The 139,426-nt window shown below is 43.3% G+C and overlaps 1 protein-coding gene and 1 pseudogene across 2 annotated transcripts; one reads left to right on the top strand and one right to left on the bottom strand.

The window, feature by feature from the left end:
* Positions 1-25,602: 25,602 nt before the first annotated feature.
* RAB3A (RAB3A, member RAS oncogene family) lies at positions 25,603-102,139 on the bottom strand. 2 transcript variants are annotated; one of them, XM_089670030.1, is made up of 6 exons: positions 101,986-102,128; positions 91,082-91,198; positions 86,063-86,290; positions 40,317-40,435; positions 29,738-29,862; positions 25,603-28,222 (listed from the first exon to the last, which is right to left on the bottom strand). In XM_089670030.1, exons 3-6 carry the CDS (start codon positions 86,288-86,290, stop codon positions 28,032-28,034), a joined length of 663 nt encoding a protein of 220 aa, XP_089526156.1. In that variant the 5' UTR covers positions 91,082-91,198; positions 101,986-102,128; the 3' UTR covers positions 25,603-28,031. The 2 variants fall into 2 exon arrangements, with proteins under 2 accessions (XP_089526156.1, XP_089526155.1); XM_089670029.1 differs by lacking the exon at positions 91,082-91,198 and having other exon boundaries at positions 101,986-102,139.
* LOC149468518 (uncharacterized) lies at positions 69,670-71,430 on the top strand (annotated as a pseudogene).
* Positions 102,140-139,426: the final 37,287 nt, after the last annotated feature.

Here is a 139,426-nt window from a genome sequence, read left to right as displayed (position 1 = left end):
AACTTCTGGCACCTGTGAACAGGTATTCCAGCCCAGGATGATTGGATTACATTCCACAGTTCTTCTCTATTTCTTGGTTTTGCCTCAGAAACTGCATTTTTTATGTCACCCCACAAGTTTTCTATTGGACTAAGATCCGGGGATTGGGCTGGCCACTCCATAACGTCAATCTTGTTGGTCTGGAACCAAGATGTTGCACGTTTACTGGTATGTTTGGGGTCGTTGTCTTGTTGGAACACCCATTTCAAGGGCATTTCCTCTTCAGCATAAGGCAGCATGACCTCTTCAAGTATTCTGATGTATTCAAACTGATCCATGATCCCTGGTATGCGATAAATAGGCCCAACACTGTAGTATGAGAAACATCCTCATATTATGATGCTTGCGCAACCATGCTTCACTGTCTAGAGAGGTTTTTTTTTTTCCTTGGGAGAGTGCATGTGATCAGCACAGGGCCAATCAGCACTGCCCTGACAGAGGTCAGGGGTTCTACATCCTCCTAGAGCAGAAAGAAAACCCTTCCTATAAACTTTAACCAGTGCTCGTCTGAAGTCACAAGACTGCTCTAACTACTGATGAAAAAAGGTATTTAGCAGTTTATATTTACTAAAATAATTGCACTTCCATGTTCTGTGTATTATGCGACACCAGATATAGTGAATGCAGGATCCTGGGTTTAGTAACACTTTAAGTCACTTTAAGATTACACAAAAGAAAAAAAAAACCATCAGTTGACTGGAATAACAAATATAACATATTCCTATAAAATTTATCTGATTAAAAAAAAAGGTTTTCTTTGGTCCCATTCATACTTGAGCATATTTCTGCTTTTTCCCCATGCCTGACTACACCTTACTATGCTTGACTACACAAAATCCCATTCTTTCTAACTGTGCTTGTCACACTACACCCAAAAGCTCAAAAAAGTACATGAGCTTTTTCTTGAGCGTGTTCAGGCATTTTTGTTCCCATAGGTTTCAGTAGGAATTAGACAATTTGATTGGCTCTGAGGAAGAGCGGATTGCCCCTCAAAATGCTACAGCCTTTTGGATCAGCTATTCCCAAAAAGGACTTGTCCAGGGGGTGAGGTCGATCCCATGTATTGTCTGACTGACATACCATTTATTTCAAGTCCTTTGTGAGTACACATCCACTTTTTATTCATATAAAGTTAATACTGAGGTAATCTGCTAGGCTGGTGCGCCTTCTGTTCTTTATGTTTTTATACTTCAATGGGAATGCCTGTAAAATGCCTCTAAAATACATTTCAAAATCACCAGTAATATGCTCTAAGTTGTGAATGTAGGCTTAATCATACAGTACAGGATACAGGGCTTGTATTCATTATCTGTGGGCTATATGTTGGCTTGCTTCAGGAGATTGGGTACTGGCAAAATATTCTGCTAAGGACACCTGTAGTGCATGCCCACATTACCGCACCCACTTAATGAGATTCCAGTTTTTTGCTAGTGTAAGGACACATTTTGGATAATGTCGACCATTCCTTTTTTTTCTTCAGTCACATCTATGAAGATCCGATTGCTTATTGCCCTAGGCTTTCTAGTAAGTTCTAGATTGCAAACCCTCTGTATTTACTTTGGGGATGGTCTCCAGACCCCACTGTGTGGGTCTGGCCTGTAATGTTTGAACTAGGCACTAGATCCTACTGTAGAAGCTCAGCACCTTATTGTAACATATGCAGTTAGCTTCAGGGTGCTAAAGCAGTCCAGGGCTGTGGTCCATCTCTATGGTTTCCAGACCCTGAAGAACCCTTCAAAGTTATGACCACCATGATGGGTGAAACCTGAATCCCAAACAGGCCAAGTGACATGGATAAGGTAAGACAGCGGTTTCCTGTAATTTGGACTGTTCCTGGCTATAGACCATAGCCAGTGTTTATATTTCAATGTTTTTTATTAATTAAAGAAACAACATACAAAGGAATAAAACCCACAATTGTGGGTTGCAGGATTCAAAATAGTAAGCCTATTAACTAAGGAATGATACAATAAAAAAAAATTACTGGGTGAAGAAACGAACTAAGCAGTGCAGGAAACCAAACAATTCCTCAGGTGCATGCTACAGTCCAAGGTAAACTACCAGGCAGCAATAGTCCAACATAAAATGTTCAGTGAAAATAAAGTATCTCTAAACTTATTCAATCCTTAATTAGATATCGGCCTATATTGCAAAAAAGTGGTATGTCGGAATCAAAAAAAAAGAAAAGGAAGAATAGAGTAAAGGAGGATCAGCCAGGAGTCTTCTAAGTAACAGAAAGATATCAGATACATGGTTCCCAAGTACTATCAAATTTAGAAGCATTGTTGTTAAGAATACTAGTGAGCTTATCAATCATGATCCAATTGAGTTTATTTTTGACATAGTCAAGCGGTATCACTGATCGCTTCCAGTATTTGGCTATCATAATTCATGCCGCCAGGAGAATATAAGGAATCAATTTAACCGATTTCTTGGGGATGTCTGTGGGCAATTGCTGAAAAAAGGCCACTTCTGGGGACCTACAAACTTTCACTCCTGTCACAAAGTAGAGAAAATTGAATAAACGGATCCAAAATCTAGTCACCACAGGACACCGCCACCAAGTATGGAACATAGTATCCTCCTTCCCACATTGTCGAAAACAGGAATGTGATGTGGTAGGGTAGATTTTATCAAGACGTGTAGGGACTAGGTACCAACGTAGGAGCATTTTATAATTAGATTCAATAAGTTTGAATAGAGATTTTAGATAAAGCATTAGCTATGTCCCGCCAAGCATCTAACTCTAAGGAGATATTTAAATCCCTTTCCCATTGTATCATATAAAAAAAAGTTTTGATCAATAAGGGAAGTATATATAATAGTTATGCGTCCTTTCACCACACCAGAAGCCCGACAAGAAAGTTCGGGAGAAGTGAGTGTAATGGGTTCCGTCAATAATTTAAGCTCAGAGTGGATAAAGGACCCAGTTTGGCATAACAAAAGATTTCGCTAGAAGGTAACTGGTATTTTTCTCAGAAATATTGTAAAGAGTATGGACGAACCCCATCCAAATAATCCCCAATACGTGGAAAGCCCTTATTGATCCACCATTGAAACATAGATGGCATTAAACCAGGTACAAATTTAGGATTACAAAAGACTGGGGCCAGGGGGGTATTAGGGGAATATAGGGATTTACGGATACGCCACCTATCCCATATTGCGAAAGAGTAGGATAACGGAGGGTATAGGATGGGAGGACGCAATCGATTGGGTAGCCACATGAGAGAACCAATAGCATAACGATGACAAGCTAAGGCTTCAATGCCAACCCATTGAGGTACTGTACCTTTGGTTGTAGTGTAAGAGAGCTGCATTATCTGGGCCACGTGAAAATAAGCCAAAAGATTAGCAAGTTGGAGAAATGTCGGATGGTAAGCGCAATAGTTCACCTCTGGGGACTGCAATTGGTAATGTCCGAAAAAAATAGAGCAATCTTGGTAAAAGGGTCATCTTGATAGAGTTGATTCTACCAAACCAAGGTAAAGGGAAGTCCACCCAACTACGCAAATCGTCCTTGAGTCGTTTAAAAAGTGGGGGATAATTGGCACGATATAATGCTGTAATAGAACATGTAAGATGGATCCCCAGATAGGGAAGAGAGCGGGGAGCCCATTAAAAATCAAAGTTGTCTTGAAGGTACTGAACCTCCGAAGAGGGTAAAGTGATATTTAATGCAGTTGTTTTAGAAGAATTTAGAGTGAGACCCAAATCTAAAGAGAATCGATGAAGTAAAGTCAACAAATTGGGCAAAGACATTCAGGGATTGGAAACATACATAAGAACATAATCAGCAAACGGCACATTTGTGATCCCGTCGGCCGCAATGAATACCTGAAATGGTAGGACCGGAATGAATAGCAATAGCGAGAGGTTCTATTGCCAATGCAAAGAGTATGGGGGAGAGTGGACAACCCTGCCTAGTGCCTCTCCTAATAGGAAGAGCAGCCGACTTATACCAGTGAATAGAAACCTGAGCTGAGGGGTTTCAATATAAAGCTCGTAAAAGAGACAGAAAGGAGGAGCCAAACCCAAAGGCACCCAATGTCTGAAACAAATAGTCCCAGGTCAAACTATCAAATGCTTTGTGAAGATCTAAAGACAGCAATAATACTTCCCTTGGCAGGGAATTATCCCAGTTAGATTGTGCAGCAGATATAAATGCCAAAGTTAGACGAATTTGGTCAAGGGTTTGACGGCCTCTGATAAACCCTGCTTGATCATCATGAATGTAGTGTCCTAAAAACGTATTAAGGCATAAACCAAGACCATAGTAAGGATCTTAAGGTCGCAATTGATTAGAAAAATAGGATGGTAATTAGGAACAGCAGGTAGTATCTTTATTAGGCTTGTGAATTACACTAATATATGCTCTATTCTTATCAAATGGCACCACCCACTCCCCCCTCCCCGTCCCGTAGATAAAGTAATGAACCATATGTGGGATCAAAAGATCAGAAAAGGTTTGAGGAAGACCATCCGATCTTGGTGATTTATGTGGAGCTAAACTTTTTACAGCATTCTGGATTTCCTCACAAGTGATGGGCTGGTCCATTAGGTCTCTATGGGCTTCTTGAAGAGATGGGAGAGTCAAGGATGTCAGAAAATGGTTAACGGAAGGGGAGGCATTATTTTAAGGCAGACTATAAAGGTCAGTATAGAAAGAATGGAATTCTTGTAGGATTTTACCAGGGTCCTGGGTCATAGTACCAGTCGATAGTATAATTTTAGGAAAAGCTATAAGGGAGTGTCTAGGAGACAATTTACGTGCCAACAGAGAGCCTGGCCTATCCTGCCACGTGAAAAACTTGTGATTAGCCCAACATAACTCTTTATCTGCCCATAGTAGTGAGGCATAAGTTAAGTTCCAGTCGAGCCTGGTCAAGTTTATTTAGTAAATCAGAGTCAGGTCCGTTTATGTTGGGCTACAAGATCAGTATAGGCTTTAGATTTAGCTAAAATCAGGTCGTCACGAGCCTTTTTGAGTCGGGAGGATAGTTGAATAAGAAAGCCCCTAAATGAGGCCTTATGGCCTCCCAATTTATAGCAGGATCCGTGTCCTCTGCCTTATTAGTTTCAAAATAGAATTTCAGATGTGTTGAAATATCAAGACAATAAGATGCATTGCTCAAGAGAGATTCGTTAAGACGCCAATGAGGGTTAGCCATCTTATTTGTCAAAGTAGAAAGCGTTAAGAGGACCGGATCATGATCAGACCAAGATGCAGAGAAAATCTTAGCCGTAACTAGTTTAGATAGTAATCTCGTAAGGATAAATATATGATCAATGTGGGAATAATAATTATGAGCTCTGGAGAAATTAGAATAATCTCGGGAAGTTGGATTAGCTTCTCTCCAGGCATGGACTAAATCATAGCGAAATAGCCAGTGTTAATGCACAAAGCAGATACATAGCGCAGGTATAGAGAGTTATTTACTTTGTGTTATTCCCAGTTGTACTTGTCTCTAACTGCTTCAGCACCCTAAGTATTACCACTTAATTTAATATTTAGGGGTCTTCTTCATTCTGGACTTTGTTTCAGAATGGTGATGCGTTCAGAACTCCCCCTTCCTGACGCATTTCTGCCCATATTTACAGAAAAACACGCAAACCATGTTTTCTGCACTTCCTGACACCTTCTGCCACAGAGACCAACATGGTCAGTGCCTGAGATGTAGGGGCTCCTGTATTACAGAAATACAAAATCCCATACCTTCTGCATCCACTCCATGAGAATCCCATCAGTAATTCCCTTACTTCAGGTAATTCTAATAGCGGATCACAGGCGCAATGAAGCTGGGACAAAAGGACTGAATAACGTGTCCTGCCGATGGCCTGCAGGAAACTCAAAACACAGCTCAGGGTAATAGCTGTTCCCATGTCCTGAAACAATTTCCTAATAGGACATTGCTGCCCTCATCTGACTCTAGCCCCTCTCAGGCATGCACTATGTCTGACAAAAGCTGATTTTTCTGTCAGTTGTGTCTTTGGAAAACTTTTGTACTCCAAGCTACACTTCTCCCCTCCCTTCTGAATCAGAGATAAAACCTGTAAACCTCTTTAAGGATGAAATAGAGGAAATAATGGGGATGCAGATACCGTAGTGGAAGCTGCAGAGGATTTTTCAATACCTGCATTTTCTAAGCAACAAATTATGGCTTCTCATCAAGCGCTTTCCACTGTCAGTTCATTAACTGGAGCTGTGTGAACTGGCATTTGCTTAGCAGCACCTAATTCTCCACAGCCAAAACAAACCTCTATGAAAGTTAAGAGGCTGGCAAATCATAGAAGACTTTCCTGACAGCTCCATGTTAGCACAGCTTGGTAAGGTCCCTTCCCCCCCATGCTTCCAGGACCTGACACATAAATTTGAGCCCACCTGCAGCCTCAGCATTTCTCTTTTTTCCTCCCATGTGCAGGACCTAGGTGGGCTGGCTGTCTGTCCGTCCATGCGTGTGGGTTTCAGCTGGATGTGGTCCCTGGTGTACTGGCTAAATGACCCATAATCCAGAAGGCCCTAGTGCTGGTCCTCCGGGCAGCATTTATCATGGCTAATAGCCTTGTCCAGGGTCCGCTGGGTCCATGTGAAGTGGGCAGCAGTGTCAGCAGAGTCTCCCATAGGTATGCACACCTGTGCAGTGCCAGTGTTTACAGTCGAAAGGCAGAGGCTCCCTGCAGCCACTGTGCATACCCTGAGCTCCTCCAGAGGTAGTACTCTGCATAACAGGTGCACAGAGTAATACTTTGTCTGTTCACACATGACATTAACCTGTTGGTGGATTCACATATTTGCTTTGCTATTATGCCAACCCCCTCAAAAAAACAGCATTGCCAGAGAAGGTACAGGAGTCGCCTGTGAATGACTATTGTAGCCAGCATTGCCTGTTGGGAGTATAGGAAATCCTTTTATATTTTGTTTGTGTTCTCTAGTTTCTCAAAAAAAAGAGAAGGTCCTTATGATGTTAGCAATTCCCTTGGATAGTTTATCTACATTGCAGAATATTGTTGTAATTCTGTTGCAGATTCCTTTTCTTTTTGTTGCTCTTCTTAACAAAACCTTTTCAGTATCTCCTCTCTGGCAAGGCAAAGTTTGGTTCATTAACCACCTGGTGAAATCTGACTGTGGCTGGAAGCTGCAGTATCCGCTTACCTCTAGCAGTTGTTAATCCTTTACCCCTGGTTCACATATCCACGTTCCTGCGGTCCGCGTTTTGTGCAGGCGTGAGAGCTCATTCATTTGAATGGACTCCTGTCCCCCGGGACCCTGCACTTCTGAAAACGCAGCCCGCATGGGAACCTTGGTTCCCAGTACAGTTGCTATTTCCAGTGGCAGAATAAATGGCACCTGCCCGCGGGTCCGCATTCCTATGTGCGGGTGGTGCAGCTGCAGGGATTTTTGTGTGGATCCGCAGCGGTACCACCTGCACATGTGAACCTAGCCTTAGGGTTTGTTACTAAGCAAGCTATTTTCTATTTCATTACATTATAATTTTTTTTAGCTGCTTTAAGAGGCAGGCAAAACCCTGTGAAAGGATTATCTAGTCTGGCAATGAGCAGTCGTAGAGCTTTCCCAAGCCAAACAACCCTTTTCAGACTTTTCAAAAAAGAAGACACAGATAAACATGACTGTATGATGAACATGAATGAAAGTGTTTCACTCACTCTGTAAAGGGGTTATATGTTCTAGCAATGAGCAGTCTAATAACCTTCCCAGGCAAAACAGCCTCTCCAGACTCTCCAAAGGGGAAGAGATGGATGAACATGATGATATGAATCTTGCGTTGTTCAAGCAACCAGAAATGAGGATGATGACAGCTAACGTCACTTTCATTGAAAAAGTGGCCAGTACACTCAAAAAGAGTTGTTTCCACTCACCCTGTGAAAGGGTTTCCAAAGAAGATGATGCGGTTGGACATGACTGCATGAATACTGCTTTGTTCAAGCAACCAAGGATAAAGATGACACCTAACAGATTGTCACATGAGGCCAATACACTTTAAAGAAATTTTTTCACTCACACTGTGAAAGGGTTATCTATTCTATCAATGAGCAGTCTCCTAGCCTTCCAGGCAAACAATCCTGTTCAGACTATTCCAAAAGAAGATTTGGATGAACATGACTGTATGAGCCCTGCTGGTTCCAGCAGCCAGGGATAAAGAAGTTGACTGTAATGTACCGCCTGGCGGTACCTCTAGCAACCCATGGAATAGGATTCCCCAGAGCGCGGAGTCTAAGTCCCAATCTGCTTTTTCACCAAGGCCCCTGATGGTGGGGATTTACTTGGAGCAGACAGAGACCAGGTCGCGGCCCCTGAGTACACCCACCCGTGGTAGAGGGTTCCGCCATAGGTATCTGCTAGCAAAGAGCCTGACGTGAAGAGGCGGATGGGTCCGTGCGGGACAGATGGATGGATGGATGGCTGAGCAGAAGCGTGGTCAGTCAGGCTGGGTCAGTAACCGTGGGGACAGCGTGGTACAAGGCAGCGGGCACAGAATAGTCGGGTCAGTAACAGGGGGTCAGATCCAATGGGGACCATCCAGAGAGAGGTCGGGCAAGTCAGGGGTCAGGGCAGGAGAAGACAGCACGGTCAGAAGCACTCAGGGTCGGCAACAATCATACGGCAACCAGTGTCAGTGCAGAGCGGATTTAAATACCATGCCCTGCACTGTCATCGGGGCCAGGAGAGCGCCTGTGGTCGTGAGTGCGCATGCGCGAGTTCCGCCGTTGCCACGGCCACCCAGGACACGCCAATGCGTATCGGCACGCCAGGCCACACGCCGCGGCGGCTCCTGACATTGACATCTAATAAGTTTACATTCATTGACCATGTGGTCAATACATTCTAAAGGAGTTGCTTCCTGTCACCTTGTGAAGGTGTCCTATATTCTGCCAATCAGCAGTCTCAGAACCTTCTCAGGCAAATAACCCTTTCCAGGTTTGTCCAAAGAACATGTATATGAACCAGACTGTACAATTCCTGCTCTGTTCAAGTAGACAGTGATTAAGATGATGGTGACCAAGTTGTCACAATTAATTAAGCATGTAGTCAAGACACTCTAAAGGAATTGATGAATTCAACTTCTGCAAGGGCTATCTATTCTGGAAATCTCCAGTCTTCCTTTTAGGGCCATTGTAACTGGTCTCAGAGCCTTCTCAAGCCTGAACTAGACGATGAGGATGATCTTTGTCCAGGTTTTTGATTCCTCCTTTTGTAAGATTGATGAAATGCCTTTAAATAGAAGCAAAGCTGTGGAAGTATTTCAAGAGCCTCCAGAGGACCGCTTGACAATTCTCTCATGGCGACTGAATCAAGTGCTCATTCTACAAGATTGGAGCATGTTGTCACAGCAGGATGTCAAGGGTTTTGAATCACCCATTTGGTCGGTGTGTCCCTTATGGGATTGGCCAGATACATAACTTTATTACTAGCAGATGCTGTGGCCTTCAAGGATGTACTCAATACCTGCATCTTAGAAGTTGAAGCCTAAATTAATAGTGGTCAGTTTTGCTTCCTGCCTCAAGATGAACATCTGTTGAGTTAAAGGAGACTGAAGTTCAAGAGTCAGTTTCCACGTTCACTCCAGAGAGGGTAGTTTCTGTATTTCTGGTTGGGAGTCAAACAAAAAGCCACCACGTATTCTATAAGAAGTTAGCGAAGAGCTTCATGTCAGGATGCTTTCTGGTATTTTTGGAATTTTGATTCATACATGTCTTACTTGGTGGCTCCTCTTTGGACATAGGTACAGCTTTGGTGACGAACACATGGTCACTCAAGGAAAGCATTTCAGGACATATTTGGGAGATCTTACATCCTTCACGTCTCAGATTGGGACGCATAAATCTTCTCGCTCCAGCACATCAGGTAGGCTTAGTTGAACTCTCACCCCCTATCACGTTTGGTTTCTGGACTGGTAGCAGAGGGCCTAGGTCAAAAGATATGGATTAAGCCATGTATGAAAGCAATCTAAAACTTGTGGTTGGAGAAGCAGAATCTTCTGTGATGTTATTCCCATCTGATGACCTAGAGGCTGGTGGTGCAGTTAGACACCAGCAAAGTAGTTGGAGAGCCCTTATTCAGTGGAGAGCCCTTATTCAGGAGCAATGGGCTCTTGACCAGTGGCCTTTTTCAAGGGTTCAAGATCATGTCCAACACCCTGGAGTTAAGAATAAATTTCAGGCTCTCCTAGCCTTCAGTTAACTCATCCAGGGTGGACCTGTCCTAGTGAAGTTAAACAGCACTACTGTGGCCTACATTCGGAAACAAGGGGGAACTCAAGTGTCTCCCTCCTGAAGGGGGTTTTTCCAATTCTAAAGCTGGCCCAAGTCAATATATTCCAGCTATCTGCAGCCTATGTGCCCCGTCAGAAGAATCTTTAGGCAAACAATTTGTCCAGGACATTCCTGGACGACAGTGAATGGTCCAGACTGCCGCTAGTCTTTTGAGAACTAACTGGCTTGGTAATCTCTTCCAGAGGTAGACCTGTTCACATCCCCAGTGAACACCAAGTTGCTGAAGTTCTATTCCAGGGTCCAGCATCCAGAAGCAATCAGGGTGGAGGCGCTTATTGCAGAGTGGATCTCCAGGACAGTCTTTGCCTTTCTGCCTCTCCCTCTGATTCTCAGCTTCCTGCTGAGGCTGTGGCAGGGAAAGGTGATAGTTCTGGTGATGATCCTTGATTTGTTGAAGGGACCTTGGCACCCTCTGCCCCTCCTAATGAGTGTCGAGGATCCACTCCCTCTGCCGGTAAGGTCAGATCTTCTCCAAAGTCCCATTCGTCCAACACCTGACAAACTCAAGCTCATGGCTTGGGTCTTGAAAGACAGAGGCTAATAGATCTCAGGTGCTCTGTAAAGTTTGTGAATACTCTTATGAAAGCAAAGAACAGCAATAACAGCGCCTATAGTAGAGTATGACATAAATTCACAGGATTGCTGCTGATCAAGGTTTTACACTGTGCTCTTCACAAGTCTGTCACATTCTGAACTTTCTGTGGGTGGGGCCTGATTTAGGTTTATGCGTAAGAACTGTATGGCCCCACATTTCAGCTATCTCTGCCTTCACTGGCATACTATGGGCATCCAACACTCAATTATACTGTTCTTCAACCTGCAACTTGGTTGAAACCTCCCAAAGGGATTGTTGTTTGTGAAGTGGGTTCTCCCATTGGTGTTGGACTTGTTTGCATCAGGTGCCTTCAATCAAGGTGGCGCCCTGTGGTACCTCTTGCTGAAAACTGCTTTCCTGGTGGCAATAACATCAACCAGAAGAGTGTCTGTGTTAGCAGCCCTGGGGTTTAAAGAAGCCTTTCTAACGTTCATCTCAGATAGGGTGGTACTCATGCTGATGTTCAAAATCGTGCTTAAGTGGCCTTCAGAGTCCATATCACGCAAAAAGTTGTCCTTCCTACATCCCTCTTGGGCAGTACCCAAGAAGTTAGCCCATCAGATGTGTGCCAAGCTTTAAAATGTTACATCAAGGTGACATCTGGCATCAGGAAGTCGGAGCACTTGTTTGTCATTTCAGGAGGAATGTGTAATGATTTCATGGCTTCCAACAAGATTATTGCCTCTTGGTTGGTGAAACTCATCTCCTTGGCCTACAAGTTGAAAGAGTTGGCTGTGTCAGGGGGATCACATCACTGTCCACCTGAATGGTCTCGACCTTGGGAGCAGCAGTAGGCTGAGTGTTCTCAGACACTATCTGCAAGGCAGCTATGTGGGGGCCAGTTCATGGCTTTTTACTGTGTAGAAGCAGTCTTAATGACAGTGGAATTTGGCAGAGGCATCCTGGCTTCTGCTTTTAGCCAGAATTGAGGAGTGTGTAGCATTATCCCTCCCCTGTGTGGCTAGTTAGTTCCCAGCTGTTCTGACATGGAGCTGTCAGGAAAATGGAAAGTTGAATGACAGCTACTTATTGTAAATTTTCCTTTCCTGACGAGCTCCATGTCAGCACAATTTTCACTCAGCTTGGTCGGACTAGTTACAGAATGCAGAGGCTGCAGGTGGGCTCAAATGTATGAGTTAGGTCCTGAAAGCATGGGGGGGCGGGGCCGTTACCCAGCTGTGCCGACATAGAGCTTGTCAGGAAAGGAACATTACGGTAAGCATCTGTCATTCAGTTTTCCGTTTTTCTTATCCATGCACAAATTGAATGTGCAGTACATGAGAATTGGCCTGTTTCTCCAAAGCTTTTTGCTGAAATTTATCCTATGGAAAAGGAATTTAAGGAAAAATGGGCTGTTCTGGTAGTAGACCCCGGCATTTCAGTTCTCCTTAAAGTTCCTGTTGAGGATGTTTCTTTTTCAAGGATATGTTGATAGGTGCTTTCAAACACTCTTAAATGGCCTTCTTCACACCTGCATGTCCAGTCCTTTAGCCGGAAATTGCTGTCATGTCTGTTTGGCAGATTATTGCTACTTGGGCAAAACAAATGAATAGACAACATAAACCTCTATTTGAGGACTTCATTCTCTTAGAACAATTGCAGTTCTCAGCCTTATATTTTTGTGTGGACACTCTAGTGCAGTGGTCCCCAACTTTCCCGGCACCAGAGACTGGCCTCATTAAAGACAGCCCCTCCACAGACTGGAGGGGAAAAGGGGTTGGTGGTGCCATTAAGATATGACAATGCAAGCGCGTCACATTTTTTCCACATTTGCAGGAATACAGGCAGAAATGCCTAGGTGGCCTCCAAGACTAGACACAGACATGCTGTACATGGATCAGTTGTGACTGGGAACTGCTCTCAATTCCAAAACATTATGCAGAAAGATATTGGATGCCTAAGAGATTGAGCTTAAAGGGTAACTCCACGTTTGTGGGGAAAAAAAATAAAGCTTATACAGTTGCGATAGAAGTCTTACTGTAATTGAATATTTTTAAAAATTAACTTTCCTTTTCAATCTGCAGCACTGAGATTTTCTGAAAAATGCAATGCAATGTGGCTACCTGGAGGCATTCCGTATACAAATGGTGTACAGAATGACCCTCAGATATGTTGTTTTCCTGCTTGTGTGATTGCCTTACTGATTTTCCCAGACGTCTCCAGAAGATACAAGTCAGATTTTGAGCATCCCCTGAAACCCAAATTTAATTTTTGGTGAGATACTCCCAAAGAGTAATCATGTCATTAGAGCCCTGCTTGTACAGCAGCTGATGGATAATTATGAAGTCACTCCCATACAGATTGTCTGTGTCCATGTGCAGGGTGAAACAAATACCTACTTATTCAGAATAACAAAAGGTAGGAATCTGCAACAAAGTTTAAAATCCTTGCAATGTACATAGATCAGCCAGAGGAGAATATTTTTTTTCTCAACAAAAGTGGAGTTACTCTTTAACTTACAATGCTATATGAAACTTTGATCTCCAAAAACTATCTCTGGTTCATGACCAGAGAGAGTGATGGGAGTAGTGGTGCTGGTATAAGGGGAGCGGGCACCCTCTAGTAGTCAGAGTGGTGCATATGCGTAGGATTTTGTAGTTAAAAGCTTGGTCTGTTGACTGCTTGTAAGAGACTACCTTTTACACATGTATTTTGATGGGGAATTTCTTGATAAATTCTTGAAGGACATCACTGTAGTCCTACCCCATAAGAAAAAGTTTAAATCTTCTTCCATGCCTACTACTTTTAAAAAGGGAAATAAAGGGACCCCTTTTCTCTTTCCTGGCATCAACCTCAAAACCAAACCTACCAAGAAGCACACTTCACATGGAGAGGATGCCTCACACCTTGGAGTGGGGGGTATCTATTGGCATTTGTGCAAGTCTGGATGTGAAACTTCTCAGATCTCAGATTCCAGTCTGCCATTTCAAAGGGGTACAAAATAGAATTTCTATCTCTGCCCCTACTTGCTTCCATTTCTCAGATCTGCCAACATCAGCTCAAAAAACAGCAGATTTACTTGCTGCTTTAACGTCAGTCACAATGTGGGGGTAGTGATACCAGTTCCTTCAGAGGAAATGTTTTGAGATTTTTATACAAACATATTCGACCCACTCTGAACCAAAGATCTCTAAATAGATTTCTTTATGTATCAAAATTCCAGATGGAAGCGGCAAGATCTGTCATTGCATCCCTCAAAAGAGATGAATTTCTCACATTGGTAGACACACAAGTTGGCCATCTTCATATTCCCATCTTGCCTCCACATAAACGTTTCCATGCTCTGCTGTGGGAGATCAGTACTTCCAATTGGTAGAATTTGGGCTCTGCACCTGAGAGTTCACTAAAGTGCATCCTTTGCTTCTTAATCTTCTGCAGGCCCAGGGCATTTGTATCTTTTTATTGGAAAACTTCCCTGCCAAAGTGTTGTCAGTCATTGTCAAACATTCAGTTCTTTCAAACTTTTGGCTGGTTAATCAGCTTTTCAAAGTCTGAGCTCCACCCCTTACACTGGGTCTGACCTTGGACACAGCCCAATCCAGAAAAGATTGCCTTTATTTCAGTCCCACAAGCGGACCCAGTTCACTTTTTCATGTGTCCTTGGCATAATGGTATTCTCCTTTGAATCCCAGCCTTACCAGTTTGGTGGAAAAGGAAGGAGAGGTATTTACAACTCTCTAACTGGTCAGGGGCCTTAGTCCCCAGTGGAGTTGTGATCCCTATCAACTTTCTGGAACTGACAGCCATCAAATTATCTCTACAACACTGGATCCCCCTCCCGCCTTCTGCAAGGCTGACAATGCCTAGACCCAGGGTAATGGTATCTGCACCCTGTGCTTTTCCAGACTCCCTGTCAAATTTAGCAAAAACCAGATGTGGACATCCTTGCCTCCAGGTTCAACAAACTGAACAGATTTGTAGTCAGGACTAGTGGTCCTCTGGTCTTTGCGGTAGATGCCCTAGTGATTCCTTGGACTTCATTGAGACCGAAATGTCATTCCTCTGATAAAGATTCTCCCTCGACTGCTACACAAGATAGAGATAGAAAGGTTTCCAGTAATTCTCATTGCACCAAATAGGCCCAGAAGAACATGATAAACAGACTCCTGCCTGATGAGCCTTGGTCTCTTTCAAACAGCTGTGGCTTACTGGCTCAAGGACCCACCTTGAGGATACGACCCTGTTATCCATTTGAGTCTATAATGACATGATTGTTAAAACTCAGGTCCTGAAGGGTAAGGGTATCTCTCAGTTATCCCCACCCTAACTCTACCTGCCACAGGACCTACAATTTCATATGGAAGACTTATTTTGCCTATTATGAAGACAAACATCTGAGTTTTATGGAATATTCTCTTTTTCATTATTTTGGCTTTCTTCAATCTTGCCTTGACTAGTGTCTTACCCGAAGTACCCTTAAGTGATAGGGCACAGAGAATCAACCTGATGTTCTAGACAAGGACAGGAAATCACTGTTAAGGGGAAGCTTCTCCCAAAGACCGATGGAACCCCACCAACAAGAAGCTAGAGAACAAACCAACAATCCACCAAAACAGGTGGAAAAACCACACTACTCAAATTATGGAAACTAGAACAAAAAAAGATGTTATCCACCGGAAAACTGACTGTATTAAACCCCAGGAAAAAAGTCCTTAGAGGGAAGATGGACAGTTAAGACAAGTCCAAAAATAAGACCAGCCCATCAAGAACAAAAGGCTCAAGCATAACATTTCTTACCATTAGAATTCAGCAAAAGGAGGAGTCAAAATGAGGAAGGAGGTTGCCTAAGCAGATAACCAGTTTCCTGAGAGAGCATTAGTTGTGAGAGCCTTGACAGCTTGATATCCAAAAGGATAGAAAATAAATGACCCTCAAACTACTAGAAAAGCCAAGGATCCTAACCGTGAAGTCTACCCAAAGGGGGAATAGGCTGCGTGATCGGGTAGTATAGGACCATCCAGTGATCGACGCTTCCTCACCAACAGAAAAAGAGGGGGATATACTGTTGTGGGCTGAACTCTCTGCCTTCCAAGTGGAGACCATCTGTTGGGAGGATCCAGAAGAGATACCTTGGCTATGGGAGAGAAAGTACTGTCAGACTCAACACCATTCAACATAGAAACCAAGACACTTGACCCATCATAGGGAGACTAACCAAACCTTCTTGGAGAGGAAGGTCCTACAGCACTCTGCTGATATCCAGTGAAGGCCAGGTAAGCATACTGATCGACAGAGGCCCTGAAAAAACAGAAATGGTCTCTTCTGGGCCACTAGATGGTTCCAAAGATAAGGATACACCCTTCAAAGAAGCCCATCTCAATGTCACTCCCAGATCCAGGCTTTCAACACAGGGGTGGGGTGCTGAAAAAAGACCACTCAAGAGAGAAACGCCTTACTAGATAGACATCACTCAACCAGCATACAAACTCCAAAAGAGGAAGATGGGGGAATTTACAGACAGATAAAGAGGGGGTCACAGGCCTGTACCCATGCATGCTCCAGGATTACCAGCAACAGCTACCTGGGAAGATGTATTCAGGCAAGACTTGGGTGATGATGATGATGGGACCCACAGAAGGGCTCAAGGCACAAAATCATAGTGCACTATGCATGTGAACATACATTAGTCCCAGGAAAAACACAAGTATAGATGCAAATAACAAACTGTAACAGTTTGGAGTGGGTTGGTGCTTCATCTAGACTGGCGAGAAAGAGAGCATGAAGCGCATATGCAGCACTCCACCTAGCTGATGATGTCAGCTCCTAGTCCCTCATCCTTAACCTCTACTGAGATAAAACCGATGGTGATGGAAAAATTGAAAAGGCACCCAATGGCGAGATAGCTGCTGGTGCCTCAGCATAATTGGCCTTACTGAGTTGTCAGAGACAGAGTCACACCAAAGGCTGTACCACAACTCTGGACCCAGAAAGCGCTCTGCAGCTAACAATCATGGTACATTCAGCTCTGGAATGTGCTACACTGCATAGCCCACTGCCCAAAGGTGATATTTCAAGCTAGCCCCGCAATGATTCAGGCTAGCGTGGTCCATCCTTCAAGGCTGCTGATGAAGATAAACCGATCTGGATAGGGCACTATAAAAACAAATCTGGCCATGCTTGGTAGAGGAGGGGTTATATGGGGGCTGACTTACAATTTGTCAGTTTTCCAACCTCCTGGAGGTAGAAATATAACCCAACTGTTTCTAACCTCCTGGCGGTGGCAATATAACCAAACTGTTTCTGAAGTGTTGTGTCCCTTTATGAATGACCAAGAAAAACATTTTCTTTTAAATCATAAACATAATAAAACTGTGTGTACTCACTGGAAATTGTAATTTAGGAATGAAAAGCTTATGTAGGGGTCTTTTGTACAAGTGTTCATAAAGTGCTCTTGCCAGCTTTTAGTTGCAGTCAGTACAACACAGCACATTTTCCACTTGCTGAACCCAATAAGCAGCTTACCTTTACCGCACATGAGTTCTGATTTATTTGCTGAGTTCAATACAATACACGTGTATAGGACAAACAAGAAGTATACACATAGCCTCCCAGCTCTGTTAACAAAAATTACTGCCTGCTAATTACTAGTGATATTCTCAGTTTCATGCATCAACTGTGATTACTAGGCTGTTTCCACCCAGGAGGCACCTCTGATGTACATAGGCATAGGAAAACTGTTGGAAAAACTCAGTGCAAACAGAACTACTGGGAAGCAGAGAAAGGGTCAAAGTACTATAGGGACATTCATCAGCACTGCCTAAATGAATGTGGTTGCTAATCTATTGCATCTTACAGTGTATTCATAAAGTATTTAGACCCCCTTTTTTTAGATTTGTTTAAGTTCATTTTTTGTTTCATTAATCTACACTCAGTAGTCCATAATGACAAAGTGAAAACATAATTTTAGAAATGTTTATAATTTATTAAATAAAAACCCCTGAAATGTAACATTGGCATAAGTATTCAGACCCTTTGCAACAACACTTGAAATTTAGCTCAGGTGCCTCCCATTTCTCTTGATCATTGCTGAGATATTTCTACACCTTGGAGTCCACCTGTGGTAAATTAAATTGATAGGACATGATTTGGAAAGGTACATACCTCTCTATAAAATGGCTCACAGATGAGAATGCATACTGTATCAGAGCAAAAGCCATGAGGTCAAAGGAACTGCATGCAGAGTTCAGAGACAGGATTATTGCAAGGCACAGATCTGGGGAAGGCTACAAACTGTTTATGCTGCACTGAAGGTTCGCAAGAGCACAGTGGCCTCTATAATTCTCAAATGGAAGACGTTTATCACAACCAGGACTCTTCAAAGAGCTTGTCACCCAGACAAACTGTGCAATTGGGGAAGAAAAGCCTTAGTAAGAGATGTGACCAAAAACCTGATGGTCACTCTGACTGAGCTCCAGAGATCTTCTGTGGAGATGGACAAAGTTCAAGGACAACCACTACTGCAGCCCTCCACTGATCTGGGCCGTATGGCAGTGGCTACACGGAATCCTCTCCTCAGTGTAAAACACATGAAAGACCGCTTGGGAGTTTGCAAAAGCGGTTTTTGTGTTTTGCACTGAGGAGAGGCTATCTTCTAGCCACTCTGCCATAAAGCCCAGATCGGTTGGAGGGCTGCAGTGATAGTTGTCCTTGAGGAAATTTGTCAGCCTCTGGCTTCCTAAAAGTCTAAGGTAATTTAAGAATGAAATCTTCCTCACCTTTGTATGACAACAACAGGCATGCAAACTCTGAAAATATAGTGCAGATGTCTCTCAAAGGCTGTGAAAGATGTTAAAAATGTTCAGGTGGTTTAGCCATTTTCTGCAAGAACCTTTTAATTTTTGCACACAGGTTAAAATGTAGTCGTGCAAGTTTGAGAGATGTCTAAAGAGGACTTAAAACCCCCAACATATATTTTCTGAAAGCAGAGTCCATGTAAATTAAAATATAGTGTAAACCAAACAGCAAATTTTCTATGGTTAGCCCACGGCCCCTTTTATCTAAATGTTACTAAACCAATAAACTGAAAACCACTGTGATATATATAATGTAGAATAAGGGAGGCTGAAAACAACAAAGTGTTCCCACAGTAAACTAATATGCCATAAATGTGATCTTGCGCCTCCCTGCAATAATAAAGTGGAAAAACAATATACTCTGCAATCATATACAGCACCATACACCATATAACAAAAAAAATGTATATATTGCAATAACCTAAATTACCATGTGCATTATAATAAGTAAATAAAATCAACAACTTCAAGTCCCATAAAAGTGTCCACAGTTAATATATATATGCCTTCAATTATCTTCCAAAAATACGCATGTCATCTCTTGTGTTGGTGAAAAATGCAAATGTGTATCCACCACCATTCAATCTTGCATTCACCTTCACTCCCACTCCTCCACATAGACCTGTCTTGTTACTGGTCACGAGCGCTTGCTTCCCTAAATAGGGTCCTTAGGTCTGGTCCTCTCTTATATGCGGACTACCCTTTATTCAGTATCTCATCCTAGGTCCACTCTTGTGACTTCCTCAGTAGTATCAACTACTACTGAGGAAGTGACGTGACCATGACAATACATGTGTAGGCGGAGCCAGGAAATCAGGTAGCCAGAACTGGAAGTTATGTGGGAGCAGTGGAACCACTGCTTATGATTCATGCTTGTGAAGTTTTGTCTAATGTGAGTGCAACTTTGTTTTAATAAACCATGTATATTTTAATCTACTACACTATGGAGACATCCCTTTGTATGCGAGTACACTAGAAACGTGGAAAGCACATTTAAAGGGCCAGACTACAAAGGATTCAAAGTATGACATGACCTGTAAGAGGGCAGGTCTATAAGTGGAGGTTAGTGCAATACTGAAAGGTGGTGGTTACACATTTGCATGTTTAAACAACATGGGAGGTGACACACTTATTTTTGGAAGATAATTGAAGGTATATATATATATATATATATATATATATATATATAATCTGCAGACACTTTTATGGGACTTGAAGTTGTTGATTTTATTTGCTTATTATAATGGACATGGTAATTTAGGTTATTGCAATATATATACAATTTTTATATGGTGTATATTGCTGTATGATTGCAGAGTATTTTTTTTGCACTTTATTATTGGAGGGAGGTGCAACAACACATTTATGGAATATTAGAATAAAATGGTGGAAGTTACTCTTTTTATAGCACGATACTTGTGCTACTTTTAATCAAATGTATTTTAGTACATTAGATTGTGTTTGCACACAAACAATCTACTCTCCAGTTTTCCTGAAAAACTGCCAATGAGATAGAAAAAAAACTAAAGTACCCAAAATTGCAAATTTAAAGTCTTTGGAGATTGTAAATGATGAACCCAGAACTACTGTATCCATTCACGGTGATTCCCAAAAATTGTGGTGCGCTTGCCTTTTTTTTTAATATGCATGTGCACGCAACGCATGAGCTTGTAGTTTTTCTCAATACTTTCGCAAGGGGGCTGATAAAAGGGACGGTAGGTGCAACTTACTTGTATAGAAGTCTTCGGTTGGCAACTTTATTTTGATGAAAATAGCAGATTTAAAATATTGAAAACCACTTTTAATACTATATAAAAATGTTTACTTTTAGGACCTTTTAATGATTGGATGTACATATGCTTTGGGCAAGGTTCATATATTTGCATGTCTGTGGCAATGCGTTTGCGCAGGCACAGCAGCCCATTTATTTGAATTGGCTGCTGTACCTTCAGGAAACGTGAGGAAAGTCCCTGACCCTTTTTCATAAACACACCTGCAGGGTAGCCACAGAGAACTGCATCGTGTAATTTTGCTCACCCAAAAACACAGTTTTCAAATGTGTGGAGGTGCCATTAGGTATTATGGCACATCTGCTAAACAGGAACAATGCAATTTACATGCATTCCTAGACCCACATATGTGTGAACCTAGACTTAAGCAGGCCATAGACGTGGGGACAATCGGCCATTTTTTTTTTTTTTAAAGTCGTAAATCGGTCGTTCAGACGGCCAATGTTGCCACTAATTGAAAAAAAGTTGCGGGCTTTAGTCCCATCTACGGCCGTCAATTAATATAATAGCGGTGTCCCTGCATAAAGACCGCTATTATAGTTGACAGAAATAGATTATGCAGAAGAAGAGAAACAACATTGTATCTATTTGTACTTGAATAGAAACATCTGTATCCGAAATGCATACAAATAGATACAATGTTGCAACTTTTTTCTTCTCAGTCTTCTTCTGCAAAATCTATTTCATCTTTTTTTCTTCTATTCCTCTTCTTGAAATTCTATTTCTTCTTCTCCTTCAAAATCTATTTCTTCTTTTCTTCATAGTCAATTTATTGTCAAATCGGCCAGAAGAACGGCCGATTTGACCATAAATTGCCGCGAAAATCGGCCGATCTAACAAATCGTCCCAGGATTTTCCACCTTGGACGATTTTCAAAATCTCTTAAAATTAAGAAAAATGGCCAACATTTTCCCCCACTAACGATACGAGTATCGGCCAATAATTCGGCAAGAAAATCGGAAATCTATGGCCACCTTTAGGTGGTGCAATTTTGATCGGACTTGAGGTGTGATTATGAAGTGCCAACTTGTCTGCAGTTTTACCTATGTTTTTTTGTCCTGTGTGTTATAAAGTTAGTCCGGTTGAAAAGGAAAAAAAAAAAAAGACAAGTCCATCCAGTTCAGCCAATTTTTGGTGCGATATTATGTGGGTAGAAGATTGAAATCACATCAGAATTGCATGTGCATTTCCATTGAAGTCTTATGGGTCCAAAATCGCGCTAAAAGTGCACCACAATAGTGCAGGATCCTTTTCCAAAATTGCTCTGTTATGTGGAGCATTGATATGAACAGGCACTATTAAACAATGTGATTTATACTGTCATGTGATTCTGTGCGATTCAAGAAAATTGCACTAGTGTGAACCAGGCCTTAAAATGTTGCTAAACCCAGGACCATGCATTCACTCTTTCTGGTCTCCCACAGTAGACAGAACATGGAAATGCCATTATTTTAGTAATTATAAACTGCTAAATGCCTTTTCTGATCAGCAGTTAGCGCAGTCTTGTGACTTAAGCAGAGCAATGGTTAAAGCTTGTAGGAGGCGTTTTCTTTCTGCTCTAGGAAGATGCAAAACCCCTGACCCTCTGTCTGGACAGTGCTAATTGGCCCTGTGCTGATCACATGCACTCTCCCAAGAAAAAAAAAACCCTCTAGCAATACACACTAAACTGAGCATGTGCATGTGACTACGGGTTCAGTCTGTCTTATCAGGTGGACATTTGAACAAGAGGAGGGGCAGAGAAAACAGGACCAAATGGCCTTTTTACACAAAGCAGAGGATTAACCCCTTAGGTTCCACAGTGAGTATAACAAGCATGCTTTACTGCATATACTTCAATATCCCGATCAACGCCAACAGCCCAGCTACTTCCCAACTCCTCCTCCTAACCTCCTCCTTCGCGCTCACACAGCACACACAGTCCTCCACCCACTCCAATGGAAACACCCTGGACCTCGTTTTCTCCCACCTCTGCACCCCCCACGACTTCACTAACACCCCCTTCCCCCTCTCTGACCACCACCTCCTCACATTCTCCATCTCCCCCTCCCTCAACTCCCCCCCCCCAAAGCGTCTAACCATCACCCGCAACCTCCGCAATCTGAACCGGACCCATCTCCACCCGGCAGCTGACCGTCTGTATGACCGTATCCTCCCTCTGTCATGCCCTGACCTGGCCACTACTGCATACGACTCACTGTCAGCTGCCCTTGACTCCCTGGCACCCCTAACCACACGTAGCAGTAGACCCCGACCGCTTCAACCCTGGCAAAACGACCACACGAAATGCCTCAAACAACGCAGTCGCGCGCTGGAGCGCTTCTGGCGCAAAACCAGATCCCCTCGCCCGTTCTCCCTCTACAAAGCCGTCTACGTCACCTACACCACCTCCCTCCATGTCGCCAAGCAAGCCTATTTCATAACCCTTATCAACACCCTCTCCACCTGTCCTCGCCGGCTCTTCTCCACTTTCAAATCCCTGCTCTCTCCCCCCCACCTCCACCCAGCACCTCACTCACCGCCCACGAGATTGCCAATCACTTCCAAAACAAGATTGCCGCAATCCATAAGGACATTGTCAACTCACAATCCACCTCTCCACCCAGCCTCCCGCCCTCCTCCAACCCCTCAACCCTCCCCTCCCCTGACCTCATAGCCGCACTACCCCCCACTATACTCAATGCCCCGCACACCATCACCTCCCCAACACTCCGCTCCTTCAGCCTAACTACCTCTGAGGAGGTCTCTAAGGTCTTCACCTCACCTCACCACCTGCCCCCTATCCCCTCACAGCTCCTCCAGTCACCCCCCCCTCCATCATTTGCTCCCTCAGCCACATCTTCAATCTCTCCCTCTCCACCGGCACCTTCCCCTCCCCTATAAAGCACGCACACATCACCCCCATACTCAAAAAACCCTCCCTTGACCCGCTAACCTTAACAACTTTAGACCCATCTCCCTCCGGCCTTTCACTTCCAAGCTCCTTGAGCGCCTGGCCTACAATCGCCTAAGCGCCCACCTCACTGATAACAACCTTCTTGACCCCCTACAGTCTGGCTTCCGTCCCCTGCACTCCACCGAAACCGCCCTAATTAAAATCACCAACGACCTCCTAACCACCAAAGCCAATGGCCACTATTCTATCCTCCTGCTCCTCGACCTCTCCGCGGCTTTCGACACTGTTGACCACCCTCTCCTCCTTGCCAAACTGCACTCCCTTGGCATCAGGGACGCTGCTCTCTCCTGGCTCTCCTCCTACCTTTCCCAACGCTCCTTCAGCGTCACCTACAACACTGCCACCTCCCCCTCCCTCCCCCTCTCTGTCGGGGTCCCCCAAGGCTCTGTCCTCGGGCCCCTCCTCTTCTCCATCTATACCTCCTCCCTTGGCAAACTTATTCACTCCCACGGCTTCAATTACCACCTCTATGCCGACGACACCCAAATTTACCTCTCCACCCCCCACCTCACTATCTGCCCGCATCGCCCACCTCCTAAACGACATATCAGACTGGATGTCGCTCCATTTCCTCAAACTTAACCTATCCAAAACCGAGCTTCTGGTCTTTCCCCCACCCCGCGCCCCCCCATCCTCTCCATCACTACTAACAACGCCACCATCTTTCACATGCCAAAGTCCTGGGTGCCACCCTGGACTCCCACCTGTCCTTCCTACCCCACATCCAACTGCTATCTAGATCTTGCAGGCTCCACCTCTGCAACTCGTACACTCCCTCATCATCTCACACCTGGACTATTGCAATTCCCTTCTCACTGGCCTAAACAAACGAACGCTATCCCCACTCCAGTCGATCCTAAACTCAGCACATTCCCCACTCTGCCAATCCCTTCATTGGCTCCTGATTGCCCAACGCATCAAATTCAAACTGCTAACTCTGACCTACAAAGCCATTCACAATGCCGCCCCAAACTACATAACTGACCTGATACCCAAATACTACCCTACCCGTGCCCTCCGCTCCTCATAGGACCTCCTACTCTCTAGCTCCCTGGTCTCCTCCTCCCACGCCCGATTGCAGGACTTCTCCCATCCTCTGGAACTCCCTACCCCAATCCATCAGACTGTCACCTACCCTCCTCACCTTCAGGCGCACCCGGAAAACCCTCCTCTTCAGAGAAGCCTACCCCAACTTCACTTAACACCTGACCTCACCTAACAACTAACCTCCTCCACTCCTCCCACCACTCCATCCCCCACAGCCATTTCCTCCTGTACCACCTCCCCCTCCCTCCTAGATTGTAAGCTCGAAAGAGCAGGGCCCTCGAACCCCTCGTGTATTGTATTGTTACTGTCTTGTCTCATGTTCTGTCCCCACTGCTACTGTACAGCGCTGAGCATACCCTTTGGCGCTACTTAAATACTGTATAATAATAATATACAGACTGATTTTACAGTTGTGGGTTTAGTAACACTTTAAGATGGTATTAAACCCAAAAGCAAACATTTATTATATTCCAGCTTGTCAATTCTTAGATGTGGTGGCTGCCTTAGTTTTCTTTTCTAGGCTTTCTATCATATATTTGCTTCTGCTGATCCTGCCAGTAAGTCTGTTTTTCAACAGATTAAGCTGTCCTGCAAATTTAGTGGTTAAGAGAGTTAGGGCAAACCATTTATCACTGTGAGAGGTGCTTACAATGATCAGCTTTTATTTATGTAAAACCTTTATCCCAAAAGGTTTGCTGTAACTAATTATTAGTAGTAGCTGGAGTTTGTTTTCAATTTGTTAGTGTATCTAAATCTGATAATCCATCTACCACTCTCCTCCCAGACTGACAATGCTGCTGTCCATAGCTGCCCCTGTGCTCCTTCATCCGGAGTGGGGCACTAATACAGCAGGTGTGTTACTGGCAATATAAAAATAAAGGAAAGAAAACCTAAAAAAAAAGAAAACTAATGCAGCCACAACATCTAATGACTGGTAAGCTGTAATATATTACATTTTTTGTTTTGGTTTTAATACTGCTTTAACATGTACGAAAAACAGAAGTATCAGTTTTGGACAGACCTTTAAGGCGTATACATACTACTTAGAGTGACAGGACTGTTCTTCTCAAGGAAAGAATACAAATTAAATGTTTACAGCAGACCGTAGATTTTATTCTCAGCTTGGAAAAATCAAGTAAACCATCTTGTTAAAAGGTGCAACCATCAATGTTTTATTCATTTCTGCAACACCCTAAGACAGAAGTTTCTCTTTTATGTGCAAGAATCTCCAAAGGCTCCACTGTACCTGACTGGAGCCATCTCCAGCAATGTCCTGAAGAATTCACTCAATGAATTTATCATTGCTTGCTTCCTTATAGAAGATCTCTTTTCAGTCATTTAAAATGAGTACCTGTCATTATAAACAACTTGAACTAGAAGAATATACTACGAAAAAGAAAGGGATAAAATGGTTATTTTGTGAAAAATACAGTCCCACAGGTGTGAAAGATGAACGCATCTAAATGAAGCAAAAACATTTTGGCATACACTGCAATTATCGTAAGGCTAGTTCAATAAGCGTATTTCAAGTGTCTGCAGTGATACTGACTGTTAAATACTGTGATGTGGATCCTTACCACAGAACATTGTGTCTGTACCATGTAAGTTTCTATTTCAAAACATAAAACAATCAAATGGAACTGTTGCACCTTTAAACAGATTTTATATAGAGCTGGCTCTTTTTATAAATACAATTATTAAAACAAAAATGATCTTTTTTTCACATTTTCTATTGTAACTACATCAACAAAATTGCAGAGGAAATTCACAGCACTCAACTGCAGTTTTTTAAACCCTATAATATTTAACATACAATTTGCTATATATTTATGTTACTATATACTCTAGGAGATGGAAAATTAAATAGAACTAGAACTATTTATGTTGAGGGTAATATTTTATCACCGACTAAAGTCAGGACATTAGAAGGACTATTACTGGCCACAGTACTCCTCTACAAGCAGCTGCTTCCTTGTGGCAGGAACCTGAAACGTCACTCCATTTAAATAGGAAGATAAAATTCTCACATACATATTGCAGATTCAGACACAGTAAAACAAAAATATAACAATATATATGTATGTATATATATATATATATATAAATAATTTAACACAAAAAGTGGGAAGAGTTACAATATAGAAGTATTTCAATGCACGCACGCATACACACACACGCACACAGGAAAAAAAAAAAGCAATGCTGGGTAAACCAATAGAACATTCACATTTCATGCGTACACATTTATAGGGTCTCTGAATTCTGATGGGTACTGCAACAAAATGTTTGAAGAAATTGGATTTATACAGTCAGTGCCAATATGAATACTTGCCTTGAAGTAATATTTGCACAACAGAGCTATTTTAAGCCATAATGATCCCAATATTAACAGGGAAACAAGCATTAATTGGCCATTGTCCCCTTCTTGCAATGCCATGGACAATTGAACACAAGATTAAAATATTTAAAAAAAACAGCAGTTTAAAGAGACCATAGTTAGAGATGCCTACTACTCTTGCACCCTGTTGACTTGCAGATCACACACACTGGTGTTCATAGCAAAGAAATATTGTTGCTCTGGAGATTTCATTCATAAATTGCTCCCAGAAGTACTAAATGCAGAAGTGCTCAGGAGTCTCCAGGAACAGTCGTGCTCTTGAAAACATTGTAAAATATTACATTTTTTAAACCGGTTTGGTTCATTTTTATTTTTTAAAAAGATGCAGCAAACTACCAGAAAGGGGGAATGCAAAAAGGGGCCTTTGTCCAGGGCCTGAAGGTTGAACAATATATTTTAATATCTAAGTAAAAGTACAGGCCTCAACATAGGGCTCCAGTGTTAATCCAGGTCAACCACTTTTTGTGCTGTGATTACAAGAAACCTCTACTGAGGAAATATGGAGGCTGTTTACCTTCCCTTATTATACCAGTTCCCTGGTTGTCATGCTGATCCAACAGTCTCAGTACTTTCTGAATACTGACTTGCAACAAGTTCATAGATTAGGAGTTCTGCCTTTAGTCAGGCTTTCCTCATCTGCAAACGTTTCAGACTTGTAACAGAAACAGATATACAACAGGTATTTTCAGCAATGGCAGCCTTTGTATTTCTTTCAGTACAGGTTTTCCTTCAAATCAGCCCTGTATACAATAAATGAAAAAAGTTACTTTTTATTGTGCGGTAAAGCTCTAAACGCTTTATAATGATGCAAGAATACTTTTATAGAGAAAACATGGCATTTCTCCAATCATCTAATTGTTGTACCCACTCAGTTTGTTAGCTCTTTCTATATAGATATATATTATTTAAATAATTTTATTTTTAAACTCTATTTTTTTATTCAACCACTCAGTTTTTACTCTCTCATTGCTACATAGATCCTAACTAAAAAGGTTGTAACAGACAAAGTCATTTTCAGATGATATGCAGGTTTCAAGGTCAGTGAAGGAGAGGTCACCACTATGCAGGAGATAAGGGCAGGGGTGTGGAGTGCTGTGTGTATATGGGAAAGGCATGTTCCTTAGCAGGCACAGTCCTGATGTGGGGGAGCCTGCTGGTCAGTGAGCTGAGGTCCTTGTTTGGCTCCAGTGACAGCTGGATCAGCTGTATCCAAACTCTCAGACATCTTTTCACAGATTATGTCCACCAAGCGTTCAAATGTCTGCTTCACATTTATGTTGTCTTTGGCGCTTGCTTCAAAAAATTCAAAACCTGAAAGATGAAAAATTAAATAAGGCTTACACTGAAAAATAATTAGCAGTGGGACACTTGCAAGCTATTATAGAGAGGTTGATAAAATCAAGTATATAAATGGAAAGGAAGGCATACTGGAAATTTGGTATGTGATCACCAAGGTGAGTATACAGTAAAAACATCATTTGTGCCACTCAGCTTTTTTGTTGCGTTTTCATTAAAGCGGAGTTCCACTCAAAAGTGGAAGCTTCGCTTATTTGCCTCCTCCTCCCCCCTCCACTGCCATATTTAGCTCCTTTTGGGGGGGAGCTGGTACCTGGTTTTGACAGGTACCCACTCCTAGTTCCGGCTCAGTTCGCCGCAGCGCAGTAGAGGAGAGAAGGGACGCCGCAGGTGAGAACACTTCTGGACTCCGGGACAGGTAAATGTGTGTTTATTCAAAGTCAGCAGCTACAGTTTTTGGCTGGAACTCCACTTTAAGCCTGAACTGGCAAGATGGTAGATTCTTCAGCTTTGCAAATATGTCAAAATGAAAAAATCAGCACCCTATTGTGTGGTACAACATCGTAGTTTTTGTTGTCTCCAACGTTTTAAATTAATCATTTCCCATCCGCCCTATAGAAGATTTACTGCTACAGGGTGACATGGATGCGCAAAATCACGTATATATACACGTGATTTCGCAGCCGCGGCTGTCAATCACCGAGTCCCAGCTGGTGATTACTCACTGGCGCCCGATGATTGCCAAGGATCTCTGATGGGGGGAAGAAACGTTAGTAAACAAAATAGTTCTCCCTGTCAGCTCGTGCATGCTGCTTTGAATCACTGTGCACAGCACAGCCATGCAAAGCAGTGTGCTTACAGTGAAGCACACAGACAGCCCCATAGTAAAACACACCCAGCACACAGTTAACCCTTTGATTGCCCCAAATTTAACCCCTTCCGGCCCAGTGCCATTAGTACAGTGTCAGTCCTTTTTATTAGCACTGATCACTGTATTGGTGTCACTGGGGATTTCAGTGACACCAAGTCAGTTTCCCCCAATGTCAGAATGCCAACCCCCAGTCCCGCAGACCCGCTACAAGTCGCTGATCGCCATTACTAGTAAAAATTGAAAAAAAAAAACAAAACAAAACAAAAAAAACTTAGTATATATACACTGCCATTTGTAAATGCTATAACTTTCATGTAAACCAATTTACACGTATTGGGATTTTACTTTAGCAAAGACATGTAGCAGAATACATTTTTATGTTTAATAGCAAAAAGTCAAAAATATTGTTTTTCTTAGAATTGTGGGCCTAATTTTTTTTTTATAGCGCAAAAAATAAAAAAAAAGTTAGAGGCGATCAAATACCACCGAAAGAAAGCTCTATTCGTGGGGAAAAAAAGGACATACATTTCATTTAGATGCAGCATTGCATGACCGCGCAATTGTCAGTTAAAGTAACGCAAAAAATGGCCTGGTCAGGAAGGGGGGTAAATCCCCTGGAGGGCAAGTGGTTAATACTGTATAATGGTCAATGCACTTACCTAGGTGTTCTGCGAGTTGTCTTCCTCGCTCTGAAGACACTACACGCTCATCTTCCATATCACACTTGTTACCAACCAGTAAAACCTGAGCATTATCCCAGGAATATGTCTTGATCTGAGTGGACCTAGTAAATTACAAAGATAAACTTTCACACAAAATACTGAATGATGTTTGTTTACTTCAGAAAATTATAGATGGAAAAAATAATTGTGATCCATTTTTTTTTAATACTGTACTGCCACAGAAGCAAATTCTACAATGAGTATAATTGCAACAAGCATTATGTTAGTTCAATTAGTCTCTGCAGACATTACAATGTAAAAAAAAAAAAAAACAATATATACACACTGTATATATATATATCTTTTTATTTTTTTTTAATTAATATGGGGTAGCTCTGGAATGACCGCCAGCTAATTTGGTGAAAGCAAAACAGTTCATTTATTTGGATCACGGCTAAACAAAAAGACAGCTTACTTCAGCCAAAGTCTATAAACAGTCCAAAACCTGGTGTCAGAAGCTAAACCACAAGCTCAATGTTAATTTTCCATCCCATCCAGGGGTTAGGCTCCTCCAAAGAAAGGGTGCCAGGTAGGCCACATTGCGAGGTCAGCAGCCCGTGTCTCAGCTTGTCTGAGAGCTTCCACTTGCCACACAGCTTGTGAGCCTCTCTCCCATTCACTTCCCTAACACACCTGCGGATTTCCCTCTGCTGCTATGTAAGCCTCCCTCACCTGGGAACGAACGCACGCACGCACGCACGCACGCGCACACACACACACACACACACACTTTTGGCTCTGTATGCCACCAGAATAAATTAAAAGGAAACAATCCAAATGAATCTGAAGTGCAGACTTTCAGCTTTAATTCAAGGGGTTGAACATAAATATCAAGTGCAAATTTTATGAACTGCAACTGTTTTTATACACTGTCCCTTCATTTTCAGGGGCTCAAATGTAATTGGACAAATTAATATATTCATAAATAAAATTTTAATATTTTGTTGAGAATCCTTTACTGGCAATGACTGCCTGAAGTCTGGAACCCATGGACATTACCAAAGACTAGGTTTTCTGCTTTCTAATGCTTTGCAGCTGTCTTCAGTTGTTGTTTGTGGGTCTTTCTGCCTTTAGTTTTGCCTTCAGCAAGTGAAATGCATGCTCAATTGGGTTGAGATCAGGTGACTGACTCGGCCATTGCAGAATATTCCACTTCTTTTCCTTCTGAAAGTCCTGGGTAGCTTTACAGTGTGTTTTGGATCATTGTCTATCTGCACTGTTAAGCGCCGTCCAATCAACTTTGCTGCATTTGGTTGAATCTGGGCGAACAGTATATCTCTAAACACTGCAGAATTCATCCGGCTGCTTTTGTCTCTGTCACATCATCAATAAACACCAATGACCCAGTGCCACTGGAAGCCATGCATGCCCATGCCATCACACTGCCTCCACCATGTTTTGCAGATGACGTTGTGTGCTTTGGATCATGAGCTGTTCCAAGCCTTCTCCACACTTTTTTCTTCCCATCATTCTGGTACAGATTAATCTCAGTTTCATCCATCCAAAGAATGCTTTTCCAGAACTGGTCTGGATTTTTTAGATTTTTTTTTGTGCACCTTGTGTGAACCCTCTGTATTTGCTCTCGTTAAGTCTTCTCTTGATTGTAGACTTTGACAATGATACGCCCACTTTCTGGAGAGTGTCCTTCACTTGTTTGGATGTTGTGAATGGGTTTTTCTTTACCATAGAGAGGATCCCGTTGTCTTCCATGTACATCCATGCCTTTTTATGCTGCTGAGCTCACCATGTGTTCTTCTTTCCTCAGATTGTACCAAACTGTGGATTTGGCCACTCCCAATGTTACTGCTATCTCTCTGATGGATTTATTTAGTTTTTGAAGCCTTACAATGGCCTGTTTCACTTGCATGGACAACTCCTTTGAACACAGGTTCACAGCAATAGATTCCAAATGCAAATACCACATTTAGAATCAACTCCAGACCTTTTACCTGCTTAATTGATGAAGAAATAATGAAGGAGTAGCCCAGCCCACACCTGGCCATGAAACAGCTTTTTGATTCAATTGTCCAATTACTTTTGATCCCTTGAAAAAGGGGGGACGGCTACTCTTAAGAGCTGTAATTCCTAAACCCTTTCTCCAATTTGGATGTACATACCTGCAAATTAAACCTGAGAGTGTGCACTTTCAGCCCATATCCATTATATAACTATAGCTTGAATATGCTTTGGTAAATACCTGAAAAAAACTAAAAATTGTGTCCAAATATTTATGGACCTGTGTATTATATATATATATATATATATATATATATATATATATATATATATATATATGAGAACACCCCTCACATTTTTGTAAATATTTTACTATATCTTTTCATGTGACAACACTGCAGGAATTACACTTTGCTACAATGTAATGTAGTGAGTGTACAGTTTGTATAACAGTGTAAATTTGCTGTCCCCTCAAAATAACTCAACACTTAATGTCTAAACCACTGCCAACAAAAGTGAGTAGACCCCTAAGTGAAAATGTCCAAACTGGGCCCAATTAGCCATTTTCCCTCCCCGGTGTCATGTGACTTAAATTTGGTGTGATCACTCTCTCATACTGGTCACTGGATGTTCAACATGGCACCTCATGGCAAAGAACTCTCTGAGGATCTGAAAAAATGAATTGTTGCTCTACATAAAGATGGCCTAGGCCATTGAAATTTCCACTCGCCTGCTCGCCAATAGCGAGTGAAAATTATGGTGGGGGCAAGTGTGTCCCCCAGGGCAATCTTGCTGAGCAGGCTCAGAGCTCAGGCCGGATTGGTCATTGGCACTGGGAGCTGTCAGACTGCTCAACAGCTGAGCGCAGTGAAAGCAAAGGAAGGAGTGTGTGCTGTGCTCTCTGCCTCCCCCTAGAGTGCAGTACCCAGCTCTGTGAGTGAACAACGAAGTACTGCAACTTTTTATGGGGAGGGTGTGTGTGTCTGTGTATGCATGTACATGTGCCTGTGTGTGTGTATGCATGTACATGTGCCTGTGTGTATGTACATATGTATATCGTACATGTGTCTGTGTGTGTGTGTACATGTGTCTGTGTGTGTGCATGTACACGTGTGTATGTATGTACATGTGTCTGTGAGTGTGTATTTCTGTGTATGTACATGTATCTGTGTGTATGCGTGTCTGTACGTGCCTGTGTGTGTATACATGTGTCTCTGTGCGTGTGTGTACATGTTTCTGTGTGTGTATGTACATGTCTGTGTGTGTGTACAGGTGTCTGTTTGTGTGTGTTTGTTGGTGGCGAGTAACTCTTAAGGCCTGGCTAGTAGCTCAGGACTTGAAATTTTAAGCCCTGGCCTAGGCTATAAGAAGATTGCCAAGACCCTGAAACTGAGCTGCAGCACGGTGGCCAAGACCATACAGTGGTTTAACAGGACAGGTTCCTCTAATAACAGGCCTCGCCATGGTTGACCAAAGCAGATGAGTGCATGTGCTCAGCATCAGATCCAGAGGTTGTCTTTGGGAAATAGACGTATGAGTGCTGCCAGCATTGCTGCAGAGGTTGAAGGGGTGGGGGGTCAGCTTGTCAGTGCTCAGGCCAAACACCGCACACTCAAATTGGTCTGCATGTCTGTCATCTTAGAAGGAAGCCTCTTAAGTTAATGCATAAGAAAGCCCGCAACCATGTCCTGGAGACAAAAGGCGCTGGACAGCAGACAGAAGATCCATAAAACATGAATTGGGGAGGAGGAAAAGTGCAAAATCCCAGTTTGTAGTCCCTGGAAATGACACTCAAAAGGCATCTGACATTTTCTGGGACCAGAAAACCAACAGACAACCCTTTATTCTGAGAAGTGGGGGTACCAGAAAGTAACTGAAGAAATGTAAGAGAAAAAAAATGTAAAACAAGTAAATATTATGTAGTTTCTTCTCTATTTACTAGTGCGAGCAGCATAAGGATTAAAAATAGTCAACGTTGATTGAGAGCGAAGTTCTGCTTTGAGAAATTATATTGCACAGAGCAGGTAAGTATAACATGATTGTAATATATATATATTACACACAGTAAAGGAAATAAGTATTTCACCCCCTGCTGATTTTGAATGTTTGCCCACTCACAAAGAAATGATCTGTCTAAAAATCGAATGGTAGGTGTATTGTAACACTAAGAGCCAGAATAGCAACAAAAAATTCAAAAGAAATACATGTAACAAATTATGCACTGATTTACGTGTTAATGAGGTAAATAAGTATTTGATCCCCTTCACAAAACATGGCTTAGTAGTTAGTGGCAAATCCCTTGTTGGCAATCACAGAGGTCAGACATTTCCTGTAGTTGGCCACCAGGTTTGCACACATCTCAGAAGGGATTTTGGCCGACTCCTCTTGGCAGATCCTCTCCAAGTCATTAAGGTTTGGTGGCTTACGTTTGGAAACTCGAACTTTCAGCTTCCTCCACAGATTTTTAATCGGATTAAGGTCTGGAGACTGGCTAGGCCACTCCAGGACCTTAATGTGCTTCTTCTTGAGCCACTCCTTTGTTGCCTTGACTGTGTGTTTTGGAAATGCAAGTAGTGTGAACTGGCCCTAAAGGCTGTATTTAAAGCACAAGGTGGTTCACCAAAATACTGACGCAAGAGGGTGATCCTTTTTCCAACTCAGTGATTCTGTTTTTATTTATTTATTTTTTCTGACACATTGGTGTTCTTTCACTTAGATGTTATAAGTTGCACTGAGTAAATACAGCTGGATAAAACAAAAACGGTGTCTGGCTTCATTTCAGGCAGCAAAGCAACAAACTGTGAAGGGGGATGATTCTTTTCTATACCCACTGTATAGAAGTGGAAGATGATCAACTCACAAGCAATCACAAACATATTTAGCAAATACTATCATTGCCTTTACAATCCCAAAATTTAGTTTATAAAAATTACCCAAAATACACTTTAGAATAAAACTGCAAATACCCTGATTATTAATTTTTTTGAAAACAATCACGTGACCGCAAAGCTCTGGCAAGTGCAGCTGGCAAGCATGACTTCTTTAAGGTCTGACAATACCTTGGAGCAATGGATGCCAAAGCAATGAGAACTCAGGTCTAAGGAGTTAGCCACATTATTGGTCCTCCATAAAGGAGCACACTCAGTGGATCTTTTGGTCACATGACCACTTGGAAAAAAATTAAAATAAAGAAAAAATGTCCTCTGAGATTATAAACTGTATACACAAAAGACAAGAGCAGAGCAGTGAGGTGGCAACATTTAAAAGTTTGGTGGTTGCATTGATTTTTCTTCTGCTGTAGGGCTCATGCACACAGCTGTATGATTTTAACTAGGACCTTGCTGGCAGCAAGACCTTATGTAAAAACATCTTTGCATGTAATGTGTGTGGTAATATTTACATGCATACAGCATAAATACGGATATAGATGGCACCTGCTGCCTAGTGTCCTTGGTTGCTAAGAAGCAGGCAGCTCCTGCTGCCTAGCATCCTAGGTTGCTACAGCACAGGTGCCTCATGCAGCCTAGTGTTCTTGGTTACTAGGACTCAGGTGGCTCATGGCGCCTAATTTGTTAGTTTGTTAAGACACAGGCAGCCGCCTAGCAACTTTGCTATTCAAGGTCATATGTCATATGGTTATGCTAACCATTGTAAACATGAGCACAAACATTTACATGCACACAGAATTAAATATGGTCCATACACAGGATTTGTATTTCTTTTTTTTCCCCAGGAACACAGCTCCTGTGAATGGAGCTGTGTGCATGGTCCGTTAACATAACATGCAGTGTTCAGACCTGTGTAAAAAAAAAAAAAAAAAGGTATGCATTACAAATCTGCTTATTTTGTGCGCACGTGCAAGAGCCCTTAAATTTCCCTACACTGACATCCTAATAGTTAGACCTATTAAACTCTCTATTCTCCCAACAGCACATCCATAATGCAGTAACTTCTCTACCTGAGGGTAAGTCTCCACCTGGAAATGGTGTGTTTATGCATTTTTTCAACATTTAGTGACATAATTAGCTTCCCAGGAAACCATCCCCAAACACATACTTAAAACTATTATTGCAACACAACCAAAACCAGGGAAGAAAACCGATATCCCAAGGTAATTTTAACTTTCAATTCAGATATAAAACACTTCCTCAAAGTGTTACTTATAGACTCCTATATACAGTTAGGTCCATATATATTTGGACACAGGCCCAATTTTAGTTTTTTTTCAGGTATTTATGAAAACATATTCAAGCTATAATTATATAATGGATATGGGTTGAAAGTGCACACTCTTAGGTTTAATTTGAGGGTATGTACATCCAAATTGGAGGAAGGGTTTAGGAATTACAGCCATCCCCTCTTTTTCAAGGGACCAAAAGTAATTTGACAATTGAATCAAAAAGCTGTTTCATGGCCAGGTGTGGGCTACTCCGTTATTTCTTCATCAATTAAGCATGTAAAAGGTCTGGAGTTGATTCTAAGTGTGGTATTTGCATTTGGAATCTATTGCTGTGAACCTACTTAATGCATTCAAAGGAGCTGTCCATGCAAGTGAAACAGGCCATTGTAAGGCTTCAAAAATGAAACAAATCCATCAGAGAGATAGCATCAATATTAGGAGTAGCCAAAGCAACAGTTTGGTACATTCTGAGGAAAGAAGAATGCACTGGTGAGCTCAGCAACATAAAAAGGCATGGACATCCACGGAAGACAACAGTGGTGGATGATTGCAGGATCCTCTCTATGGTAAAGAAAAAACCATTCACAACATCCAGACAAGTGAAGGACACTCTGTGTGTGTGTGTGCATCGATGTCAAAGTCTACAATCAAGAGAAGACTTCATGAGAGCAAATACAGAGGGTTCACCACAAAGTGCCAACCATTGAAGAATAGAAAAGCCAGATCAGAGTTTGCCAAAAAACATCTAAAAAAGCCAGACCAGTTCTGGAAAAGCATTCTTTGGATGGATGAAACTAAGATTAATCTGTATCATATTAACGCGAAGAAAAAAAAAGTGTGGAGAAGGCTTGGAACAGCTCATGATCAAAGTACACAACGTCATCTGTAAAACGTGTGATGGCATGCATGGCTTCCAGTGGCACTGGGTCATTGCCAGTAAAGGATTCTCAACAAAATATTAAAAATGAACATTTTATTTATGATTATATTAATTTGTCCAATTACTTTGGGGCCCTTGAAAAAGGGGGGGTGGCTACTCTTAAGAGCTTTAATTCCTAAACCTTTTCTCCAATTTGGATGTACATACCCTTAAATTAAACCTGAGAGTGTGCACTTTCAGTCCATATCCATTATATAACTATAGCTTGAATATGTTTTGGTGAATACCTGAAAAAACTAAAATTGTGCCTGTGTCCAAATATATATGGACCTACCCAACTAATTAATCTTAATCAGGTGACCAACAGACAAGCATAAAGGGGAGAGCAAATGAATAATCAATCCAAGCCAACATGCAAAGCTTCGCTGAGTGCCTCCTCTACTTCAGAACATTGGATGTAGAGAAGGCATTTAACAGGAGTCCACTGGCACAAGAATGTCACAAAAAAAAAAAAAGATTACCCATTGTTAATGGTAATATAATCATTAATTATGGAACGCCTAGTTGAAACTAATCAGAACTACAGCAATATCATAGACATTAAACTTAATGAAACAATAAATGGGGTTCTTTGCTGGTGAAGGGTCTATAATCCTTACAAACCCCCTAAAGTAATTAACTAGAACATAAATTAGCAAGAGTTCTTACCATAAAGGTTAATTAAACTGAATCCAGCATTTTATCATAGGCATTCAAAGCACACTGGAAACAATTCTGTGTTTCAATTGTGCAATGATAGCTATAAATCCATACTTAAAGTGTTTCTAAACCCACAACAGTAAAACAAGTCTGTATATGCATTAAAGCATGCTTGCTATACTTACTGTGGAACCTAAGGGGTTAATCCTCTGCAATGTTTGATCCTGACTTCTCTAATCCTCCCCTTCTTCCAGTGCCCCCCTCTTATCTCCTAAGACAAGACATATTGTGTGGAGACACTCTGCACATGCTCAGTTTGGTGTGTATTGCTAAAGAGATTTTTTTATTTTCTTGGGAGAGTGCATGTGATCAGCACAGGGCCAATCAGCACTGTCCAGACAGGGTTCTGCATCCACAATTAAAACTCCTCCTACAAGTTTTAACATGTGCTCGGCTGGACACTGATCAAAGTCACTAACTGCTGATGAGTAAAGTTATTTAGCAGTTTGTATTTGCTAAAATAATTGCACTTCCATGTCTTGTTTACTGTTGGACACCAGATATAGTGAATGCTGGATCCTGGGTTTATTAACACTTTAAATTCATACTTAAAGTGGAACTAAAGTTAAAAATAAAATGTGAACAGGCAGTCTCTTTATTGTAAAAGAGACATCCAATGTCTCTTCTGCATAAAATAAACATACCTCCCTATTTGCAATCTCCTGCAGAATGTACATTGATCTGCAGCTCAGTTTACATTTCCGGCATGCTGCCAGTGTGCCGTGGTGAAGGACTCCCGCACATGTGTGAGAGTGATGTCATCCCATGCAAGCCAAGTAAGACGGTAAAGGTCCTTTACCCAGAAGAAACCAGGGGGAAGATGCTAGTGCTGATGAGGGACCTCCTGGGTCTAGGACTGTTAGAATAAAGGCAAGGGTTTTTTTTCACTTTAGTTCTGATTTAAAGGCTAGGTTTAGTATTTTTTTTTTTAAATCAGCACAAGGAACAGTACTTAAATGAGAAGTGTTCCTTTATGCTGGTGGCTGCTCACTTAGTTGAAATCTTTCAACCTCTGCCTCCCCCATAACCCTACAGTGCCAATTCTCCAGTGCTACGGTATTAGTATGATCTGCTGGACCTGTCACAGGTACTCTCTGAAGAGTGCCGACCATGCCTGCCCTTTCCACCCCCTTCTCCATTCATAGAGGCTGTACTATAGCTTCTAGCAATGAAAAACACTTTTTAAAATGGAAGGAGGAAAACCTTTCATTCATCTGACAATCCTCCATTCATAGAGCACTTACACAGCTCCAAATGAGTATCCATCAAAGTGCTTGTAATGGCAAGCACTCATTGGTCAGCACGGCCATGTGACAGCACTGACGAAACAGAATTATCTGGGACACCTTAGAGGAAGAAGTCTCAGTTAATTCTCACAAGTCACCATGGTCACATGGCTGCAATGACCAATGAGTACTTGTCATTACAAGCAATACGATAGATGCTCACTCTGGACTGGTACTCTGGCAAGCACAGTGGCATCACAGCCGCTTTTTGCAGAAATATGTGGCTGGGATTATTGGAGATAGTTCCTATTTTTTGTGAAAAGGTGAACTTTAAGCTAGCCAAAAAAAATCCCCATTGGTAAAACAGATCCACTCATTTACTAAATAAAACTAGAAAATTTTGATGGTGTAATTTAAAAATTTTGAAAAATTAGGCCATTTAAATATATAGATGTGTTTTATTACTATTCTGCAGGTTACTCGATGTATTCAAAATATTGGTAACAAAATATACGATTCCCTATCAGAATACCAACTTTTCTACTAGGCAAATCCAAATTTGCCAAACGCATTTCTCTTGCGCTTCCTTAAGGCTAGGTTCACTACTGAGCAGGTTTGGGAAGGTGTGTACACTGCATGAGAGAAAAACACGCTGATGCTTAGGAGATGCGTAGGGGAATCACTAATCTTAATGGCACCCCATGCACTGGAAACCACACTGCATTATGTGGTTTCCTTGCACACACATTTTTGAAAAAGGTGCAGGGACCTTTTCCCTGCATTCTCACCCCATTTGAATGAGCTGCTAAGCCTGAGAAAATGTAGCCACCAGAAACACATAGATGTGAACCATGAGAAAACAATACAAGTAAGGCTGCGGTGTGTAAAAGGTAGCTTCTAATTCCCAGTTGGCCCAGAGACTGTGCCAAGCTATGGACATGCACTGGGCAGAATAGCCATTAAGGTCTCCAGTAGACATAACCCTTAGCATTTGATTAGTACTGTTTATCGATGAGAAGATAAATACTGTACCACAGATAGTCCATTGACACTGCCTTTTAGGCTATCTGCACATGACTGATTTGGCCTATCAATGTCAAGATCTTGAGATTTAAGGCACAGAGTACAGCCCTGCTGCTGGCAGCAGAATTTCTGCTTTTGGGGCATATGTCCCTGAACAGATACTACCCTAAAAGTGAGTATTGCTTGGTACAGTGCCCAGCCATTGTGTATTTAGGCCTGTCACAGATTTTGGCAGGCTGATGTGCCTCCAGTGTGCTTGAAAGTGCCAGGATTTGATGTCGTCGTACCTAACTGCCCATGTGTGCGAGGCCTTACACATTGCATATTAACAACGTTTGATCCTGAAGTTTTAATGTACACTTTATAGACCAAACATGCATGCAGAAATCAACAGAATGAAAATGTGTGCAGAATTCTATAGAATGACAAAAGAAACAAAAATCTATAGAATGGCAAAGGAAGCAATACATTCCAGCATATTTTAGTCCTTACCAGTCTTGTACAGCATTAAATGATTCTTCATTGGTAATATCATACATCAAAATAAAGCCCATGGCACCCCGGTAGTAGGCGGTGGTGATTGTTCTGTATCTTTCCTGGCCTGCAGTGTCCTGGAAAAGAAACATTATGCATGTTTTTAGAACATCATATGGATAGATATTTGCAAAAAAAAAAAAAATAATCTGCAGTTTCATGTAATCTTATGTTCACAGAAGACTGAATGAGGGGAAATATAACAATCATTTTTCGGGTCCATGCACACTGGGTTTAAAAAAAAAACGCCATTTTCCTTGACAGAAAAAAACCCCCGCTCATGTACAGCATTTGTGTACACAGTATAGGCGAGTTTACGAGTGTTTAGTGTTTTTGATAAATTCTCCCCAATTAGTTTGGGGAGCATCAGGTGACATGCTGTAATCTTCAGATTGTGGACAGTAGCTTCTTCTATATAAGGAGACAGAAGTTGCTTATTTTATATTCCAGAAAAAAATAACTGCAAAAAGATTCAACACTGTAGGCCGATACCTGACTTGGCTCATTCATTAACATATTAATATACAGCTGAAACACTTAAAACAGTTCAGAGTGTTCTTGCCAGTCCCTCTGCTTTCCAATTAAAAACTGACCATGCTAGGGAGCAGAGCACAGCGTGGTCAGTTTTCTAGCTGTGCTGAGAAATCAGCTTGCTCACCTCCAATGATCAGGCTTGTGCTGATATGCCTTCCCCCACACAGCCTTTCACTGGAAGATCAGTCTACTGCTGTTTCTCCTCACTGAGTTCTCTATGCAGCTAAAATCCGAGGGAACATGATCATTTATATAAAAAGGGGAAAAATAAGGTATTTATGTCTTTATATCTATACACAAATGTTTTACCTTTCATTTCTATTTTAAATTGAATGGGTTGTTTTACAAGGTGAGGGTTTACATATACTTTATTATTTACAGCATGGATATTTTTATCAAATTACCAAAAGTGTGCCTATTCCACAACAGGCAAGATGGTGGCAGTACAAATAACGCTGAATATTTGTTTTTGTGGGTAAGACGTGAAGAAGAGCAGTGTGGAGGATAGGCATGTGTAGGAAAAGAATGTGGATTGTATAACAGTAGGCAGCATATGCAGAAGAAAAGTACAGAGTGTATGATAGCAGGCTGTTTGTGCAAGAACAGAGTGTATGACAGCGGGCTGTTTGTGCAAGAACAGAGTGTATGACAGCGGGCTGTTTGTGCAAGAACAGAGTGTATGACAGCGGGCTGTTTGTGCAAGAACAGAGTGTATGACAGCGGGCTGTTTGTGCAGGCGAGAAGAACAGAATGTATGACAGCGGGCTGTTTGTGCAGGAGAGAAGAACAGAATGTATGACAACGGGCTGTTTGTGCAGGCGAGAAGAACAGAATGTATGACAGCGGGCTGTTTGTGCAGGAGAGAAGAACAGAATGTATGACAGCGGGCTGTATGTGCAGGAGAGAAGAACAGAATGTATGACAGCGGGCTGTATGTGCAGGAGAGAAGAACAGAATCTATGACAGCGGGCTGTATGTGCAGGAGAGAAGAACAGAGTGTACGACCGTGGGCTGTATGTGCAGGAGAGAAGAACAGAGTGTATGACAGCGGGCTGTATGTGCAGGAGAGAAGAACAGAGTGTATGACAACGGGCTGGATGTGCAGGAGAGAAGAACGGAGTGTATGACAGTGGGCTCTATGTGCAGGAGAGAAGTACGGAGTGTATGACAGTGGGCTGTATGTGCAGGAGAGAAGAACAGAGTGTATGACAATGGGCTGGATGTGCAGGAGAGAAGTACGGAGTGTATGACAGTAGACTTTATGTGCAGGAGAGAAGTACAGAGTGTATGACAGCGGGCTGTATGTGCAGAAGAGTAGAGGCTTTGATGATGTGCAGTATGTGCAGGAAAAAAGTGAGAATATAATGCTGATATGAACAAATGTGCTAGAGATCTGCCATGGGTGGAAGATGGTGGGGTGCTAATGGAGACAGGGATGAACTAGAAATCTTGCAGTAGCATGGAGGAGATGTAAGCAGAGGGGTACTGCTGTCAAGACCCACAGTTCTAGTGTCCAGCTGCCTCAGCCTATTCTGCTCACACAGTGCAGGAGGGTGATCTCCTAAAACCACGCAATACACAGACGTGTAGGGCATATAAGGAAGTAGCTCAGCAAGCCAGACTCATGCCTCCCTTGCATACCCACCAAGGCATCACTGTTTCCAGGCTCCCTGCTGCACAATTCCTTAGTCCACTCTCCTCTGAGCCTGGAACTTCAGCAGCAGGGACCTGTTGTGGTCCTGGGGTGGGTATGCAACCAGGGAAGCCAGGAGTCAGATTTGCTTTGTACGTGTTGGTAGCTGCAGCACTGGGGTGAATGCGCAGGGTACCCACTAGGCAGGGATGGCATATGTGTGGGAGGGCTCCCAGCAACAGTTGGGGCTGTTGAACAGAGAACCAAGCTGCCAGGAGTAAAGATGAGCTGCCAAGAGGGAAGCTAAGCAATGGAAAACTCAGCTGCCTAGAGGCAGAGCTTTGTGGATATAAGCTGCCGTGAGAAGAGCTGAGCTATATGGAGGTGAGCTATGGGAGTGGAGATGCTCAGAGGGGAACTGAGCCGCTAAGAGGGAAAGCTAAACTGCTGGGAAAGAGTGAGGCTATGGGTAGAAAAGCTGCCAGTAGGGGAGATGGGGTATGGAAAGGTGTGTTGCTAGGGAGGGAAACTGAACTATGGGGAGTTGAGTGGGGACTTGCTGTTGGTTAACTTTACTGCAAACTGCATCCCAAGTTTGGAATCTCTGGGTCATGCTGTGGTCCTACCAACGTTTACTAGCAAAACCAACAAGCATTGGGTGTTGTAAACAGATGTGGAAAACTGGCATGCGCAGCCCTGCAATAACAATCAACTTCAAATGAGGATTGAAAAGTCCTGCCCTGAAGGCCATACAGTGTGTCATTGTTAACTAAGGGGTTCTCCACCATTACAATCTCATACATGTTTTGGTGCAGTTTTGCTTTAAATGTTATTAATTCTCTAGCTTTCCTTTTAACATCCCCCACATTTCTAACAGCAATCCCACACTGTTTGCTATTAGACCATGACTAATGTGTGAAAATTGTTATATCTAATTTAAGGTATGAAAACAGCATCTATTACTGATTTACATGATGTGGCATTGAACCAAGAAACAAGGAACATGTAAGATTAAGTTTGCTGAAGTTACAACCATTATCAGCAAAAGAGTATCAAAAGGTATCAGCAAAAGAGTGTGAGAGAGAAGTTAAAATGGTTGTAAACCTCAGACATGAAAAATGAACAAAGCACATCCCACTATGGTATATATTAATCTGAATCCCAAGCACAGAGTGTGGCCGTTCTCTGATCTTTCCTCTCTCTGCTATCTGCATGAGTCACTTCTGACAGTCTTTCCCCACACAACAGCCTAGACTAAAGAAAGACAGCCCAAGTTCCACAACACAGCAGGTGACTCAGACTTGCTTTGTGTATTTTTTCTATGCGCCTATAAGCCTGTGTATAGGGGTGTGTGTCCCTTTCCTCCAATCAGATATCAGGAAACCCTGTGGTCTAAACTCTGCTGTGTGGTGTGTGACATCAGATCCCTGCACCATGCTGCTGGACCTGAGAAAAAGATTTTCATCTGCAGGTTTTTAAAATGAACTACAGAAGAAATGGCTGCAGATAAACAGGCACAACATATGTAGGAGGATGTGTTTCATCTGTTTATCACCTCCAGCTAGTCAATTCACTGGGCATATGTACGGGTTTACAACCACTTTTTCTTGTCCTGTGACCATGTCAAATTATGGGCACTCAAAAACAAAAGGAATTGTATTTTCTCATTTGGCAGGATAACTCCCCAATTAAAACTAAAAGGCAATATTTTTCCATTATGGATAGAGTAAGAGAGGGTTTTAACCCCTGTCAGTTTTCTCAGAGGGAATCCCTGGTATCGCCAGACCTAGTGTTCCCATTAAAAAATTTTCCCTCTATTCCTGTTCTGGTGAGAATGTAATGAATTAAATAAAAAAAACTCAGGATTTTCTTTCACTCTGTAATAACAGCAGTCCTTTAAGAAAAAAAAAAAGTGTACTAGATGAAGATCTGCCAGAGGACATTGAACCTAGAAAACAGTCTCAATGGTAGCTTTGTACAGTAATACCAGTTCTGCTAACATAGGTCCCAAATCACTGCAAACCACAGCAAGATCATTCTGGCCAAGCTTAGATCCAGTACAACAGGAAGAGGTGGTATGGCACTTAGTATATTACTACAATTCATTTTCTGCAACATTGCAACTCATACCTTTGCAGTGATGGCTCTCATTTGTGAAAACAGTCATACAAATACACCAGAAAACAAGACAGTCATTGGAAATGATTGATGGTTAACAATGTGTTATTTATCATTGGGGGTTAACTACTAAAACTGGAGAGTGCCATTGTTTTGGCAAATCTTCATTGAACAAACTGAAGTGTGAAGCTGATTGGCTACCATGCACAGCTACACCACATTTTGCACTCTCCAGCTTCAGTAAATCTACCCTATTTTGTCCATCATTGTGTCTTTCATAAAACCAGTCAGTATTTCCACGGCAACCAACCGGATTCAAACACTCATTCTTTAACTGCCTTTTATCGGTTCAGATTTTCATCTTATTTGTTGCTGAGAAGCACTTCTTTTGAAAGTCACATTCATAAATATGGTCATTGAGTTTTGCTTATTAAGTACTCACAATTAGAGAACTTAAAGTGTTACTAAACCCACAACAGTAAAATCAGTCTGTATATGCAGTAAAGCATGCTTGGTGCACTCACTGTGGAACCTAAGGGGTTAATCCTCCGTATTGTGTAAAAAGAATGTTTGATCCTGACTTCTCTAATCCTCCCCTTCTTCTACTGTCCCCAATATATCTCCTGATAGAACAGAGCCTTGGGGGCAAGAGGTTTTTTTTTTCTTGGGAGAGTTCATGTGATCAGCACAGGGCCAATCAGCGCTGTCCAGACAGAGGGTCAGGGGTCCTGAAGCCTCATAGGCTTCAGAATGAAAACTCTGAAGCCTATGAGGGGAGAATGAAATCTCCTCTTACAAACTGTAACCAGTGTTCTGCTGGACATTGATAGAAGTCACAAGACTGCTCTAAATGCTGGTAAGAAAAGGTATGTAGCAGTTATATTTTCTAAAATAATTGCATTTCCATGTTCTGTGAACTGTGGGAGACCAGATATAGTGAATGCAGGGTCCTGGGTTTAGTAACACTTTAATTACAAGAACAAAAAGAATGTTTTGAAACCATAGTTTTAACTGAAATACTATATAAAATCATTTGCCTGTTCAGATGGCTCTTTCACTACCAGAGGCTTTGTTGCATTTTTTTGCACACGTTTAAAAAAATCAATTTAGGCCTGAACACAAAACCCCCAAAACTATATATACTGTCTAAAAGCAGACTCCCTAGATAATAAAATAGTGGTGGTTTAAATTTTTTATGTCACATTTTTACCGCAAAGGTCTAGAAAATTAAATATTTTGGTAAAAAAAAAAACAAAACACACTAAAGTGAATTTTAGGGCAACCAAACACGATAAAATATGAAAGACGAGGTTTAGCAGACTAAATAGATACCCAACATGCCAAACCTTCAATTTGCATGCACCTATGAAATAGTGACAAGTTTCAGTACCTTATATTTTCTATGAGCAACGGTTCTAAAGTCCCTATAGGTCAACAGCTTAACGTTATGCAGGAGGTGTTAGAATTATTGCTCTCACTCCGGCGTGCACAGCGATATGTAACGTGTATTGTGGTGGGGGGCTCAAAATGTCTTCTTTTTTGGGGGGGGGATGTTATGTGCTTGGGTGTAACTACTTTTTTTTTTGCAATAAAGAAAAAAAATGTACTTAATTTTTTTTTTCATCACACTGGGGACACAAGGTCCTCTATGTGATGATTTTTATGTGACAGGTTCTCTTTATTGAGGCATGCAGGGTCTGCATGTCTCCTCTGACCTCCATTCAATGTATTGCAATGCAGAGCGCATTGCAATACATTGTTTCTCAGCTGTGCTAGCCAAGAAAGTTACCCGCAAGTAACGTCACATACGTCCCCTTTCCAGGTCCCCTCCACCCGCCATGGCACTCCCCGGGCCTGCAGATGGGCAGGAGGCGCCCTGATACATGGCGGGAGCGCGTGTGGGGGGGGTTACCAGGGGCTGTGGAAGCAATAGGGTGGCAGTGCAGTTGCACGACTGCTTCTACCTGACAGGCAGGAGTCTGCCTGTCAGTTTTATACACAATCCCGATGGCTGCAGCCACTGGATTGTGTATAAAATCCCCACTGTCAGATCCATAGGGCGTATGCATGTAAGTGCATATCAACCCTGACAAAGAAATATTCTTTTTGCTCCCTTTTGGTCTGTTAAATATACCATTGAAAATGTTTTGTTATTACTTTTCAACAAGTACAAAAAATTCCTATTGATTTTGCCAGAAATCTTGTGATCGAATAACTAGAGAGCAATCAGGGAGGCTGAAATAGGATACAAGAAACACATTGCTACAGCACGTAAAACAAATCAGTATATTTTTAAAAATATTTTAAAAGCAAAAAGGTTATGAAGAACAGATAGGCCCCAACAGATAAATATGGGAAGTTTTACAAATGACCGGGAAAAGGTACAGTAGATGCAATAAATAATTTATTCTCCTCAGTTTTTACAAATGAAAAAGACGGGTTTGACAGTCTTAACAATAATAAAAATAATATTATACTGAATGTCCCTCTGTGGTTAACTGAAAACTAGATCCAGAAAAACTAGAGAAACATAAAAAGGTGAACAAATCATCAGGTCCTGATGACTTACATCCTCAAGTCCTTAGGAAACTTAGTTCAGATATAGCTAAGCCAATATTTCTAATTTTATACATTATTTATGTTTTGTTTTTATACAGATATGAAAAACCAACCAATGTAAAACAATGGCAAGGGCTCAATTGGCAAGTCTAACAGCAACAACAATAGTGTGGTCTAGCAAGAAAAAGGACAGGTAAATATTGTTAAAAGGATAAGTTCAAAATTGAGACAAAAATAATAAATGCACATTTTTTTGCTTATGGAAGACTTGGAAATTATTTTGGATTGTGCTTCAAGTGAGAAAGTAGCACCAAGATTCCGCTCTCATTGTTCCAGAAATTGCAGTGGGGTTCTTGAAGCTTCTAGCAAATGCAATTTGTAGGACATGGTGAGTGCATGCTGAATTGGGGTGGTTTTTAGACATACTTTTCAAATGCTGTTGTTAGGAGGTACAACAATTTTGCCAGATTTGTCAAAGATAAAAATGGACCATTTGAAAAATCTGTGCTTAGGGATGAAAACTCCTGTGCCATTAGCAAGAGGGCCAGCAAGGCTGCTTTAGAAAGTGCTTAACACTCCATTTATTCTTTTGCCATAGTGAAAGGAATGTTTTATCCTGGATGCCGGTTATAAAATCAGGGATTCCTAAGATGGGAAAAAGAGGGGAGGAGAATGGAGCCAATCCATATGATTGGAAAGCTACGATACACGTTTGCCAAGTTTGACCCTATAGTGGGATGTTTACCAAGCTCTGTTGAAGTTAGTTTTGGGGACCAAATAAGTGCTTCAAGGGGGATGGAATATTCATCTTGCTCAGTTGTCCCCCATTGTTTGATTGCCCTATGCCTACACTAGTCCAAGACTCTGGTCACGTAGTTGGCCGTGTAGTATAGTTAGATATCTGGGAGTGCCATGCCCCCCAGGTCTTTTGGTCTGCGTAGCATGGCATGTTTAAAACATACTAGTTTAGATGTCCAAATAAAGTTGTTTATGAGGTATTGGGGTTGACTTCTTATTTTTAAGGCACCTTACAGACTGGAATTATTATTATTATTATACAGTATTTATAAAGCGCCAAGTGGAATGGTATCCACTGATTGCTAGAGAGGTGGTATGGTACCAATTTACAAAAAAATGGGTCGAGATGTATACCAGGGAAATAACAGACCAGTTTGTCTAACATCAGTATGTATGTATAGTGTGTAAATTATCTGAGGAAATGGTGGAGGATTGTGATGAAGGTATTATCTACCAGCACGGAGTTATGAAAGGCCATTCTTGTCAGACTAACTTGTTATTGTTCAATGAGGAAGTAAGTGCGAATGTGCATGGTGGAAGTTCAGTGGATGTATTTTAATTAGATTTTGCTAAAGCATTTTGATACTGTACCGCAAATGTTTAAATCTTTTTGTACACAGATAGGAAACTGGTTACATGAACTGGTTTAGAGAGTAGTGATAAATTACTCATTCTCTGAACTGTCTAAAGTTGTGATTGGTGTGCCCCAGGGTTCTGTCTTGGGGCCAATTTGAATTACTAATGATATAGAGGCTGGATTTAAAGCAGAGCTCCACCCAAAAGAGGAAGTTCCGCTTTAAGGATTGGCACCTTTGGGGAGCGGATACCCAAAATTTACAGGTACCCGCTCCCACTTTCGCTGCGATTGCCTATGCAATCGGAAGTTGTCCCCCCTCCTTCCCCGTAGTCTTCTGGGACACGCGACAGGTCACAGAACTATTCACAAAGTGCAGCGCTACGCGCGCATGCGCAGTGAGCACCCGGCTCTGAAGCTGCAAGCTGTCACAGATGGATGACCACACTGAAGATGCCGACGCCGGAAACACAGGGTGGCGGGTGAAACTGGCTGTGGAGGGGAGACCACGGGATTTTGGGACAGGTAAGTGTCCGTCTTTTGAAAGTCAGCAGCTACAGTTTTTGTAGCTGCTGACTGTTATTTTTTTATTTTTACTGGAACTCCGCTTTAAGAGCTCAATTTCAGTATTTGCTGATGATACCAAATTATGCACTTTATAAACTTTGGAACAATATATACCATCATTACAAGAAAATTTTGATAAAATAGGGGGTTGGGCAGCTAAGTGGCAGATGAAGTTCAATATTGAGAAATGTTAAGTATTTAGGTGCCAAAAATACACATGCAAATTACACATTAGGAGGGACTCCCTTGGGAGAATCAATGATAGAAATGGATCGGGTGTGCTTGTAGATCACTGACTAAGCAATAGCATGCAATGCCAAGCATATTACAAGCCAGCAAAATTCTCTCATGCTTTAAAGTGGTAGTAAAAGGCACTTTGTTCATCTTTACCTACAGATAAACTTTTAATAAAGTTTACCTGTAGGTAAAATGAAAATCTCCTAAACGGTGAATGTTTAGGAGATATTCTACGGAGCTGCAGCCAGTGACATTACCGATGCATGTGCTCTGAAGGAATGGCTTACCCGAGCCGTGCAGACTCCCGCGTGCATGCACAAGGGGGTGGCGCTCTACTGCAAGATTCAAGTGGTTAAAGCCCTGTACACATGATGAGAATATTGGACGAATGATCGTCTGGTTTTTTTGCATGTTGTCTCATATCAAAAGTTAAGAGGTTACTAAAGTTATGAAAATTCTTGTACAACAGATAGGAAATTTGGATGTGATATAATGTATTTGTGTTGTATTTTTGTACGAAAACTGTGCTGATTAACTGAAAATTGTTTGATCTGGTATCGTATGAAAAAAATTTTCGTGCTTGTCCCTTCAAATAATTTCAGATTAAAGATGTGTACCAACAACCAGATTATTGCACGATCACTTTAAACATGGTATTTTTTGTACGATTTTCTGATCGTGTGCTCAAAGCAGGCCATGTGGAGGTGATACAACGTCTCCTCATCACCTGTGAAATGCTCTCTGAGAGTGATCCGAATATGGATCGCTCTTCAGAGAGTAATGCTATTGTAAACTTGCCCTTATGGTGTTAAAGTGATTCTAAAAGGCATAATCTTTTTTTTTTTAAATAACAAACATGTCTATACTTAGTAGTGGTTTTGCACAGAGCAGCCCGGATCCTCTTCTTCTTGGGTCCCCAGCTGGAATGCAGCTAGCTATGGGGGCACCTGCTGCGCCGTGTGTCCATTCACACATGGCCCCGCGACTTGCCCCCCGCCCTCTCTCTTCTCATTGGCTCACTTGCTGTGATTGACAGCAGCGGGGGCCAATTGCTGAGAGGAAGGAGTCCCGGGATAGCCGAGACTCCAGTGCATATCGCTGGATCAAGAGGGGCTTAGGTGAGCCCTGGGGGGGCTAGGGGGTGTGAGGATCGCATCGCCAAACCCCAGCCCTTCTGACCAAACTCGTGACCGAAGGACTAGCCAATCTAAAACCGCGCTGTCACGTGCGTAACAATGCCACGCCCAGCTGCACCCTGCACACAGATTTTCCAGCTAATGGACCACAATCTGTGTATCTGCAGCCTGAGAGCGATTGTAACTGGGTCAGGTCAATTACGCAATTAACCCTTCACACTGCCACCACCTCCTTTTTGTACAGAGAAAGAGGAAACTCGGCAATATCAGCAATAACACTATGATGTTTGAATAATCATTTGTATACACAATGTCACCACAGACAGATGTATGCAGACGTTTAAAACACACAGTAGCGTTCTTCAGAGACGGGTGCGTTAGTTTGCATTAAAGAGCTGTAGAAACAGTTCAACACTTTCAGAAAGTAAGATTTATTACTAAAAGGTCAAAAGGGTGCAAAAAAAATATTTACAGAAAAAGATGTAGCCAATATATATATATAAATATACAGAAAGCAATAGCACAGCAAAGAGATAACAGAGAGGAGTTTAGAGGGTTAGTACTTGCCAAATGTCCTGGTTTAAGCAGATCAGGTTTCATGAGCCAAAAGGATGCCTTATCTCGCAACCTTAGTTCCGATGTTAAAAAAGGAGAATTCTTTCACTCTCACACACAGCTTAGCTTAGCTTTTTCTAGGAACTCCACAGGGGTGTCTCCCTGGAGCAGTAAACTAATCGGCTCCTTTGGGGCGGGAGTTGTAGGTGGAGACCTCAAGCTATGACCAAAGCCTGCACAAATTAGATTATGGTTCATAATTTACCCTGGATACATACAACATCCTATCCACGAGTAGATTATTACGCAGAATCACCTGCTGAACGGTTAGACATGAAACACGAAATATCGGCTTGAATGGTTCAGGAGATATATTTTTCTGCTCTCCTGTACATGCCAGCTAGGGGGTGTAATATACCAGGTGATTTGTATCAAAGTTAGTCATCCGAATCTGTGCTCCATGTTTGTGTAAGTCTTTCATAATCCAAGATATGTAATCATAGGGGAAAATGGATGTTGAATGTGGTGTCTGATTTATGACTTATCTGGAATGTCTTTGAACTCAGTGAAGGACTTGGTTTATGGTTTTACGATATCCCAGATTGCACAGCTAACAGACAGCTAGGACCCAGCTCGGTTGTGGGATTTATAGCCATGACACCCTCCCATGGAGTTGCTGCTTGTAATCTGCATCAAACAGACCACATGTCACTCAACAGAAAGGGAGGGGGGATGAGGACAGCTGATCTGGGAGTAGAGCATGATAGAAGATGGAAGACGCTTAACAAGATGGAGGACCCCGTCCATCTCTGTATGCATGATTGCTACAGGGGGGGATACTGCACACAGGAGGTTTGCATGAAGGTAAAAAACCTTTAGACTTTACAACCACTTTTTATTTTGAACTTCTGCCCTTGCAAAGACAAAAGCCTTTCTTTTCATAACTTGATGGGATGGCAATGGGATGCAACTCTAAAAGGTGGTCAGTCTGCTCCACAGTAAAAGAGACCAATAACTATAGTATCCATGACAGCAGTAGAAAATGCAGGCCCTTTGCAATACTCCATTAGAGAGAAACATGCTCTTGGTCCAACATGTCTCCTAATATGTATTTCAAGCATCCAGAAAAATTATAAATCAATATAGTGGCTGGGCTGTTTTGAAAGATAGATTCTCTTTAAAAAGATCATTCGATTTCTGCATTCTACTGTACACCACTCTAATACATTCTGCAAGTCGCTAAGAAAACTGCAGTTTCTCTCCAGCTATATTCTGTTTTCCAAGTCCATGTTTTCTGGGCAGCAGCCAGATCTGCCAATTAATCCCCAGAACCTCCCACAGGCAACCTGCTTCTTCCTTTTAGTAGGACATGTTTTCTTCTACAGGATACATGCTATCTTGCAAACAATATGCCTGTCCAAGCTTTTTCCCTCAATAAAAAAGTCATACATTTTGCAGTAGGACTGCCATCAGTCCGTTTTCTACTGATTACTAAAAGAACACAACAAACAGATAGCGAGGTTATGTTTTCAATCAAGAAAAGGAGGTAAACTTATTTTTGCAGTCAAAAGGAGAAAATTAAAGAAAAAAACTTACAATATAAAATGTGTTTACACTCAAGCTTTGAATAACTAGTTCATGTCACTCTCAGAAAACAGCCTTCTGCACTCCATTCTGAAAAATACACAGGCAGTGTTATCTTAAACCATGAGTCTCCAAACTTTCTGAGCAAAGTTTTCTGGTCTTCTGACTTAAGGGGGCCAGACTGTCCCCAGTGGGAGTGGAAAATGCAGCAGAACTAGTATCCAATCATTGGCGTCAGTAGAAGGAAGCGCCCGATTTGGTATCAGTGAGAGGACTAGTACCCCAAGATTGGTGTCAGTGGAAGGAATGGTTCCCCAACACTGGTGTGAATGACAGAAAAATTTCCCCAATACTGGTGTTTGTAGAAGGACCAGTGCCCCAACATTGGTGTCAGGGAAGGACTGGTGCTCCAGCATTGTCAGTGGCAGGAGTAGTGCACCATCAATGGTATCAGCGGGAGGAAAAGTGCCCCATCTTTAGTGTTAGCGGGAGTAATAGTGTTCTATATATCTATATAGTGGATGGAATTAAGCCCCATTGTTGATGTCAGTGGCAGGAACAGTACTCCAATGATGATACCAGTGGGAGGAAAAGTGCACTATCTTTAGTGTTAGTGGAAGGAATAGTGTTTTGTAGTTTATATCAGTGGGAGGAATTATGTCCCAATGTTGGTGTTAGTGGAAGGAATGGTGCCCCAATGGCCAGATAAAAGGCAATCAAAGGGTCAGATCCAGCCCCCAGGCCGTAGTTTGGAAACTACTGTCTTAAACATCCATAGCTGCCCTGATCTCGTCACGTCACTCCTGTACAACTGCAGCTGTTAAAGGACTGCCACTGGAATGAAAAGCTGCTGGCAAGCTTGGCATTTTACAGGTCAGCAAAACAGTCAGCTCACAAATGCCAGGCTGTTGTCACCCCCTCTCCTCTCTCTATATCCTTTCCACCGCTGTTTTCTTCTGGCTAGTGAACATTTGTAAAACTGGACAGCAGGGGAAGAAGGTCTTGAACCGGACAGACAAAACTGTTAAAAACCAGACAGGTGGTAACTTTTCGGTAACCTGTGGAATCCAACATCTGCACTCATCTTTAGGCAAATTATATATATATATATATATATATATATAGAAACCAGTGGGACCAGAGAAGTCTGGCCAGATGTGGTCTTCATGGAAGAATTGACGTCAAAAGGTCATACCTCCAACATGGAAACAAGGCTTAAGGGACTCGACTACGCATTAAAGCATAGGAACTGGGGTACAAAAAATGGCAGCAGGTGCTCTGGACTGGTGAATCAAAATGTAAAATGTTTGACTGTAGCAGGAGGCAGTTTGTTCACCGAAGGGCTGGAGATTCCTTGCGAGACTGGGGCTGCATTTCTGTAAATGGAGTCAGAGATTTGGTCAGGATCAATGATGTCTTCAATGCTGCGAAATACAGGCAGATACTTATCCATCATGCCATACCATCAGGGAGGGGTGTGACTGGTCCCAAATTTATTCTGCAGCAGGACATCGACCCCAAACTTACAGGCAATGTCATTAAGAACTATCTTCAGTGTAAAGGAGAACAAGGAGTCCTGGAAGTGATGGTTTGGTCCCCAGACCCCTGTTCTCAATGTTATGGAGTCTGTGTGGGATTACATGAAGAGACAGAAGCATTTGAGGTAGCCCACTGTACATCCACACAGTGAGAGCAGAGAGAACCGATCTTTACTTTCACTTTTCATTGTTTACTGTGCGATTGCTGTGATTGGACACAACAATCACATGGTAAAACCCCATGTGATCACCTGGACACAGCGGTAATGTGATCCATTGTGTCCGGGTGACACACGTATCTCCAGGCTCCCAGGTGCGCAGTCATCCGCGCCGGACCCGCCGATTCAGGCTGACGTACGGGTTCATTAGCCCGCATCGGCACTGCTTCCTGTCCGCCCACTGCCTATAGACAGCGGACAGGAAGCAGTGCAGGGAAGGGGTTAAATCATAATAACAGAAATCACCCTAATGACCCTGATCAAACGTTTCAAAACCCTGGAATGTTTGGCTTTGGTATAGACACACAAGGTGACACACATGGGTTAAAATGACAATTAAAGTAAAATTTCCCACATCTGTGGCTTTGTATTTAATTGTAATTAGTGTCTGTATGTAAAATAGTCAATGAGTTTGTTAACTCTCACGTTGATGCACCGAGTAGACTAGATACTGAGCCATGGGGAGCAGAAAAAAAAAAAACTGTCAACAAGGTAATGGAACTTTATAAAGATGGAAAAGGATATAAAAAGATATCCAAAGCCTTGAGTATGTCAGTCAGTACTGTTCAATCACTTATTAAGAATTGGAAAATTCAGGGATCTCGTCACCAAGCCAAGGTCAGGTAGACCAAGAATGATTGCAGGAGCAACTGCCAGAAGAATTGTTTGGGATACAAAGAAAAACCCACAGGTAATCCCAGGAGAAATACAGGCTGTTCTGGAAAAAAATGGTGTGGTTGTTTCAAGGAGCACAATACGATACCTGAACAAAAATGAGCTGCATGGTCAAGTTGCAAGAAAGAAGCCTTTACTGCCAATGCCACAAAAAAGCCCGGTTACAATATGCCCAACAACACCTTGACAGAGCTTCTAACACACTGTAATCTTGACCAAAATAAAGCTTTATGGTCACAACCATAAGCGTTATGTTTGGAGAGTGGTCAACAGGGTCTATACCGACAAGAATACAATCTCTACTGTGAAGCATGGTGGTGGCTCACTGATGTTTTGGGGATGCCTGAGCTCCAAAAAGGCACAGGGAATCTTCTGAAAATTGATGGCAAGATGAATGCAGCATGTTATCAGAAAATACCGGCAGACAATTTGCATTCTTCTGCATGAACAATTCCAGAACAACAAGGACCCTAAGCACAAGGCCAACTTGACCCTCCAGTGGTTACAGCAGAAAAAGGTGAAGGTTCTGGAGTGGCCTGGAGCAGTCTCCTGACCTTAATATTATCTAACCACTCTGGGAAGATCTCAAAACGTGTGGTTCATGCAAGACAGCCAAAGACTTTGTATGACCTGGAAGCATTTTGCCAAGACCTGCAAGAATTCGGGGCCTCATAGACAACTATTACAAAAGAATGCACACTGTCATTGATGCTAAAGGGGGCAATACACAGTAGAACTAAAGGATGCAGACTTTTGAACAGGGTTCATTTCATTTGTTTATTTGTTCCCAGGTTTTGTTTTAGGATTGTGTCATTATGTTATGACCTACAGTTGAATATGAATCTCATGAGAAATAAAAGAAATGTGCTTTGCATGCTCTCTCATGGTTTCTTTTCAATTTCACTTTCAGGCCCCATTCACACCTAGAGTAGTAGGAGCGCATGTTTTTTGGCTCATTTTTCCAGTGACACACATAGGGCAACCTGTTGATTTCAGTGGGCTGCTCTACACGTTGCAAAGTAGTATATGGGACATTTTGGCGTGATGTATGTGTATTTAGTGAAAACGGTGATCACTGATTAATTGCATCGGAAAACCATGCACCTGTGGAAGGGGGTGGTAGGGATCTGCTGGAAGGGGGGAAGGCAGCCACAGTTGTGTGCTAATGAGGTCAGCAGATGAAATCCTTCCTGTGTATTACTGTTTTTTCTGTCCTAAATCTACATGCCAGCAAGTAATGACGCGATCTAAGAAATTCAGCAAGGGCTAAGGTAAGGCCTTGTTCTCAAAATTAAAGCAAACTTTAATTTTTCTTCAAAGGAGGTATATTAATGGTATACTGGTACATAGAGGAGCTGATATTTAGAAAAAAAAAATGATTCAAGCTTTGACAAAAAAACCTGGAAACTGACTGGTTACAATGCACAGCTGCACCAGATTCTGTGTGCACACGTTTTAATAAATCTCCCCCTAAGTTTGCATCTAGCAGAATAGTTACAGATATAGGTTATTAGATTGCAAACTATATTTAGCGGCCTTAAAGCAGGCCTAAAAGGAAAAAACATTTAAGCCCCCTCCCACCACTACCTAGCACCCGACCTGCCAAAAAAAATGTCACATGCAAATGTTAGGGCAGGGTGAAAAATGGGTGGCCTTGGTGGCAGTTAAGAAAGGCAGTTGTATCCACATTTTTATAGCCTCCTAACTGCCCACCTAAAACCTAACATACAACCAGACGGGGCTGTACATATGTTGCAGCAAATTTAATATGGCCGGTCAAGATGACATATGGCACCACAGGTTAAACCTGCCTATTCAAGTCAATATGTGGCATGTTAGTTCCATTTTAAATCACAGATTGGTAAAAGAAAAAAAAAAAAAAAAAGGCATTCAGTAGGAGGCAGGATCACCTCCTGAGCACACTGAAGTTGCTGCTTAGTGGCCCTCTGAAAGCGATAGATCCACCACAGATAACTTTTCATGCTGCAGTTTGACTTGCTTATTTGTTTTCAAGATATTTCAAATAAGTTAGAAGTCTTCTACAATAGAATTCTCCTGAACTACGTATCCCTAATTTAATGTTTTTAGCATTAAAAGGTCATCACAGCTTGCCTTTACTTGCATGTGTTGTCAGTCACAGAATATACATTATAAAAGCACATTTGCCAAATCATGCCCTTTATTTCTTCACTTTGCAAAGAGGCTACCAGAATGTCCCTTGCCTTTTGTGATGACCATGAACGCCACCTGAGCAACACAAACCAAAGATGTTTAATTCATTTTTAATATTCAAAGCAATTACATCCATTCACCCACGTCTCCATGCTTTATTTTGCTGACCAATCACTTTGAAAAAACACTCCCTAGCATCTATGGCCATGGCCATCTTGAGTAAGTGCAGATGACATTTGTAACATTTACTTCCTGGAATCCATCTGCCTTTAGCTCAGGCATGCAGACAGGAGGGTGTGCTTAGCTGAGAAAACCCCCTCCCCCCCTTCTGAAGACTACTGGGATGTATGACATCATTTGCCTAGGCATGGAAACCTGGAAGTAACTGAAAAAAATGCCAAAAAAAGTAAATATGATATACTTTTCTATTTACTAGCAGCATAAGAATTAAAAATAGTCAATATTGACTGAGAGAGTGAAATTCCACTTTAAAGTAATACCACTTCGCTGCAGCCATGAACTTGGTATAATATTTTTTTAGAGCCAGTGATCAGCTTTCCAGTAAAAGTGATCCCAGTGGCTAATCACTTTTACAGCGTTGGAAGATCCCTACCCCAGCCAGAGGCACTCCCGTTCCATCAGGGAGCCTGGGACCTCTGTAAGCGGTCAAGCTGGCTGCCCACAGAGGAAATGAAGGAACATCAATTCCTCGATCTCCTCCGTAATGAATGAAGCCAGTAGCAACAAATATTTTGTCACATCTACATCACAGATTGTGTTTGACTAGATACAATGAAGGGAAGACATCAGGGGTCTAAAAGACCCCTGATGTCTTAATAAAGGGTACCTGTCACTGCTCTAAGCTATCACAAGGGGCAATAGCAATAAAGTTAAATGAAAAAAATGTAAGAAGAAAAAAAAAATAAAAGTAAAAAAAAGTATAATAAAAGAAGAAAAATTAAAAAAGTGAGGTACAACCACGAACGTCAGAGCTAGAAAAAATTCTAGCGCTATAGCTCACATTTAATGCTAAACGTATACCCAGCAAAAGCTTTTAAAGCATTATCCACTGATAATTTTAGGTGCCGTAGTTTGTCCCCATTTCACAGACATGCACAATTTTAAATCTTCAACATGTTTGGTATCTGTTTACTTGATGTAACATCATATTCACTGAAATGTATTTTTTTCAGAAAATGTACGTTTGATAAAGGGCTGCACAAATATCATGTGACAGAGAATTGCAACAGCTACCATTTTATTCTCTGCTTTTAGAAACTATAATTTTTGGGGGTATAAGTAATTTTCTAGCAAAAAATGCGAGATTTTAACATGTATGTGAAATATTTCAAAAAATTAACTCGGCAAGCAGTTAAAGGTGAATTGATAAATAAATGAATAAATTAAGCTAAGCTTATCTTTGGTTCTCCATGCCCTTTAAATTATGGGTGTGGCAAAATTAGGAGTACAGCAATAATTCTCCTGTACTTCAGGACACTTGCTCCCTAGTCCCTGCTGGACGTCTCTGCAGGCTCCTGCCAGCGTTCCCTCCCACCCCTGGGTCCCATCAATAACCTTTACTTCCTCAAATTTCCCCATGCACTTTCCCCTTGCCAGTGGGAGGGGCCAAATCAAGCTTCCAATGCAGTGAATCAGAGTTCTCCTCTCCCTCTGCAGTGTTCTATTAGAAGGGCCACCATTAGAAATCATTGGGGCTCTGTACAGACCAACTGCCAGGCTCCCCTCTTGGGCACCCAGAGGAGAATTATGCAGCGACGTGTGGATGAGGAAAAAGGGGTTTAAAACTTAGTGAAGGGATTAGATGTATGTAATGTATAGTGTGGCAGGTGTCAGGTACGTGCAATGTACAGAGCTCTGGCCCTTGAGTGAGTAACACAAAAAGTGCAGACGTGTGAAATACACAATTTACAGAGATCAGGATATTATAAAGTACTAAAGGCATAGTCATCTACTGATCTTTAAGGGTCAGTGCTTGCACATAGATACTTTTGCCCATTTAAGGCCTCTTTCCCAGTGGGCTGTCTGGAGGAAGTAAAAACAGGTGACTGAGCTCTAGTTTTACTGCCCCCTGGTCACCCACCAAGGCGGTTTACATGCATGTGGCTGTGATGCTTTGTATCACGGCTTAACGTGGCATGTCGAGTTGACTATCAAATTCGGCCATTCAAGTCAATGGGTTGCTGTGCCACAACGGAGACAAAAACACTGCCATTTGGCATGAAAAAAGGCATTTAGGGGGCAACAAGACTGCCTCCTGAACACCTTACAGCAGCTGCTTAGCTGCACTCTGAAAAGTGATCTACCATGGATCTCTTTTCAGAGATTGTAATGCCACCCATATTCCTGTCTTTTCAACATGGTGACTGTAAGCTGAAACGTATGCTACACAAGTAGTAAAAAGGACAGGAATATGGGTGGTATTACAATGACTGTTATTAAATGGGGCACAGGCACTTCTAGCAGCTCCCTGGTTTTCTTTTACTTCTACTGGGGAAATGTCTGCAACATCCCCCTTCCTCCCCCCTGCAACAATTCTACCTCAATGCAACCCCCCTTCCCAGGAAATTATTTCTCCCTCTTACTCCCAAGCAAAAGATCCAACATCAGCAAAATTCACCTCCTAAGGACCCCCCTAGAAAAGATCCCCCCACTGCAAGACACCCCACTCCCCCTGCTTTAAACAAATAATAAATCCAAAAGCAACCTCCTAACTAAAGAAACACTCCTCCCACAAAGATCCCTTCCCCTAAAGCAAACCCCCTTCCAGAGGCAATTCCCCCAGTAAAATTCCCACAAGAAACTTCCCTCCTCCAAAGCAACCCTCCCTGCCGACAACACACTTAATTTAGACAGGAATTCTCACTCCCTGGTACACCTATCCTACCTCAGATAGAGGGCGGCAGAGAGGCAGAGGAATTCCTCCCTCCCACACCTAGTTGGCTGTGTCCTATGACACTCCAGAGCTGAGCAGAAGTCCTCGGTTTTGCACTGATTATTCCCTTCATATCTGACTGCAGTGTCTTTGTAAATAAGCCAAAAAAAAAGTTGCAGCATGGATACCTGGATCACCTCACAGGAGATGCAGGTGGGTGCCATTATTAGCAATACTCATAGTCCTACTGCTGACCTAATAGGGTCCGGTGGCCCCAGGTCCTGGGGGGGCACAATTGATATTTGGAGGGGCACATCCCACCCCAGCACCCAAGATCCAGCCCTGTGCAGCAGTCTTCTCCCCTCATCAGAGCCGCCACTCTGACCAAATTCATCTTGTACTAGCCCAGGAAGTCACGGGATGAAGATTTAGCTGCGGTGATGGACACTGAACTGTGTGTACCCATTGGTTGAGGAGGCAGTGGAAGGTGGGGCAGCCTGTAGTCTACCCCATCTCCTCAGCCAATGAGTAGCTGAAGCTATCTCACAAGTCCCTTTCTTCAGAATCCTGACATCACCTGGGATCTCCCGTGTCCAAGCGGCTGTTTATTATGCAGCGTGGAGCGGACAGGCTGTGTGCCTCCTGAAGTTGAAAGCCTATACTAGCCTGACTGATGCGCCTTTGATGGCTGCTCTGGGAGGGGGGGGGGGGGGGGGAGGGTTAAACCCCCCTAACCCCCCCTCTTATCTACACCCTTGCTGCATATTGAAGATGAGGTCTTACCAATGCAAATGGGTGGAATTAACAGCGTTTCCTGCACCATTATAATAGTGCAGGAAACTTGTGCAAGGAGCATTCGTCACATTAACAAAGCAGATATGTTGATCTGTTTCAGGTCTATTTGCACCACCTAAGCAAATATTTATTCCAGAGTGGGTTCCAAACCTTATTAACAAAGATATTCAATACCAAAAACTGCCGCAGATGCAACCCCTGAGTGGACCTGGCATACGAGATGTGAGCTGCCTGCTGGTATCTTAGCAAGCAGGGCAGTGGAAGCTGGAGCAAGCAGTTCTAGCCCTCCGGTTCTCTATGCTGTGTCTGGTCCAGGCATGGCAGAAAAAATGGAGCAGATCACTCCTAACTGTGAGACTTGCATTCATGTGTCAAGAGAAAAGAGAAAAAAAAAAAAAAAGGATACAGTATAAGTTTTAATGCATTCTTTCTCAGTTGAAAGTATGAGTCATGGTAGAGTCATGAAATACTAAAAAAATGTAATTTTGTGGAGTAGACTCTGAAAAAATAGCAGTACTCTCAGAGCGGAAAGGTAGGCATCCTTCCCTGTGTTTAAATTCAGTCATAGCAGAATGGTCAGGAAAGACCACTGGGCAGCACAGTGGCTAAATGGTTATATTGTTCTCTTAAATCAACATTGATGGGTTTTCAGTCGATGTTACATAGTTGCTAAGGTTGAATAACGACACCATACAAGTTTATGTGAAACTTGGGTCCCGAATCTCTTCAAAAGTAGACAGTTCCAGAAACCACGGAGTAACCGCCCCAACCTTCTGCATCTCCCACAGGTTGTAGATGTATGTGAATATATTTTGTGAAGGATTGTTGATACTTTGTACCAGCATGTAAGAATGTTGGATCCCGATTCCTGATATCTGCTCGCTATTGAGGGGGTGTGAGAAAAATACAAAATAACAATATCTCCTTGGTCAGATGAGGAAAGACATTCCAAGGTCTCTTTCCCTTTTCTGAATAAAAGGTAGGACAAATGATTTCAGTTGAGATATTAAAGGGTCAATAAGCCTTTAGATAAAGAGAAAACAGGTGGCGCACACACCTAGTGCATTATCCAAGGTTTATTGAAAGGAGTGAAAAATAAAAACATACTCACAGATGAAGAATGTATCTAAAAAGCATTGAAAAATGATGATGGCCACAACGGCAGGCAAGGTGTTCCCACTGTCAGTGCGGTCAAATGGCTAACGCGTTTCACTCCTTTCAATAAACCTTGGATAATGCACTAGGTGTGTGCGCCACCTGTTTTCTCTTTATCTAGTGGCTGATCTCCCTGTCTGAGGAGGGCTGCACCCCTGAAGAATTTCCTTTGGTTGTCGCTGTTCTGGTACCCTTAGCTTCCCTTTTGGCTGTGCATATCCTGAGGCGCTGGAGAGTACATACGATTTCCGGGTCAATAAGCCTTTGACAGGCCTATCTCTCTGAACAAAAGCATTTAGCCTGGGTTCACACTGGTTCGGTATGGAATGTGCAGCGTTTTCTGGGCGAATTCTGCACCGCATCATAATCGCACTCCGTTCATGCGAACCAGTGCGGATGTGTATGTCAAGTTAACAACACACCGAAATCGGTCCGCAAAACGTGGTGCGATGTGCAGAATCGGATTGCATAGGTGTGAATACCCATAGATCAGCTTCTAGTGTGGACCAAAAAAAGGGCCCTGCACCTTTTTTTGGTGCGATACAGTGCGATTGGAGCCATACAAAAATGTATGGAACCAATCGTACCACACACAATTCGCATGCGATTTGCACAGGAATGCAGTGCGGTTCCTGTGCGAATCACATGCGATATACCGCACAGCACAATTGTGAACCCAGCCTTAGAGGAGTTGTGTTCCTGACTATCAATTGTTTGTTTTTGGTAACGGTTATACGAAAATGCATTAAAATGGCAGTATAGTCTCAATTTTCATTATAATAAAGCTTACCTGCAGGTTAAATGAATATCTCCTAAACGTTCACGGTTTAGGATATTCTATGGAGCAGCAGCCGGTGACATCATTGGCGCATGCGCTCTGAAGGAATGGCATGTCGCAGCTGATACTCCCACGTGCATGCGCTGGAGTGACGTTATCTTGGCTCGCCATTCCAGTGGCTGCAGCCCACAAACCCAGAAGGAAGACTGGGTGAAGATGGAAGCCTCTGCAGCTGTGACAGCGAGCCGCTGGAGGGCTTTGTATTCTGGTCAAAAACACAGCTCATTATGCCTTTACTTTGCAGGGTTTGTTTTTTGTTTGTTTTTTTTTTTTACCTTTACTACAACTTTAACTAAAGCCCCATACACTTGGGCCGAATATGGCCGGTTCAACAGAAAGCCACCAAATGTCTGGATTATGTCAAAGGGGCATGACTGAAAAACAACTGTTGATTGGCATCCAATCAACGCTCTCAAGCAATGGCTGCAATTGCTGTTCTGGTGGGGGAAGGTGCAGTCCCCGTCAGAGCACATTAGCTCAGCAGAGAGATTGCTATACTAACATCAGATGGTTAGTACAGTGGGCTCCTCAGGTTTTTTTGTTCATCCCACTGGGTTGAATGATGGAAAAAAAAAAAAAAACTGATAGTGTGTGCCTAGCTTAAATGGTCCTGATTCTGACAAATGATGAATAAAATGTATCGTTTTTGTTCTTTTTATGTAAAAGTGCCACAGTACCACTATTCTATATAAACAGACACTGAACAGTAGTATTTCTCTGGCATTCTGAAAGGGATTCTTGGCATTTGTTGTCATCTGCTTATCTAAGTGCTCTGTACAACTTCCTACATCTCCTTTTTACTGTAATTTATTAGTACAAAGTACACCTCTCAGGGCCGTTTACACTTACACTGCAGATCGCTCTTCAGAGGGTTTGACAGATTGCGAGGTGGCGTTATGTGGCTTCCTCATCGAATATTTTAACACCTAAAAACCTACTCCACAACCGCATCCATTGCACATGGTTGTGGGACAGTGGCAGTGTGGCCCCATTCAACTGAATCGGTCGCATATGATGGGCAGTAGCAGGGGCGGACAACTCATGGGGCCCCCGGGCAATAGGGGATCATGGGGCCCCTGTGTCTTTACCCAAACTCAAAAAAGCCTATGAAAAAGGTACCAGGGGCATCTCATGGGGCCCCCTACTGACCCCGGGCCCTCGGGCAGTGCCCGAGTTTCCAAATGGTCAGTCCGCCCCTGGGCAGTAGTGCCTACTGAGAGCAACTGGCATAATCATTTTTGCAATGCTGCAATGCAAAGCAATGTGACCATGGCATGCGTCTGCTGCCCTTGCAGCTTAAGGAGGAGCAGTTGGGGACAGTAAAACACAGTTCAACCATGTGTTATGTGTAATTGCATGGATTTGGTGTAATACCTGGTAATCAGTACGCAACTCTACTAAAAATTGCTGGTGGGCAGGATTTCTATGTATTTATTCTAATATAACTAGCATTAGACATAATTCACTGTTCCTCTAGAATAAAAGAGATTTTCCTATGTCCTTAAAAGTTAGAGCTACAAAAGAAAAAGGACAATATGTGCTTTCAGCTGTTAGGTACACAGACTTTTTCTAAGCACAGGGATCCAAATTCAGCACATGTAAATAAATTCTGAAGGTTACAGAGATATGAAGAAAACTGGAACAATATAAAGACACATAGGTAACAACACCTGTAGACATGTTTTTACATTGCACTCTTTATGCTTCCTTTCAAAAGCTTCTGAAATATTACCATTCTAGTGCTTCTGCTTGCCTTAAAGTGAACCTATGCAATGCTCATTCAGTACAAAGTAACACATTTGCTTCAACCCCCCTCCACAGCAGTACATAATAGGAAGGCCCTATAGTAAATCATGCGCTGGAAAGACACGTACATGCAAGTAAGCATAGAAGAGTGAGTGATGTGTGGCATAAGTTTTCCAATATTGGGCATAAACTAGCAGAACCCTTTTTTGGACAGTACACACCCCAAGATAGTAGCTAAGAGCCATGTTGAGTGCATGAAAGATTTAAATTTTTTAAGTTTTGGAAAATGACAAAAAGGTTTTGTTTTTATACAAAGTTGTCATTTTAATAAGATACACTATATTGCCAAAAGTATTGGGACACCCCTCCAAATCATTGGATTCAGGTGTTCCAATCACCTTCATGGCCACATGTGTATAAAATCAAGCACCTAGGCATGCAGACTGCTTCTACAAACATTTGTGAAAGAATGGGTCGCTCTCAGGAGCTCAGTGAATTCAAGCGTGGTACTGTGATAGGTTGCCACCTGTGCAATAAGTCCATTCCTGAAAATGTCTTGCTTCTAAATATTCCATGGTCAATTGTTAGTGGTATTATAACAAAGTGGAAGCAACTGAGAACAACAGCAACTCGGCCACGTAAAATGACAGAGCGGGGTCAGTGCATGATGAAGCGCACAGAAGTCGCCAACTGTCTGCAGAGTCAATAGCTAAAGACCTCCAAAATTGCATATGGTCTTCCGGTTAGCACAACAGTGCATGGAGAGATTTATGGAATGGGTTTCCATGGCTGAGCAGCTGCATCCAAGCCTTATATCACCAAGTGCAATGGAAAGCGTTGGATGCAGTGGTGTAGAGCACGCCGCCACTGGACTCTAGAGCAGTGGAAACGGGTTCGCTGGAGTAACGAATCATGCTTCTCCGTCTGGCTTTGGGGGTTGTCAGGAGAACGGTACTTGCCTGTCTGCCCTGTGCCAAGTTTGGTGGTGGGGGGATTATGGTGTGGGGTTGTTTTTCAGGGGTTGGGCTTGGCCTCTTCGTTCTAGTGAAGGGAACTCTTAAGGCGTCAGCATACCAAGACATTTTGGACAATTTTATGCTCCCAACTTTGTGGGAACAAATGGGGATGACCCCTTCCTGTTCCAACATCACTGAACATCAGTGCACAAAGAAAGGTCCATAAAGACATGGATGAGTGAGTTGCAGTGGAGGATCTTGATTGGGCACTCAGAGTCCTGACCTCAACCCAAAAGAAGACCTTTGGGATGAATTACAGCGGTGACTGCGAGCCAGGGTTGTTCGTCTGACATCAGTGCCTGACCTCACAAATGCACTTCTAAAAGAATAATCAAACATTCCCATAGACACACTCCCGAGAGAGACAAATCCGAAAATGTATTTTTTTCTTTTCTTATCTTTCAAAACTCTGTGAGGAAAAAAAAAAAAGTCAGGTGACTTGCCGACTTCAGGTGCAATTTGACATCTATGCAAATGAAAATGTCTATGCAAATCGCACCAAAAGTAGTGCATGCACTACTTTAGAAATCGGTGTGGCTCCAACCAAGTCAAAACCGCACCGATATGACCACTCTAATAGTGGACAATCGGGTGCGAATTGGCATACGATTTACAAGTCGCATGGCATGCAAATCGCATGCCAAGTTGCACCTGATGTGACCGGGGTGTAAAGCTACAATGCTAGCTCTAATGGAATAGCATAGAACCACACCTGAGATCTAAGAAACAATTCATTGAACAACAAAGACTCTTCACAAAGCAGAGTTTATAGGAATTATTGATGAGAAGAAAACAACTGCCAAAAAGAAAAAGTATTTTCTACAAGCCTTTCACATGCCTGCTGCCAAACATTAAATATGCACAAATGCATTCTCTGGTTTTCTGAGGACCAACTTAAATTTGAAATTCTGATTTGACAGAATGCTACCATTCCAACAATGAAGCATAGTAGCAGATGCATAATTTTGTGTGGGGAAACGTAAATTTAAGGGGACTGGGAAAGCAGTCGGGACTGAATACAAGATTGAGGGAGCAAATTACAGTGAAAAATTCTAGGGAAAAACATTTTATTCTGCAAGACTTCTGAGACTAAGGTTCACTTTTCTATAGGACAATGACCGTAAACACAAAGACACAGTTTAAAGCCAAATACTTGCAATGGCCCAGCCAAAGCTCAGACCTCAACTCCGGGCAATAATTTTCTACATGTCCTTGTTGCTGATTTCCTACCTTCACTGAATATGTCATCCATCTTCTGGATCACTCAGTAGTTGCTCTGAAATAGGCTATTCATCTTCAAATCAAACCGTTAATTCTCTTTGGTCTCCTGTTTGTAAGACCGGTGGCTGCTATGCCTCCTATTCCCCCAGCCACTTGGTACATCCCTTCTGTAGTTCTTTCTCCAGGAAGCAGTGATTTAATTCAGCCTTACTTGCAGTGGTGGGCAGACCGAGATTCTCAGACACATTCAACATGTACAGGCCTAATGTACCCGCCCACATTCACTACAATTCCCTTTGATAGATGGGAACTGTATTTCCTTTTACTACAGAGAGAAACTTCAATTAGACTTTTCTCCTAAATGGTAAGGATTTTCAACATTGTATTAACTGTTCAGTGCAGGGGCAGACTGACAACTCATGGGGCCCCGGGCAATAGGGGATCATGGGGCCCCTGTGTCCTTGCCCAAACTCAAAAAAGCCTATGAAAAGGGTACCAGGGGCATCTCATGGGGCCCCATACTGACCCCAGGCCCTCGGGCAGTGCCCGAGTTTCCAAATGGTCAGTCCGCCCCTGGTTCAGTGTGTTGTGTAGTAATGGGTGATTTTCTTGCCTATCCCAGATTTCTTCTTTCAATCCAATTATGACTCTTGAACAGGACTAGAAAAAATATACAAAAATAATCTCCATCCAAACTAAAATTGCAGGTTGTAGGTTGGAGATTAACTCCAAAAGACCTGCAGCAAAAGATGGCTCTACCAAGTGCATCATCAGTTGTCCAGACAACTAACAGAATTACCTTAGAAACCCCTGGCCAGAAAAGAATTTATTTTCATAGCCTAGTGTATTTTTGTGGGGCCACTCATGGGACTGTCACAAATTTTTAAACTTTATAGGATAAGTGCATATTTTAGGAGCATGTTACACCCATTTTTAGGGTATGCTCCTATGCACCAGGCTCACTCCTTTCCTGCAAAAATATGTGCATTATTTTTTTCACAAAGATGAACTTAGATCAGGAGTTTTGACTTCAGTTGGATTTAAAGGCTGTGTAATTGTTCTGGGTCACCAAATCAGCGAATAATAAATCCAGTGGGTCAGTATAACAACTGTGTTTCCAAAAAGAGATCAATGATGACTGCTTCCCATATTTCTCTCATAGCGGTTTTCCATGAATAGCATTTTATGGTGCATATGCTGTATATTAAAAGCTAAGATTACAGAACTGGGAAATGCAACCTGTAAAGAATGGGTTTTTACCTTACAGTATGAAGCTGCAAGGGCAGGGCTTCTCAATTAGTAGGGAAACCCTATCTCTGCACTGGAATGACCTGGCACAAGGTGTGCAGTTTATTTAGGCCACCAGCTTGGTTGACAATTAGAGTGTGGAAGGCATAGCAGAATATCACATGCACTAATATCAAGGATTACAAGTTAAGTTGAAAAATATTTCCCTTATCTTTTAAATCATGGTGCTTAGTATTGGGCAAACGATTGTATAATCGAGTCAAATACTAAGCATAACAATTAAACGATAACTAAACCCAAGTAGAAAAATGTAATATACTGCAGCTTACTATTCCTTGTACTGTATGTGGTGGCTAATTATTTTTTTTTCAGGTCAAGAACATTTTCAGCAAGTACAGAAATACCTATTATCTTCAATGTGTAAGAACTACTAGTCTCCCTATCCCCCATGTAATGAAGATGAACAAAGGCAGACTTGTTTGAAGTGTAGCCTGAGTGGAAATAATGACTTGCTGTATAGATACAGTGGAAGAGTGAATGCAGCTACCCCCGGTACAGGAAGTATGTTAGAAGCAGAGGACACAGCGCCTCTAAGTGTAAACTGTATAACAATTTATTATTAAAAAGTAAGTTCGGCAATTCACATCTTCTAAAAAGTATATAGGCTCATAGGGATACAGTGTAGAAAAAGTTTATAGCCAGATGTTAGTAGGTGCTCTGGAAGGGATCAACGGCCGATCAGCAGGAGGCGCTGCACACGAAAGGGCATGGATGGAGAATCCGGCTGAGTCCCTCGTATGTCCGGAGCTGATGGTGTTGACGTCTGACGTCATCGGGATGCGATGCGTTTCTGAGCATGCGAGTAAACCGCTAGGAACTGGCGTGCTCTTTCTGCAGGCATAGATCGTACACAAGGGAGGGAGGGGGAGGACAGCCTTATATAGGACAATGACGGAATGACAGACAGGCCTGGGGGCGGAGAGCGGGAGAAAGGAGCAGGGGGGCGGTACACGGAGAGTCAACGGAGCGATGAGAACATGTATATATCCTTCGTCTTGTTTTAGGGTCGGCACCGACCCGTTTTTAGGTTTTAAATGCATAAAATAACCATATAAATTTCTTTATTCCATCAAGGCTTTATGACTTTGTCAGGAACCTCTATTTCAACAAAATAAAAAAAAAATTGTTTTTACGAAATTATAAAATGCTCAAGTTGAAATTATGACCTTTGTGTTGTTAGGGTCGGTTTCGACCCAGTTATAAAAATAAGATTATAAAGCAATAATTAGAGCCAAAAAAGAAATCATAAGTTCACTGTCAACCAGCACACTGACAGCCAGCTCCTCTCCCAATCATGTGAGCTTCAGGGGGTTCTCATTTTGCCTTGTTTTCCAGTATACCTGCACAAAAACAAAACAAACAAAGACGGGCATGTCCAGACATGTGAGGCCAATTTAGTATAGAATTGGTAACTTGCAGAGTGCACATCTCCAATTTGTAGCATGCAAAAATGAGAAGATTTTCATTGAGCCAAGTTCTGGATAATATTTTTGGTGAAAATGAGGGAGAGGACACAGAGGAGCATAGTGATTTGGATGAGCAGGTTTCTGAGGAGGAAGACAATGTGGAGTATCATCCAGAAGACACAGACACATCTGATGAGTCTGATGAGGAGGCCACCGGTGTTGAAGATGCTCCCGCTGAAATATTCAAGTCCAAAAATGGTAAGATCTGTTGGAGCTCAGTACCTCCTGATGTACATGGCAGGGCAGCTGCTGCAAATGTCATCAAAATGACCCCTGGAATCACAAGGTTTGCTGTGATGAGAGTCAGTGACATCAAGACATGTTTTGAGCTATTTATGCCATTGTCACTAAAAAGAGTCATCATTGCTATGACAAACCTTGAAGGAAAAAAAGTCCATAGCAGCATGTGGAAAGACATTGATGAGGAATACCTGGATGCCTATATTGGTGTTCTTCTTCTTGCTGGCGTGTACAGATCCTGCAATGAGGCCACTGATAGTCTGTGGTACGCATCGACAGGCAGAAATATTTTCCGGGCAACAATGTCACTTCAGACCTTTCAAATGATATCAAGAGTCCTCAGATTTGACAACAGAGATACCAGAGCAAGATCTGTCAAGCTTGCCCCCATCAGGGATGTCTGGGAGAGATGGGTGCAGCTCCTTTCACTGATGTTCAACCCTGGGCCAGAGGTGACAGTGGATGAACGTCTTGTCCCTTTCCGAGGAAAATGCCCCTTCCCGCAATACATACCAGTAAGCCATGGAAGTACGGCATAAAAATCTGGGCAGCCTGTGATGCAAAAACCAGCTATGCCTGGAATCTACAGATTTACACAGGCAAAGCTGCAAGTGGCAAACCTGAGAAAAACCAAGGAAAACATGTGGTCCTCGATATGACTACTGGACTGCAGGGTCACAATACCACTTGTGACAATTGTTTTTACCAGCTATGACCCTGGACAAGAACTTCTCAGGAGGAAACTTACCATGGTGGGCACAGTGAAGAAAAATAAACCTGAGCTGCCTGCTGAAATCTTGCAGGTGAAGGACAGGGCTGCACTGTCCACAAAGTTTGCTTTTACAGACACCACCACTGTTGTCTCATATTGTCCAAAAAAAAAAAAAAAACGGAATGTGATACTTATGTCTACTCTTCACAAAGATGCAGCTGTGTCATCAGGAAGTGACAAAAAGCCCACAATTATCCTCGACTATAACAGAAACAAAGGAGGAGTGGACAACCTGGACAAGCTGACTGCCACCTACACTTGCCAGAGAATGACCAGGAAATGGCCAATGGTTGTGTTTTACAACATCCTTGATGTGTCTGCATATAATGCATTTGTGTTGTGGACCCACATCCACCAAGGATGGAACTCAACCAAAAAAAACAAGCGGAGAATGTTTCTTGAGGAGCTGGGAAATTCCCTTGTCAAGCCACACATTGAGCGAAGAGAACAGGTGCCCCGAGACCCAGATGCTGCAGTCTTGGTCAGACAGCTGCAGAGGTCACCTAGCACTTTGTCGACGCCAGCATCCTCCTCAGCCAGCCCTGCCTCAACATCATCCACAACAGCCATAACCCCACTCAGGCCACCTGATTCTAAAAGAAAGAGGTGTCAGGTCTGCCCAAGCAGTAAGGACAGAAAGACAAATGTACTGTGCTTCAACTGCAACAAATATCTCTGCAAAGAACACACTAAAAGTGTCACTTTTTGCCACACATGCATCTAAACACACACACATACATGTTCTTGCACACAGACTTTTACTCTGATTTTGTTTTTTATTAGTGTTGGAACAAGTAATTGATTTCTATTGGTTTGATTTGCTTGATTGGTTGTTTGACCTTGCAAATCTATATTTTGTTATATTTATGAGATTATATATATATATATATATATATATATATATATATATATATATATATATATATATATATGTATGTATTTGTTCTGTTTTTCATTTTGTGTTTGTACTAAAATTCTATTGCTGAAAAAAAAGAGATTTTTTTGAAGTAATTATATATATGGGTCGAAATTGACCCGTAACACCATAGATGTTACTATAGATAATAATAATAGTAAAATTAAAACATAAACAAAACAAATTTATTTCAGAGATGTGTTCTAAATCCCCTCAGTAATAGTCAGGTGACATAACAACCTTTTATTTATTTATATGATTCTCTTGAGGTTCATTTTACATTGTTTTTTAATTGAAATCGAGGGGTATACTGACAAAAAAAAAGGCCCAGTGGCCCACACCAAAAATATTAAAACCAATATTTTCATGGATAAGGAAGCCTAACAAGGTAACCAAGAGATGAGAAACAAATTGGATGATATATAATTGTTTTTAGTGTATTTTACAGCTGATTTAACCGCTTGCCGCCCTGCCACTGTGTATATACGTGTGCAGGGCGGCAGTGGAGCGCAAAACCACGTTTAAAAACGGGTTCCGCGCTCCCGACACTTTCGCCGGCAGGGGGCGCGCGCGCGCTCCCGCCGACCCGCGGGTGACACTATTTCATCCAGGAGGGATCAATCATTAGATTTCAGCCAGTGATTTCTGGCTGAAATCACATGATCGGTCCCTGTCCTATCCTGTCCTGTGTTGACATACACACAGGGCAGGATATGATGTCATTCTTCTCTGCCTGGACACATTCCGTTCCAGACAGAGAAGAAGACATCCAAAAAGTGAGTACACAAGCACTACACTACAGTTAGAACACTCTAGGACACATTTAACCCCCTGATCACCCCCCCCCTCCAGTTAACCCTTCACTGCCCTGTCACCAGTGTCACTGATCAGTGAAGCGATTTTTACTGATCAGTGTCGCTGGCGACTTCCGATAGAGTTAGCGCCCCTCCCAGATAGCACCAGATTGCCCGCCAGTACACCAGTAATCCCGTTTAACCCCTTGATCGCCCCCCCCCCTCCAGTTAACCCCTTCACTGCCCTGTCACCCAGTGTCACTGATCAGTGAACCAATTTTTACTGATCACTGTATCAGTGTCACTGGCGACTTCCGATAGAGTTAGCGCCCCTCCCAGATAGCGCCAGATTGCCCGCCAGTACACCAGTAATCCCGTTTAACCCCTTGATCGCCCCCCCCTCCAGTTAACCCCTTCACTGCCATGTCACCCAGTGTCACTGATCAGTGAACCAATTTTTACTGATCACTGTATCAGTGTCGCTGGCGACTTCCGATAGAGTTAGCGCCCCTCCCAGATAGGGCCAGTTTGCCCGCCAGTACACCAGTAATCCCGTTTAACCCCTTGATCACCCCCTCCCCAGTTAACCCCTTCACTGCCCTGTCACCAGTGTCACTGATCAGTGAACCAATTTTTATTGATCACTGTATCAGTGTCGCTGGCGACTTCCGATAGAGTTAGCGCCCCTCCCAGATAGCGCCAGTTTGCCCGCCAGTACACCAGTAATCCCGTTTAACCCCTTGATCGCCCCCCCCCAGTTAACCCCTTCACTGCCCTGTCACCAGTGTCACTGATCAGTGAACCAATTTTTACTGATCACTGCATCAGTGTCGCTGGCGACTTCCGATAGTGTTAGCACCCCTCCCAGATAGCGCCAGATTGCCCACCAGTACATCAGTAATCCCGTTTAACCCCTTGATCGCCCCCCCCTCCAGTTAACCCCTTCACTGCCCTGTCACCAGTGTCACTGATCAGTGAACCAATTTTTACTGATCACTGTATCAGTGTCGCTGGCGACTTCCGATAGTGTTAGCGCCCCTCCCAGATAGCGCCAGTTTGCCCGCTAGTGCACCAGAAATCCCATTTAACCCCTTGATCGCCCCCCTCCCCCCCCCCAGTTAACCCCTTCACTGCCCTGTCACCAGTGTCATTGATTACAGTGAACAGATTTTTACTGATCACTGTATTAGTGTCACTGGCGACTTCCGATAGTGTTAGCGCCCCTCCTAGATAGCGCCAGTTTGCCCGCTAATGCACGGGATGTTTTTTACCAAAAACATGTAGCAGAATACATTTTGGCTTAAATTTATGACTAACTTTGAGTTGACGATATATTTTTTATAGCTGAAAGTAGAAAATATTGTTTTTTTTCAAAATGTTTGTGGTTTTTTTGTTTATAGCGCAAAAAATAAAAAGCGCACAGGTGATCAAATACCACCAAAAGAAAGCTCTATTTGTGTGAAAAAAAGGACGTAATTTTCGTTTGGATGCAGCATTGCATGACCGCGCAATTATCATTTGAGTTAGTGCAGCGCTGTATAGCAAAGAAAGGCATAAATTACAGTATCTATACCATAGTTTGTAGGCGCTATAACTTTCACACAAAGCAATCAATATACACTTATTGGGATTTTTTTTTACCAAAAACATGTAGCAGAATACATTTTGGCTTAAATTTATGACTAACTTTGAGTTTACGATATATTTTTTATAGCTGAAAGTAGAAAATATTGTTTTTTTTCAAAATTTTTGTGGTTTTTTTGTTTATAGCGCAAAAAATAAAAAGCGCACAGGTGATCAAATACCACCAAAAGAAAGCTCTATTTGTGTGAAAAAAAGGACGTAAATTTTGTTTGGGTACAGCATTGCATGACCGCGCAATTATCATTTGAATTAGTGCAGCGCCAAACAGCAAAAAAAGGCCTGGTCATTAAGGGGGGTAAATCCTCTGGGGCTCAAGTGGTTAAGACACGGGTCAAAACCGACCCGTTAACATAAGAGATGGTAAAAGGAAACTAACACAAGAGGAAGGATATACACATAAAAACAGGGGACCAGATAAAACAGGAGAACAAATATAAATGCATAAAATACAGGGGACCAGATAAGCAAGGATGAGCAATAGATAATGTATAAAATTAAAAATGGAAAATCATAAATCAGGATAAGAAAATACGTAAGTATATATGGAATATGATGTAACAAACTAGAGGACATAATGAGTATAATGAATAAATGGATATGCATCAATGAGTATATAATGGAGAAATAGTGTGTGAGTAATAAAAAGGGTAATAGGTTGCATATATGTACATATAAATTATATATGTTATATTGGGAAAGGGGACCAGTGGGTATAATGAATAGATGAGTATACATCAATGAAATAATAATGGACAAGTGATGTGTAAATAAGTGTATGTATGGATAAATAGGAAATAGTGTGATAAATGAAGAGATGTAAACAATTAAATAGAATACAATACAATAGGGATGAATGTATGTTGGACAGATATTGAAATAGGATATTGTTTGTATGCACACACAAAATGAGGTGTTATCTGCGCATGCATATAAGTATGTGTGTGTTGAAGAACAACCAATAATGTGTGTGTGCATTACATCAACCGAACGGAAATGGTAAAAAGAACAATTACATGACCAAGAATGAATTCCTATAATCTTACATCTATCTCTGGTGGGATATCCCTTCCCTTCTCACCACAGACCCTTCCGTTATACATCCCATCTATCCTTCTGCCCATACACATGGCCCACACACATCCATCTCTCGGTCTCCTCGTTCCCCCATTGTTCTACCAAAAGTAACACTATTACCCAAATAAACTATCTCCACGAACCCCGAATCTGTCTCAACCAAGACCAACACCAGGGAACTGATTCTGAATACCTGTCCCCTCCATATAGCAGCTGTACCATCTATGCCTACTTCAGCCCACAATCCCTTACCCAACTCCCAAATCTCCCTCAACCAATAACATTTCTTCTCATATTCTGGATTGCAACACCACCAATCTCTCTTCCCATGATCCTCCTGACAATATCTTGGACCATCTATCCAGCATAATGCGACAACTAGTACACATACCACCACACCTCCATTGACTATTCAGACGGTTTCCACCTCCACTTCTCAACCTTTTTTATTCCCAAGTCCCCCTCAAAACAAAAAAAAAAACCTAAAAAGAAAATTCACAGAAGAGGATGACGAGGAGGACAAAAACGAAAAACAAGTCAAGATGTTTGCAGAAAATACACAAATTATAATAATCTTCAACCTATCCACTCATAACCTCCTGCCAGAAGATGTTTCTCTTCTTAAACGTGGACTCAACTTTGCCCCTACCATAAGCCCCAACTCATTCACACTATTCAAAGATCTCAACAGATTCATTAGACAATTGACCATCAAAAGATATTACCACATCCAGTCCCTTAAAACAGACCTCTGTTTATCTGAGACTCCCCTACTCCTTTATCTCCCGCCCTACTGCTTGATATTGATCTTCATCAAGATATTCTCTCCATACTCCAACAAATTCATGATGACCACCAAGACCCCAAACTTGACCTACTAACCCAAAATCGATCCACCTCTCCACCCATAAAACATACGACCTATAGACCCAAGTTCACCTTTTTTTCCCTCCCATGCCAAGGGTCCCTTTGTTGAGACCTTCTACAAAGTTGTTTATTCTGAATTATTTACACTATGCAATACTAAAACATCCCTATGTGATAACCTCAAGCCCTCTGAGAAAACAGCCTTAATAAACCTTACCAACAACACCAACATCATCAAGCCTGCAGACAAAAGAGGTGGTATAGTCCTCCAAGACAGAACAGACTACATAACTGAAGCCACCAGACTGCTTTCCGACTCCGTTACCTATACCAAACTGAAAAAAGATCCCCTACCTGAGTTTCAACTAGTAGCCAAATCCCTAGTTGACTCAGCACTCTCAAAAAATAATGACAAAACTAGAATCCGCTTTCCTATACAAAACATTCTATAAAACCCCTTGTTTCTACCACCTTCCTAAAGTACACAAAAGCCTTACTAATCCACCTGGCAGACCCTTAGTTGCTTCCATGGATAGCATTACTAGTGGCTTCTCACAATATATAGACTTCTTTTTACAGCCACTTGCCCAGGGCTTACAGTCATATCAGAGATGGGACGCACCTCATACAATTACTCAAACCATATAACTGGAATCCCACTTACTGTTGGGCCTCTTTGGACGTCAGTTCACTTTAAACGTCCATCCCACATCATCTAGGACTTCTGGCCCTACACCATTTCCTATCTGGAGATCCCCTTATCAACCCCAAGCAAGCCAACCTTATACTTGAGGCCACAAAATTCTGCTGGACACATAATTATTTTAACTTTGACGGGGAATTTTTCCTTCAACTACAAGGGACTGCTATGGGTGCCAATTTCGCACCATCTTATGCCAACCTAGCTATGGGCTATTGGGAACACCTTTACATTTGGCAAAATAACCAATTTGCAGCACACCTTACATTCTTTGGTAGATACATAGATGACATCATTGTCATCTGGGATGGCCCCCCATCCCTCAAACAAATTTGTCGCTCACTGCAACAATAACCCCTTTGGTCTACATTTCACACACGAAAAAAAAAAAAAAAAACACAAACTGTCTTGCCTTCTTAGACCTAGAAATCAGTCATGAGAATGGCCATTTTATAGCTAAAAACTACACAAAGCCTACATCAGATAATTCTTTTTTATATTATCAGAGCTGCCATTACCCCACTTGGATACAAGACATTCCTAAAAGTCAATTCTGCCGCCTCTGACAGAACTGTACAAAACAATCAGACTACATTGAACAAAGCCTCACCCTTAAGAAAAAATTGATAGAAAAAGGGTACCCCTATACACTTATAGAAGAAGCCTACAACTCTTATCTATTAAGCAAACCTGAAAAAAATCAGACCCATGGATGATTCTGACCATATAGTCAGATTCACCACCAGATTCCATGGGAAACATCGGAAAATGAAAAACATTCTAAACACACATTGGAATAAGCTACTGGAGGACCATCATCTGAAAGATATCATCCCTCACAAACCCCCCATCACCTACAGAAAAGCTATCAACTTAAATAATAAAATAGCTCCCAGCAAACTCAAATCCGTACAGTCCGATTCAGCACCTTCCCTATTCTCCACTCCCATCGTTGGCATGTATCAGTGTCGCAAGGTTCTATGCAAAACGTGTTCTTTTGATCAACATGGCCTAAAGGATTTTTACAACAAAGCAAGCATTATAAACTTAATGACTTCTATAATTGTTCATCCACTTTTGTAATTTATAGCCTCAAGTGCCCATGTGGCCTCCTCTATGTACAGTGGGGATCGAAAGTTTGGGCACCCCAGCCAAAAATTTGTATTAATGTGCATAAAGAAGCCAAGGAAAGATGGAAAAATCTCCAAAAGGCATCAAATTACAGATTAGACATTCTTATATGTCAACAAAAGTTAGATTTTATTTCCATCATTTACACTTTCAAAATAACAGAAAACAAAAAAATGGCATCTGCAAAAGTTTGCGCACCCTGCAGAATTTATAGCATGCACTGCCCCCTTTGCAAAGCTGAGACCTGCCAGTGTCATGGATTGTTCTCAATCATCGTCTGGAAGACCAGGTGATGTCAATCTCAAAGGTTTTAAATGCCCAGACTCATCTGACCTTGCCCCAACAATCAGCACCATGGGTTCTTCTAAGCAGTTGTCTAGAAAACTGAAACTGAAAATAGTTGACGCTCACAAAGCTGGAGAAGGCTATAAGAAGATAGCAAAGCGTTTTCAGATGTCAATATCCTCTGTTCGGAATGTAATTAAGAAATGGCAGTCATCAGGAACAGTGGAAGTTAAAGCAACATCTGGAAGACCAAGAAAAATATCAGACAGAACAGCTCGCAGGATTGTGAGAAAAACAATTCAAAACCCACGTTTGACTGCACGATCCCTCCAGAAAGATCTGGCAGACACTGGAGTTGTGGTACACTATTCCACTATAAAGAGATACTTGTACAAATATGGTCTTCATGGAAGAGTCATCAGAAGAAAACCTCTTCTACGTCCTCACCACAAAAATCATCGTTTGAACTTTGCAAATGAACATATAGACAAGCCTGATGCATTTTGGAAACAAGTTCTGTGGACCGATGAGGTTAAAATTGAACTTTTTGGCCGGAATGAGCAAAGGTACGTTTGGAGAAGAAGGGGCACAGAATTTAATGAAAAGAACCTCTGTCCAACTGTTAAGCATGGGGTTGGATCAATCATGCTTTGGGGTTGTGTTGCAGCCAGTGGCACAGGGAACATCTCACGAGTAGAAGGAAAAATGGATTCAATAAAATTTCAGCAAATTTTGGATGGTAACTTGATGCCATCTGTGAAAAAGCTGAAGTTAAAGAGAGGATGGCTTCTACAAATGGATAATGTTCCTAAACACACCTCAAAATCCACGGGGGATTACATCAAGAGGCGTAAACTGAAGGTTTTGCCATGGCCTTCACAATCTCCTGACCTCAACATAATTGAAAATCTATGGATAGACCTTAAAAGAGCAGTGCGTGACAGACAGCCCAGAAATCTCAAAGAACTGGAAGACTTTTGTAAGGAAGAATGGGCAAAGATACCTCAAACAAGAATTGAAAGACTCTTGGCTGGCTACAAAAAGCGTTTACAAGCTGTGATACTTGCCAAAGGGGGCAGTACAAGATATTAACTCTGCAGGGTGCCAAAACTTTTGCAGACGCCATTTTTTTGTTTTCTGTTATTTTGAAAGTGTAAATGATGGAAATAAAATCTAACTTTTGTTGACATACTATAAGAATGTCTAATCTGTAATTTAATGCCTTTTGGAGATTTTTCCATCTTTCCTTGGCTTCTTTATGCACATTAATACAAATTTTTAGCTTGGGTGCCCAAACTTTCGATCCCCACTGTAGGTCGCACTACCCGCACCCTTTGGTTCAGAGTTGGCGGCCATCGTCTCCTAATCGAAGGGGGAAAAGATGAACATAGCATCCCCAGACACTTTCTAGAGACCCATCTAAAATCCACCACTGGAGTTCAGCTTTGGGTTATCGAGGCTATGCCCACTGATTTCTCTGAGGCAGAGCACTTCCATAGGCTCTGCCACAGGGAGACTTTTTGGATAAATACCCTCGATACCATGTCCCCAGCTGGCCTCAATGAGGAGCTGGAGATCGCTACTATACTATAATTTGGATCTCAAATTTGTATTACATGACAACGGTCATCCTGTCATATAACTACATCAATCTTTGTTCACAGGTGCTGCATCTTTCTTCTTTTTTTGTCTTGGGGGTGGTCCATACCCTATTTTCCATGGGTGGTCATAGCTTTAGTAAGTACTGCAAGAGATAGATGTAAGATTATAGGAATTCATTCTTGGTCATGTAATTGTTGTTTTTACCATTTCTATTCTGTTGATGTAATGCACGCGCGCACATACATTCATCCCTATTGTATTCTATTTAATTGTTTACATCTCTTCATTTATCACACGATTTCCTATTTATCCATACATCCACCTATTTACACACCACTTGTTCATTATTATTTCATTGATGTAGCCACACAACGCTCCTGATCCAACCATCCAGACACCACTCACGCCGACCCCAACCCAGCTTGACCCAAAGGACTAGAAATAGCCGCACAACGCTCCTGATCCAACCACCCAGAGACCACGAACACCGACCCCAGTCCAGCTTGACCTAAAGGACTAGAACTCTAGCTGAATGACACTACGAGAAACCCCACTGCACGCTAGACAATCTCCAATCAAGCGCCCCTGGAAACCATCTCTCCACACCCGATCCCCACTCCCTACACCCTTAATCTCTAGCTACCAGAAGACACAGCGAGGGGATACGCCACTGCACGCTGGACTATTCCCAGCCAAGCCTCCCACCACACCTACCCGCCACCCTGTGTACCTCCCTAAAATGCCTCTTCCAGTCCTCCTCATATTCCTCTCCTCCGCTCCCAAAATCTCTTCTCTATATCCCTCTGCTCCTCCCAAACAACTGTATATTATGCCCTCACTGCTTCCTTCGCCCCTCTACAGCACCCACCACCTCCTCCTAATACTCCACCTTCCCACTGACCCGAACACCTCCACTGGTAGACTTACACGCTCCTGCACATCCTGCTCCCATGCCACCTTTCTCACCCTTCTCCTCCTAACCGCGAGGGACATCTCCCCGAACCCTGGCCCTCCACCACCTCGCTCACCCATACGGCATCCTGTCACTTTCGTGTCCTGCCGCAACCCCCTCAACCTAGTATCTGTCCCCCTGCTCCCTAAAACCACCCCCCCTTTTCATGTGCACTCTTGAACACCCGATCGGTGTGCAACAAGCTCACCGCCATCCACAACCTCTTTGTTTCCAGCTCCCTCAACCTCCTAGCGATCACAGAAACCTGGATCCAAGCCACTGACTCTACCTCCCCTGCAGCACTCTCCTATGAAGGTCTCATCTGGACCCACTCTCCAAGACCCAACGGTCGAAAAGGTGGGGGGTCACCACAGAGCACCTTCCGAGTCCTCCCAAATCCCCCCTCTCTATCCTTCTCCTCCTTCGAGGTCCACTGCATCCGACTATTCTTCCTAACCCCCCACTGCATCCAACTATTCTTCCCAACCCCCCTGAGGATTGCTGTAATCTACCGGCCTCCTGGACCCGTATCCCACTTCCTTGATGACTTTTCTGCCTGGCTACCCTGCTTTCTCTCCTTTGAGCTACCCACCATCATCCTTGGGGATTTCAACATCCCTGTCAACATCGACAACCCGGCCACATCCCAACTCCTCCACTTAACCTCCTCTTTTGCACTCGCACAGTGCATACAATCCACCACCCACTCCGACGAGAATATCCTGGACCTTGTTTTCTCCCATCTCTGCGCTCCCCACAACCTCACAAAACACCCCCTTCCCTCTCTCTGACCACAACCTTATTACCTTCTCTGTCTCCCCTCCACTCTACAGCTGATCAAATTTACGATAGCATCCTTCCCCTGACCTGGCCATGACCGCCTATAACAACTCGCTGTCAACTGCCCTTGACTCGCTAGCGCCTTTAACCACACGAAACATCAGACCCCAACCGCTCCAGCCCTGGCAGACCGATCACACCAAAACTCTCAAACGATGCAGTCGTGCGCTAGAGTGACTATGACGCAAAACCAGATCCCAACTAGCATTCACCCGCTATAAATCTGCCTTCCACACCTACACCTCCTTCCTCCACGCTGCCAAACAAGCCTACTTCCTGACCCTCATCAAAACCCTCTCCGCCAATCCTCGCCGGCTCTTCTCCACCTTCAACTCTCTACTCTCTCTGCCCCCACCTCCACCCAGCACCTCACTCACCGCCGTTGAGATTCAATCCAATCACTTCAAAAACAAGATTGACGCAATTCGCAAGGACATCGCCGCTGCTCAAACTTCCTCCCCACCCATCCCCTCTCAAACAGCAACCCCCTCATCACCCGTCTCCCTCGGCCTCACCACTGCTCAGACCTCCCCCTCACCTAACATTCCTCACACTGAAGCCCCCTCAACATTCCACTCCTTCGACCTTACTACCATTGAGGAGGTCACCAAGGTCTTCTCTGAAGCCCGTCCCACCACAACTCCTACGACCTCCCTCCTCCTCCATCCTATGCTCTCTCACCCACATCTTTAATCTCTCCCTCTCTTCCATTCCCCTTCCCTCTGAAGCACGCGCACATCACCCCCATACTTAAAAAGCCCTCCCTGGACCCCACTGACCCGAACAACCTTAGATCCAGCTCCCTGCTGCCATTCACATCCAAACTCCTCGAGCGCTTAGTCTACAATCGCCTAAGCTCCCACCTCAACCACAACAACCTCCTCGATCCCCTACAGTCCGGCTTCCATCCCCTACACTCCACCGAAACTGCCTTAATCAAACTCTCCAACGACCTGCTAACCGCCAAAGCTAAAGGTCACTATTCAATGATCCTACTCCTCAACCTCTTGGAGGCTTTTGACACAGTCGACCACCCTCTCCTCCTCAAAAAACTACACTCCCTTGGCCTCAGAGGTTCCGCTCTCTCCTGGCTCTCGTCCTACCTATAACAACGCTCCTTCAGCGTTACCTATAACGCTACCACCTCCCCCTCACTCCCCCTCTCTGTTGGGGTCACTCAAGGCTCTGGCCTCGGGCCCCTTCTGTTCTCCATCTACACCTCCTCCCTTGGCCAACTCATACACTCTCACGGCTTCAACTACCACCTCTATGCCGATGACACGCAAATCTATCTCTCGACCCCTTGCCTCACCCCCTCAGTCTCCGCCCGAATCACAAACCTACTGAACGACATATCAGATTGGATGTTGCTCCACTTCCTTAAACTGAACCTCTCCAAAACCAAGCTCCTAGTCTTCCCCCCAGCCCGCAAACCACCCCCCACTGACCTTTCCATCACGTCCAACAATGCCACCATCAGGCCCGCCCTGCAAGCCAGAGTACTTGGTGTCATTCTTGACTCCAATCTATCCTTCCAGCCCCAAGTCCAATCAAAACTCATGCAGACTCCACCTCCGCAACATCACCAAAATACGCACATTCCTAACCCCAGAAACCACTAAGCAGCTCATCCACTCCCTCATCATATCACAACTCGATTACTGCAACTCCCTCCTCACTGGCCTGGCTCGTCACAGGCTATCCCCACTTCAGTCGATCCTGAATACGGCAGCCAGACTCAGCCACCTTAACAACCGCTCCATTTCCGCCACCCCCCTCTGCCAATCCCTCCACTGGCTTCCGATTGCCCAACGGATCAAATTCAAAATCCTAACACTGACGTACAAAGCTGTCCATCATACTGCCCCAAACTACATCACCAACCTAATATCCAAGTACCACCCTACACGCACTCTCCGCTTCTCACAAGACCTTTTGTCTAGTTCTAGTCTCCTCCTCCCATGCCCGCCTCCAGGACTTCTCCAGGGCATCACCCATTCTCTGGAATTCCCTACCCCAATCCATCAGACTATCACCTACTCTCCTCTCCTTTAGGTGCATCCTGAAAACCCACCTCTTCAGGGAAGCCTACCCCACCCCCTGCTAATTCCCGACCTCCTCCATTCTTCCTACCACTCCATCCCCCACAGCTATTTCCTCTTGTACCACTATCCCCTCCCTCCTAGATTGTAAGCTCCAAGGAGCAGGGCCCTCGAACCCCTCGTGTATCGCATTGTATTGTTATTGTACTGTCGCATGTTCTGTCTCCCATTGTAATGTACAGCGCTGAACAAACTGCACTTTATAAATACTGTATAATAATAATAATAAATACTCATCTATTCGTTATACCCATTGGTCCCCTTTCCCAATATAACAATTTATATGTACATATATGCAAGCTATTACCCTTTTTATTACCCACACACTATTTGTCCATTATATACTCACTGATGCATATCCATTTATTCATTATACTTATGTCCTCTGGTTTGTTACATCCTATTCCATATATACTTATGTATTTTCTTATCCTGATTATGATTTGCCATTTTTAATTTTATACATTATCTATTGCTCATCCTTGTTTATTTGGTCCCCTGTATTTTATGAATTTATATATGTTCTCCTGTTTTATCTGGTCCCGTTTTTATGCAAATATACATGTTCTCATCGCTCCGCTGACTCTCCATGTACCGGCCCACCTGCTCTTTTCTCCTTCTCTCCGCCCCCAGCCCTGTGTGTAACTCCTTCATTGTCCTATAGAAGTCTCTCCTCCCCCTCCCTTCCTTGTGTACGATCTATGCCTGAAGAAAGTGCGCCGGTTCCTAGCGGTCCCCGTGCATGCTCAGAAACGTATCACATTCCGATGATGTCAGACACCAACACCATCAGCTCCGGACATACCAGGGACTCAGCTGGGCTTCTCCGTTCATGCCCTTCTGTGTGCAGCGTCTCCTGCTGATCAGCCGTTGATCCCTTCCAGAGCACCTACTAACATCTGGCGATAGTCGTTTTCTACACTGTATCCCTATGTGCCTGTATACTTTTTAGAAGATGTGAGTTGCCTAACTTACTTTTTAATAATAAATTGTTATACAGTTTACACTTAGAGGAGCTGTTTCCTCTGCTTCTGTTCCTCTACTCTAGAGCGTCCTTCAATCTACCACAGCCTGCCCTATTGTCAACTGGATTACCCTCTGCCTGATCTGAAACACATTCCATCTTATAATAGTCTACATGGACTGCATGATCCATGCGCCTGCTTACTCTCCCTTCACAGGAAGTGTGGTAATTGCAAGATTAGCAGAAGCAGTTAAATGAAAATAAGCATGAAAAAATAACCTCACATTTTGGTTTTTGAGTGAACAAAAGTTAAGATACATAAAAGTTCTTCAGTAAATATTTGTGTTTTCCTGTTGATGACAGATGCAAATTCAAGCATGGTTACTAAAAAAATAAGGAGAATGCATAATGTTGGTGAGTATATATTTTTATATATATATATATATATATATATCTTCTTAAAAGGCTTGGCTTCACAGCTTCTCTATATCTTAATTAATATACCTCTTTCCTAGGTTGCTCGAAAGCATCCATAGGTGTTGAACCAGGTCTACCACAGCCACCAGTTGTGTTGTGCACAAAAAATTCTCCCAAGCATTTAATCAGACATCCTGTGGTAAAGGCAGGACAGTATAGACATTGGCCCCTAAGATCTCTGCCTCCTGTTGCCATTGATGTCTTTAGAACACTCTCTAACCCACCCCTTGAATCCCCTTCCTACACTGCATGCCACTATAGAATGCCTGGAACTTAGTCTTGTATTTTACATTTCTGAACTGAAAGGGTGCTCATACAAGGCGGCCATGGAGAGGGTAAATGAGGAATGAGTAATTAGGGATAGCTTGGGTAGAAGGACAATTAAGCTGCCCATACACTATTTAAAATGTGGGTGGTTCAGCAGGGACTGGACTAATTTTGATCAGTGTGTGGCTGCTCCCACTCAACAGTGGTCAAATCACTTGGTCGACTTCTGTTGGAGGGAGATATTGGAAAGTATCTGTCAGTCACTGATCGGTGTATTCTGAAAGCAGCAGGTTCTGCTGTCAGAGTACAGGTTCTGCTGTCAGAGTACAATGTCCCATCAAAGGAGATTTCTCAATGAACCTTGTTTGAGCCGAGGGAGGAAACTGTTAGTGGTTTCTTCGTTCAGCCAGCGGGATGAATAAAAAGAAACTAACCATGTATGGCCAGCTTAAGAAAGGATTCTATTGACTGTAAAAAGTGCCATTGTGCTAGAAAAGGTGAACTTAGCCTTTAATGTGATCCTACAAAATGTATAGCATATAAAAGCGTAAAGATAGACAGTGAAAGAACAACAGGAGAAAAGTGCATGATGCTGGTAAATATAATGCTTATATGTATTGTCTCTTATTGTGATCCTTTAAAATGTATATAATCTAAAACGTAAAGACAGACAGTGCAGAAAAATCTTTCAATGGGTGCGATAATCAGATACAGATGTCTCTTGGTTAATTATACGCTTACCCAGATCTGCAGCTTGATTCTTTTATCATTTCTGTAAATGGTTTTCACTTTGAAGTCTATTCCCACCGTGCTGACAAATGCAGGGGTGAATGAGTCGTCTGCATATCTGAAGAGGAAGGAGGTTTTACCCACGCTGCTATTCCCAATAATTAAGATCTTGAACATGTAATCAAAGTTCTGGTCTGAGGATTCTTTTTGCCCATAACGGGAGTCTGTAGCTGATGCCATCTGTACAAAGAGAGATGTGCAAATTACAGCTCAATACAATAGTAAGCATTCTCTTTGTAAATATAAATAAAATGTCTAAAGTCATATTTTATATATAAATAAAAACATTTTCGCCTTTATATAACCTGGAGAAGCCTTAGGAATTTTTTGGATTCCTGCATACCCGGGCCATGTGGTATGCCGCAAAAATACCTCCATGTTTTCCCAAACTCACCAAATCATCAGATAGTTACCCCAAATACAACTATCTCAACCTATGAATACTAATCCACTACCATCAGTTCTAAATAAAGTAATAAAATCATACTTTCTATTCTTCTTACCTTTCTTATACATTTTAGCCAGTCAGTTGTCCACCGATCTCCATGGTGAAACAAACAGTTCAAAGTATTCTCTTCAAAGTATATGTAAGCCCAATCACTAAATTCTCAGTAACTTTAACAAGTTAAAGTGGTTGAAAAGCTGAACAGGTTTTTACTTTATGCTTCAATGGTTTTTATGGTGTGTTTCAAGTAAGTGCAAAAAAAGTACAAACTTGTAAAGAGAATTTGGATTTGAATATGAATAAGGCACCGTATGTTGTAGAAAAGATGCTTTGTACAAAAAAACCATCATGCAATGTCAGGCAATGTAAGCAATACAAAGTTCTGGAACCATCTATCGTTCCATACAATATGAGCCTCCTAATGGGGCACAAAGCGAGTGCCTGCAGGATGTGTAGCAGCATATAATTAATAGGGAACTACAGCCCTGATATCAAATCGTATATATAGGTGCCTAAAAAAGAAAAAAAAAAAAAAGCAATGCCAAAAAGCAATAAAGCAAAAAGAAAAAAAGAATAAGGAAAAAGAGGGAGTAGAAGAGGAGGAAGAGAAGAGTAATAGAACCAGTGAAGGCTGAACAAGCTTGTCCTTGCCGGTAGTCCTTCCAAGACAGAACCCCAAGTCCAGCCACCATCTCTATATCAGTCTGTACATTTCAAATATTGCTGCCAAGGCACCCAGATCTTCTCAAATATTGACTGTTTATCTAATAAGATGCTGACTAATTTCTCATGAATTGTAATCCACGAGAGTTAATTCTTTGTGGCATCCAATTGACCCACAAAACTCTTCCATGCCTTAGCAATCGTCATTTTTGCTGCCAAAAATATGAAGATTAAGGTCTGGGTACACTTGGGGACATCTTCGATGAACTCATTTAAAAGCACCATTCTTGCTTTTTTAGTGATATTGACATTAGTCACAGTGTGGCTAAGTGTAAATATTCAAATCCAAAACCGCCGAACCCTGGGGGAGATCCTCCAAACATGGTATATGCCCTCCTGCCTGCAAACCCCAAAAGCAAAGAGGGGATGCCCTGGTGTATATCTTGGTGAGTCTGGAGGGGACCAGGCACCACCTTGAGAGGACTTTATAATTCGCCTCAACCAGTGCTGTGTTGAGAATGCCTTCATGCATCCTTTCCGTCCACTTAGTGTCTTCAGACTGTATTTCCATACTTTCATGCATTCAGATCTCAATCCAGCGATGTGCACAAGAGCAGAGACTCTCCCGGCTCTCTCTCTTCTCATTGGCTCAGTGACGGCAGCAGGAGCACCGCTCTTTGTGTAAATGGACACACTGAGTTAGGCTCAGAAGCCAGCACAAACGAGTGCCCAAAAACAAACAGCTTGCTATGGGGGGACTCAGCAGGGGGAGGAGCCAGAAGCACCGGTGGGGGGACCCGAGATGGGGAGAATTAGGACTGCTCTTTACAAAACCATTGCACAGAGTAGGTAAGTATGACATGTTTGTGTTATTAAAAAAAACAAAAAAACACTATCATTTTAAACATTTTTCAACATTTTTACATCTGCTGCTTCTAATAATAAACTGCTACCTGATAACCCTGCCATTAAGGTCCTTGTTTTACAACTTCCTGCTGTATAGTGACAATGCTCTCAACCCTGTCTCTCAGCTGTGCTGCTGCATTGCCACTATGTCACATGGGCTTCAGACTATTACTCAACACACATTACAAAAGCATGTTCAGCTCTTGTAACCATGAGGAAGCACACCCAAAGAAAAGCCATGCATTAGCATCACTGAGATGCAGGACAGAAAAAAGAAAAAAGGAAAAAAAGAAAAAAAAGGTGACGATAAGAACAATTAACTTCAATGCAAAATCGCGTCCCATCGACATCAATGCAAAAATCACCCCTTCTCCCCCCATGGACATCAATGCAAAATCTTGTCTCATTGATATCAATGCAAAAAAACCTCTAATTTTTTAAAAATGTTATATATATTTAATTTTATTTTCTGTCCAATTTTTGTGTGTTACTTTCAGTAAAAGTTATTTTACATTAGAGGGATTGAATCTTTTAAATTCATAATCATTGAAATTCAAAATATTAATTACAAAGTCAAATATAATACAAATCTATTTAAAAAAAAAATACAGATTTTTTTTAAAAAACTGTCCATTTCAGGCCATTTTTTGGCCAAGTGCATCCTGAATTTTTGGTTTCGGTCCAGAATTTTTATTTTTGTTACACCACTAGTGAAAACAATTGTTTTACAAAAAAAAATAAAAGACAAATGTTTATATTAAAGAAAGTGTTTTAATGTTAAACAGTGCTTAGCAAACTTAAAGCTGAATTCCAGAAACTAAAATTTAAATTTTGGTGGCTGCGAATGCAAACTCGCTTTCCAGATGCGTGGGAATGACATTAAGATTTAATGGCACCTGCACATGTCTGCAGAAGGAAGCGTAATGTTGTGCGGTGTGAAAAAGCACACAGATTTGTACTTGTTCCCACACTACAACTGGTATGAACAAGCCCTCAAACTGGATTTCTGCTCAGGTCTAGAAGATATACACAAAGCACACCACGATTCATGAATACACAGGATACCTGAATATTTACTTATCCCAGAATTCACCTTTAATGTCATCCTTTAAACTTTACATGTACTTCAAAAGGATAATTTCACCTTTTGCGAAAAAATAATAAATGCACTTTTTTTGCAGGTAAAAAAAATGTGCATCTATTATTTTTTGTTGCAGGAGCCTGTAAACCATTGTACCAGTGATCCATGCAGGTCTCCTGCAAACCTGTTAGTATACCTGCTTGCCCGTACAGGATGCATAGGAAGAGTCATTGAACTACCACGGTGCTGCACAGCACCACAGTAATTCATTGAGAACTACAAGCTGACAGCCGCTAAGGCTGTCGGGACTTGAAGTTTCTCATTCACAGAGGACTGGGAATGAGTGACACGGCAGGGGAGAAGATCCCCAGCTAGCTTTCCAAGTGGGGGAGCGGGGGCAGGTCTATTCATAACATATTACAGACAGAATATGGGTGTAACATTCATACGTAACATGTTATAAATGGTGAGGATGGGTCTTCCAACATGACAATGACCCAAAACATACCGCTACATACATTGGGGATCAAAAACGTATTTTATTCACTGAACTGCAACTCAATTTATAACATTTGTATTGTGTTTTTTCTGGATTTTTGGATGATATTCTGTCTCTATCATTCAAAATACACCTATGATAAAAATTATAGAACCTCCATTTCTTTGTAAGTAGGCAAACTTACAAAATCTGCAGGGGATCAAATAATTATTTTCCTCATTGTATTGTGCTTTGTGCAAAAGTTATAGTGTCTACAAACTATGGTATATATACACTGGAATTCATGCAACTATGACACTATATTAGTAATGGCGGTGATCAGCGACTTATAGTGGGATTGTGATAGTGTGGCTGGCAATCTGGTGCTTGCAGACCCTTGCTGGGAGGGTCACTGACACCGACATCACCAGTGACACCAATACAGTGATCAGTGCTAATGACACTGGCTGGGAAAGTGGTAAGGACACTGGCTGAAAAGGGATTAACATCTAAGGGCAATCAAAGGATTAACTGTGTGCCTAAGAATGTGAAATGTGTAATATGTCCTTATTTTACTTTACTGTATAGCTATATATCCTCCTTGCTTTGTAGAGAATAAACAGCTAGGTCACTGTTCCTTTTACACTTTGTGTGATTGGATACAGCAGATCAGCTGACTTCAGCCAAAATCCTTGGCTGAAATCAGCTGCCAAACTTCTGCTGTGTCCAATCACAGTACAGGCTGGCAGGACCTGGTAGAACCCGGAAGAAGGATCGCAATGTACAGGTACGTCGCCCGGTCTGGAGCTGCCACCTGCCTGCAGTACAACTAATGTGGGTGGCCAGCAAGCAGTTGACCACCAAGAAAGAATAGTATTGCTATTGGTTCACTCTATATTATTTCCTTTGGGTGCACCTGATTTCTGACTATGTATCTTGTGCAATAGCTGTACTTTTATACCTTATTTCCCTTACAGAATACACCTAGTTAGGACACTAAATGCAGTGTGCTCAGGCAGATTCTCTCACTTCAGGTGGAGCAGTGGCTGGATGAGGGCACAATCTCCACCTCAGTCAATCAGAAGAAGCCTTGTATTCATTGCTAAAAATAGAAGGCTACCTGTGAATGGCTGAGCAGCGCTCAGCCTGACTTGAACTTTTGGCAGCAGATGGGAAGTCCCGGTACCCCTACCAGAACATAGTGCTGTAAACTATATGTAACAGTTTATACAGCGTTGACAAGCGGGTACATCTAATAGTAAAGGAAATAGGTTATTTGGGCCAGCTTGACCTAATATAAACTAAATCTAGAGTTAGACTTTAACCACTTGCTCTCCAGAGGATTTACCCCCTTCCTGACTAGGCCATTTTTTGCGTTATGACGCTGCGTTATTTTACCTGACAATTGCGCGGTCTGCAATGCTGCACCCAAATGAAATTTAGGTCCTTTTTTCCCCACAAATTGAGCTTTCTTTTGGTGGTATTTGATCACCTGTGCGTGTTTTATTTTTTGCTCTATAAAGAAAAAAAAAAGACAATTTTGAGAAAAACTATATTTTTGACTTTTTGCTATTATAGATGTCCAGTAAAAAATAAAAAAAAAAAAAAAATCAAATTCATCATAAATTTAGGCCAAAATGTATTCTGCTACATGTCTTTGCTAAGCAAGATCCCAATACATGTAAATTAATTGGTTTATGTGAAAGTTATAGCGTTTACAAATGGCAGTATATATACTGGGATTTTAATTTATTTTTACAAGTAATGGTGGCGATCAGCGACTTAAAGCGGAACTGCGGCGGGCATTCTGACACTGGGGGGGAACTGACTTGGTGACACTGACATCCCCAGTGACATCAATACAGTGATCAGTGCTAATAAAAAGCACTGACACTGTACTAATGGCACTGTACAGAAAGGGGGTAACATCTGGGGCGATCGAAGGGTTAACTGTATGCTGGGAGTGTTTTACTATGGGGCTGTGTCTGTGTGCTTCACTGTAAGCACAGTGCTTTACATGGCTGTGCTGTGCACAGCCATGCAAAGCAGTGTGCATGAGCTGACAAGAGAGGAGAACTGTTTAGTTTACTAACAGTTCTCCCCCCTGTCGGAGATCCTTGGCAATCACTGGGCGCTGGTGAGTACTCACCATCCGGGACCCAGTGATTGACAGCCGCTGCCACGAATCTGCTATAGGGCAGATGGGAAGCGGTTAAAGTGTTACTAAACCCACAACAGTAAAATCAGTCTCTATATGCAGTAAAGTATGCTTGTTATACTCACTGTGTAACCTAAGGGGTTAATCCCCTGCATTGTGTAAAACGGCCGTTTGATCCTGTCTTCTCTGATACTCCCCTTCTTCTGTCCCCAATCAGTCTCCTGATGGAACAGAGCCTTGGGGACAAGTTGCACATGCTCAGTTTGGTGTGTATTGCTAAATAGTATTTTTTTTTCTTGGCAGGATTATGTGATCAGCACAGGGCCAATCAGCACTGTCCAGAGAGTGGGTCAGAGGTCCTGCAGCCTCATAGGACAGTCAGGGTAGAACGAAAACTCCACGTACAACCTTTAACCAGTGCTGTGCTGGACACTGATAGAAGTCACAAGACTGCTCTGACTGCTGATGAGAAAATGTATTTAGCAGTTTATAATTACTGAAATAATTGCATTTCCATGTTCTGTGTACTGTGGGAGACCAGATAAAGTGAATGCAGGGTCCTGGGTTTAGTAACACTTTAAAGTTGAACAACAGCTAATGCTTTATAAGCAGTTACAGAAAAAACAGGCGTTTTTCCTTTCTGGGATAAAGATTTTACATAAATGAATACAAGCTGATCACTGTAAGCATCCCTGTTAGTGTTAAATGGTTTGTTTCAACCCTCTAACTGCCCCTTTTGCTGGACAACTTGTTCTGTTAAAGAAAGTTGAAAAATAATATACTTACTGGCTGGATCCAACAGGTCAAAACAAAGGAAAAAAAAAAAAAGACTAAAAAAAATTAAATAGAAAACTAAATGCAGCCACCACATCTAAGAACTGATAAACTGAAATATATTACATATTTGTATCAAATAAGGCAAGAAAATAACAAAGTCAGCGCTCAGTGACAATAATTAGCTGCTATCAAAAAGTATATACACAAAAACACCAAAATGATACAAGAATAATAGTTTGGTTAAAGCGGAGCTCCACCCAAAAGGGGAAGTTAACCTTTAATGCTTTGGCCCCCACTCCCCATTAAGGAATGGCACCTTTGGGGAGCCCCCTCCCACCCCGTAGTCTTCTGGGACACATGACAGGTCCCAGAAGACTATGGGGCCATTCACAATGCGCAGCGCTTCTTGCACATGTGCAGTGGGCACCCGACTGTGAAGCCACAAACTGTCACAGCAGGGTGCTCACACTAAGGATGCTGGTGCCCAAAAGAGAAGAAGGTCGGTGAAATAAGCCATGGTGAGGACACCGCTGGACCGAGGGACAGGTAAGTGACTGTATTTTAAAAGTCAGCAGCTACAGTTTTTGTAGCTGCTGACTTTTTTTTTCCTTCAGCTGAAACTCCGCTTTAAAAAAAAAATAAAAAATTATATATATATATATATATATATATATATATATATATATATATATATATAATATTTTTGAAAATAAACTACAATACCCGTGACAATTAAGTGAATCAAAAGGAGCGAACAGTCCAAATATTATCACAATTCAAGGACAATCTTCTCCTCTGCGATTTATCTTTCATATGTTGGCATTAGTGATGTTTGACCTCCACCTTAGTTTAAATGCACACTCACCAGATCCAATTGCTGTCTAAATAAATAGAACAGCAAATGTGCTTTTGTAGACATTGAAGCTCTTCTCTAAGAAACACATGCTAAACAAATGAAAAAAAGACTGAAAATGAACCGCTTCCGCGTCGCCCTATAGCAGAAATACTGCTACAGGGCAGCACATGTGCACAAAATTACATATATATACGTGATTTTGTAGTTCTGGGTAGGGGGTGCGAACGCGCCCTACTTGCTCTGCCATTCCCGGCCTCAGCTGTCAATCACCGGGTCCCAATCGGCACCCAGCGATATCCGAGAATTACCAACGGGTGAAAGACCTGTGTATAAACAACACAGATCTCTCCCGTCAGCTCCTGCACACTACTTTATATGGCTCTGCATAGCAGAGCCATACAAAGCAGTGTGCTTACAGTGTAAAGCACACAGTGAAACAGCACACAGTTAACCCTTTGATCGCTCCACGTGTTAACCCCTTCCTGCTAAGTGCCATTAATACAGTGTCAATGCTTTTTATTAGCACTGATCACTGTATTGGTGTCACTGGAGAAGTCAGTGACACCAAGTCAGTTCCCCCTAGTGTCAGAATGCCCCCTGCAGTCCTACTATAAGTCGCTGATCACCGCCATTACTAGTAAAAAAATTTTTTTTCTAAATTCATATATACATTTATGACGAAATTTGATTTTTAAAAATTCTTTTAATAGCAAAAAGTCAAAAATATAGTTTTTCTCAAAATCAGTTTTTTTGTTTATAGAACAAAAAATAAAAAACGCACAGGCAATCAAATACCACTGAGAGAAAGCTCTATTTGTGGGAAAAAAGGGCATAAATTTAATTTGGGTGCAGCATTGCATGACCGCGCAATTGTCAGTTAAAGTAACACAATGCAAAAAATGGCCTGGTCAGGAAGTTGGGTAAATCCTCTGGACGGCAAATGGTTAAAAAAATTTTTATTTTCTGTTACAAAATTTTGCAAACAAGTAATTTTTCTTCTTCATTGATGTGCGCTGATGAGGTTGTTCTGATGGGCACTGATAAGGTGTCACGGATAGGCTGCACTGGTGAGCACTGATATGCTGCAATTATAACCACTTGCCCTCCTGAGGATTTACCCCCTTCTTGACCAGGCCATTTTTTGCGTTATGGTGCTGCATTATTTAACTCACAATTGCGCGGTCATGCAATGCTGCACCCAAATGAAATTTAGGTCCTTTTTTCCCAGTAATTGAGCTTTCTTTTGGTGGTATTTGATCGCCTGTGCAGTTTTAATTTTTTGCACTATAAGCAAAAAAAGACTGACAATTTTGAGAAAAAAAACAATATATTGTACTTTTTGCTATTAAACATGTCCAGTAAAAAAAAATTAAAATTTCGTCATAAATTTAGGCCAAAATGTATTTCTTTGCTAAAAAAAGAAAAAAAACCCCAATATGTGTAAATTAATTGGTTTACGTGAAAGTTATAGCATTTAAAAAATGGCGGTATATATACTGGGATTTTTTTTTTCTACTAGTAATGGCGGCAATCAGCCACTTTTAGCAGGACTGCGGCAGACATTCTGACACTGGGGGGGGGGGGGAACTACCTTGGTGTCACTGACACCCCCAGTGATGCCAATACAGTGATCAGTGCTAAAAAACAAAAAGCACTGGCACTGTACTAATGGCACTGGGCAGGAAGGGGTTAATGTGAGGGGCGATCAAAGGATTAACTATGTGCTGAGAGTGTTTTACTAGGGGGTGGAGGGTGTGTGCTTTACTATAAGCACACTGATCGGGATGACTGTGCTGTGTACAGCCATCACGAGCAGTGTGCACGATCTAACTGGGAGGAAGACTGTAAACAAAACAGTCTTCCTCCCCGTTGGTGATTATCGTTAATTACTGGGCGCCGGCAGAGCCCCTACCCAGAAATGAAAAATCACGTATATATACACACGTGATTTTGCGCAAAGGTGCTGTCCTGTAGCTGTATATCTGCTATAGGGTGGTCCTTAAGCGGTTAATCAAGGCACTGATGGACAATGCCATGATTATCAGTGTAAATGTGTGGTGTCAGCATAGCTGGTTATCGGCTTTCCTTTCCTCACATAGTGACAGCGTGTAAGGAAAGGAAATGCCAATAACCGGCATTTGTTTACATGGGATCAGCTGTGATTGGACAAGCTGATCACATGGTAAAGGGCCACTGTGATTGGCCCTTTACCTTGCTCTGCGATCAGCTGTGTCCAAAAGACACAGTGATCAGAGAGCATGCCCTAGGGCACGCCTGGGGGGCTCTGGAAGGACATCTATAGACGCCCTCCCAGAATTAGACGACCGTGCTTTAGCCATCTTTCAGCTTTGGCATGGTCAGGAGGTGGTTAAAAGAACCTCTACAATCACTTGACTCATCTGATCCTCTTGCAGGCTTAGAAGGAGGAAAGTTGCAAGGTCTGCATCCCTTTAGAATGAACCCTTTGGGAATAGTTCTCCAAAGACAAAGTTTTTGATGCAGAGGATGCCTAAAATTTGACATGTATCTTAGTGCAGAATTCTGGGAAAATAGCTTGTTGTTAGGGAGCCGGCAGCCGTTGTGTCCTTAAAAACCATGAGTGCTGTCAGCAGGCATGTGGCCTGGTATGATTCAGTTGGGGGAGGGGGGGGGGGGTTCCCTCATTCCCTCCCTTTCCTGGCCTGCATGCTCAGATTAGGGTCTACTATGGAATTTAGGGGGGGCCTCACTTTTTATTTTAATTTGGCTTGGGGTTCCCCTCAAAACGTATACCAGACCCAAAAGGCCTGGTAAGGATTGGGATGACCTCTACCTTTTTTTTATTTTTTTAATTGTGCAGTAAGGAGGATAGCCCTTCCATGTGCACCTTACGGCAAAGGCTGGTTAAGTTGGGGAAGCTGCCATCTTTTTGTTTAGCTTGTTTGCTGGGTACACATTGGATGCCTCCGGCTGCCACTGTTCTAGCTGGGCATCCAATGTGTAACTGTGCCTTTAAGGAGGTGTGGACTGCCTTCAGGCAAACCTGCCCTTAATTTATTTAGCTATATACACTCCAACTTGGAGACTCAAAAATATAGAGTTAGGACTGCAGTACACAGAGGAGCCTTGATGTAAGGCACTGAGGCTTGCAAATGTGTGCAACTAAAACCTCTGTTTTTAACGTGAACTGTTAGACAGGGTCAATTTAATTTTTTTGCAGGCTAGCTAAGTGTCCTGGGAAATTTATCTGTGTTTGTGTTGTGCATTGCCCTCCCATGTATACCTAACTGCAAAGGCTAGTTATAAATTGGGTTGACTGCCATGTTTTTGTAGAGCATCATTGCCATCCTAAGCAGTGCACGCCAGCACTTTCAGCTTCTATCAATAACGATCACGAAAGCAAAGAGCATGGAAGAAGCATGGGAATTATAGTGCTAAAACATCTCTGCACTTGCATGCATACACCCACACACACAATCCAGACGCTCCATGACAGAGCAGCCTAGTTGTGTGTAGTGCTGGGAACCAAAAGTCAACATAAGTAAGAGAAGAAGTCATTCCTGCAAGGCTAAAAGAGCTATAGCAAATCCAGCAGTTTAAGTCCAAGGATTTGGTAATAATAGAAGGTGAGAGTACATGTACACAAATGCCTTAAATGGAACTTCACTCTCAGTTCACTATTTTTAATCCTTATGCATAGTAAATAGATAGGAAAGCATATCATATTTACTTGTTTTATACATTTTTCTTGTACATTTCTTTAGTTACTTCCTGATTTCCATGCCAAGGCAAATAATGTCATACATCCCAGCAGTCTTCAGGAGGGGATGGAAGGGTCTCAGCTCAGCCTATGCCTGAGCTAAGGGCAGATGGATTCCATGAAGTAAATGATACACAAATCATCTGCCCTCACTCAAGATGACCTTGACCAGAAATGCTAGAGGGTGTTTTTCAAAATGATTTCTCAGCAAAATAAAGCATGGAGATATGGATGGATGGGTGAGTTTGCTTTGAATATTAAAAAAGAATGAAAAACCATTTTTGGTTTGTGGTGCTCCGATGCAGTGCACTTCCACTTTAATGTAACCAGTTAACACTTCTTTCACTACATTCTTTGCAATGGAAGAGGAGTCAAAGTGCAAATCAACAGATCGTCCATCTTTGATCCTGCCTCTGAATTTTCTGAATGAATGCAAAGCATTCTCTGACCGGAAGGTAAAGAGGAGAGATGTTGACATCACACTCTCCACCTAATCCAATCAGAGAACAGAGAAATCAGTGGCTTCCAGCTTCTTGGAGCATCGGTTAGGTATGGTATAAGCATAGTTACATTGATCCCTGCTGGCCCAATGTAACTTTGTATAAAATATCCATTCCATAGGGAAAATAATTATTTGATCCCCTGCAGATTTTGTACATTTGCCCACTTACGCAGAAATGAGGGGCCTATAATTTTTATCATAGGTGTATTTTAAATGATAGAGACAGAATATCAACCAAAAATGCAGAAAAAACACATGATACAAATGTTATAAACTGAGTTGCAGTTCAGTGAGTAAAATAAGTATTTGATCCCCAAGCAAAATATGACTTAGTACTTGGTGGAGAAACCCTTGTTAGCAAGCAGAGAGGTAAGACGTTTCTTGTAATTGGTTACCAGGTTTGCACACATCTCAGGAGGGAATTTGGTCCACTCTTCTTTACAGATGATCTCTAAATCCTTAAGGTTTCTTAGATGTCACTTGGCAACTTGAAGTTTCAGCTCCCTCCATAAATTTTCTATAGGATTAAGGTCTGGCTAGGCTACTCCGTTACCTTAATGTGCTTCTTCTTGAGCCACTCCCTGGCGGTACATTTTGGGTCACTGTCATGCTGGAAGTCCCATCCATGATCCTGGCTGACAGAAGAAGGTTCTCATAAAATATTTTACCATGCATAGCCTCTCAATGTGGCAAAGTCGGCCTGCACCTTTAGCAGAGAAACAGCCCCAAAGCATAATGACTCCGTGCTTGACTGTAGGGATGCTGTTCTGAGGGTCACAGTCAGAATTTTTCTTCCTCCAAACACAGCAAGTTGAGTTAATGCCAAAGAGCTCAATTTTGGTCTCATCTGACCACAGCACTTTCTCCCAATCCTTCTCTGAATCATTTAGATGTTCATTGGCAAACTTAAGAAAGACCTGTACATGTTCCTTCTTGAAGAGGGGGACCTTGCAGGTGCTGCAGGATTTCAGTCCATGGCAGTGTATTGTGCTACCCAAGCTTTGTTTGGTGACTGTGGTTCCAACTGCCTTGAGATCATTCACAACCTCCTCTCGTGTAGTTCTGGGCTGACCCCTCCCTTTTCTCATGATCATCCTTACCCCATGGGGCAAAATCTTGCATGAAGCTCCAGACTGAGGGTGATTGATAATTATTTTGTATTTCTTCCATTTGCGAATATTCGCTCTTACAGTTGTCTCACCAAGCTTCTTGCTGATGGTCTTGCCTTGTGCAGTTCAACAATCTTGTCCCTGATGTCTTTTGACAGCACTTTGGTCTTGCCCATGGTGGTGACATTTGAATGAAAGAAAGATTCTGTGGACTACTGTCTTTTATACACATAACAAGTTGTATTTAGTAAGAGGCATGGAAAGCTTTTTGGAAGTTGTAGATTTTAGTCACAATTTCTTGGAAAATGAAGGAATTAAATAAAATTTAGGGTTTTTTTCACAATTTTTTTTTCTTTTTATTAAACACAGCGGCACCAGTGCACTACAGCGTCATCAAATGACTGGTGTGGCAGTGATCAGGAACACAGACTGCTTTTTACATAATTTTATCATAGTAGTTTAGGGTCACCATAGTGGCACTGTACTACTCTGCGGAAGGGGGGGGGTTGATAAGGGATTTTTTTTTTACTGAGATTGCTGTTACAATGATGATCATTGTAACAGCAAACATTTGAAGTGTCAAGAATGGGTTTCATTCATAACAGCTGTGCTTATTGTTGACATGCTGTGATTGGCTACAGCTAATCAGATGGTACAGGGTGCCAGGTACCATGTGATAGCTGTGGGGCAATCACAGCATCACTACAATAAGCACAGCTGTTATGAATGAAACTCATTCATAACAGTTGTGTATACGTTGTGGTCATGTAACTCAAAGCAGCTGGGAACTGTAATTGGACAGAGCGGTTACAGGAGCAGCGTGCCAGCGCGCATGTGCCTAGCATCATAGATTTATGTTGCCAAGCGGTTAACTATTTCAATGCATGTACTAAGAAACAGTGATAATGTCTAAATAACTGCTGTCTGGCAGTGAAAAGTTAAGCTAGCCAAATGCTATGTAAAATTTTGATCGAAAATTTGGATACATTCACAGACAGTGCAAATTCCAGTGACAAGAATCTGTAATGACAGGTGTGTGCACAGAGCTGCAGCTGCTCAGCCCATATAATGCAATGACAGGCTGACAGTGGCTGTAGCTATGTGTGCCTGCTCACACAGCCCAGTGATTACCTACAGTCAGGGACAGATGATTGTGTGTGAATGCAGTCTGTCTGCCACCAGCCACAATCACTGCAAATAATTTCTGGCTGTGTGAACAGTAATGGATAGCTATGGCCACCGTCTGCCTGTCATTGCATGAAGCTGAACGGCCGCAGCTCTTCGCACACACGTGTTAATCCAGACACAGGAATCCACAGGTTCTTGTTGCTGGAATTCGCAATGTTTGCTAGTCGCCTGTGTGAACACACCACCTTACCAGCAGACTGGGAAGCCAATTCCAAAATAAGGAAAGCATACAATATTGAATTTAGGAGCAAACCTTTCACTGAAAGCTAAGATGAATGGCATGCATTATTTGTCCAGAATTAAATGAATTAGTCTTCTTCAAGAGAGGAGGAAATATAGTAACGTCGGGTAACAATCAGCTTTTAATGGGTCACACTGTGCTCCAAGTAGCTACAATCTATAGGGCACTACAGTATATTACAACGCTACAGCAGAAAGCGAGCCAAAGACAACCCCATGTTTGTTAAATGGAGGAGAAACTACTGGGTAGAACCAAAAAGCTGATATGGAATCGCTTTCAGCCATTACTGCAGTGGATGAGGGACATCAAGCAATAGCAAATTACAATTCGGCATGCTTTCCTGCTGAGAAAAGTGCAGACTGTGGAAGCCAAGAAGCTGCAGGGCTGTAGGTACAGACAATATTGTTTTCACTATAAAAAGGATTACAGCATGGCCTATTATAAAGAATGGCATTGTCATCATTTTTATTATTTTAATTTTTTATTTTTTTTAAACCACATGCCTTCCTTTTTTGCCATTTCTGACGATTCTTCAAAAAAACATGATCCACGTAAAACAAATTTCATTTTTAATGGCAGAGATGGTAGGGGGTTATTTTTACAGTAGGAGGACCACGGATGGGCAAAGATTAGATCGTGTTAATTAGGTTTGGCAAGCACACCTTAAAATTTCAATGGACACAACCTATTTCAATAGCTGAATGGAAGTGTGTGCATTTATAAACAGCATATAATATAAATACTATGAGGGGAATTCACTAAAACTGGAGCAGCAGTGCATGGCAACCAATCAGTTTATAGCTTAAGCCTGTTCAGTTAAGCTTTGAAAATGAAAGCTAAAAGCTGATTGGTTGCTCAGCTGCTTGAGTCTTCGTAATTTCACCCATCTATGCATAAATTCTATATGAATGCATATTGGCTGATGTTGCAAAAAAATTAAATAAAGCCACAGAACCTTGTGTGCGTTCATTTAAATCACAAAAAACATGCAAGCTCATGAATCATTAATTACAGAACTCAGGTGTATTGTATTTACACGGAAAGCAAAATGAGAATTTGCAAGTGAAGGAAATGTGAATTGCTTGGCTTTTCCAGCACCGTGTAGCTTGACGTCTATACGAACCTCCCAATGTCAGAGGGGCAGGAATAAAGGAATTATAACCCCCACCACCACCTATGTGTAAAATAATCTGGTGGGGGGGGAAAAAATGCATCGCCTATGAAATGAAGCGCATCAATTATTCAGCATGTTCATTTTATCACCTATGTTATAAATAGACTTAGTGCTATCAAATATCATACAACCTTGGATCCCAGAAATGTCCATGAGACAATGGAAGCCTATCCATAACCAAAGAAGTCTCTGGCCCCCCCAGCACATCCCCGATCTCCAGCCAGCTCTATTGGTGTCTGCTGATCATGGAATCATCTACTCTCCCCTCTATTAGACAGAGCCAGGAATAATACTAGAGACAATCAAGGATTTTTTTTTTTGCTTCTGATCTGATGCAAGCATTTCAAGGCTGCCCATGGATTTGCAATGCGAAAAGGCTACAGCGCCAGCAGCATCCTTCCATGACAAATGAAGGTTAGATCCTGTATCCGAGCAAGCATCAGCATGCAGCACAAAGGCAAGCCAAGGCTAACTGCCCTTTAAAGGTTCCCCCCATAGATCTCCCTTTCCATGTCAGCACACGATCACAACATAAAGAACAATAAACCTTGCTCTTACCCCTCAATATTTGTTCGGATCCCTATTGCACCAATGCAGCAGCTTTCTCCCTGCACCTGCAGAGCACACGCTGACGTCAGCTGATTGACAGCTGCAGAGTGGTGGTGGGCGTGACTACGTCGTCCCATTCCCCTGCCCCCTCGGTGGAAACGGAGTTACAGGATTGGCGCTGCGGGAAAACCAATGGAAGAGCGCCGCCTGTATTCCTTGTTAAACAGGGGGCGGTGACCGGTTGCCTTGGTGCCCGGGATGAATGGCTCTGCCTCGAATCTCCACCTTCTTTTTTTTTGTCTCCAACATGGATGAGAGTGAATTATAGATGAAGGAGGATAACGGCGGCGGCTGGTTGTGGTAGGGCTGTCGTTAGAGTGTCTTAAATATATGAATGGCTGCCGCTTACATTATTAAAGAGGCCGCGAGCTGTTCCGAGCCGTGCTCATGCTTCAGGTCTGAAGGAAGCCGCCTCCTCAGCCGCAGTTATGTGCAAACCATTACACAGGGCCGACATTTACCTCACATGCTGGCCCCAACCAAGCCTCCACCCTCCTCACGGGTCAAAGCAGCTCTCTGCAGTGTTGAAGAGGTATGGGAATCCTGTACGCCTTTTGTATCTGGAGATCCTGCCTGTAACCACTTCCTTTTGCAGCCTGACAACCCTATGGCCTGGTTCAAGCTCAGGGCTGCTGTTAGAAACCATGGGGCCCCATACAGTCAACCTGAACCCCCCCCCTCCAAAAAAAAAATAAAATTTACTATGCTTCAGTTGTGAATGAACACTGAGTGATTGGTATCAATCACTCATTGTGTTCATTCAGAAATAAATGTGCCATTTATGGGACCCTTCCCCCACTCTCCATCCTGAAGGATCCTATTGTGTGCTTGCAGCTGCTGGTGAGAAGGAAAGGAGGGGGTGCGGGCCTTGGTAGCAGAGGGAAATGTATGGTGCAAAAGGAGGTCGATGAGTGTGGTGGTGGGGGCAATTAATGGAACCGATCCCTGTATGGCTCCCTCTGCAGGGAGGGAGAGAAAAAGAAGCCAGCATTCAGCTGCTGCAGAGAGAGCCATACCGGTTCCATTAATTGACCCCCCACCACCACGCTGATCACCCTTCCTGCTCACATTCCGATTCACCCATCTGCCTGTGCCCCCCTGCTTGCCTGAGTCCTGTACAGGAGGACTGGTGGTACTCCCTTATCCATGGCCCTGTTCGCACCTATGCAGGTTGCAGTTGATGTGTTTTTCACACGCATTTTTTCACTGTGTCTTTGATGCGTTTTTTGGGAGGTGGTAGTTTTTTTCTCCATGCTGGAGAAACCAACAAAAACGCAAGCACTGTGTTTTTGATTATTTTTACAGCATTTCCATTCTAAGGAACCAAAAATGCAAGCTGCTGCTTACCCTTTCCAAAAAAACACACTGCGGAGATGTGAACGTGACCCATAGGAAACCGAATGGACTGTAGTGCTTTTCTGCAAACACAGAAATGCATCGGTATGAACCAGGCCTTGGGGTCGATCATTTGCAGATAATCAGCGCTTTAACAATAAGGCTCAGCCTTATTGTTAAAGCGCCCAGCCTGTTTGTTTCTCAAGTGGACCTGATTGGAAGGTCCATGCATTTCTATGGACAGGCGGATGTAAATGGACTAGTGTCCGTTTATATCCACTTACCTCTGGGTCTGAGCCAGTCTGCTAAAAAATAGGGAAAGGGATCCGTCCTCTGTTTAAGAGGATTGCAGGGCAGTTAGGCATAAACAGCGGAATCATTTTCTCCAAGCCACCCATAGAGCAGAGTGGGCTCTGTCCATATCTGCTCTGCATAAACTGCTCAGAAGGGGAACTATGAGATGGATCCCCTGCTGATCGGAATGGAATCTGTCCCGTCTGAAAGGGGCCTTCCATGCTAGCAGCCACATTTAGTTGCAGTAGCTGTAAACCTCCAAATGCTTTCCATAGCACTTCTGCACACAGCTAATCAATAGGAACTCCCACTGGGTCTCCTGCAGGTAATCGCTAAAGGTCCCTGGTCTAGGACAAGAAACATATATAGAAGTATAACTGCATTATTACTGCTCCCATGCTGCTAAATAACCGCTTGCCTTTGGGGCAACTTTGGCATTTTTCATATAATTGTTAAAATCAGTGTGTTGGGTTTTTTTACCTTTTTTATTTGTTTTTGCTAGAATATTACTTTAAACACCCAAACATGTATTTTCTGAAAGCAAGAGCCCTGGAGATTAAAATGGTGGTTGTTGCAATTTTTTTATATTGAACAATATATGTGCAGCTGTTTATCAAACATAAACTTTTAGGAAAAACAAGCTTGGCTTAAAGTGGATCCCCATTCCCCCTGGTTGTTTTCCTTTTACACGCACTTACCATGAGGTGGGATCTGCAGATTTCAGATACTCACACATCCAGCAGAGACAGCATTGTTCCACTGAGATCCTCGCATGCACTGCCACTTATCGGTCCTGCACCGCTATGTTGTTTCTGACATCATGAAAAGGCCCGCCGGCTGTTCCTGTTTCAGGGGGCAGGTCTCCACTAGGCCCGCCCACCAGTATAAGACAGGAGTCTTGATTTAAAATTTACGGAGGTCCGGTCAGCAAAATGTCCTTCCAGCAGAGGTCCGAATCTCGTTAGCGATATAACACATCGCAGTCCCCCTGGTTTATCATCTTTAGCGTACCTTTCACGCTGTCCAGCTACATCACAGTCCCCTCTTTAACCACTTCCCGTCCGGCCGCTGTTTATAAACGGCAGGACAGGACACCTACAGGAGCGGGTTGCCGTCTCTAAACGGCACCTTGTGTCTGAGGCTCGTGCGCGGCTCCTAGAGCGCGCACCCGCGAGCCCGATGATCGCCGAGTCCGACGGACACGGTAGATTACGTGACATGGTATGGGACCAATGAAATCGGTCCCATACCATGTGATCAGCTGTGTCCAATAAGGACACAGCTTAAGTGTAAACAAAAGCCGCATGGTGCGGCTTCCGCCTCCTTCTCCTCACACGGAGTTGTCTGTGAGAGGAGAAACAGCCAAGAAGAGGTAGTAGTCAACTGCCCTCCACCTCAGTGACACCTGATCGCCCCTAAAGTGTCCCTGATCGCCCCTAAAGTGGCCCTGATCGCCCCACGTGTCCCTGATCACCCCAATAAGTGGCCCTGATTGCCCCAACAAGTGGCTTTGCCCATAAGTGTCCCTGATTGCCCCCACAAGTGTCCCTGATTGCCCCCACAAGTGTCCCTGATTGCCCCCACAAGTGTCCCTGATTGCCCCAAGTGGCCCTGATCGCCCACAAGTGGCCCTGATCGCCCACAAGTGGCCCTGATCGCCCAACAAGTGGCCCAGCAGTGTCCCTGATTGTCAGTGTCCCTGATCGCCACATAGTGGCCCAGCAGTGTTCCTGATCTCCACAGTGTCCCTGATCGTCACGGTGTTCCTGATCGCCACACAAGTGGCCAAGCAGTGTCCCTGATCGCCGCAGTGGCCAAGCAGTGTCCCTGATCGTCACACAAGTGGCCCAGCAGTATCGCCGCAGTGGTCAAGCAGTGTCCCTGATTGCCACACAAGTGGCCCAGAAGTGTCCCTGATTGCCGCAGTGGCCCAGCAGTGTCCCTGATCACCACAGTGTCCCTGATTGCCGCACAAGTGGTCCAGCAGTGTCCCTGATCGCCGCAGTGGCCCAGCAGTGTCCCTGATCACCGCAGTGTCCCTGATTGCCGCACAAGTGGTCCAGCAGTGTTCCTGATCACCACAGTGTCCCTGATTGCCGCACAAGTGGTCCAGCAGTGTCCCTGATTGCCGCAGTGTCCCTGATTGCCGCAGTGGCCCAGCAGTGTCCCTGATCGCCGCACAAGTGGCCCAGCAGTGTCCCTGATTGCCGCACAAGTAACCCAGCATTGTCCCTGATTGCCGCACAAGTGGTCCAGCAGTGTCCCTGATCACCGCAGTGGCCCAGCAGTGTCCCTGATCACCACAGTGTCCCTGATTGCCGCACAAGTGGTCCAGCAGTGTCCCTGATCGCCGCAGTGGCCCTGATTGCCGCAGTGGCCCAGCAGTGTCCCTGACCACCACACAAGTGGCCCAGCAGTGTCCCTGATCACCGCATTGGCCCAGCAGTGTTCCTGATCACCACACAAGTGGCCCAGCAGTGGCCCTGATCACCGCATTGGCCCAGCAGTGTTCCTGATCACCACACAATTGGCCCAGCAGTGTCCCTGATCCCCACATTGGCCCAGCAGTGTTCCTGATCACCACACAAGTGGCCCAGCAGTGTCCCTGATCGCCGGACAAGTGGTCCAGCAGTGCCCCTGATCACCGAAGTGTCCCTGATCACCGCAGTAGTCCAGCAGTGTTTCTGATTGCCACACAAGAGGCCCAGCAGTGTCCTGATCATCACAGTGGCCCAGCAGTGTCCCTGGTCGCCACAGAAGTGGTCCAGCAGTGTCCCTGATTACCGCAGTGTCCTCGATTGCTGCACAAGTGGTCCAGCAGTGTCCCTGATCACCGCAGTGTCCCTGATTGCCGCAGTGGCCCAGATCACCACAGAAGTGGCCCAGCAGTGTCCCTGATCACCACACAAGTGGCCAGCAGTGTCCCTGATCGCCGGACAAGTGGTCCAGCAGTGCCCCTGATCACCGCAGTTTCCCTGATCACCGCAGTTGCCCAGCAGTGTTTCTGATCGCCACACAAGTGGCCCAGCAGTGTCCTGATCATCGCAGTGGCCCAGCAGTGTCCATGGTCGCCGCACAAGTGGTCCAGCAGTGTCCCTGATTGCCGCAGTGGCCCAGCAGTGTCCCTGATCGCCACACAAGTGGCCCAGCAGTGTCCCTGATTGCCGCACAAGTAACCCAGCATTGTCCCTGATTGCCGCACAAGTGGTCCAGCAGTGTCCCTGATCACCGCAGTGGCCCAGCAGTGTCCCTGATCACCACAGTGTCCCTGATTGCCGCACAAGTGGTCCAGCAGTGTCCCTGATCGCCGCAGTGGCCCTGATTGCCGCAGTGGCCCAGCAGTGTCCCTGACCACCACACAAGTGGCCCAGCAGTGTCCCTGATCACCACATTGGCCCAGCAGTGTTCCTGATCACCACACAAGTGGCCCAGCAGTGGCCCTGATCACCGCATTGGCCCAGCAGTGTTCCTGATCACCACACAATTGGCCCAGCAGTGTCCCTGATCCCCACATTGGCCCAGCAGTGTTCCTGATCACCACACAAGTGGCCCAGCAGTGTCCCTGATCGCCGGACAAGTGGTCCAGCAGTGCCCCTGATCACCGAAGTGTTCCTGATCACCGCAGTAGTCCAGCAGTGTTTCTGATTGCCACACAAGTGGCCCAGCAGTGTCCTGATCATCACAGTGGCCCAGCAGTGTCCCTGATCGCCGCAGAAGTGGTCCAGCAGTGTCCCTGATTACCGCAGTGTCCCCGATTGCTGCACAAGTGGTCCAGCAGTGTCCCTAATCACCGCAGTGTCCCTGATTGCCGCAGTGGCCCAGATCACCACACAAGTGGCCCAGCAGTGTCCCTGATCACCACACAAGTGGCCAGCAGTGTCCCTGATCGCCGGACAAGTGGTCCAGCAGTGCCCCTGATCACCGCAGTTTCCCTGATCACCGCAGTTGCCCAGCAGTGTTTCTGATCGCCACACAAGTGGCCCAGCAGTGTCCTGATCATCGCAGTGGCCCAGCAGTGTCCATGGTCGCCGCACAAGTGGTCCAGCAGTGTCCCTGATCGCCACAGTGTCCCTGATTGCCACAGTGTCCCTGATCGCCACACAAGTGGCCCAGCAGTGTCCCTGATCACCGCAGTGGCCCAGCAGTGTCCCTGATCACCATACAGTGGCCCAATCAGTGTCCCTGATCACCTTACAGTGTGTCTGTTCATAAAGTGTCCCTGATCTCTGCCACACCAGTGGATCCTGTTCACTGCCATCGTCTGTGAGGAGAGAGATCCAGTACAGCTAACTGTGAGTAATTTTCAGCCTTTGCACAGAGTTTACACACACTCACAAAACATTGCCAGCCACCTCACTGTATCTCTGATTTTTGCCCAACAGTGACTAGTGTGAACCAACTGCAGCCAGATATCTGTCCCTCACTGCAACACCATCCTGATCACTGCCATACCAGTGGGTCCTGATCAGTGTCAAAAATATGGCCAAAAGATCATATACAAGCGAGGAGGCATTTCAAATTCTGAGTATGACAGATGAGAGTGACGGAGAACTCTCACTGTCAAACTCTGATTCTGTATATGAACCAGAACACAGCAGCGGTTCACTCTCTGAATCAGAAGAAGGTGTTCCAACAAAAAGAATGAGGAACTCCAAGGAGCAGCAAGCAACCACCAGCAGCTCAATACGTTCTTCTGATATGGCTACTACCAGCACTGTAAGTGCAAGTTCTAGTATTCAGGTGTCACATCAGCCACCAAGGATTAGGGCCCATACTGCTGTCCCAGATGCTCTTTTAAACCCTGTGTGGCTACCTTCAGGATCAGGAGCACCTATAATTCCCCCATTCATAGCCCAGTCAGGCATTCAGGCAGAAACCCAAAATTTTACAGCCATTGATTATTTCCATTTATTTTTCACTGAAGAGTTTTTGAATTCAGTTGTGCACCAATGCAATATTTTCGCACAGCAATTAATCACTCAAAATCCCAACTCCTGTTATGCTCGAACATTTGAGTGGAAATGCCTCACAGTTGAAGAATTTAAAGTGTTTCTTGGCCTTACATTTAATATGGGACTAACAAAAAAAAATGAACTGCATGCTTATTGGTCGACAAATCCCATTCAACACATGCCGCTCTTTTCTGCCACTATGTCCAGGACCCGCTATAAAACAATTCTGCACTTTCTACATTTCAACGATAATTCCCTGTTCCCCCCCAGAGATCACCCTGAGTACGACAAACTTTATAAAATTCGTCCACTAATCAATTATTTCAACCAAAAATTTTCAGAAATATATTGTCCTGAAAAAAACATCTGTGTCGATGAATCCCTAATCCATTTCACTGGGAGGCTGATCATAAAACAGTACATTCCAAGTAAACGGGCCAGATACGGGGTGAAGATGAACAAACTCTGCGAAAGGTCCACAGGATACGTGCACAAGTTCCGTATCTACGAGGGAAAGGACAGTCAGCTAGAGCCCCCTGAATGCCCAGCCTATATGGGGATTAGTGGAAAAATTGTCTGGGACCTGGTATACCCCCTCTTCAATCAGGGGTACCATCTTTACGTGGACAATTTCTACACAAGCCTGCCCCTTTTCCGCCACCTTTATCTCAAGGACACTGTAGCCTGTGGCACAGTTCGACCCAATCGGAAGGGATTTCCACAACAATTGGTTGCCACCAAGCTAAACGGGGGAGTCAGCTAGCTTGAGAAATGAAGAGATCCTGGCCCTTAAGTGGCGAGACAAACGGGATGTGTATGTCCTTTCATCTATCCATAACAGCAGCTCATTGAAAATTCAAGGAAGTCGCGGTCCCATCCGAAAACCCCAATGCATACACGAATACAACCTGTTCATGGGGGGAGTGGATTTAAATGATCAAATGTTACAGCCCTACATACCCAACAGAAGATCAATCTACTGGTATAAAAAAGTATCCTTCTACCTTTTCCATATGGCCCTGTACAATTCCTACATCGTTTTCCAGAAGTCCACACAAAGACCTGTCACCTTCTTACAATATCAGGAAGAGATTATCACATCCCTCATCTATCAAGTAAGACCCGTACCTGAACAAATTCGGTCTGATGCAGTGAGCCGATTGCATGAAAGACATTTCCCCAATATCGTCCCCCCTACCGAAACAGACCGCAATCCTCAAAAGAGATGTCGGGTATGCTCCAAACATAGAATTCGATCTGACACCCGATACTACTGTCCCCAGTGTCCCTCAAAGCCTGGTCTCTGTATAGAAGAGTGCTTCCGTATCTACCATACCGCACTACATTATTAGTGAAGTACGGTGAAGATATATTTCTTTGTCCTCTGTTTGCTATTTCCCTGCCACGTTTCTGCCTGTTGCCTGAATTCATTTTCCTGCCTTCCATCTGAACTGACCTCGGCCTGTTTATTGACCATGCCTCTGCTTGCTGCCTGAACTGACCTCGGCGTGTTAATGGACCATGCCTCTGCCTGCTGCCTGAACTGACCTCGGCCTGTTACTTGACCATGCCTCTGCTTGCTGCCTGAACTGACCTCGGCCTGTTAATCGACCATGCCTCTGCCTGCTGCCTGAACTGACCTCAGCCTGTTAATCGACCATGCCTCTGCCTGCTGCCTGAACTGACCTCAGCCTGTTAATCGACCATGCCTCTGCCTGCCTCCTGGACTGATCTTTTGCCCTCCCACTTTAGTAGTGGGATTCAAGACAACACAGGGGTCTCACGTATGTGAGGGGATCCAGAGTAGTGTTTCCGAGCAGAGAAAACTTTTTTGTTTTCTTTGGGTTTTTTAATTCCCGGATCAGGGTCTGGAGACCAGAGGCTTCGAAGAGATTTGGGTGGGATGAAGCCTCTACCCCTTTGTCTAGTCTTACCTAAGACTGGACCTAGGCCCTAAGCTTAATGTTTCTGCCTGGACCAATCCTTTTACCACGTCTTTGCTTGCTGTCTGTATTGACTGTGGCCTTTTTATGGACCATGTTCCTGTCTTCTTCCTGGACCACTACTTTGCCTGTTTGCTCACCACGTCTATGCATGACACCGGTACTGACCCATCTGCACATCCCACTGGCTACCTTCCTGCAAGACACTGGTGCCACCCATCCTCTGCACTGAAACAACAGGTACTCTTTGGTTTATCTTTTGTTCAACTTCTTGGTGAATGAACATAGTGCTATGTGGACAGCCACGTACTAGTAGGTTAAGCTTTTAGGAACAGGCTGTAGGTGAAGCTACACTATGCTTTATTGATATATAATGTTTGCTAATTTTTGTGATAAACAGGTTGCAATGACCAGTAATCAGTCCAAACACTGAAAATGTCTTACACATGTGGTATCCCCATACTCAGGAAAAGTAGCAGAATGTGTTTTAAAGTGTTATTCTAAGAATACCTATGCAGTGTGTTAGAAATGTTATTATTGGTAACATTGCATTAAAGAAAAAATAACTACTTTTTTTTCACATTTTCTAAAAATCTGTGTGAAAAATTAAGTCTTCAGAAGACTTTGCTGCTCCAGGACCTCCAAAATTGTGATACGTAGTCAATAAATTAGATGTGTAATTTTTGCCCTTAGTATGCCTAACGGTGCTTATTGCATGTGGGGCCCCTCCATTTGGTTAGGCTGTGAAAAAGTCTTGCACGTGTGGTATCGTTATACTCAGGAAGAGTTAGAGAATGTGTTTTGGGGTGTAATTTTAAGTATGCCTATGCAGTGTATTAGAAATATCTTCTATATTGACAACTTTGCATAGAAAAAAATACATTTTAATTTTCTTTTAACATATTCCAAAAACTTTTGGCAAAAAATGAAGTCTTCAGAAGACTCCCCATGCCTCTTAAAACATACCTTGGGGTGTTTGCTTTCCAAAATGGGGTCATTTTGTGGATAATTCCATTGCCCTGATGCTCCAGGACCTCCAAAACGGCAATAGGTAGTCAAGAAATTAGATGTGTAATTTTTGCCCTTAGAACGCTAACAGGTGCTTATTGGATGTGGAACCCTTCTATGTGGCCAGACTGTGAAAAAGTCTCACACATTTGGTATCGCCATATTCAGCAGGAGTTAAAGAATGCATTTTGAGGTGTAATTTTAAGTATGCCTGTCAAGGTCCTACCTTTTTCCTGTGGTTATGTTACTTCATGTGCTGGTGTCCATCTTGGATTCTGCTGTGCATGATGGGAGCCCTTTTATGCCTTCAGGTTTCTGTGGTCCATCCTCCAGAGGGGTGTGGCTGATGACATATAAGCCTGTGGCCCGCACATGCTCTTTGCACTTGTGTCTTGTGTCTTTGTGTTGCTGTTACTCTGTTCTGACTCTCGTGACTCTCCTGGTATCTGATTCGGCTTGTCTTGACTATTCTTTGTATTCTCCTTTGATCTGACCCTCTGTTGCTGAACCCGGCTCGTGACCTGTGATTCTCGTCTGCTGTCCTGTACTGTTCTGTCCTGTTGTTGTTGACCCCGGCTTGTCTGACTACTCTTTTGTCTCTTCCACCAGCTACACGCCATTGGCGGCGGCCATTACCGCAGCTGAGGTGTCTCGGGGGCCGCGACCTGGTTCCTGGCTGCGTCAAGTCCATCCCCACCATCAGGGGCCCTGGTGAAGGGCAGCCTGGGACTTAGACTCCGCGCCCTGAGGGACTTTGGTCTGTGGGTGGTGGTTGTCGTCAGCCAGTGCGTTACATTGTTAGGCCTGCCTGTCCGTTCCTCAGCTCCTGCCCTGACAATGCCTATGCTGTGTAATAGAAATATCTCATAGATTGACAACTTTGCATAAAAAAAAATATATTTTCATTTTCTTTTCACATTTTCCAAAAACTTATGGCAAAAACTGAAGTCTTCAGAAGACTCCCCATGCCTCTTAAAACATACCTTGGGGTGTTTGCTTTCCAAAATGGGGTCTTTTTGTGGATAATTCCATTGTCCTGATGCTCCAGGACCTCCAAAACAGCAATAGGTAGTTAAGAAGTTAGATGTGTGATTTTTGCCCTTAGAACGCTAACAGGTGCTTATTGGATGTGGAACCCCTCTATGTGGCCAGACTGTGAAAAAGTCTCACACATTTGGTATCACCATATTCAGGAAGAGTTAGAGAATGTGTTTTGGGGTGTAATTTTAAGTATGCCTATGCAGTGTATTAGAAATATCTCATAGATTGACAACTTTGTGTAGAAAAAAATACATTTTCATTTTCTTTTCGCATTTTCCAAAAACTTGTGGCAAAAAATGAAGTCTTCAGAAGACTCTGCATGCCTCTTAAAACATACCTTGTTTGCTTTCCAAAATGGGGTCATTTTGTGGATAATTCCATTGCCCTGATGCTCCAGGACCTCCAAAACGGCAATAGGTAGTCAAGAAATTAGATGTGTAATTTTTGCCCTTAGAACGCTAACAGGTGCTTATTGGATGTGGAACCCCTCTATGTGGCCAGACTGTGAAAAAGTCTCACACATTTGGTATCGCCATATTCAGCAGGAGTTAAAGAATGCGTTTTGAGGTATCATTTTAAGTATGCCTATGCTGTGTAATAGAAATATCTCATAGATTGACAACTTTGCGTAAAAAAAAATACATTTTCTTTTCACATTTTCCAAAAACATGTGGCAAAAAATGAAGTCTTCAAAGGACTCCCCATGCCTCTTAAAACATACCTTGAGGTGTTCTCTTTTGAAAATGGGGTCATTTTGTGGGTAATTCAATTGTCCTGGTGCTCCAGGACCTCCAAAACTGTGATAGACAGTCAAGAAATTAGATGTGTAATTTTTGCCCCTAGAACGCCTAAGGGTGCTTATTGGATGTGGGGCCCTTCTATGTGGTTAGGCTGTGAAAAAGTTTTACACATGTGGTATCGCCATACTCAGGATGAGTAGCAGAATGTGTTTTGGGGTGTAATTGCAAGTATGCCTATGCCGTGTGAGAGAAAGAACTTGTTAAATGACAACTTTGTGGGAAAAAAAAAAATAATTTTTTTTACTTTCATCATTTCCTTAAAAAATTAGCAAAAAATGACAACTTCAAAAAACTCCCCATGCCTCTCATTAAATACCTCAGACTGTCTACTTTCCAAAAAGGGGTCGTTTGGGGGGTATTTGTACTGTCCTGGCATTTTAGGGCCCCAAGAAATTATATAGGTAGTCCGTGCATCAGGATTGATACATTTTCAAATATATCAAATATATATACCGTGGTCTGTGGACTCTATAACTTTCACAAAGACTAAATAATACACACTGATTTGGGTTATGTCTACCAACAAAATGTAGCACAATGGATTTTGGCCTAAATTTATGAAGAAAGTATATTTATTTGCAAAATTTAGTATCAAATACTAAGAAAAACATGTTTTTTTTTCAAAATTTTCAGTCTTTTTTCATTTTTCTAGCAAAAAATAAAAACCCCAGTGATGATTAAATACCACCAAATTAAAGCTCTATTTGTTTGAAAAAAATGATAATAATTTCATTTAGATACAGTGTTGTATGCCTGAGTAATTGTCATTCACAATGTGAGAGCGCCGAAAGCTGAAAATTGGCCTGGACAGGAAGGGGGTAAAAGTGTCCGGACAGGAAGTGGTTAAAGAAATCCCACAGTGTCCTAAGTTCCCCTTCACATCACTGCCCCCCTTTTATATCAGCAGCGCCCTTTAACACAAAACAGTGCCCCTAACACAACATAGCACCCCTTAACACAACACAGCTCCCCCATCACAACACAGCGCCCCTTAACATAACACAGTGCCCCTTTTAATGCAATCCTTCCCCTGCACAGTCCTATGGTAACCTTAGGCAGAGCAGAGGCACTAATCCTTCTGGGGTGTCCGCTCCTGGGACTCCAGCCCATCACTGATGTCATCCTCATAGTGGGCTGCGGTGGGAGGAGCTGCAGATCTTGACTGAGGGGCGGGAGCTGCCCAAGTTATGTTAAAAAGTGGGTGATGGCTTGCTAATATGAAAAGACTCCCACTTTCTGTCTCGAGCTGCAGTCTTTACATATTAACAAGCTGGGTAATTGCCAGCTCCTGCCCTCCAGTCACGATCTGAAGCTCCCCGCCCACTGTGAGGATGGCATTGGTGGCTGAGTGAGAGGCCTAGAAGAGGATACCCAGCTGTTGCAGTGGCAAGGCTGTGGTCCAAACAAGACTGTTCCTTGGTCCGGTTCCAGACCACGGTCTGCCATTTAGTGACCAATGGTATATGAGGTGGGTACCCTTGTTCTTAAAAAAAAAAAAAAAGGGTAATAAAAATGCCATTATACAGGTAGTGGGCACAGAGGTGGGGTGGGCAGGAGGCACTTCTGATTGTAGGCTGAAGATACATACACTTTATTTATCCTTAACTGCTTACCTACCAGGGCAATTTTTTAATTTTTCACGTGTTAAAATCTGCATTTTTTTTTTTTGCTAGAAAATTACTTCTAACCCTCAAACATTATATAGTTTCTGAAAGCAGAGAATAAAATGGTGGCTGTTGCAAAATTTTCTATGTCATACAGTATCTGCGCAGCTGTTTATCAAATGCATATTTTCAGGAAAAATATAATTAAATGATTTTTCGTACACACAAACAATATAATACCCACATTTATGGTGAAATATAAAAGATGATGTTTCATCCAGTAATAGATACAAAATATTAGGGATGCACCGATTACCTTTTTTTTTTTTTTTGGGCGAGTACCGATACTTTCGGTCAAGTACTCGCCGATACCGAGTACTGATACTTTGCGGTGCAATTTGCATTAATGGACGCAAATTGCACCGCAAAGAATAGCATGCTATTTGACCAGGAGTTCAATTCCTGTCCAAATTGCATGCGGTTTCCCCACTTCTCCTGTGTGAACCCAGGCTTGTCATAGGCTGAGTTCACACAGGAGGGGTTCGGGCAACCTCCCTGCAGCCATCCCATGTTGAGTGTCAGTGGTAGGAGAGGAAAGAAAATGGCCGGGATTTCAAATACAATTTTTTTGGGAAAAAATACACTTGAATGAGTTTTAATGCACAAAAACACAATCTAATACCCAATTGTTTGGTAAAATATAAAAGGTGATATTACGCACAGTAGATAACCGATCCCCCATATCTCTCCTCTGTCATTAAAAGAATCTGATCAAACCAAGATCTGTTTGATCAGATGCTTTCTTAAGCAAGTAATGGCTTGTTTACTTCCTGGTGCAACCAGAAGTGACAAAATACTTGTTGCTGCCAGTTTCTTATACCATAAGAATGATTGGGGATGTTCCCGTCCTCGATCATCTCTATGGTAAGCTTGCCAAATTGCGAGCTTCAGTTTCCTGCTCCCCGGTGTAAAAGGAGAGCCCAGAAAAGGATCAGGGGGGAGGTCCTTCTGCTGCCAGTAAAAGAAATCCAATGGCTAATTAGCTGCTAGGATTGCTTTTATATTTATAGCCCATCGCTGACTAAAAACACTGATACTGAGATGATACCTGTAGCTGCAGGCATCATCCTGGAGTAACCACTTCAATCTGGCAACCACAGGTACATTGTGGAGGCTGAAGGCTTTTACACGTTTTTTTCTTTTTTTTTCTTTTTTTTTTTTCATTAATTTTATTACTATTACACGGGGTGAGTAAGACCCCTTGTGATAGCTTTGGGCAGTGACAGGTACTCTTTTTGGAGAGAGTATGGGTCTATTAGACCTCTGATTCCTCACCTCCCCTCTAAAGCAGCCGATCAAATACAGATCTGTTTGATCAGCTGCTTCCCTGGCTGTAACTGCCAGGGAAAGACAGCTCTAAAATTGGAAGTGATGAGATTCTCATTGCTTCTGGCTTCATTCATCACAGTGGAGATGAGAGAACAGATGTTCCTCCATCTCCTCTGTGGGCAGCTAACACGACTGTTTACAGCCATCTCTGGCATCCTGGTGGAATGAGAGCCCATAATGGTCGTGGGAGGTGGGGTAGGTCGACAGTGCTGGAAAAGTGATCACTTTCACATGGAAGCCGATCACTGGCTGAAAAAAAACAATACAAGGGTCATGACTGCAGCCATAATCCTGGTACAAAACAATGGCAGGCAGAGAAGACAGATTTTTCCTTGCATTGATGTCGCTTCACTTTATGTCATGTCAAGAATTTTAGGGCATGTCATATTCTTTAGGCTTTGCCTCAACCTGCTGCCTCCTTTGAGTTCAATTACTCAAAAGAGCAGGGCCCTCGAACCCCTCGTGTATTGCATTGTATTGTTACTGTACTGTCGCATGTTCTGTACCCCTTTGTAATGTACAGCGCTGAGTGAATTGTTGGCGCTTTATAAATACTGTATAATAATAATTCCAACACTGCAAACAATTGCTGAATGCAGCAAAAAAAATGCTATAGTGAGAAAACCCCATAAAAGCCGAGGTGGTATTTTTCTTAATGCAACCTGAAGAATGTGGAACGTGGGTTAATGCTATAGCATAGTTAACGTGCATTTGTCGTTTTTGCTGCATCTCCAATCCAACGTGAAAGTGATAGTCATACACCGTGCTTTAAAACAATCGACCGTAACCAATTGACCACATAAATCAAGATAAAAATGTATTGCATGGTAAACATAATTTGATTGACATTACACACACTTTCTTCTTTTGTTCTCCCAAGTGATCAGAAGTGGTGAGCCATGGGAATCACTTAGGATGTGAAAAAATGCCATAGATTGACCCTGTACAATTAATTTTTTCCCACCCCATAATGCTTTCCATTGTCTAAAACAAAACTCGTGCTTGAAGACACATGTAAAAGCACCTGGAAATCACTCGGGTGTGAATCCAGCTTAGAAATAACTGGGCATTTTTGAACCCATAGACTTAAATGAGAACACCTATAAATGTGACATCAAGAATGTTTGCACTTTCTTTTTCCCAGGCATTTTTAGCCTCTAAATCAAAAACACTGAAGGAGCTGCAAAGACCAACAGCAGATGAGAGCATATGTCCATAGGACCACTTCAAGCTGTACACTGCAAAGAGTGAGACTTTATGGAAGAGTGGCCAGAAAAAAACACAAGAAAAAAATATCAGAATATACATTTGGAGTTCACCAAAAAGCGGAACTCCCCAGATTTATGAAAGAAGGTTCAGGTCAGATGAGACTAAAAGTGGACTTTTTGACCATCAACGCAAACAATGTATGTGGAGCAAACCCAACACTTCCCATCACCCTGAGAACACCATCCCCACAGTGAAGCTTGATGGTGGCAGCATGTCAGGGATTCCAAGTTTCACTGCGGCGCACGGGTCTGTGCATACGCAGAATTCCGATGCGGACTAGCGTGCGGGCGCTAGGACATAGGCGCCCGCGGCAACAACTGCGGCCGCGCATGCGCACGCGGACGCACGCCTGGCACCAATGACAGCTCAGGGTGCACTATTTAAACCAGCTCTGGCAAAGCTCAAATTGCCGTATGGTCTTGTTCCTTGTTGTTCCTGAGAGAGATCCTGTTGTTGCCGAATCCTGCTTGATCCTGACCATTGCTGACCTTCTCCTGCCCTGACCTCTGGCTCGTTTGACCATTCTTCTGCCTGTTCCCGATTGTCTGATCTCCTGCTGCTGAACCTGACCTGTGACCTGACGACCCTCTGCCTGCTGCTCTGTACCGCTCTGCCTCCACTGTTACCGACCCGGCCTGTCTGACTCCATTATTGTTCCAGTGTGTTCTGTCCATCCATCCTGCACGGACCGCTCTGCCTCTTCACATCAGGCTCTCATCCTGCTACATGCCCCCGGCGGTTCACTCTACCACAGCTGGGTGTACTCAGGGGCCGCGACCGGGTCTCAGTCTGCTCCAAGTCCATCCCCACCATCAGGGGCTCTGGTGAACAAGCAGATTGGGGCTTAGACTCCGCACCCTGGGGAAAGCCGGTCTGTGGAGCGCTAGAGCTACCGTAGGTAGGTAGGTACAAGTACCATACGGCCACGTCTGAGCCTGGAAGAGGACCATCCCCTCTGGATGAGATTTGCTAACATCTGGCGGCACTCACCCAAGCAGTCAAGACACTTCAGGAGGGATATACGCATTTGGAAGGTCGTATTCAGACCCTAACCTCACCGGCATTCATACCTCCGGATCCGGCTTCTCCGCCTCCAGCCAGGAACTCCACAGAACCCTCTGCCGGAGCAGTGGTCACATTCCCTCCACCTGAACCCCGCGTACCGACGCCGGAGCGTTTCAGTGGAGATCGAGGGAGGTTCAGGGCTTTTTGGAACTCATGCCAGTTGTACTTCGACCTGCAGCCGCGGACATTTTCCTCGGAATCCGTGAAGGTAGGGTTCATCATATCCCTACTGCAAGATGAACCCCAGGGCTGGGCCCATCGTCTACTGGAAGCCCGCCATCTGCAACTAAATTCGGTGTCTACATTCTTCGAGGCAATGGCGCAGTTATACGACCTGCAGCAGGCAGCTTCTGCTGAGGCGGCACTGCACTTGCTCCGACAAGGTGGAAGACTACGCTTCTGAATTCAGACGTTGGAGTGGGACACTAAATGGAATGACGCAGCCTTGCGCCATCAGTTTCCTTGGGCATGTCTGAACCACTTAAGGATGAGCTGGCCAGAGTGGGCATACCCGACTCCTTGGAAGATCTGCATGTCAGGAGCATGTTGGAGCGACTTCGCCAGCACGGGCTCTATGCCAAGGCAGGTAAGTGCAGTTTTGAGCAGCACAGCATCCCGTTCCTGGGATTAATCATCTCCACCACAGGAATTGCCATGGACCCTCAAAAGATATATGCAATCCTAGAATGGCCAGTACTCTCTGATAAGGGTATACAGCGGTTCATTGGCTTCGCTAATTTTTATCGGAAGTTCATCAAGAACTTCTCAGGCCTCGTGTCCCCCATCACCCAACTCATGAAGATGGGGGTTTGGCTCCAGTGGACTCCCGAGGCGCAGGGGGCTTTTGCGACCCTGAAAAAGCTATTTACAGCAGCTCCCATCCTAAGTCACCCGGATTCTTCCTTTCCCTATATACTGGAGGTAGACACATCGGAAAACGCAGTAGGGGCAGTCCTGTCACAAAGGAAGGGCCTTAAGGAGCTTATGCACCCCGTAGCCTTCTTTTCCAGAAAACTCACACCAGCGGAGAGGAATTATGACATTGGAGACCAAGAGCTCTTGGCCATCAAAACGGCATTGGAGGAATGGAGGTACGTGCTGGAGGGGGCCATGCACCTGATCTTAATCCACACTGACCATAAAAATTTGGAATATTTGAGGACAGCTAAGCGCCTGAGACCACGTCAGGCCAGATGGGCCCTGTTCTTTTCAAGATTTGTGTTTCACATCACCTATAGACCGGGGTCTAAGAACACAAAGCCCTATGCTCTCTCTCGCATGTTCGAGGACCCGGAGGAAATCTCTAAACCTGACACTATCCTGCCTGCAGGGAATTTTTTATTGCTGCAGTCTGAACTCCTGTCTAAGTTGCAAGCAGCATCTGTGGGAATACCCAGTCCACCCGGAGTTTCGGTGCAGAACAGAGACGGACTTTTGTGGAAGGGGGAACAGATTGTGATACCCGAGGAAGCTCAAACCCTGGTCCTGGGCTACTGCCATGACCATCCATTGGCAGGCCATTTCAGAGTGTTCAAAACATTGGAGTTGATGCAGCGCACATTCTGGTGGCCAAGTGTGGCTAAAGACTGTGAAACATACGTGAAGACTTGTGCTATCTGCAACAGGAACAAGCCCACCAGAAACAGGGCCTGGGGCTTGTTACGACCTTTGCCAATACCCGATAGACCATGGAAAATGATATCCATAGACTTCATTGTGGAACTTCCACCCTCCCAGGATCACACTGCGATCTTCGTGGTAGTGGATCGTCTGTCCAAAATGGCCCACTTCCTACCATTGAAGAATACACCTTTGGCGCCAGAAACTACACGGATCTTCATCAAGGAAGTTGTAAGGCTCCATGGGGTGCCTAGGGATATTGTCTCGGACCGAGGGGTTCAGTTCACCTCGAAGTTTTAGAGAGCCCTGTGTGAAATCTTAGAAATCAAGCTATCCTTCTCTTCGGCCTACCATCCACAGACAAATGGGCAGACTGAACGGACCAACCAAACCCTTGAGCAATACCTCAGGTGTTACACGTCTTTCCTCCAGGATAACTGGCTCGCACTCCTGCCTTTAGCAGAATTCGCCTACAATAATGCAAGTCACTCTGCCACCAAGCAATCCCCGTTCTTTGCCAATTATGGGTTCCACCCTACATTCCTGCCTGATCTGATTCTGGAAACTTCGGTCCCTGCCGCTCAGGATACGCTGGATTTCTTTTCATCCAATAATAAGATGTTACAGGAGGCAGTTGCAAAGGCTCAAGAAGACAATAAGAAAGCCTTGATAGAAGGAGAAGAGGCGAATTGATTCTGCATCTGGGAGACCAAGTCTGGTTGGCAACGACCAATCTGAAGTTGGCTTGTCCATCAAGGAAATTGGCACCCAAGTTCGTGGGCCCATTCCGGGTAAAGCGTAAAATTAACGAGGTTGCTTATGAGCTAGCGCTTCCTGAATCCTTTAGGATACATCCTGTCTTTCATGTGTCTGTTAAAACCTGCAGCACCGGATCCTTTTTCAGATCGTAGGTCTAGACTCCCGGAGGCCATAGACATTGATGGAGAAGAGGAATTTGAGGTTGAAGCAATCTTAGACTGCAGGAAGAGGAGAGGGTTAACACAGTACCTCATTAAGTGGAAGGGCCATGGCCCAGAAGAAAATTCGTGGGAACCAGCCCAAAATGTCCATGCTACAAGGTTAATTCAGGAATTTTTCTGCAGCCACCCACAAAAGAGAAGTCAGTTGGGCATCCGGAGGCTGCCCATAAGGGGGGGCAATGTCAAGGATTCCAAGTTTTGCCGCGGCGCACGGGTCTGCGCATGCACGGAATTCCGATGCGGACTAGCGTGCGAGCGCTAGGACATAGGCGCCCGCGGCAACAACTGCAGCTGCGCATGCGCACTCGCGCACGCGGGCGTGCGCCTGGCACCAATGACAGCTTAGGGCGCACTATTTAAACCGGCTCTGGCAATGCTCAAATTGCCATATGGTCTTGTTCCTTGTTGTTCCTGAAAGAGTTCCTGTTGTTGCCGAATCCTGCTTGATCCTGACCATTGCTGACCTTCTCCTGCCCTGACCTCTGGCTCGTTTGACCATTCTTCTGCCTGTTTCCGATTGTCTGATCTCCTGCTGCTGAACCTGGCCTGTGACCTGACGACCCTCTGCCTGCTGCTCTGTACCGCTCTGCCTCCACCGTTACTGACCCGGCCTGTCTGACTCCGCTATTATTCCAGTGTGTTCCGTCCATCCATCCTGCATGGACCACTCTGCCTCTTCACATCAGGCTCTCATCCTGCTATGTGCCACCGACGGTTCGCTCTACCACAGCTGGGTGTACTCGGGGGCCGTGACCAGGTCTCAGTCTGCTCCAAGTCCATCCCATCAGGGGCTCTGGTAAACAAGCAGATTGGGGCTTAGACTCCACGCCCTGGGGAAAGCCGGTCTGTGGAGCGCTAGAGCTACCGTAGGTAGGTACTTGACACAGCATCCTGCTGTGGGGTTACTTTTTATTGGTAGGGATTATTAAACTGATCAAAACTGAAGGAAAGATGGACGGCATTAAAGTTAGGGCAGTTCTTGAACAAAAACCTATTTCAGTCATTCAGAAATGTAAGACTTCGACAGAGGTTCACTTTCCAGCAGAATAATGACCCTAAGCAAACTGCTAAAGCTACACTGGAGCGGTTTAAAGGGAAACATTTACACTAAATGTCTTGGAATGACCTAGTCAAAGCCCAGACTTTAATCCAATTGAGAATCTGGGGCATAACTTGAAGATTGCTGTACAAAACCCACCTAACTTAAAGGCGCAGGAGAGGTTTTGCCTTGAAGAAAGGCCACAAATCCCAGTGAATTGCTCAGCTGGGGGGTGGGATGCTTATTCTCACTTGAGATTTCAGTTTTTTGTCCCAATTATTGTTTCACAATATAAAATGTATTGCTCCCTCAAAGTTGTAGGCATGTTGTCTGTTACAAAGGGAACATCCAGATTCCAATAAGCCCCCCCCCCTTCCCCCACAGACTGATTTTAGCAGGGGGGATGCAAGCTCCTTCCCTCTCCCTTTCTTGGACAGTGAGGCTGCATTCCTGGTGTGGATTTTTGAGGGTAATCCCAAACAAAAATTAAACATGGGACCCCTCCCAAAATCCATAGTAGACTCGTATCCTAGATAAGGGTCTGGTATGGATTTCTAAGTGGAACCCCATGAAACAATGGGGTGGGGTGGATCTCCCCCCAACATCCATGTGGCCCTCTATCTGGGCATGCAGGCCAGAAAAGGGAGGGGGTCAGCAAGTGTGCACCCCTCCCTCTTCATAGTTTACCAAGACTGGTACTTCCTTACAAGACACCTTGTCCCTTTGTTGATGAGGACAGGGATCTCAACACCACATCCCTGGCCCAGTGGTCCCTGATGTAAATCCAATGTCACTCACATCGTCCAGCAATGTAGACCCAGCGTTAATCACAATGAGCAAGTGTATAATGCACATGCACTACAGCAGGGGTAGGCAACCTGTGGCTCTCTAGCTGTTGTGGAACTACATTTCCCATGAGGCATTGCAAAGATTACAAAACTGACAGTTACAGCTATGACTTGCAGAGGCATGATGGAACTTGTAGTCCTGCGGCTCTCAGGTTGCCTACCCCTGCACTACAGGAAGTGTACATTAATGAAACATCGATGGCAAACCATTTGTTTTGTGTTTCTGAACCATCCAGGAGTACACTACGTCATGTTTGTTTTGTTTCCATGGCCTCTGGTTATTGGGCCCTTTACTGGTGGTTAAAACATGGCCTGGTGTAGCAAGATGGCGGTGGGTGTACTTTCAGGTTTACCTCACATCATGGGCTGGTGCAGTGGGTGGAGAGGACTAAATGCTTGTATATCCTCTCTTCTAGAAGTTTCAAGATGGTGGCAGTACAGAAAGTGTGATGATGCACTTCTGGTTTGCTTCACTTCCTCCCTAGAGCCAGTATGTTTTTTTGAAGAACCTGAGCAGCTCGCTCTGCAGCACAGCACCTGGTTGTGGTGGGTTGCTGATAGTCAATTTTTTTTCAGCAAGAGCTTTTTCTTTTTTTGCTTTACATGCATAGATTGGGGGTGTTCTTCTTTGGCCACTATGGATACAGAGGCCCCTGACGGAGATCAAGCCTCTGCACAAACCAGGGTGACTAGTTCTTGTAGCTCCAAAACCACACTGCCTAAGGTAACATGAGGATTACTCTCTACTATGTGTAAATAGTGGAGTTTCCTGTAACTTGGAGATGTTTTATCTGTATTTTTCAGGTTGATAATACAGTTAAAAAGAGATGCAACTGCAGAACTAAATACGGTGACCCTGCAAGCTGCTCTGTGAAAATTGTATTTTACTGGTGGCGGGATCTGAATCTGTTTCATGCATGCAAAAATTTGTCATCCACGCATGAAGAAATTATTTAATCTTTTAAAAAATTTAGATCCATTCTAGAAGATTTGTGTCCCTCACCTCTAAGGCATCTTAGGGTGAGAGGACAAAACCTGTACCCCCACCACCTTTAGAATTGGAAACAGGAGGGGGGGAGAGGGAGGGAGATAGAGACTTTTTTTTTTCTGTGCATGAGGTAGATGTGTTGCTTTAAAGCCATTTATACTTCTGAACAAATTGAAGTAGCACAACCAGTATTATCTGTTCAGGATAAATTGCATAGGATTAGACGTAGCCCATTCATCGTCTCTTAAGGATATGATCCTCAAGGAATGGGGTGAGCCAGACAAAAAAAAATGTTTTTATCTGGAGGATATAAGAGGCGGTTTCCTTTTGACTCCAAAGAGGAAGAGTTATTTTTTAAGTGCCCGAATTAGACACTGCCTTATTTAAAAAAATACAGACCTTTGTTTTGAAGATGCATGGGTCATTAAGAACCAGATGGACAAGAAGGGGGAATCCCTTCTGCGCAAGGCATGGGATGCTTCAGCTTTTGCATTGGGTCCTGCTGCTGATTCTGTAAGGGCAGTTGCCAGGAAAATTCACCCAAGAGAGCCATTTGACTAAAGTAATGGGAGGGCAACCTTGTTTAAAAAAAAAAATTCCCTTTTGAAGGAAAATTTTTCTTTGGATCTAGTCTTGAGTCCGTCTTATCTAGATCTTCTTTATCGTGAATTTCTTCCCTTTTATCTGAAGAAGTTTTTTCGGAAGAAGCGCTTTTGTAAACCTGAAGGAAAGCCTGATGGTAAGTCGACTAATGTCCAGAATAAATATGAATGGTCCGTTCACAAGGCTAAGGGCAAAAAGGGATGTTCTTTCCTGCTTCAGCCCCCTCCAAGCACAATAAAGTGATTGAAGGGCAGGGGAAGGGTGGAGACTCTCCTTATTTTACCAGCAATGGACAGAGCAGATGGAGAGCTCCTAAATCTGCCAGGTTATCAGGGAGGGTTAAAGTTGGAATTCTCCTGCCTTCCTCCCAGGAGGTTTTACATCACCAACCTACCAAGAGATCCATTTAGAAAGTTGGTCACTTAGGGGGAGAGGGAAGAGTTCATTGTGCAGGTCCCAGTATCCCAGAGATTTCAGGGTTTTAATTCTCATGTGTTTTTTGTCCAAAAACCATCAGGGAAATTCTGGATGATCATCAGTTTAAAACTATTGAAAAAAAGTTCTAGAACACAAGATATTTAAAATTGAGAACATCTGCGGGAAGCCCTTATGGTTTCACTGGAACTCGGATGCATATCTTCATGTCCCTATCCATCAGTTGTATCAAAAGTTCTTCAGTTTTGTCATTAAAAATGGAACAAGGACTTCCATGCTGGCAATTCAGAGAACTGCCTTTTGGTCTTTCAGCAGCAATCATGCACACAGAGATGGACACGGTCATCCATATTGCTCCAAACCCCTCCATTTTGTATCTCTCCCAAATCAGATTCCGCCAATATCCCCCCTCCCTCTCTGTTGAGTGACATGTGATCTGGATGATGACAGAGATCACAGGCAGCAAACTCATTGGGAGGGCGTCATGGCTATAAACCTTACTAGCTGGTGCTCCTCTGTCTGCGAGACTCTTACTGGAGAAGGGATCGTAAAACCATAAACCAGCTCTCACGGAGCTTCAAAGACATTCCAGGTAGTCATAAAAACAGACTTAATTTAAAAACTTACTTTTCCATATAATTTTATATCTTCAAATAGGACATTATTACATAAACATGGAGCACATATTCGGACTTCTCACTTTAAGACAAGTCGCCTGGTATATTACACCCCCTAGCTGGCATATACAGGAGAGCAGAAAATGATATCTCCTTAACCATCCAAGCAGGTATCTCATATTTCATATGTAGACGTTCAGCAGAAGATTCTGCGCATTAATCTACTCGTGGATAGAATGTCATATGTATCCAGGGTAAGTTATGAACCATAATATAAGCTAAGAGGGATTTTTGGTCATAGCTTGGGTCTCCACCTGCAACACCCGCCCAAATGAGGCGATTGGTTCTCTGCTTCAGGGAGACACCCTGCTGAGTTCCTAGATAAAGGCTATGATGCTTGAAGTTAAGCTAAGCTGAGTTGAAGTTGAAGAATCTCCCTTTTAACATCGGAACTAACTTTGGGAGATAAGACCCTTTTGGCTCTGAAACCTGATCTGCTTAACCCAAGGCTGACGGCAAGTACTTTATCCCTCTAAACTTCTTTCTGTTATCTCTTTGTTGTGTTATTGCTATCTGTGTATATATATATATATATATATATATATATATATATATATATATATATATATATTGGCTACATCTTTTTCTGTAAATATTTTTTTTGCACCCTTTTGACCTTTTAGTAATAAATATTACTTTCTGAAAGTGTTGAACTGTTTTTAAAGCTCTTTAATGCAAACCAAGCACCCCTGCCTCTGAAGAGCGCTACTGTTTGTTTTAACCTTCGGTATATCTCTGCCTGCGGTGACAGTGGTATACCGACGATTATTTAAACATCATAGTGTTATTGCTAATAATGCAAAGTTTCCTCTTTCTCTGTACAAAAAGGAGGTGGTGGCAGTGTGAAGGATTAATTGCATAATTAACCTAACCCAGTAACAATCGCTCCCAGGCTGCCAGGACACAGGTTGTGGTCCATTAGCTGGAAAATCTTTGTGCAGGGTGCAGCTGGGCGTGCATTGTTACATACGTGACAGCGCGGTTTTTGATTGGCTAGTCCTTCGGTCATGAGTTTGGTCTGACGCCGCGATCGTCACATGGCCAAGGTTATTTTTTTGTGTAAGGGGAATTTTAGCAATTCCTTAGACGATTTCTTGATTTTTCTCAGGACCTGCAGGTGGTCCTGCAGACCTTTGCTTAGCCTGACCAGGCAATATATTAAGAAACGTTTTGCCTGTCTCTGTCCCAGGAGATGGTGTTCCTGGGGTACAAGATAGACAAAATTGAAGAACAGATTTTTCTCACAGAAGAAGGAAAATCTAAAATTAGTCTCCTCAGTACAAAACCTAAAAGCTCTTCCTCAAATTTCTGTTCAGCAGATTATGAAGATACTGGGGCTCATGACTGCTGCAATTCCGAGAGTCACATGGGCTCAGCTTCACTCCAGGAGACTTCACCAATTTCTTCTCAATTTTTGGAATCATAACTAAGAGTCTTTAGAGGTTTTCCTGACCATGCCAAAATCATTTTTTCAGGAACTCTCCTGGTTGCAAGATCCTCAAAAATTTAAACTAAGGGAGACTTTGGGCTCAAAAGTTACCCATTCAGATTACAATGAATGCCAGTCATTGGGGGTGGGGGGCACAATCCGCAGAGTGGAAGGTACAGGGAGCTTTGTCACCATAGGAAGCGGATCAGTCTTCCAACTTCAGAGAACTTCTAGCAGTGAAGATGTCCCTTTAAGCTTTGCAACACAAAATCCAGTTGAGGGATTTATTGGTTTTCTTCAACAATGCCACAGTTGTGGCTTACCTCAACAAACGGGGGGGGGGGGGGGGCACGCAGTCTTCAACTCTCTTAGACTTTGACCCTCCAGATTTTAATGTATTTGGAGAAGACTATATACTCAATAGCAGCATTACATCTCAAAGGATCCCTAAACACTCTAGTCAACTTCCTGAGCAGAGTTCAGGTTTCTCAGCTGGTTACTCAAACAGGAAGTATTCAAGGGCATTGTTGAGAAGTGGGAATCCCCAGGCGTGGATCTATTTGTGTCCAGATGCAACAGAAGGTGGTGGCCTTTTTTTCTCCCTAGGAAAGGAGCCTTTAGCTCTGGGAACAGAACCTCATCCCTGACAGTTCAGACTAGCTTATGCACTTCTGCAAGTGGTCAGGAAAATTGTTCTAGAGGAAGCCGATGTGATACTGATAGCTCCTTGGTGGCCCAGGAGGAGCTGGTTCTTGGTTTTGGTGTCATTGGCAGTCTCACCCCCTTGGGTCCTGCCGATTCGATGAGATCTGCAGTCCACAAGCAGTTCTAAAATTTCACCTTTAGCAAAACAAAAAAGATGCCAACAGTTGTTACATCCCAAAATATTGATCAATCTTGAGCCTTCACTATTTTCTGGTTTCTACTGCAGCTGGCATCTGAGCATCATTAATTAGCTATATAGGGAACTTTTAAACTTACACCCTTAGATGATCAACACCAATCTTGTCTATTGTCACTGCCTGTACTGAACTCTGTGACCTCTGATCAAAAAAAACAAGTAACAGAACATAACCAATGTCCTTTTCCAAATGTCTTTGCTATAGTATTGAGCTGAACACTGATTTTTATAGAGGGCCCTAGGACATATATACTAGAGCCACAGGGAGATGCCTAAAAAGAAATTGTAATTTGTTTTGTCAATTTTATTTAGAATTTACCAAGTTTTAAAATGATATTCTATGCAGTTGTTCATACCCTGGCTGAAATCATAGGATTTTGGCATTAATATTGAAAACATGACTGATTATCCTTTTAGGGATAGTGATCATATGAAGCCATTTATTATCACATAGTAGTTTGGTTCCTTTTTAAATCATAATGATAACGGAAATCATCCAAATAGCCCTGATCATCTCGTCTTTCCCCCTGCGCGCGCCCCCCCTCCATCCTATCCATCACTACCAACAACACCACCATCAATCCCGCCCTGCAAGCCAAAGTCCTTGGCGTCATTCTCGACTCAAACCTTTCCTTCCAACCTCATGTCAAATCACTTACAAACACATGCAGGCTCCACCTCCGCAACATCGCCAAGATACGCTCCTTCCTTACCCCAGACACCACTAAACTACTCGTACACTCCCTGATTATCTCACGCCTTGACTACTGCAACTCCCTCCTCACCGGCCTACCCCAATGCAGGCTCTCCCCGCTTCAGACCATCCTGAACTCAGCGGCTAGACTCATCCACCTCACCAACCGCTCCACCTCTGCCACCCCCCTCTGCCTATCCCTCCACTGGCTCCCTATTGCCCAACGCATCAAATTCAAACTACTCACTCTGACCTACAAAGCCACTCACAACACTGCCCCTAACTACCTCACCAACCTGATTTCCAGGTACCACCCTACCCGTACCCTTCGCTCTTCACAGGACCTCCTTCTATCTTGCTCCCTGGTCTCCTCCTCCCACGCACGACTGCAAGACTTCTCCAGGTCCTCCCCCATCCTCTGGAACTCACTACCCTAATCCATCAGACTGTCACCTTCCCTCCTCACCTTCAGGCGCTCCCTGAAAACCCACCTCTTCAGGGAAGCCTACCCCACCCTCACCTAACAGCCGTTCTCCTTCATTCCTCCTACCACTCCATCCCCCACAGCCATTTCCTCCTGTACCACTACCCCCTCCCTTCTAGATTGTAAGCTTGAAAGAGTAGGGCCCTCTAACCCCTCGTGTGCTGTGTGTAGTTGCTGTACTGTTTCATGTATTGTCCCCCCTCTATTATACAGCGCTGAGCAAACCCTTTGGCGCTATATAAACTCGATGTAATAATAATAATCATACGTTTACAGTGCATCCAGAACGTATTCACAGTGCTTAACTTTTGCCACATTTTGTTATGTTACAGCCTCCTTCCAAAATATTCAATTAATTTATTTCCTCAACAGTCTAAAAACAATACCCAGAATGACAACGTGAAAGAAGTTCGTTTTGAAATCTTTGCAATTTATTAAAAATAAAAAACGAAAAAAAACACATGTACATAAGTATTCACAGCTTTTGCTCAATACTTCGTTGAAGCACATTTAGCACCAATTACAGCCTCAAGTCGTTTTGAGTATGATGCTACAAGCTTGGCTCACCTATTTTGGGGCAATTTCTCCCATTCTTCTTTGCAGAACCTCTCAAGCTCCATCAGGTTGGATGGGGAGTGTCAGTGCACAGCCATTTTCAGATCTCTACAGAGATGTTCAATCAGGTTCAAGTCTGGGCTCTGGCTGGGCCACTCCAGGACATTCACAGAGTTGGCCCATAGCCACTCCTTGGTTATGTGGGCTGTGTGCTTAGCGTCGTTGTCCTGTTGAAAGATGAACCGTCGCCCCAGTCTAAGGCCCAGAGCACTCTGGAACATGCTTTCATCAAGGATGTCTCTGTGCATTGCTGTATTCATCTTTCCTTCGATCCTGAGTAGTCTCCCAGTTCCTGCCGCTGGAAAATATCCCCACAGCATGATGTTGCCACCACCATGCTTCACTGTAGGGATGGTATTGGCCAGGTGGTGAGCGGTGCCTGGTTTACTCCAGGCATGACGCTTGGCATTCAGGCCAAAGAGTTCAATCTTTGTTTCATCAGACCAGAGAGTTTTTTGTTTCTTATGGTCTGAGAGTCCCTCAGGTGCCTTTTGGCAAACTCCAGGTGGGCTGCCATTTGCCTTTTACTTAGGAGTGGCTTCCGTCTGGCCACTCTACCATACATGCCTGGTTGATGGAGTGCTGCAGAGTTGGTTGCTCTTCTGGAAGGCTCTCCTGTCTCCACAGAGAAACGCTGGAGCTCTTTCAGAGTGACCATTGGGTGCTTGGTTACCTCCCTGGCTAAGGCAATTCTCCCTCGATTGCTCATTTTGGCTGGGCGGACCACTCTAAGAAGATTCCTGGTGGTTCCAAACTTTTTCCATTTACAGATGATGGAGGCCAGTGTGCTCATTGGGACATTCAATGCTGCAGACATTTTTCTGAACCCTTCCCCAGATCTGTTCCTTGATACTATCCTGTCTCTGGGGTCTACGGACAATTCATTGGACTTCATGGCTTGGTTTGTGCTTTGACATGCACTGTTAACTGTGCGGTCCTATATAGACAGGTTTATGCCTTTCCTAATCATGTCCAATCAACTGAATTTCCCACAGGTGGACTCCAATCAAGTTGTGGAAACATCTCAAGGATGATCAGTGGGGACAGTATGCACCAGAGCTCAATTTTGAGTGTCATGGTAAAGGCTGTGAATACTTATGTACATGTGTTTTTTTTTTCATTTTTTATTTTTAATAAATTGCAAACATTTCAAAACGAACTTCTTTCACGTTGTTATTATGGGGTATTGTTTGTAGAATGTTGGGGAAAAAATGAATTTAATCCATTTTGGAATAAAGCTGTAACATAACAAAATGTGGCAAAAGTAAAGCACTGTGAATACTTTCTGGATGCACTGTACATACCCTGGAATGTTTGGCCTTAATACATACACACAATGTGACACACACAGGTTAAAAGAGCAATTAAAGGTTAATTTTCCACATCTGTGGCTTTTTAAATTGCAATTAGTGTCTGTGTTTAAATAGTCAATTAATTTGTTCACTTTCACATGGATAAACTGAGCAGGCTGAGCCACGAGGAGCTGAAAATATCTGTCAAAAGACCTGCATAACAAGATATTGGAACTTTATAAAGGTGGAAAAGGATATAGACAGATGTTCAAAGCCTTGAATATGCCAGCCAGTACTATTCAATTACTTATTAAGAAGTGAATTTCTTCACTTCTTAATAAGTAATTGAATAGTACTGATACTATCTCTTGATACCAAGGTCAGGTAGACCAAGAAAGATTGCAGCCACAACTGCCAGAACAATTGTTTGGGATACAAAGAAAAACCCACAGGTAACCATAGGATAAATACAGGTTGCTCTGGAAAAAAGATGGTGTGGTTGTTTCAAGGGGCCCAATATAATGATACTTGAACAAAAATGAGAAAGAAGTCTTTACTGCATCAATGCCACAAAAACGCCCAGTTACAATATGCCCAACAAAGCCTTGACACGGCTCACTGATTCTGGCATACTGTAGTCTGGAGTGACGAGACCAAAAGAGAGCTTTATGGTCATAACCATAACCACTATATTTGGAGAGGGGTCAACAAGGCCTATAGCAACAAGATTACCATTCCCACTGTGAAGTATTTTGGTGACTCACATGTTTTGACCCTCCAATGGTTTCATCAGAAAAAGTTGAAGGTTCTGGAGTGGCCATCACAGTACCCTGTCTTTAATATCATCAAGCCACTCTAGGTTGATCTCAAACATGTGGTTCATGCAAGACGACCAGACTTTGCATGACCTGGAGGCATTTTGCCAAAACAAATTGGCAGCAATACCACCTGCAAAAATTTGGTACCTCATAGACCACTATTACAAAAGACTTCACGCTGTCATTGATGCTAAAGGCAATAGACACTTTTCGTGCTTGAGTGTAAATTTATTTCAATGACCACAATAAATTATTTACTCCGGCCAATTAAATTAATTAATGCCCATACACTTGACATTGTTTTGATTATGTATATATGAAAGATAACTACACTGCTCAAAAAAAATTAAGGAACACTTTAATCAGAGTATAGCATCAAGTCAATTAAACTCCTGGGTTATTGATCTGGTCAGTTAAGTAGCAGAGGGGGTTGTTAATCAATTTTAGCGGCTTTGTGAAATTAACAACAGGTGCACTAAATGGGCAACAATGAAATGACCCCCAAAACAGGAATGGTTTTTACAGGTGGAGGCCACTGACATTTGTATCCCTACTCCTCTTTTCTGACTGTTTTTCACTATTTTTACATTTAGCTAGGGTCAGTGTCACTACTTGTAGCCTACAGAGGTTGCACAGGCAGTCCACCTCCTCCAGGATGACACATCAATACGTGTCATTGCCAGAAGGTTTGCTGTGTCTCCTAGTACAGTCTCAAGAGCATGGAGGAGATTCCAGGTGACAGGCAGTTACTCTAGGATAGGTCGACAGGGCCATAGAAGGACCTTAACCCATCAGCAGGACTGGTATCTGCTCCTTTGTGCACGGAGGAACAGGATGAGGACTGCCAGAGCCCTACAAAAGGACCTTCAGCAGGCCATTGGTGTGAATGTCTCTGACCAAACAATCAGAAACAGACTTCATGAGGGTGGCCTGAGGGCCCAACATCCTCTAGTAGGCCCTATGCTCACTGCCCCATAGAGCTCGATTGGCATTTGCCATTGAACACCAGATTTGGCAGGACCGCCACTGGCACCCTGTGCTTTTCACAGATGAGAGCAGGTTCAGCTTGAGCACATGTGAGAGACGTGAAAGGGTCTGGAGAAGCCGTGGTGAACGTTATGCTGCCTGTAGCATCGTTCAGCATGACCGTTTTGGTGGTGGGTCAGTGATGGTCTAGGGAGGCATATTCATGGAGGGACCTCTACAGACTAGACAATGGCACCCTGATTGCCATTAGGTATCGGGATGAAATCCTTGGACTCATTGTCAGAACCTACGCTGGAGAAGTGGGTCCCGGGTTCCTCCTGGTGCACGTTAATGCTCGGCCTCATGCGGCGAGTGTATGCAGGCAGTTCCTGGAGGATGAAAGAATTAATACCATTGAATGGCCTCCATGCTCGCCTGCCCTAAATCCAATAGAACACCTCTGGGATATCATGTTTCAGTCCATCCGACGCTGCCAGGTTGCACCTCAGACTGTTCAGGAGCTCAGTGATACCCTGGTCCAGATCTGGGAGGAAATACCCCAGGACACCAACCATCATCTCATTAGGAGCATGCCCCGACTTTGTACCATTTTTGAGTTTCTGCAATGACATTTCAGCAAAATGGACTAGCCTGATGCATCATTTCTTCACTTTGATTTTCAGGGTGTCTTTGAATTCAGTCTTCTGTAGGTTGATAACTTTCATTTCCATCAAACGATGGAGCATCCTTAAGTTCCTAACACATTACCCAGTCCATATCAGTATAGATTTCCAGCATGATATTTTCCCCATTGAGATCTGATGTGTTTTCAAAGTGTTCCTTTCATTTTTTTGAGCAGTGTATATTTGGTGGTCAAGATATGAATCCAGATGGTGGAGCAATTGCAGGATTGAGTGAAATGGACACCGCATTCTATATAGGGCCTGGTAGAGCCTAAGATTTGAGATCTTAAAGTATGGGCCTAGCCATAGGGTTCCAAGGGTGTGGAAATTTTTTTAAAAAACTACTTGTCCAAGGGACTAAATCAGGGTCCCCATCTACTTGTGCCTCATGACAATTTGCTGGGCCTGATAAAAAAAATTAAATGACAATTTTACCAGAACCGTATTTAAATCTGAAGTGCTTTTAAGAATGTCTGGGGCTTTCAAAACCAAAAGTGTCTTTTTGGTGACTTAAATCTGTAATATTTTTAACATTGCGCTATTTTTCCTTTCCACTTCCCTGCCTGCCTCCAGCAACGCACCCGGGGTCTAGCAGGGAGGGGAGAGACCTTACCGTGTAATGAGCAATGAATGGCTGCTCGTCAGGAAAGGGGAGTGTCGGGCTCTTTTAATGCTCAGCAGAAGCGTATCTGCTGAGCTCACAAATAAGGTACCGGCCCCAAAGAAAAAAAAACTTTATTCCTTCAGGTTGCCCTCACACACAGAAGCACTTGAATGCTTAGTACTAGTGGTTTCTGAGCAGCCAAATCAAGCTCCTGTGTCTGCTCCGCTAGATCCTGTTAACACCTGGGTGTTTTGGGATTGCGGCAGAATCGCTGTGATTCTGCCTGCAATCTCAAAATACACTACAACCGCAAAATGCAGGCTCAGGTGTAATTTTCAATGGCACCTAAAATGCAGTGAGCTTTTGCTGCAATTGTCACGCGATTGACTGCGCAGCAATCTTGGCTAATTGCATCAAGTGAAGCTTGTCACATGAAAGGGAGCAGGATCTTCTTTTGGTCGACAAGCTTTACGCAATGCGTTTTGTCGCACCAAAAATCGTGGCAAAACCGTACCATGTGTTAGTTGCCAGTGAAAATGACACCTGAACCTGCATTTTACGATCACAGGCAGAATTGCAGCGATTCTGCTGCAATCCTAAAATGCCCAGGTGTGAATGGAACCGCCCTGACTTCAATGAGGCTTCTTGCCCGCAGCAGGGCTAATGTAAAAAAAAAAAAAAATTCACCTGTCCGGCTCCTGGAACTGCATGTCCCAGGCGTCGGGTGATATAAATCGTGCATTCCTGGGTTCTATTGAAGTGTTACTAAACCCAAAACTGTAAAATCAGTCTGTATATGCAGTAAAGCATACTTGTTATACTCACTGTGGAACCTAAGGGGTTAACCCTCCACATTGTGTAAAAAGGCGGTTTGATCCTGTCTTCTCTGATCCTCCTTGTCTTCTACTGTCCCCAATCCATCTGCTGATAGCAGGGTGGATTTGATTTAAATCAAACTGATTTAAATCACGATTTAAATCACTAGTCAGTAAGGCTTGATTTAAATCATAGTTTTCTACATAGACTAATTCTTGCTGGTATAACTTTAATATGCAAGTAGATGAAGATTTTTAGAATAACAACTTTTCATATTAGTTTTCTTATCCCCAGTTTAATAGGTTAATCATTCATATTTGGACAACTTTTCTGTTGTACTTAGGAAGGAGAAAAATAATCATTACCTTAATAACAATTCAAATAGATTTATTCAACTGAAACAATAACATTACAGCATATGTTATTTGCTTAAACAAACATCCATGTTTGTTAACTAATTTGGCTAAACAAAATATATATATTTTAAGAAACTTAAGACTGTCAGCCCCTTCCTCCTCACACTTAGTTTCACTTTCTTCTTGTGCAGATCTATTCCGCTCCAAACAATCAGAAAAATATTGTTTCTATTCTATTCACTGAACTTGAAATTTAGCACTGAAGGGGTTGATTCTGTATTCATAGGTTTGTAGAAGTTAGGATTAAGGTCTTTTTCTTAACTCTGTTCATGTTATAACATTTTTGCTGTGAAGAAGAGGCATGTGATCTCCGCTGAGTCAAATTCAGTTTTGAGAACTGCAAAAGTAAACCAAGCATCTGTGATAATATCTTGTAGGCAGAGAAACTGCCCAATAATCTTACAAAAACCTCTGGAAGAGCATGACATTGTGAATGGATTAATGGAATTTATTTACCAAAAAAATTAAACATATACAGCCTTGTTCTACATAATTAAAAAACTAATCTTTATTTCATGATGGAATAACCTTTGGATGGTAATATATTTTCCTCCAAAAAGCATTTTATTTAAAAAAATCCAATTGAAATAAAAAAAATCTGATTTTTTATTTTTTTTATTTTTTTTTAAAAATCATTGATTTTTATCCACCCTGGCTGATAGTACAGAGCTCTAGCAGTCACTCTGCACATGCTCAGTATGGTGTGTATTGCTAGATATTTTTTTTCCCTTTTAAGAGGGTGCATGTGATCAGCACAGGGCCAACCAACACTGTCCAGACAGAAGGTCAGGGACTATGCAGCCTCATAGAACAGTCAGAGCAGAATGAAAACTCCTCCTACAAGCTTTAACCAGTGCTCAGCTGGACACCGATAGAAAGACTGCTATATACTGCTAGTGAGAAAAGGTATTTAGCAGTTTATATTTACTAAATAATTAAATTTCCATGTACTGTGTACTGTGCGAGACCAGATATAGTGAATGCAGGGTCCTGGGTTTAGTAACACTTTAACAGCATGTCCCTAAAGCAATGATGAACATCACCTCTTATTTTCATTACCTTCTCCTAGGAAAGGTGATAGAATAAAAAAGTTTAGCTTCTCCCCTGAAAAAACACCCTAACATGCCAATTTCGTTTGCTGATGTAGCAGTTGTTATTGGCATTAGTCTTGTAGAAGGATGTGATTTTGGCTTGGGCTGCAACTGATTATTTTCATAATCATTTAGTTAGCTGATTATTGTTTCAATTAATCAGATGAAAAAAACTAAAAAAGAGTGTGGTGTGCAATTTCATTAGTGTTACTAAACCCAGGACTAGAAAATAATATGGTTGCATAAGTGTGCACACCCTTAAACTAATACTTTGTTTAAGCACCTTTTGATTTTATTCCAGCACTCAGTCTTTTTGGATATGAGTCTATCAGCATGGCACATCTTGACTTGGCAATATTTGCCCACTCTTCCTTGCAAAAACACTCCAAATCTGTCAAATTGCGAGGGCATCTCCTGAGCACAGCCCTCTTCAGAACACCCCACAGATTCTCGATCGGATTCAAGTCTGGGCTGTGGCTGGGTCATTCCAAAACTTTAAAGCAGAGTTCCACTCACACTATCAAAAAATAAAAGTAAGCAGGTACAAAAACTGTAGCTGTTGACTTTTAAAAAACAGCCACTTACCTGTCTCTCGGTCCCACGGTGTGTCCCCTGAAGCCCGTTTCACTGGCCGTCCTGTATTCCAGTGTGGGCACCCAGTTGTGATAACTTGCGGCTTCACAGCCGGGTACCCACTGCGCATGTGCGAGTAGCGCTGTTCTTCATGAATGGTCCTGTAGTCTTCTGGGACCTGCCACGTGTCGCAAAAGACTACAGGGAGGGAGGACACCTTACGATCTCCTAGGCGATCGGACCGGAAGTGGGAATGGGAACCTGTTAATTTTGGGTACCTGCTCCCCCCCCCCAAAGGTGCCAATCCTTAATGGTGAGTGGGGGAGCAGTCCTTAAAGTGGAACTTCCCCTTTTGGGTGGAGCTCCGCTCTAATCTTCTGGTGAAGCCATTTCTTTGTTGATTTGGATATATGCTTTGAGTCATTGTCATGCTAAAAGATGAAGTTCCTCTTCATGTTCAGCTTTCTAGCAGAAGCCTGAAGGTTTTGTGCCAATATTGACTGGTATGTGGAATTGTTCATAATTCCTGAAAGCATGATGCTGCCACCACCATGCTTCACTGTGGGTATGGTGTTCTTTTGGTGATGTACAGTGTTGTTTTTGCACCAAACATATCTTTTGGGATTATGGGGGGGCACAGTCTCTGATGGGGGTGCTGCTTTTGATTGAGTGCTGCGTTGAAGGAGTGCATAGAAGAAGCAGTTAAACACAGCAATCTAATCATGCCTTCTCTGCTTTTCACAGGTAAATGCTCCTATCTCCACTCTTAACTAGGAAAACGCATTGACTCCTGCTGCTTTTCTCTGGGTAAATGCTCCTATCTCCACTCTTAACTAGGAAAACGCATTGACTCCTGCTGCTTTTCTCTGGGTAAATGCTCCTATCTCCTATCTCCACTCTTAACTAGAAATACGCTTTGACTCCTGTTAAATTCAGAACAAATGGTGTATTTATATTTGTGTATATGTTGACCGGCTGTCACCTCTAGCTGCACTTGGTTTACGTCTGTAGCCTGTTTCCTGAGAAACATCCCCCACTATTCATGTGATCCTTATCAGCTTCTAATTGGGGTGGAGTTGAATGTTCATTTGAGAATCTCCCTATAAATTTAGATCAGCTCATGGGGGGAGATCACTGATGGGGGTGCTGCTTTTGATTGAGTGCTGCGTTGGAGTGCATAGAAGAAGCAGTTAAACACAGCAGTTGAACTAAAACAGGAGAACTTAAGCAGCAGGAAGACACAACAACAGCAAGAATCTCTACTGCATGCTGGACAGACTGCAAGCAAACACCCTGGGAAACACCCGCTGGACTATCGCCAACCAAACCTCCCACCACTCCTATCCGCCCTCCTGGGCACCTCCCTAAAATGCCTCTTCCACTCCTCCTTCTCATTTTCATCTCCTCTGTTCCCAAAATCCATTCACTATATCCCTCTGCTCCTCCCAAACAATTGTATATTGTGTCCTCACTGCTTCCTTCACCCCTCCATGGCACCCACTACCTCCTCTTATTACTCCACTCTCCCACTGACCCGAACACCTCCACTAGTAGTTTGTCACGCTCCTACACATCCCGCTCCCATGCCACCTTTCTCACCCTTCTCCTCCTCCTAACCATGGGGGACATCTCCCCGAATCCTGGCCCTCCACCACCTCCCTCACCCACACAACACCCTCCCACCTCCACGTCCTGCCGCAACCCCCGCAACTTAGTATCTGTCCCCCTGCTCCCTAAAATCTCCCCCCGTTTTCATGTGCACTCCTGAACGCCCGATCGGTGTGCAACAAGCTTACCGCCATCCACGACCTCTTTGTTTCCCGCTCCCTCAACCTCCTAGCGATTACGGAAACCTGGATCCAGCCCACTGACTACTTCCCCTGCTGCACTTTCCTACGGAGGTCTCACCTGGACCCACTCACACAGGCCCAACGGTCGTAAAGGTGGTGGGGTTGGTCTGCTCCTGTCACCACAGAGCACCTTCCGAGTCCTCCCAAACCCCCCCTCCCTATCCTTCTCCTCCTTCGAGGCCCACTGCGTCCGACTATTCTCCGCAACCCCCCTGAAGATTGCTGTGATATACTGGCCTCCTGGATCCATATCCCGCTTCCTGGATGA

Source organism: Staurois parvus, unplaced genomic scaffold (genome assembly GCF_062004578.1).
Source record: "Staurois parvus isolate SC_StPar_1 unplaced genomic scaffold, SC_StPar_1.0 ptg000086l, whole genome shotgun sequence".
NCBI lineage: Eukaryota > Metazoa > Chordata > Amphibia > Anura > Ranidae > Staurois > Staurois parvus.
Note: the sequence above shows the minus strand (reverse complement) of the source record. Positions and strands in the feature narration are given on the sequence as shown.

What these genes read in the sequence shown, in the direction of transcription:
- RAB3A (XM_089670029.1), bottom strand. Translation starts at nt 86,290, where the DNA reads ATGGCATCAGCTACAGACTCCCGTTATGGGCAAAAAGAATCCTCAGAC. An exon ending in TTTAATGCTGTACAAGACTG is followed by an intron (nt 29,863 to 40,316) that starts GTAAGGACTAAA and finishes GTAATTTACTAG; the next exon opens with GTCCACTCAGATCAAGACAT. An exon ending in ACAACTCGCAGAACACCTAG is followed by an intron (nt 28,223 to 29,737) that starts GTAAGTGCATTG and finishes TTCATCTTTCAG; the next exon opens with GTTTTGAATTTTTTGAAGCA.